The sequence below is a fragment of the Lemur catta genome, chromosome 3, assembly GCF_020740605.2.
Source record: "Lemur catta isolate mLemCat1 chromosome 3, mLemCat1.pri, whole genome shotgun sequence".
Lineage (NCBI taxonomy): Eukaryota > Metazoa > Chordata > Mammalia > Primates > Lemuridae > Lemur > Lemur catta.
Window position 1 is genome coordinate 6,988,882 of NC_059130.1, and position 144,179 is coordinate 7,133,060.

Genomic DNA, 144,179 nt, shown 5'->3' on the forward strand with positions numbered 1-144,179 from the left:
TATGAATTTTTTTTAAGTGCAGGTAAATAATTACTAACTAATGATGATAAATTTTCTATTTTTTCTAGGAAAATATTAGATGAAACACTAGATAATAATTGATGAACTGAATTATTTGCCAAGGAGAGTAGTTATTTATTCATGAATTGTAAAACACACAAATTATTTCTGGTACACTAGAATAGAACTTAATTTTGACTTCAGGTAGAGACTCATAATTTTCCCATATGAATCTAATTATAAGTGTCATTTCAAAGTTATTTTTACTTCTGTTTTGGCTTAGTGACATTTTTAATTTCTAATAATTGGAGTATATTTAAAGATTCAAAAGATAAATGAAATATAGGTTTTACCTTTCTCATTTTATAAATCAAGGACACACATTCCTGATCCTTTTGCTTACATTTGCCAAAGGGGAAAACAAAGGACAGTGTAACTGGTAATCAGTGAGGAATTAAATACAATTGTCTTATTCTTATGCCTTATTAAATAGAGTATATTTTAATAGTGATCCAGTTTCTTTAATGGAGTTTTTCTTTTTTTTAATATTGCTGACATCAGAAGTCTATCTTTAATGGATTTTAACCTTTCCAGGTTTAGTAGTTCTTCTTGTTTACATTGTGGTATTATTTATTTTTTTGTAAAAAAGTCTTTCTTTAATCTATATTTTAAATGTTTAAATTTATAAAACTCATATTTTGAATTTATAACTGTGGTTACATCTTGTTCATTACTAATATTGTTTCACTGAGCATTCTTACTGTCTTCTTAATTATAGTCACATAAGTAGTTTGCCAATTTTATTTGTCTTTTCAAAAGCTATCTTTATTCACTGTTCTTAATATGTTATTTTAGCTCATTATTTTGTTCCTTATCATGTTTTAATGAGTTCTTTTTTCACTGTTGCCTGTGAATCCCACTTCTCTCTGCCTTCATTTTTTTTATTGAAAGTATGATTTGTGATTCTTAATGTCTTAAAATGACTTTTTATATTTACAGTTTTATTTTCTCAGTATTTTTCTCATGGTATCTACCTTTACTTCTTGGTGATTTGGGGTATTTTCTTTAGTCTTCATGTTCAGCAGCATCTCTATGAAGAGATTTAATATTCATTCAAAAAATCTGTTCTATAATCTATCATTTTTTCAATCTGTGGAATTTTTTCATGGTAGATTCTGGGAACATCCTCCCTCCTCCCACACATAGTGTCATTATCTCTTCAATTATCACTTTTTTCTGCTGCTTTATTAGATTTATGCTGTAACTTCTTGCTCCATTTTCTATGTCTCTTAGTTTCTCTTCATTATGGTTCATTATTTAACCCCTCTGTTATTCATTCTCAAAGATTTTCTTTATTATATCTTGTAATTAATTAATTCTTCTTTGGCTATATCCAACTATTAAATTCTCTTTTAGTTGTAACTAGTTTATCCCATATGCTGACATTTTTACTGCATTTTTAATTCCCAAAGTTCCTATAAAAATTTGCTTTGTTTTTAGCTTTACAACTGCCTTTTCTTATTTAATAAATTCTTTTTATATACATTATTTCATCATTTTCTATGCAAGAATTATAAATATAGTTGCTTTATAGTCCTTTTCCTATAACTACAATATCATTTCTTTTTTAGGGTTTTTGTTAAATGTGTTGACTGTCTTTCATGAAAATAAATGTTCTTTCATGTTTGTATTTTATGTTTAAGAGCTAGTCTTCTGAGCAAGTTTTTCCTTATATGGTGATTTGGTGTTTGCCTAAACCCTGGTACGGTGGAATGTATGCGCTTTTAGTGAGAAGCCTTGTGGTCCCATGTGTGACCACTTGCAACTTGGATAGCCCATTCAAGCTCTCTTTTTTTTTTAAATAAATGAGCTTTTTAATAATTTTTTTTTTTAATTTCAGCTCTTCATGGGGGTACAAAAGCTCAGGTTATATACATTGTCCGTGTCCCGCCCATCGCCCTGAGTCAGAGCCTCAAGCGTGTCCATTCTCCAGACAGTGCGCCTGGCACTCACCATGTAGTCGTACCTCCATCCCCTCCCCCCCCCCACACAAAATAAATTGACAATATAATTCCAGCTTTAGACTTCATCAGTGGATGCTGATTATAATTTCCTGCCAAATGCAAGGTGTTTGTCCCCTATCCTCAGGTGGCCTTTGAGTTCTTATGCCATGTGTCTCCCATCAAACTATGAGATCCAGGCCCTTCTCACCATAGTAAGTTTTACTTTTATTTTTAATTAATATATTTCTGTCTTATTTTCAAACACAGGTACATAGTTTTGACCAAGTGCATTTTTGAAGTGTACTTTTGAGTACAATTGTAGTTTGTATACAATGAAATGTACTCATTTTAAATGTACACTTCATTGAGTTTTGAATAATGTATACACAGTCAAGATTTATAATAGTCCCATGACCACATAAAGTTTCTTCATGGTTGGTCATCATTATTGCAATATAATTTTTGAAACTATTTCAAAGTCATAGAAAAGTTGAAGTACAGTACAAATAACTATTTTTTCTAAATCATTTGAAAGTAAGTTACCAACCTGATGCTGTATCACCCTGAATATGTTTTGGATAATTCTTAAAAACAAAGTTGTTTTCTTACACAACCAGAATACAACTATCAAAATCAAGAAATTAACATGAAGACATTACAACATATAATCCTCAGACTTCACTCAAATTTTGTTAATTGTCCCAGGAATGTCCCTTATGGCAAAAGAATACAGTGGAAAATAACATATTATATATAGTTGTCAGACTTTTATAGTCTCTCCTCCAATCAGAAATATTTCTGCAGTTTTACTTTCTCTTCCATAACATTAAAATTTGAAAATAACAGATCTATTATTTTGTAAAATGCCCCTCAATTTTTTGTCTAATATTTTCTCATAACTCGATTTAGAATATGCTTCATTAGCAAGCATAATAGACAAGTGATGTGTATTCTTCTCATTGCACTGTCTGTCGTATACAGGTTCAGGTTATCTTATCGCTGTGTTGTTCACATCTATCCTTTCCTTAAAAGTCATATCCTTTAGCTTTCTCCACTGTGAAGGGATTCTTTTTCAGTTTATGATGATTGAATACTTTGTGGAAAGGTAAGGTCCTTTGGAATAACTCATTACTCATAAAACTTTCAATTTATTCACCTATTTATTTCACGGTAGATGCATGTATTCTCATTTTATTTAATAGATAATAATCTATTGTTAATTTTTATTTTGATACTGATATTGTCTCATAGTTGGCCAGTGAGAGAAAGCCCCTTCAAGCCGGCTTCTATGTCCTCTGCATATGTCCCCATTTGTCTTTAATGCTTAAATGCTTGCTTTCTAACGCAATGAATGTTCCTAGCTCATCTTCTAATTTCCTTGCTTCCCCTCTGGATTCAGCCATTTTTCTAAAGAGCTTTTGTTTCTTTCAGTTAATAATTACATTTATAATTCAGCATGTGGGTACTAGGTGTACTCATTACTATTGGGTTTGCATTGTACGCAGACCCTCTCAGTGGATGGACCTACAGCATACAAGTACATATACAAATATATATAGTATATGTTTATAAGTACATACACACATGTGCTATATACACACATACATTTACATATATACCTACATATCACGTGGACAGACACACATTTTTAGTTCTACAATTATTTCTGTATGTCTATATCCATTAAAATCATAAATTAATAATGATATCTCTAATTCCAATTCAATCCCTCAGGATCCATTCTTGTTTTTTCTTATACCATATTTTTGTTTAATTTTTTTTTTTTTTAACTTTTGTAGAGACAGGCTGGTCTTGACTTGTGAGCTCAAGCACTCCTCCCACCTCCACCTCCCCAAGTGCTGTGATCACAGGCATGAGCCACCACACTAGGCCTCTATCCCATATTTTTTCATTCCCTTCTCCAAAAGTGCTAAAATTGGCTCTATCATCCTTAATGTATACTCATTTGATAAATCAGCCTGCATGTAATCCTAGGAGATTGTTAACTCTGTTCACTTCTTCCCCTTTCCAGATTCCTTTCTCTTTCTACTCAGACCCTAACATCCCATCTGGGCCACCCTGATGTATTTTAATAACAAATTGCCATCCAGATCCCTGATAGAGATCTACCCCTCAAAACCTGTAATCCCACTGTGGAGATGCCCTTTTAACTGCTCTCAAGTTTTCATAACTGACTTCAGGATGCTCCAATACCAGACTCCACCCCTCGTGAACACCATCCTCAATCTGCCTTGGCTAAGATAGCCCATGCCAGGCTCTTCCCTCACGTTGCTGTCATTCTCACTCCACTCGGATTCTGACAGCCCACACCAGGCTGCCCTCGCTGCGTGAACAGCTTCACACTACTTGTGCTGGGCCAACCATCACGCTGGGCTCACTCCCTGGGAGGGGACCTCCTCACCCTCTGCTGGTTTTGACTCCCAGTGCCAAATGCCACTCTGAATGTTCAAATGTTAGTCTTTATTTTAGTTATATTCCTCCTTCTTTCCTTTTCTGTTTTTTTTAGCCTCCTATAGGATACCATTTGATGAATTATTCACTGTTTTTCTATGGTTATTTTCTTCCTTTGCATTTGACCCTGTTTTGTAACCTAAAATATCTGTCTATGCACCACCTACTTTTCCTCATGTCATACCTTTACCATTCCCCTTTCTTTCACTTTTAGACATTTTTAAGGGCTGTGTTTTCTCTCTTCCCATTTTCTGCCAACCACTAATATCTTGTTTTTAATCTCATCGTTCTACTGAAATTGAACTGTTTAACAGTGACTTTACAAGTTAAATCAGACTGCTATTTCAGTTTTCATCTTGCAGTACTTATCATTATCACATTATTTTTGAACAATGTTTAAAAATGCAAAAAGATTCACTGAAAGAATTAACTATTGCTCCTAAAATTACAACACATTCAAGATTATTTGTATGACACTCCAACAAAATCAAAGGCAAAAATATTCTAAAAGTGTAAAAAATTTAAAATATCAGAACTTTCAAATTAATTTATTCATCTGTGTTTAATAAGATTTTTTAAAATGCAAATAATGCATCAAAAAAGGAGTAAAATGACAATCATGTCATAAAAATGTAATGCTAATAAGATCATAATATTAGCTATTTCCAATATACTGAACCTTTAGAATATTATACTATGATAGATTTTTAATTTTAATTAGCTAGAGGGCAAATTTTAACTTAAATTTTAATAGCAAAAAATTTATTTATTTTCATACTAAATTATAAATTAGTATATGGTAACTTCTATTCATAATAAGGCAAACTTCTTCTGTATCTTTAAAAGCTTCAATCATGGAATAGCTCAAGAAAAATCTTAAAAAAAGATGTAATGTATTATAAATTTACAAAAAATCCAAGGGCCAAAACAAATTATCTTATCTTTGTAAATCAATAAGACTGACTTTGGATGGATTTTAAAGCACTTGAATTTATAAATATTTGGTGAGAATGCTTAAGCACATTTATATTTCTCTTATTTAAAAGACTGATCACATCCTGGCAAGGTCTAAATATTGTCTGGTTAACTGATTTAGCATACAAATATTTGCCTGGAAGCAAGCTGTGTAATCGTGCTTCATTATAACTGGTAATTGGATAGCTGGCAAAGGATAGATAACCCTGCAAGAAGAGGAAACACAAAGAATTCAGGCTGTTTATCCCAGTCCCAAGATGCACATTCACAGTAGAATTTGGTGCTTTATAATTACATTAGTAAGTTAAGAATTAATTTATTTTAAGAAATATTTGTTGAGCACCTACTATGTGAGTATTAGTGGCCAGAACCACAAAATTGAATAAGGCACAGTTTTCCTCAAGCTTCTTCTAAGTGTGATGTTAAGAATATGTTCGGGGTGTCTTTCCAAGGATGAAGAGGTCCCCGAGGCAATACCCATCCTGGGGCTAAGGCACTTCCACTTTGTGTGAAAATGTCTTTCTTGTGTCCTCAGAAACTCCTCTAGAGTTATTTAAGCTCTTATGCCTTAGATCTAAAGCTGTTTATGCAACTTGCCTATAAACTAGATGGCTGACATTAGACATACGTACTATGTCTAAAATGTGAGTATGTGATAAGCTTTCAGTCATTTGTCTTCTCACCCTTTCAGTGTTGCAGCAGATCAATTAAGAAAGCACCTGGTCGGTCTTGCTGTGGCAGGTTACACGGCCCCTACTTGTTTGTTCCCAATAAATCACACTCAGCTGATACTGAGGACAGCCTCAAGGATCTGGCAATGAGACATTGTAATCCACATATAGAACTGCTGTCCCTTCTCTGGCCAAGAGAGGGCAGCCTAGCTCCTTCTAACCCATGTATTTTGCCTGGAGCATGAAAACCGACAAGTCTTTCCTCTCCTCTTTGGCTACAGATCTTTCCTTTCCCTAACAAGTTCTCTGGAGGATTAAGAGGGACTCTTCTGAAGGAGATTTTAATTTGCATGTCATTATTAATATATTTGAATGATATATTTTTTCAAATATATCTGTATTGCTGCTTTATTGAATTGTTTGTATATGTCTTTGCTCACTTTCGTCTCTTGAAGCTTTAGTATTCTCATTTATATAAAATGTAACATTTATATATCTTTATTGAAGCATAGTTTGCATGTCATAATATGTGTGTAGTTAATGACATTTTAGTGAATTTACCAAGTTGTACAAACATGACCAGAAATCAGTTTTAGAACATTTTCACCACCCCAATAGAACCCCTAATGTCCCTTAACTAGTAATCTTCACCCTGCTTGTGCCCATCATCTTCTACCCAGACAACCTCTAATCTACTTTTTGTCTTTATAGATTTCCTTTTTTGGAATATTTCATACAAGTTGGAATTAGGAAATATGTGGTGTCTTTTATTTGGCTTTGTTTCCCTTAGCATGTATCCATAGTACATTCTTTTTACCACTGAATAGTATTCCATTGTACAAGTATGGCACTGATATATCCATCAATCACGGGATGGACATTTAAGTTGTTTTCAATTTTTGCCTTGTGAGTAATGCTGCTGAGAACATTCATGTGCAAGTCTTTGTGTGGATATCTAAGATTTAACATATTTGGCATTTTATTGTTATCATCAATTTAATATCATTGACATCAAAAATGTAAGTTATGTTTGTCTATTCATACGGTTATTATGAGGATAAAATGCAATATATGAAATGAAATGACTAGTTCTTTATCCACTTTTTCTCACATTTCTCCTTTGATATTAATTATAAATTAAAATTTGAAGATTTGCCTTTGATTTTTCACATTTTTCTCACTTATAATTTTTCTCATTATTCCTTTACAGTGTCTTTTGGGAAACTTTCTCTGTTGTCTTTTCTATAACTGTTCCTACTTTCACACCAAAAATCTTGTTCCCTTACTGTATTATATATCGCACTAATTTATTAATTAGTGAATTTTGTTTTAGCAATAATTTTGTTTTTTTAATATATGTTTGTCTTATTTTACCCAGATCCTTTTATTATAATTCTACTTTCAGTTCACTTTGCCTTCTCCTTGTGAGTCTCAGTTCCCATTATTTTCCATCTTATTCAGCTTATCAAGTAAATATTGTGTCAGATTTTTGTCTGTTTCTCATTTGTGCTTTCTGAGTTAATATTCTAGCCCATCATTTATTCAACTGCTTAGTACCTCTGTTTTCTTGTTCATAAAATGAGAATAATAATGCCTACCACATTAATTCATAGTCAAGAATAGTGACAAATAGCTTTCCAGATAGATGAATAGATAGGACAGGACCTGGAACAAAATAAATCCTCAAAGGAATATAATCTAGGCAAATGCTGAGGTATTGCCTTAGCAAATCATGCTTAACTAAACCTGACCCTAAAATAACAAATAGTATTCTAGTGTAAATATATTCCATTGATATATCTACCGATGTTACTATCAAACAATTAATGAAAGAGTGATTTAACATTATATTAGCCAGAATTTCTTTGAGTACCTGAGGTATACATGGGCCAGATTAGGCTCTTTGTATATTTTAAGTTATATAATCTCATTTAATTGTAATAATTCATATGATGCCATCTTTTCTCCCTCACTGAGAAAATTGAGGTTTGCAAAGATTAAGAAACTTTCTGAAAGTCTAACAACTATAAGAATTTATATGTGGAACTGGACTTATAGTTTAAACCTGTTAAAAAAAAATCCATGTTCTTCTCACTATACTACACTCACATGTATTATAATAAATGTTGAGTGAAACTCAGTCAATCAGCTCACATAATTTTGGGATTTTATTTTACACTATATTTTGTATTTTCTCTAGGAGAAAACAAATAGATATCATGGACTCCATTATGCCCTAAAGATGTGTAGAAGCATCTAGATGCCCCACCCATACTCTATCTCGTGTATGCCACCCCAAGGCATTCCTATTGCAAGCTCTAGCAGCTCATTCATTGCCTGAGAATATTCTCTAACTCAGAGGTCCTTCTGCAATGCAGTTCCAAAAAGTAAACTTTAGGAGCAGCCTTCCACTAACAAATTCCTTCTCTTTCAGGCATGAAAACAACAAAGGGTACTTTTTATAATCTCTTGAGATGCCCGGGGGGGTTGAGCCCCAGATACTTAGGGTGATAATTTACTCATTAACATTAATTAATATACTGTTTTATTGGCTTTTTTTTTTCTCGTTGCACTTTACCTCTGCTCCACTGGTGCTTCCTGGGATCAAATCCGTTCCCAGATAAACTATGTGCATTCAAGTCCATGTCCCAAGGTCAGCTTCTGAGGGAATCCAACCTAAGACAAGGGGGTACATTGTGAAAATGTAAATTGTTTCAACATTTATATGAATTCCTATATAGTGCATGATGGATTATTAATGTAATTGAATTATCTTTGATATTTAATCCTTTGTATTTGGATTGAATTAAGAATTGATTTATAAGAAGAAAAACAACTCAGTATTTTCTTGTCAGTGTTTTTTGTTTTTGTTTCCTTTTAATTGGATCATATAAAGCTCTATAAAATTAAAAGTTCTGTCAACTAGGGATCTAATTTCTAGTCACCGAACATGTAAATAATTAGGTAGAGTTTTCAATATACTATTTCACATGTATCTAAATATTTGTTATAAATAGCCAGTCTATTAATATCCATTCCCTTTGATAAATATCATCAGAAGAAATTTGCAAAAAAACATTATATTTGAATATATTAACAGTGATGTTAGTGTAATTATTGTAGTTTTACTGATAGATATTAAAATAGTATGTGCATATCTTTTTACTAAGCATAGATTTTTCTGTTACAAATATTTTGAATTTTTTTTCACAGAAACGATGAAAATCCTTTGGGTGTTAGATCTCATAAATTCAAATATGTAAAGAATATAATTTGACTCTAAGAGTTGGAGTTAAACATTTGTCTAATTGTGTTTTTACATATTTTGGGGGAAAATCACTCTGATCATCCTGAGACTGTTAGAAATATAGAAATTAGTAGTAGACACCAGACATAACGAAATAAACTAGAACCGCACGCCTTACTGTTTGTTCTTAGGAGTGTTTCATTTCTAGAGAAGCATCCTGCTGCTGTGGTTATCTTTTTCAGAGCTTGCTCAAATTCCATGAGGACTTCTTTTGGATCGCTTGCCACAAAGATTACATTCTCTTTGGAGTTCAGATACCATACATCAAAACACTCTAGCTTTTGCAAGTTTTCTCTCAACAGGGGAAATATATTCCCTATAAACTAAAGGCAAAGTCAAAAGAGCAATAAACAACTTTCTAACTTTCTTCTCCTAGTTTCCTTCATTAAAAAATGACTACACTATACCCTTCTTATAGTACGGTTCATCATTCACACTAAATCAGTGACATGAATATTGTAAATATGCAGTATTGCAAGAAGCAAATTCTTATTGTTTGCTTTTTATTGGTTTGTGGTTTTTTAAAATATAAACAAGACAAAATCTTAAGATTGCTTTGGGAACAAATATTTTCTAAATTTAAATATTACCTGTTTCAAAATAGACTAAAATTAACCTTTCTGGCATAATATAATGAAAGGATATAAATAAAAGCAAATCACATGTTTGCTTTAGTTATCTATGCTTGATCTGCTTATTTTTTTTAAACTTTTCTTGAAAATAGGGAATACCTGACTTCTGAAATTGTGTTTTAACCATCCAAGTCATGTTATTGCATATAGCCAATTTTGAGAGGGTTATAATGATGATTCCAAATATAACTGTATGTTATCAGTTTCTTTCATTTCTAATTACAAATTTTGTTTCTTTATCTTTTCATTTTGTGTATATACATTTATGACTTATATTTCCTTCGTAAGCTTGTCTTTTCCTTTACCCATTATTCTCCTTTATCCTGTTTATTGCTTCAATTTTAAATTTCACCTTATCTGATATTAACATCACCACTCTTGCTTGCCTTTTGTTTGCATATGCCTGTTATCCACTTATTCATCCCTTACTTTTAGCCTTAATTTTCACCATGCTTAGGATGTGTTTATTGTAAACATCATCAGGTTTTGTTGTTGTTGTTGTTGTTGTTGTTGAGACAGGGTCTCGGTCTCTCTCCTAGACTGGGGTTCATTGGTGTCATCATAGCTCACTGCAACCTCAAACTCCTGGGCTCAAGAAATCCTCTTGGCTCAGCCTCCCAAGTAACTGGGACTACAGGCATGCACCACCACACCCAATTAATTATTCAATTTTTTTTGTAGAGATGGGATCTCACTCTTGCTCAGGATGGTCTTGAAATCCTGGGCTCAAACAATTCTCCCAATGTGCTGGGATTACAGGCGTGAGCCACCGTGTTGGCCAAGGCTATTTTTTTAAACCTACATTTGACAGTTTCTAATTCTAATGGAAGGATTTAGTCATTTAAACTTACATGTAATGCACATAGATTTTGTTTTTCTTCATGTTTATTACTTATTATACTTTGTTGTTTCTTCATTTGTTTTTACTTCTTTGTTCAAGGTGTTCATTTCATTTTCTTTTCCTTGCTAAAAAGTAATCTCAACCGCAAATTTCTATTTATTGACGGTTACATTCACTTTCCCTGATCTTACAATCAAGCACTCTGTCCCAAATGATTGCCCATGAAAGATACTCAAATTCCCCTCAATTTCCTCCAAACATAAATAATATAGATCTTTCCAATATTTCCATTTGCAGTACTCTCATCCTTTTCTCTTTTAGCACTTCCTTTTTCCATTCTGGAGGTACTATTATAATTCATTTTTTCCCTCCCTCTCTTTGATTTCTCACTCTCAATACTTTGCTTTTGTGGAGACAGAATAGTTACTAATTTCCTCTACAATAGTTTCTTCTATTTCAAAAGTTCTTCTTTAACTTGGATATTCCCTGTTTCTATGCAGTCTATGCTTTCCATAAGCATATCTCATGAAGTTCATTTGTCACTTCTTTCCTTTCTTCTTATTCTCTTATCTTAAAGTATTTATTATTTTTATGTGATGTTTGATTAGAATCTTTTTTCAAATATTTTTCTCAAGTGTGGAGTATGATGGTGATGTATACTGTCTAAATTCTTTTATGCCCTCAAGGATTTTTCTTTTTCTCTGACAGATAAATAATGTATTTGGACTGAAGTCTTATTTTGCCAATAATATATCAATACTATTCAACTGTTGTTTAGCTTCTAGTGTTGCAAAAAGAAATGTACTTTGCCAATCTTGTATATATATATTCCTTTCTAGGTGAGTTGTTTTATTTCTATCTGGAAGCTTATGATATTTTATTTTCAACCTAACACACTTTTATTAGGATATGCATTGTTGCATATCTAGCCTAGAACTTAGGAAGCCTTTCAATCTACAAACTAATATACTGAAACCTCCCTGTATAAAACTAATAAAGAGCCACAGGTGGGAACTGTGTTAGGTCCCAGAACTCTGCAAAGATATAAGCATAGTTAAAATACATACATAACCAACTATCGTCCCCTAGTTTGCTTTCCTGTACTTGTTTAGTACTCAGGAATCATATAGCTAATGGTCATAAAGATTTTTAGCTTTATTCCTTGCTCCCATAGATAACCTAAGTGAAACCTCCGGCTAGTTTTTGAGATATCTTCTAGGCCCTGTATTTGGGTGGAACAGATGACCCACCCAGACCAGTGGCCCATACCAAGGAACTAACTTTACTGGTCTTGCAACCCCCATGCAAGAAATAACTCAGCACAAGAAGACAATTTTGACACCCCTATAATTCCACCCTAACACAAGCCAGTCAGCAGATCTGATTACCTAGCCCTTTGCCCACCAAACTATCTTTCAACTCCCTCTTTCCCAAATTCCCTGGAAGAGGGATTTGAGAACTTTCTCCCATCTCCTCACATGGCACCTGTGATATTAAACTGATTCTCTGCTGTAACCTCTGCTGTCTCAATGTATTGGCTTCCTCTCGAGTAGCAGGCAATGAACCTGGTAAGGCTGTAACAATATCTTTTGTTGATCGATTTTGACTTCTATTTGTTTAATTATTGCCTCACCTTTATTGGCACTTTTTTTTTTTCATTTGCACTGTTTCTGAAAGTTTTATAGTTCTTGTATTAGGACTCCTGAATCTATACTCAAGTCTTTTTAATTTTGTGTCATGGTTTATCTATTTTAGCACTGTGCTTTGAGATATTTCTTGCACTGGATCTTCTGGGCAGCTAATCCCTGTCTCATCAGTGACAACTCAGATTTTATCTGCTCAGATTTTTAAGTGGAAAAATCATGGGTTTTTAAATCACCAAGTGTCTTGGGGTGTTTGTGGTCTGTGATGCACTTGAATATCCTTAAACTCTCTTATTTTTGTAGCCACGTCTTCAGCACTTCTACTTCACTGGATGTGCATCTTTAGTATCCTGCCAACTCTTCTTTGATCGGGATGCTGAGTCCCTTAGAAGAACTATTACTTTTCTTATTGCTCTGACTTTTTTGAGTCAGGTCTAGTTATTGGAATATTAAGACCAAAAAAAAAAAAAATCCCATTAGTAGAAGAAGGCCAAGAGACCTCTGTTCCAGGGCATTCATGTTGTGTAAATGTGGAGGCTGTCAGGCACATAAGTTACCTGGGGAAAATCTCATTCTGTAGCGCTTACCAAACCTTCAGGGCAAGAAAGATCTCCTCTGCTCATTCTGTTTCCTCTCATCCTTTTGGGGAACAATGAGAGTAAGCCCATTCAGGTGGAAGCTGATATCTTTTTGGTATGTCCTCTGATCTCTGCTAAGATTTTCTACAGTTCAAATGCCCCCTGTTCCTTACTCCTTGATATTGACACTATTCTGAGTCATCTTCTCCAATACTTGGCCAACCTCTAAGGGAGAAAGTGCAGTGTCAATTCTCTTGTTCACTATATTGGGACCCTAACAGAGTTCCTAGCCTCATTCAGAACACATCTGCCTGAAGGATCCATAGGTTGCTCCCCTATGTCTTCAGGAGTAGGAAGTTAAAGCATTAACATTTTTGCATCAATGTAAGATTAACAAGAACAATTTGTATTACCCAGGTTCCATTGATAAAGTGAATTCCCATACATGAGTTTAATTATCATGCAGTTTCATATCCTTAGAAAAGAAGTTTGAAAGTCACTCATAAAAGATGGATAGATATGAAAACAACCTAAGTGTCTGTTTATGGATGAATGGATAAAATGTGGTATATATACACAATGGAATATTATTCAGCTGTAAAAAAGGAAATTTTGCCCTTTGTGATAACATGAATGAAACTGGCAGACATTATGCTAAGTGAAATAAGCCAAACACAGAAAGATAAATACTGTATGATCTCAATTATTTGTGGAATATAAAGTAGTCAAATCCTTTACATAGAGAGTGGAATGGGAGTTGCCAGAACCTGGACCATAGTAGAAATGGCAAGATGTTGCTCAGAGTACAAACTCTCCATTATAAGACGAATATTTTTCTGAGGATCTAAGGCTCAACATGGTGTCTGTAGTTAACTTTCCTGTATTGTTTACTCAAAATTTGATAAGAGAGTAAATTTTAGTGTCCTCATTATATACACACATATACAAAAAATTATAACTATATAGTTTGGGGTATGTTAACTAATATAATTGTGGTAATAATCAAACAATGTATACATATATCAAATTATCACATTGTACACTTTGAATATATACAACTTTTGTCAATTATTTAATTAAAAATAAGAAAAAATAAGATGGATGGAAAATACCATTGTCAGGGCCGTTGCTTGGGTTGCACTCTCAATCACAACATGTTCTAATACGGATTGTAACCATAGATTTTTGAAGAGCTTCTCAGTATAGCCAATCATTAATAAAATAGAAATCTGTAAAACTTTCACAGTTTTCCATGAATCTCTCTAAAATCCTAGTCCAAAGAGAATAAAATTCACTTTCATAAAGTAATTGTGAGCCCAGAATACCTAGATGACCACTTTAGATCTGTGTATCTAGTTTCCTGTGATTTAAAAACCCTACCATTACCCTGCTTTTCATTTATAATATGAAAATTGAATATAGATTTTAGAGTGTATGACTTTCCAGGTTCCAGGGCTTTTATATGTATTATCTTCTGATACCTGCTATGTAGCACTATTTTATATATACAAAATAGAAGCTCACAGAAGTTAAATGCAAACCATAAGGTTACAAGTAGTTAGTAATAGAGTTGATTATATCTACTTAATAGAAAAACAAGTGACAATGGTAAAGGAGAGGTCTCATAAGCACATTCTTTGACTTCGGAAAGGAAGATCTGATGTTAAGAGTTAACTAGTATTATATGTGCCTTTTCAACCTTACACAGATAAAAGCAACTGATACCTCAAATGTCAACCTGCTCCTGGAAACACATGCTTTCTGGAAACAAGATCACTTAATTAAGTACTTGGTTACTTCATTCGTGACAAGTGCATTTGAAAATGCTGTAAAATAGCCATAGATTACACGCATGGCTATTAATGCAATGAGACATGACAGAGCATGAAATGTGCAATATTCATTCACACTGAGGGCTAAGTACCATAAGTGCATCCATGTTCGAATTAATAGAATATAACACACTCTTGGCCATGGGATGTCACACAGTGATAGTGATTGGGATTGTTAACATGCCTTAATCAAATATTATTTGGAAAGAACAAGTATATGCTGTCACATTAATGACAAGGTTTAAAAGTGTTGAGCTAAATAAATTATGCTGCACTATAGTCAACAGCCCATTAATCCCATCAATTGTGTAATTATTTTGAATTGCTTTATTTGAACTACATTTCAATTCCAAAGTCTTATATGAGTTACAGGACATTGGATAAGTAAATCAAAGTCAGCAGCATATCTTTTTTAATTCATTCCATTTCCAGAAACACAAGCATATGTAAAATATAAATTTTATCATATTCATTTTATCTATTTAGAGACAGAGCCCTACTCCATTGGCAATTTTGCCTTTCTCTTGTAATTGCTCTTTCTTTAATAGCTATTTCCTCACAATCTCTATATAAGTTCTTCAGTTCACTTCCATGTTTAGAATTTACCTCTTTAGATCCCACATGCCTCTATTTCCTGACAATTCTTTTCTTTCACTGTAATAGCTTCCTCACTTCCCACTCCATCTTCAACTGATCAGCTTCAACAGCAATCAGCTGTTTACCTACTTACTACCCCTACTCCCATCCAAACCCCATCATATTGTAACTGTGTTAACTAAAGTCAACAATAATTTCTCAATTAATTATTACAAGGCATTCTTTTCAATTCCATGACAATTGCTGGACCCCCTTTGTATTTGACAAGTTTGGTCACTCCCTTCCTGATTTCCATTACACTACTTCTACTAGGTCCCCTTCAACATCTTGGATTACTTCCTCTCAGCCTTCTTCTCTTAATTTTCATACTCTTTAAATGTTCTTGTTTCCTGAGATTTTCTTCTGGTCCTCTTTTTTTTTTTTTCTTAAATCCCTCTCACTCTGCACTCACCTCAGCAATTTTTTCATACCCTGAGTTTCTAGTGCTTATTATTCAAACATGACCACTAGCTTACATTTTTCCTCTGAGCTGTAGTCCCTTGTATCCACTGCCCACTGGATACCTTCACTTACAGGATCCTCAATTTCAACCTTGCCTAAATAATTATTATCATTCCTTTTATCACTCTGCTTTTTTTCCTATAATCTGCAGTTTGGTGAATACTTTCATCATTAGCTCATTTATCTAAGCCTAATATCTAAAAGTCATTCTGGTTTCCCATTTGCTCTACCACCTCCGTTACAAAGGTGTCTGTATTGATTACCTTCACTAAGTAAAGAGGACATTATGAGTGGATTTATGCTTGCACTCATCAATCGATGATTTTTATTAGCTCAGTATGTCATAGGTTGGTCTTTTATATTCATCGAAATAATTTTGCAATTGGTAGTTTTTGTTTCAATCTTCTAATGTATTTTAAAATTTTCTTAGATTCTATATTAGATAAATTTATTGTTCTGTATCAGGCCATTCATACAGTATTCTTCATGCAGTATGCTTAATTTCCTTATTTTAATTCATTTCTTGATTGATTATATTTTATTGAGTTTATATTTTCAAGACTGACTCATTGTTTTTCAGTATCTTGTATTCCAACAGGTTTGAGAATGTCATTGTGTGGGAGTGTGTGTATATTTGGTACTATACAATTTTATTACATGTGTTGGTTCATGTATCCTTCATCACAATCAAAATACTGAACAGTTCTGTCATCAATGGTATTCTTAGTGTTATTCTTTTAGCACCACACTCTCAGCCCTCCTTTCCTTCTTTCTCTCCCAGTTTGTAAGTCCTAGGAGCAGGGAGAGAGTTCCTAGTCCAACCTCTAATCCATTTTCCATTTCTGTAATTTTGTCATTTCACAAATATCATAAAATCTAATCATACGGTATGTAATGTTTTGTTCTTTTTTTTCCACTCAGTGTAATTTCCTTGATATTATTCACTCAAGTCCTTTTGTGCATAAAAGTTTATTATCTTTATTGCTGAGTAATATTTCATGGTATAGATATATGCTTTGTGCTTAAATCACACTCAGAGGTTTAAGCTCTGTCATATTTGCTGAGTTTATTGTTGTCATTATGGCAAGTTACACTGAGGAAGAAAATCACCAAAAATATAAAATGGAAAGAAATATCAGTCATATAAAATTAATTTTCAAGTTAAAAGTAGTGCATTTATAAAACTATTATAGTTAAAATATTAGTTTTCTAAAAAATTAATGATTCTTCCCCCAAAATTAGGATGAGTCAAATGTAAATCCATAGATAAGAAATATGATCTCTTATTTTTTTATAACAACAGTTCTTGAAAGAATACTTTATTATTTTTCTAATGTTATGTAACAAATTACCAAAACAACACCCATTTATTATCACACTGTTCTGTTGGTCAGAAGTCCAAGTGGGCTCATCTAGGGATCTCTGTTCCAAGTGTTGTGATACTGCAATCAAAAAGTGCCCTGGGCTGGGCTCTTATCAAGCGACCTGGGTGAAGAATCCATTTCTAAGTTCATACAGGTTGTTGGCAGAAGTCATGTCCTCGTGGTGTAGAACTGAGGACCCGTTCTCTTGTTAGCTGTCAGCCCGGCTCTACTGTCTCCCTCCAGTTCCTCTCACAAGGCCTCTTCACAAATGTCTGCCTTCGCTAGGCCTGAGCCCCTGAGAACAGCTGCTGAGCTGCAAGGACTGACTCAATCTTCTGGATCTATAAAACTACATCTTAGCTTCCAGACAATCTTCTGCATCCAACATGAAAGGCAAAGCAATTTTTATAAATCCTCAGGAATTTGACAGGCAAAGATGTAAGGAGGTGGAGCATCAGAAGATAGTCTTGGAGTTCTGGGACAGCTAAACAGGGCTACAGAGAAAGAATAACTGTTGGAGGCAGCTGCGTTGGCCCTTATCCAAACACAATACCCTTCAGAATACATCTAGGTCCTTTCCGGCAGGGGTGGGGAACCTGTGGCCTTCCAGATTCTTAAGTGAGGCCTTTTGACCAAATCCCAATTTTACAGAACAAATCCTTTTGTTAAAAGGGGTACAACAGAGAAAGATAAAGATTTTCTTGCTTCCTTTGGTGCTTATAAAAGAAAAATCTTGAAATCAGAAGGCTGCAGGTTCCCCATCCATGGAAGACAGTTCTGAGAATGGAGCAGTTAAACTCCTGAGCTGCTACAGAAGACATAGCTTAAATTAATTTTGTTTTAAGAAGTGGAATATTGTCTGTGTTTTCTGTAATGTGGGAAAAGAGTCTGAATCACTGTGATACTCCTCTAATCAAAAAGTAAGCAGAGTAAGATCCCTGTAGTTCCCACTGTGGGGAGAAAAATACAAGGCTCTGCATGAGGGGCATGGACACACAATGAATCTGCAGGGTTAAGCACACAGGGAGAAAGCCATGCCTAGATATAAAGAGTGGGCAGTACATCTTGCAGTGGATGTAGATTGAATGAGTGTCTCTGAAAATTCAAGTAATAAATAGCCTGAGTCTATTTTAAGCAAGTGTTTAAGTGGAGCTAAAAATATATTTTCAGTTAAATATAAGGACCAGGATGCACAGACATGCCCATCCTACTTCCCTAGTAGAGAACAATATTAGGCTGAGAAAAGAGATCCAGAATATCTTGGCAATGTAAAATGACAAATTAAGATTTAGTAAATGAAGAAATTATTTAAGTGCATCTGGCTAAAAATTTTGAAAAGTCTCAGAGGAGGAATTGAAGATAGAAGAACAAAAGAATTGGGGTTTTAAATCTGTAGTTTTTGTAAATTTATTTTGTTTAACCATAAAATGACTGCAGCATAAGTTAGTCATTCTTAATTACACCAAAGCACCCATGTGTGTACTGACATGACACAAAGCTAACTGAGAAGGTAAAAGCCATACCAGAATGGCTACTATGCATACATGGTTGATCAATGATCTGATGTTGCTGGGCGTGGTGGCTCATGCCTGTAATCCTAGTACTCTGAGAGGCCGAAGCGGTAGGATCACTTGAGCTCACTTGAGCTCAGGAGTTCGAGACCAGCATGAGCAAGGGTGAGACCCCTGCCTTAAAAAAAAAAAAAAAAAAAAGGATCTGATGTTGAAGGAAGCATTTGAGACCACTGAACGTGTACCCCTTCCCCCTCAGCCAATTGCAGAAGAGACTATCAGCATAGGTGATAATTTGCTTCATGTTTTTGTTTATTTCTTTCATCACCAAATTATAGAGACTTCCTGTGTCCACAGCAGGGTCCAGTAAGAAGAAAGAAACTGTTTATACTAGTTATTTGAACAATGAGAATATAATATAAACTAAATATACAAAGTTGTTAATGAGGTAGCTGAAAGGATAAAAATAGGTAGGAAAAGTAGCAACTGAAGAAGCAGTTATCAATCCTCGAGCTGAGGGAACAAAAAGAAGGGGTTGGAATGAAGCTTGGTAATTTAGATTCATTTCCTCATCTTTAAAATGAGGCTGTTGGGTTAAATTACGTCTAATGTCCTATGGCTATTATTTTCTACAATCTGTGCTCTAAAATTCTGTGATTCCATAAATCATGCTCAATTTAGCCCTGTAAGACAAAAAAGTGAGGATAATATTTATAAATTAGTTTGAAAAAGGGGGCTAGCATATTACAAGGACACCACCTGAACCCCCAAATTATAATGTCCCAACCATTATTGAAGGTTATCTCTTGCTCACTTAAAAGCCATAAAAAGGTGTCCCTGACCATGGAGGGATTCTCCTCCACTCAGTGACATAGGGACCCAAGTCCTCCCATCAATGGCTCTCCTATCCCCTCGTCACTATGCCCATCTGCACCAGGCTGCGAGGCGAAAGAACAGGCAGGATTTATAAATGGGAGGGTTTTAGTGTTATATGTTGAAATAGTATTCATTATTTCTACTCACATGTAATTGGGTAGAACTCAGTCACCGTCAAGCCTAACTGAAAGGAAGGCAGGAAAATTTGATCTAGCTATGCTCCCCATATAAAAAGAAACATATTTGGGAATAAGCTAACCATCTCTGCTATGCTAGTTTTATGTAAAACTTTTGAAGTCTAAAATTCCTAAAATAAGCAACTTAATTAGCCCTATTGTGTGTTTTTTTTTCCAAAAATCATATCCAAATTATCCTCTTATTTAATTAATTGATTATTCATTTTCCTTCAACCATTTTTTAGAAGTCTATATTATTTCTAAACATAAAGCACTATACATTCATTAATTTTTGTCTTATTTCTATTCCAAAGCCAAATGGTTCCTTTTTTAGTGCAAGTTACCATATTATATTCAAATATTCTATATATGCACTTATCTCTCCCACTGAAGTTTAACTCATGCTTGGAGGAGACTGTATCTTTTTCATATTCTGTTTCTTTAGCATCAAAAAGTGCACAATAAAACTATACGACCTGTTAATAAAAATAAATGACCTCAATTGAAGTACATGTTGTAATTTTCTCATTTTTATATTTTATTGAACAAGTTCAGTACTGTTTATGCCATGAAGATATTTTTAAAAGATGAACAGCATGACATTAGGGATGGTTTCAGAAATGACCATGGAAGACAGACAGGAGTTTGAATACACTAGTAGGAAATTTATTCTTTCCCAACGAAAGTTTGAACCCAGCACCAATATTAATATGCTATTTCCGCTAGGTCTCATATCCCATGCTTTGTATGAAGTATTGGCTCTCAGGAGTCACACATGGCTTCGCTAAAACTTTTAAACTTCATCAGTAAAGGTGAAGAATCAACATACCTAGTACGTTTGTTCTTCCACTAGTAAAGAGTAAACCAAACCTCCTGTCCTCTAAGTTCTCGCTTTCCCACCTCCCCACTGTCTGGGGCCAAAGAGGGATCCAGAGTTCCACTCACAGTGAGGGTGGACTTGTCAGCTGCCAGAAATTAGCATCCAGCAGGCTCTGAGCCTTCGTAGGCAGTGTAGAGTATGGATCTCTGCTGAGAGTGACAGCAGGTGGCAGCCATTGCAGGTTGAGGAGGTAAAGGCAGAGTACAAAGACATGATGGCTGGGTTCTCCTCATGAGCTGGTGGCTTTGGGCACAAAACTATTTCTGCCTCAGTTTTCTTATCTGTAAGATGAGAGTTTTGGGTGGAATTATTTCTAAGGTACTTTTCAGTTCTAGCTTTTCATAAATGTAGCGGTCAGCTTTTGCTCTGGAGTGAAAAGATCTGGATTTGAGTGTTGACTTGGTGATCATGTGTGAGTGATTTAATCTGTCTAAATCTTAATGTCTTCATCAACAAAATGAGGCTAATAGCACATTTTCTATAGGTGAACACATTGCTTCACCTATAGAAATAGCTTAATAAAATGTAGTTATTAAAATTTCTGTTAGTGGATATCAATCTCTTAAACTTCTCATAAAGTAATATTTTTTCAAATACCTTATTTATTTAAATCTGAAAATCAATAGGATTCTCATGAGAATTAAAGGAAATAATACATATAAAAGGATTTTTTACATTATAAAGTATATGCATTGTTATTAATTGTGGAATATTAACCCTGCAAGAAAACAGGTCTGACTTAGTAATTATAAATTTAGTTTCATCACTTTCTGCTCACCCTGTGTGTGTGTATATATATATATGTTAAAATATGTATAATATATAATATATAATATAATGGTTTGACTCAAAGTAAGTAAATTTTTCTTCACTTAAGTTATAGTCATTCACTTATACAGAAAAATGTTAGGATGATAAAATGTGTAGTCTTGAAAATAGCAAAAGACACTGCAAAAAGATGGAACATTCAAATGAACTTTGTAGGTATGTAGCACTTCCACAGCTATAAATTTTAATACTACTATAATGGGGTGGGTTTGGGAAGGGTGAGACTGGGAGAAGATGCCATGACCACAAGAAACAGAAGAGCAAAAGAGCAAAACACACTGAAGGAAACATCTGAAAGTAATTTTCAGGCTGGAAATTTGTGTTAAATGATATGAATGAAATAAATGTTAAATGTAGTAAATGTTAAATGAAATAAATTTCCCTAACTCATGATTGTAAAATCTAAGTAGAGTTTCAGGGAAAGCTTTTGTGGAGAAATTGAAAATGAGATTGATAAGCCAGTGCTGCACATATAAATGAGCAGGAAAAAGTGAGTCTATGCCAGTGTTCTTTCTTACATAGTATCAAATATGTGTTTCAGCAAAGCTTTATTTCCAAATACTAAACTTCCAAACTTTTGTTTTTCTATTGTCATATTGCAATAAATATTCAACAAATAGGAAATAAAACAATGCTTTGTGTGAATGAAACTGGTTTTGATACTCAGATGTATGTAATTTTGTTGAAGTTACCAGGTACTCTGAAGACAGATTTCACAGGAAGTTGAGATTCTCCTTTCTTTCTTGAACTCAGTGAAATTCTTTAGCAGTGTAAATCTCTTTGAAGTCAGGTTGATATGCCAATGCTGAATCAAATTTTGTGAACTTCAAAGCTCTCTCTCTTGCAGAGGATATCCTGGTGAGGCCAGATATTGCAAAAAGAAATGAGAACACTACCTGAACATTTTAACTAACTTGGTTTCTAAAATAGTATGGGAGGTTTTTTATTTTGTGAATATTCATTTCTTTGACATACTTATAATATTTAGTAATTTATTATTATTATTTTATTTCCAAATATTGGTTTATACTTATTTTATGCCATAGAAGTCTGATGAAGTTACTTTATAAGAAAAGAAAATAAAGTTTTATTTATCATTCATTTCTTTATAAAATTTTATAATAAATTCATTTGTTCAGAAGGAGTTCTGAAACAAATACATAATTTCGAATCACAGAGGCTTCATGAAGGCTTCAGCTATGTGTCCTTGGGTAACTGCACTCATGTTGAGATTAACTAAAAAATCTACATTATAGTGATTTTATACAAAGCAAATAATATGTGTATAATGGTTTAGCTTTAATTTATAGTTAATTTAAAGCATTTGATTAAAATAAGTTTCCTCTTTTCTAATCTCCATAGAACATTGTCAATTATCAGGACAATGAATGTTTAAATTAAGGTATTTTGATTAATTTCTCCAAAGTGATGAATATATGGGCAATATGCTTCTCTCTTTTGTGTTAGAATGAGGTGCTATGATAATGCTATTGCAGAGTTTTCTTTAAAAAAATCAAACACAAAGTCATTCTATGACAAAGACACCTGTACACGAATGTTTATAGCAGCACAATTCACAATTGCAAAGATGTGGAAACAACCCAAATGCCCATCAATTCATGAATGGATTAGTAAATTGTGGTATATGTATACCATGGAGTACTACTCAGCTATAAGAAATAACGATGATATAGAATCCCTTTTGTTCTCCTGGAAAGAGTTGGAACCCATTCTACTAAGTGAAGTATTCCAAGAATGGAAAAATGAGCACCACATGTACTCACCAGCAAATTGGTTTCCCTGATCATCCACCTAAGTGCACATTTGGGAATAACACCAATTGGGTATCGGACTGAGGTGGGGGTGGGGAGAGGGGATGAGTGTATACCTACATGATGAGTGCGTTGCACACTGTCTGGGGAATGGTCACACTTGAATGTTCTGACTTGGGGGGATGGGGGTGGGGGAGGAGATGGGGGTATAACTACATGATGAGTGCAATGCGCACTGTCTGGGGAATGGACACGCTTGAAGTTCTGACTCGGGGGGATGGGAAGGACATGGGCAATATATATAACCTGAACTTTTATACCCCCATAATAAGCTGGAAAAAAAAAAGACATCTATTTGCTAAAAAAAAAAAAAAAAAAAAAAAAAATCAAACACTGTTACAAAAAATACTTTATTCCTTTCAATACCACATGGGAGCACACAGATTTAATTAAATGTCCACATCCATTCTTTATCAAATTGGTATTGAGAGTCAACTATGTACTAGGCAGTACTTTTGTCAAAAAACAAATGAAACAAACACCCCTGTGCTTTTGGAGCTTAATTTAGAGTGTGGAGAGAGGCAATTAAAAGAAAACGAATCAGTAAGTTATATAATAGTAGGAAGTGCTATAGCAAAAGAGAAACTGCAGAGCAGGATTAGGTAGATTAGCAGTGCAGGGCATCACTTGGATGTGGGTGGCATCTTAGATAAATTATTAGAGTAGGTCTTGGTGAGCCTGTAACATATGAGGCAAGACTTGGAGGTGAGAGAGTGAGTGCTGTGGATAAGTGGGGGACACCTTTGAAGAAGTGGCAGTGGCAGTGTGGAGGCCCTAGAGCAAGAGTGTCAACACTTCAAGTGTTTGAGGAGCACAGTTTGCTGGAAGCAGAGTAAGCAAGAAGAGAATAGGGGATGAGAAGGGGGATGATCATGTAGGGCCAATAAGGCTATTTTAGAATCTTTTAATTATACTCTGAGTGGATTAGCAAGAGCCATGGGCACGGTGAATTGTTTCATTTCACATTTTAAAAGGATTGCTCTGGCTGCCATGCTGAGAATAAACAGAAAAAGTATGGACTTGGAGCAGTAAGAAGGCTGATGTGGTGATCAGAGGAAGAGAGGGCCTGGCTCCCAGGAAAGGACCAGCATGGGAAGTGCAGGGGCCGTGGGGGGAAAGTGGTCAGGCTCATATTATTCTGAAAGGAGAGCCAACAGCATTTCCTGGTGGGTTGCATGTGGGGTGTGAGAGGAAGTGAGGAGTCACAGATTACCAGTAGTAATTCTTTCTTTCTTTCATGAGTGATAGAAAAAATAGGGTTGCAGTAAACATAGAAGGGAAAGGCTATAAGAAGAGCAGTTTGTTTGATGTGAGTGGAATCAGAAGCTCAGTTTTAATGAAACAACCTATTCAAGTCATGCACCTTTTTTCCGTGTTGAATAAAGACTATATTTAAAAGACAGGTGTATTTGTACTAACTTACATAGGCAGTTGTAACAGTTTTCAGAATTTGATCTGGCCCATGTTGTAGCATTACATTTCTGGGATCATATAGTGTTAATAAACCTACAGTGAATAGCCTACAGAGACCAATAGCTTTAGATATAACTTGGTGCAAAATATAGTTTCTGATAGCTCAAATTGAATGAAATTATGCCAGATGAATTTAAAGGAAATATCCTAATCCTTTTTCTTATATTAGTCTTGATACTTGATTTTTCAAGAATTGGATAGGTTTTAAGGGAGGAATTAAATGTATTAGTGAAAATTGAATTCCTTGCCATGAGAGTGAAGTTTTAAGGACATTTTATTATAATAAAAGAGTCTTTTGGAAGATTTTCTATAGAATGAGTGAAACAGAATATCAAAAATAATTACTTTGTAATGGAACTTGTGCCCCCTAATTCTATTAAAATAAAAATAGAAAAAAAAATTAAAAAGAGAGAAGAAAACAAAGAAAATTAAAAAATATATATAAGTACTAAATTTTAATGTCAATTAATACTAAAACCAGAATCTTTCAGATTATCTAAAGTAATTTAGAACACAGTGGGTGAAGTAGTGGTTAAAATCTGTTTTTGGAGGTAGAAAGATTTTTTTAAAATTCAAGTGTTCAATGTAGTTAGATATTTTTGGCTTTTTCTCCTCTTCTCAATAATTGGGATGATACTAATCACCATATATGATTTAGTATATGATGATTATACAAATAAGTTCAATTTAATTTTTTATAGTTATGTGTAAGATATGTGTGTGTATGTGTATATATACGTCTTAGCACAATACTTAATATCTAGAATGTGAACACAGCCATTATTCATTTTTGTTATGGAATTAAATTTTGATTTTCTTTTGGAGGAAGAATTGTTTTGCCATTTAATAGAATCTGTTGAGACTATAGTCAGGAACTACATCAGTTAGGCCTCACTAAACTGCTATAAAAAATAAACACTAAAATATCAATAGTTCCAACATTGTAAGAGTGTATCTGTCATTTAAAATGGAGGCAAGAGTGGACTGTGCAAGATGGTGGGAAACTCTTCTCTATATTAATTTGGAGAGCCACACTTTTCCTCATTTCCCAGCTGGACAACCCCTGAAAGCTTGTTAGAAATCTGTATTCAACAGCTGAATGGTTACTAGAACATGGAGGAATAATGTCTTCTTCCTAGGAGACTAGAGATTTCTGATTATAATCCATTCACCAAAACGAGTCTTATTGTCACACCTGACAACAAACAAAAGCTGAAAAAGAGTTCTCAGCTAGTTAGCCATTTCTCACCTACAATTTTATACACTATGGAAATGAAAAAGTCATTTTTGTGATAGCTAGTTATGCTAACCAAAGGCATTGAACTATCTTCTAGGTCAGATATTAGCACTTGACCCAATGTTGGCCAATTGGATACTGTTTTTTTTTTTAATTATATGTTTTTAGAGTTATTTTCTTAGTGTTCAATCTAGAGATTACAGTATGCATCTCAAATTATCATACTTTGCTTCATATTTATACCAACTTAATTCAGTGATATATAGACAACTTGCTTCACTATATAGTAATCCCCTTTTATCTGTGGTTTTACTTGCCTTGGTTTCAGTTACACACAGTCAAGCATAGTCTGAAAATATTAAATGGAAAATTACAAAAATAAAGAATTCCTAAATTTTAAATTGTGCACCATTCTGAGTAGTGTGGTGAAATTTCACACTATCCTGCTGCATCCTGCTCCTGATATGAATCATCCCTTTGTCCAGTATAGCCATGCTGTCTGTATATGCTACCTGCCCTTAGTCACGTAGCAGCCACCTCAGTTATTAGATTGACTGTCATGATATCACAGTGCTAATGTAAAAGTAACCCTTATTTTACCCCAAAATGGCCCCAAAACACAAGCATATTGGTGCTGGCAATTCAGATATGTTAAGAAAAGCTATACAGTGCTTTCTTTAAGTGAAAAGGTAAAAGTTCTCAGCCCAGTAAGGAAAGAAAAACATCATATGCTGAGGTTTCTAAGATCTAGGGTAAGAACAAATCTTTTACCTGTGAAATTGGGAAAAAGCAAAAAGAAATTCATGCTAATTTTGATGTTGTACCTCAAACTTTATCATAAGTATGTATGCATAGGAAAAACATGGTATATATAGGGCTTGGTACTATCTGTGGTTGCAGGCATCCACTGTGGGTCTAGGAGTCCCCTGCAGTTATGTGGGGACTACTATAGTTTTCTTCACTCCCCCCTTTGTGCTACTATTGCCAAATATATCTACATAGCAAACAACAATACAGTGTTATATCAATAATTGTTGCTTTATAGAACCTTGGGTTTATTTTTAAGAAACTAAGAAAAGAAAGGAGAAAAAATGCAATGTTTTTAACTAAAGTAATTATTTACCATTGCTGATAGTCTTCTCACTATGGAGTAGAGTTAATATCTGAATGTTACTTCCATACTGCACTATAGCTTCCTCTTCCCCAGTCCTTTGTGGTGTTTTGTCAAATATGTTATATCTTTATATGCTATAGTATCAACAATTCAATTTTGAGGATATTGTTTATGGTATCATTTTTTAATAAATTAAGAAAGGAAAAGAAATATGTAATTATACCTTCTTTTATAGTTACTATTTTCTATGTTATTGCCCTTACTGACATTCTTTATGTCAATCAGAATTATGGTCTGGTATCACTTCTTTTTAGCCTGGACAACCTTTTTTTTAGTATGTCTTGTAAGGTACATCTGCTAGAAAAAATTTTCTCTGTTTTGTGTTTTAATGTTCATTTTGCTTTCATTTTGAGACATTGTTGCTATATATAGGACTCTTGGTTGACAGCTCTTTTCTTTTAGCTCTTTGAATAAGTTATCCCACTACCTTCTGGCCTCCATTGTTTCTGAGAGGAAATTCCCTGATAATCTTACGGATGTTCACTTGTACATGATGAGTTATTTTTTTCTTGCTACTTTTAAGATATTCTCTTTGTCATTAGCTTTCAACATTTTGACTATGATATATCTAGATATGGATCTTTTAAAGTTTATTCTACTTGGAATTTGTTGGGCTTCATGGTTGTATAGATTAATGTTTTTCATTATATCTGGAAGTTTTCAGCAATTTTTTCTTTAACTATTTTTATTCCCCTTTCTCTTTCTCCTTTTCTTCCAGTTGGGCATAATGTTGGTGTGCTTAATGGTATCCTGCAAGTCTCTGAGAGTTTGTTCATTTTCCTGCATTCTCTCTTTTTTTTTTCTGTTCATCGATTGCATACTTTCTAATAATCTATCTTCACATTTGCTGATTCTTTCTTCTCCCAGTTCAAATCTATTGCTGAGCCCCTTTAGTGAATTTCATTTGGTTCTTGCTTTTAAAAAATTTTACCTCTTTATTGATAATCTATTTGATGAGTCATTGTCATCAAATTTTCCCTTTATTCTTTAAGTACAATTTTCTTTAGTTCTTTGAACATATTTGTAATAGCTGCTTTGAATGCTTTGCTAAGTCTAACATCTGGGTACACTCAAAGGCAGTTTCTCTTGCTTGCCTTTTTTAATCCCCCCCCCTCGCATAAGTACACATCACCCTATTTCTTTGAGTTTCATAAATTTTTGTTGAAAACTGGACATTCTAGATAGCATAATTTAGCAACACTGGATTCTGATCTCCCTCTCCCTACCACCAACCAGGGGTTGATGTTGCTGTTTTGTGCTAACGTATTTGCCTAGTGCTTTGACTGAACTAACTTCATAAAGTCTGTATATCTTGTAATATGAAGCCTTAGATGTTACTCGTTTGACCTTCACTTTTAATTTTTAAGCTTGATTGCTTAGGATAAACTTCTGATTCAACATAGCTTAATGTTCAGCCAATGGCTGGGCACAGTTTTGATTATGTGTTATTTCTTTTTACAGCTAGTGAAGAAAGGTCTTGCTGTGTTGCCCAGGCTTGACTCAATTTCCTGGGCTCAAGTGATCCTCCCACCTTAGCCTCCCAAGTAATTGGGGCTACAAACCCACACCACTACATCTGGCTTTGCCTTCTATTCTTAATTCACTATTATTCTGTTATTAATTGCTCACTACTAAGATCTCTATTTTTTTTTTCTTTTAGAAAGCATTAAGGCCTGTGTTCCTCCACTCTCTGTTCCAAATAAAGTCAGTTCCCTCAGCAGAGTGACAGAGCTGCCAGTCCTCCTGTCTTGCCTCTTACCTAGGCATTGTATATACTAAGTTTGATTCCTTATCTTTACTATTTTGAATAATTCAGCAATGAATATGGGAGTGCAGATATCCTTTCAGTATATTGATTTCAATTCCTTTGGATATATACCCAGACGCAGTATTACTGGATAATATGGTAGTTTGGTTTTTAGTATTTGGAGGAACCTGCATACAATAATGGTGGTACTAATTTACATTCCCACCAACAATGTACAAGAGTTCCCTTTTCTCCACATCCTTGACAACATTTATGATCTTTCATCCTTTTGATCAAAGTCATTCTAACCGGTGCAAGGTGACACATCATCATGATCTGAATTTGCATTTCCTTAATGATTACTGGTGCTGAGCATTTTTTCATGTACCTATTTGATATTTGTATGTCTTCTTTTGAGAAATAGCTGTTCAGGTCCTTTGGCCATTTTTAATAGGGTTATTTATTTTCTTGCTATTGAATTATTTGAGTTTTTTTTATATTTTAGACATTAACTCCTCATCAGATGTATGGTTTGCAAAAATTTTTTCGCATTCTGTGGGTTGTCTCTTCATTTTCTTAACCATTTCCTTTGATGTGCAAAAGCTTTTCATTTGGTACCATCTCATTTGTCTATGTTTGCTTTTGTTTTGTGTGCTTTTGGTATCATATCCAAAAAACTATTGCCCAAATCAATGTTGTACAGCTTTGCCCCTGTGTTTTATTCTAATAGTTTTACAGTTTCAGGTTTTAAATGTAAATGTTCAATCTATGTTGAATTGAATTTTGTATATGGCATAAAATAAAGATCTAATTTCATTCTTCTGTATGTGGATAGTCAGTTTTCCCAACACTATTGATTGAAGAGAGTATCTTTTCCATTGTATGTTTTTGGCACATTTTTGGAAAATCAATTGACCATAAATACATGAGTTTACTTCTTGACTTTCTATCCTGTTCCATTGGGCAATGTGTCTGTTTTTATGCCAGAGGCTTGGGGGATGGGGACCTGTTGATCAAAGGATATAAATTTTCATATAGATAGGAGGTATAAGTTTTGAGATATGCTTTATAGCAGGGTTAGTATAGTAAATAATAATGTATATTTCAAAACAACTAAAAAAGTAAATTTTAAATGTTTCTCCATAAAAATGATAGGTAGCAAGGTGATAATTATGTTAATTAGTTAAATTTAGTCACTCCACATTAAGTACATATATCAAAACCTCACAGTATACCCCATTAATGTGTATAATTGTAAGTTGTCTATTAAAATAATACTAATAAAAAGAATGACAACAATAATAGTCAAATTTAACATATTTAAAATAAGAACAGAAAACATTCTTTTATTTAAATATTGCAATTAGGCCGGGCGCGGTGTCTCACGCCTGTAATCCTAGCACTGGGAGGCCGAGGCAGGTGGATTGTTTGAGCTCGGGAGTTCAAGACCAGCCTGAGCAAGAGCGAGACCCTGTCTCTACTAAAAAAAAAAAGAAAAAAAAAAAAAACAGAAAGAAATTATCTGGACAACTAAAAATATATAAAAAATATTACCCGGGCATGGTGGCGCATGCCTGTAGTCCCAGCTACGAGGGAGGCTGAGGCAGAAGGATTGCTTGAGCCCAGGAGTTTGAGGTTGCTGTGAGCTAGGCTGATGCCATGGCACTCTAGCCTGGGCAACAGAGTGAGACTCTGTCTCAAAAAAAAAATAAATAAAAAATAAATAAAAAATAAATATTGCAATTAACTTTGCAATACAGCTATTAATATTGTAATTAATAAGGTAAAGAGACTGAGTTTCTCCTTAGTCCATCAGACCTAATATATTAGGAGTACTAAAATATTTTTGTAGGGAAAATATCTTAATTCTCTTCTACTTGACAATAAAATATTAATTAAAATCCATATTTTGCATTATCACGAATGAGGTAAGCAAAAATTAAAAATAATGTATGACCCTTTTCTCCCATCACTCTTTAAACATTAGAAACACTGTAATGTAGTACAATGGAAAATAATGATAAATACCACCAGAAATTATAAGTTAAAGCGTTAAATCTACTGCTTACATACTATTGATAAATCAGAAAATTATAAAGCCAGTCTGAAACTCAGTCCTTTAGGTTATGATAATACCTGCTCTGAATTCTTCAAAGAGTTGTGCTGGAAACTTTCGAAGCCATGATGATGTGCACAAATATTTAACTTTATTAGAAATTATTAGAATAAAATTTATGTGTAATATAGATAATACAACATACACTTATATAGCATTATTTTATATAAATTATGACATTCAACAAATTAAGGTAAAATATGAACTCATATAAACTGATGATTAAACACATCTACTCAGTTGCCAATGTTGATAAGAAAGATAATCATTTTTATTTCAAGATAAAAATTTATCTGGCCCACTTGGAAGAGATAAATTTATAAAGTCAGTGACTCAGAGGCATGTGTCCACAGGCCATAATGTCATCATGGAACTGTAGACAACCTAAGAAAAGAGGAGAATTTTTCATTCTTGTTACTGCAGATTGAAGGTGCTAGGGAACAGGGGATGGAGTGTGGCCAAATCAAGCACAGTATAAATTGTGCATGCCCTGGAAATGGCATTCCTCCTCCAGGTTAATGGTGCTATAATGGGAAAACCACATACAAACAAAATAAAGTGGGGACCTCACTTGAGTTACTCTGCCATTCCCTAGCTATCTTCACGAAAATCTAGGAAGACATTTAGAAAGACAAATGAGAGATCGTTGAAGAAATAACTTCCTATCTATAGAAAGTTAACATCAACCCATGTCTGTGAGCGCTGAGTACTGTGAATTTGTTCATTCTGTCACATCAGTGTAGAAAAATACATCCTATAACACATCTCCTATCCTGTTCTCTTTCTGACTTCATGAATTATTATGGAAACAGGAACTGAGAACAGGAAACTCAGAAGCTCATTTTTACTGCGTGCTTTGTAAATGGCCTAAGATCTCAGCAATAGCGGCAACCTGCCATTGGTCCTATCCTGCCCTTCCGTATTGTTCCCCAGAAATTCCAGGTCCCCCAGCTGTATTGAGGAGTGGAAGACTATGGGAGTAGTCTTGAGTTTTGATCTGATTTTAAGGTTTTAGGCTTTGGAACAGATAAAATAGAAAATATCACAACAATTTCCACTCCTTGAGCCATGAAAAGAATGTAAAATATGGAAATATCAGACACTGGTATATAGAACTCTGACATTAAAAAGATTGAAAGGCTTTATAGGTGAAACAAATACTTATTTTTATGCCCAACATGAAAAATAAAATAACCGGGAAAACAGTAATGAATGTTTGAGTTGCCTAGCTTTAAAGCACTCACATAGTATTTTCATTAGTTTCACTTTGCTATGTCTTGGTTTCCATGCTTAATAATATTATGCAGAATGACTGCAGTTTACAGCACTTACATCTATAGGGTATAATTTATTTTATTCTTCTAAACTTAAATATTTAATGTAAAACCACATTTGATTATTGTCCCAAAATATCTCCAAAATTTACGTCTGGAGAAATAGAAAAGCAAATGTACAATAAAATAGTAATTGAGACCTGTTCTGATCACATTCATAGCCAAGTAGCTTTTTATATATATATTTTTTATTACTATTCCTTTCCCTCTACAAATAATATGATTCTCGTTTCTTTATGCTGGGAGTAATCCTCAAACAATTAGAAAATATTGATTTTTATTAAATTGCTGAATGTTATCAAAATAGTGAAAAATAGAGAACATTATGAAAGTGACTCTTTGACTGTGGTGTAAATTTTCTGTACTTTAAAAATCTCTTTTGTTTTAGAGCTAATGTAGATATTTTTCAACTTTTAAATTTTATTGACAAGCCCCATATTTCAAACAGTCAGATGTACTGGGGATAAGAGAGACTTTGGCAATTGAGGAATCTATGACCTTTTTTTTTTTATATATCTCTTCATTTATATCTCATCTGTGGCTCTTTATGGCAGCTATGAAGAGGTCATTATTCTTTGAAAAGACTTATTTCCTGATGTGAATATCATCTCCAGAGCCACCTGTTCATATTACAGTTCCAGGATACTATCAAAGAGTGTGTTATTTGAATTAAAAAATTCCCTGAAAAATTCAAAAAATCCTTTGTCTAATGTCTGATATTTTAAAATTTTTCTTTGTCAAACATATATACTTCCTTTTTCCTGTTAAAATGAAAATTCTTCTAAGTCAAATGTGCCCTTTTATTCCACTAAAATTCTTTCATAATATAAGGCAAATGCAGGGTTTATGTTTCTTGTGTTTTATACTTGGTTTGCTTTTTTTTTTTTTGAGCCAGGATCTCACTCTGTTGCCCAGGCTAGAGTGCAGTGGCATCATCATACCTCACAGCCATATCAAACTCTTGGGCTCAAGGGATCCTCCTGCCTCAGCCTCCCAAGCAGCTGGGATTACAGGCGCATGCCACCATACCCAGCTAATTTTTTCTATTTTTAGTAGAGAAGGAGTCTCGCTGTTGCTCAGGCTGGTCTGGAACTCCTGAGCTCAAGCAATCTTCCCACCTTGGCCTTCCAGAGTGCTAGGATTACAGGCATGAGCCACTGAGACTGGCTTTATTTGTTTTTTAAGCTAAAATTTGTTGGTTTGTTTTCTTAGGCTAAATTTTAAGGAATAATGCTAAACATTTTAATTGTTAAGCATGAAAACAAAACGTATACAAAAATCATTTTTTCTACTAAATAGATCATATGAATGAGATGGCAAACAAAAATCTTATTAAACTTATTAGGATCATATAGTGGATTTCAATAATTAATGTCTAGAATTGGGAGTCAAATGTTTATATGTCCTTATTATGGTATGTCACTAAGTAAAAGATTATTCATGTATTCATTACATAATGAATATCTGACTATTAGCAAGGCATTGTGCTAGGTAATGGCTACCAGTAGTGAGAAAAAACAAACAAACAAACAAAAATGGTCCCTGTTTTATTGGGGACCAATTTTGAAATGGAAAGTAAAGTAAGGCCTGTTTGAAGCAGTGACATCATGGTTAATTTGACTGAATGAAAAGTTAGGCAAATTACAAAGAAGTAGGGCTGAATTCCATAGTGAGAAAACAACATATGCAAGTTTCCCGTGTTGTTGTGAACCATTTTAACCTAACACAAATAAAACAAAAAGAGAAAACAATGTACTGCACTAAAATAGCAAAACAAAGCAATTGAGTTTCTTAACCTTTACCTTAAAGAATCTGTTGAAAATGAACATCAATTTTCGGCTTTATACTTTATGGTATTGTTAGTTCTTTTTCTCTGACATTGCTTTTTTTTTTTTTGTAAATAAAATGAGTGTTCTCTTTATGTTTATACATACACAAATATGTATATAAACATAAATTTACTTGTGAGTAGTATTTGAGACTCCATAATCCAACTCAATCTGTTCTTCCTCTTTGGAAAAAATAATTAGTGCTATGATTTTTAAAAGTTGTTTTGTGACAGTCTGTAGGAATTTTTAATAATAATATTGAATATATGATGTAATCATTACTTTTTAAGATCTTAATATTTACTTTTCTCGTGGGTGAAAACTTTTCTCAGGATACAAAACAGAATCTAGCAATAAAATAAAAAAATATCTATTAATCTTATTTTGAAATAAATAACTTCAGAAAATATAATTCTCCAAAGTTGTCATCATAACTCAGTACTTAATGCACAATTAATATTAGCTCAAGTCCCTGATTTATAACTTGGATTCTAATGTCTTTCTATCACTCATCACCTCTCCCCTAAGCCTCATAAGTCAAAACCTCAACTGGAAGATTTCAACTATGTGAACAAGAACTTGAGTTTCCATCTCATGTTCTCTCTTTTCAATTTTATTTCACTAGTAGGTCTGAAACCAAAAGTAAGATATATATATTTTTTTCTTCCATTTCCCAGTTGTCCATAATATTCTTCTGCTTGCTCTAGCTAGTGGATATCTGATCTAGCTTGTTTCCCATGTTTTGCCTTGAGACCAATTATGTCTCTGTGCCCCACAAAATTCCTATTTCTCCTAAAATTCCTCTGGTCACCTATTGTCACTCACAAAACAACTTCTTTATCAAAAGAGCTGATGTATTGTACTAGAAATCTGCTTAGAGTCTGCTTGTTCAGTGGGATCCTGTGTCCCTGCCCTAGATGCATAAACATATGTACTGTCACCCTTAATTCCTAGAGAGTGTCAAAAACAGGACAGCTAAAAATGACATTTTATTTGGATAACGTGAATAACAGTTCATGAAATTGGATAGAAGAAGCACGAATGAGAGAGTGAGCAGAAATAAATTCTAACCCTTACTGTTTCAAGCCATGTGACTTGATACAGGTAACTTAATGAATTTGAGTCTGTTTCCTCATCTATAAAATGAATGGGTCGGTCTAAATGCTAATCAAGAACCCTTCCTACTCCAAAATAAGTAAGTCATAATTTTACTTGTAATCATAGGTTTAGATTGCACCATTTATGGTCCAGCTTCTAATTATATGATCTCATTTGGCAAAAATTAATACAGAGCCCATATTTTAACTGGAAAAGTAATCCATTTGCCTTTTATTGTTAAAATTCATTCACTTATTTGACAAATACATAGTAGATGCCTACTTTCTGTTAAATATTTCTGGACATTGCTCATTTAAAATGGTAGTTTTTCAGTAATATAGCAAAATAACTTAAATACATTTTACTATGCCTGCAATCTCTGAACATATGTCATGAAGTGTGTACAAAAAGATAAAGCAAATGCAACAATTTTATAGAAACTGACTTTGGAATAAATTAGAGGACTTTAAAGTGAGACTGAGAATGATAGTTATGGCAATAACATTCTAAAATGAGATTCATTGTAATTTCAAAAAATGAATTAACATTTAAATGAAAAGTACTTCTATTTAATGGTCACTATAAAAGATGAAGATATTGGAGGAACTGGGTATTTAGAATGCAATTTTGGAAATATAATATTTGTTCTCAAAATATCTTAAATTTCGCTAGAGAACTTGGTTTTTTAATCCATCTACCTATCTATCCACCCATCCATCTAATAAATATGTATTGACATACACTATATTATGATACAGATACTAAGAAGATAATACAATAACTCATATGTAACCAACACCTTGCCTAGTAAGAAGACATTCAAAAACAAAAATAATTCCACAAAAGCATAATATATATTGTACATTCCTGGTTTTGATGGCTCTAAACCAAAAGTTATTCTTAATAAATGAGTATTTTCTACCAAAAATTTTAATTCTTTCAAAACTTGAAATTTCTTGAATATTTGCTTGCATTAACTCACCCAATTTGCAAAACACAGTCTTTTTTCTTCTAAAAGAAAAATTTTGAAAATGTTATACACAGTGCCAAAGCAATGTGTAAATTTCAATGATGAAAACTGTATTAACCATGTAAGTTAAGCACTTTATACAATATGTCACTTTTCATTTTTACTCCAAGTATCTCATTTCCTTTAAATAAAAATATAATATTTGCATGTATGTGTCCTTTATAGGCTTACCTCTTCATAAACACGTTTTACCCAATAAAATATTTTGTACCACTAAAACTTTCTTTATTTTACAGCATTTTAAATCTATAGAAGTAAAAGTTTTCAATTCCAGGGGATATCAACTAATTGCCTGCTGTGATCTGCCCTGGTGGCCAATTGAACCACCACTGTTCTGAAAATTAAATAGAGCTATTTTCTCTGGTTTTAAGTTATAACTCTATGCCAGATAAACTACAAGATACTAATTCTTAAGTTATACAAGAACAGTTTTACATTTCTTTAGTGGGATTGATTTTCACAACTGGCAACTGAGAAGATTATTATATAGCACTATTTGTAATCTTTGTTAATATAATGTTGTGGGACATTTATACTTCTGTCTTCAGGGCCTTGAAATTTAAAATTTATTGAGAAGTTTTTGTAATTGTCCCTTAACAAAAGATTACATTATTTGAGAGGAAAAAAGCCACTGGTTTTCAGATTGTTGTGTAACTATGTAAATATATTTTGGAAAATGGGAGGTATTTGTTAAGTAAAGAATGACCCACCTGATTTCTAAGTCCTCCAATGTCTACCTTATATGTGAGTTAAGGCAGTGTTTGTTCTTGAGTAGACAGTCATTTGTGGAAGTAGACAGCTATTGTTAGCCATTCTCAGTGTTTGAGTCTCACTTCCCCTTCCCTACCTGCAGACCTGTAACTTCTAGGAATTGTGACAGCAACACCTGCTTCCCTCTTCATATTTATCCTTTTGTGAAAAACAAAACAATAATGAAATTTCTTTGCAGTATCTAACCATATACAGATTTGCATTCAGTAAAATATAGACTTGATAAAATATGTGGTGACGGAGTTTTGTGCTACTATATTTAATAGAGTATGAAATTGAGGGGAGTCTTAGTCCTGATTTATATTGTACAGATTTTTAAACTCATGTTATGATTTCACAAATTTGGAGCCTATAAATCTTACCTTATCTTCAATGTCTGGAAGTACATAAGCATCACATGTTCACACTTAAAGCTAAGTTTATAGGAGACAAAGTCACTACAACTCATTTCCATTCCTTGCTTAAAGAATTGTCTACGTTCAATTTAGATCATACATGCAATAAAAGTGAAAACAAAGACAATCTCTCAGGTGCTGTGTATGGGTGTTGGAGAAAATGAGACACAGAGAGACCCACAAAGTAGTGCAATTAATCTTTTTTGTATTCAAACAGAATACTGAAGAACTCTTGGACACATAAGAGAGAGTCCTTTCCATTTCATCAAAGTTAGCCACAACTATACTCTCACTATGAGTTAGGCATTGCAAAAGGCATGAAGAGAGAATTCATTCATCTAGAGATTTTTTTTATTCACTTTTTAACTAATTAATCCAAACCAGACATTATTTAAGATTCCTGAGACACAGTCCTGAAAAATGTAGAAAAATCCCTGCCTTCAAATTTCTTACAAGATTAAGTAGAAAGTAAATTGAAATATAAACAGGAGCCAGATCTAAAAAGGCTTTCATGCCTAATTAAAGGGGTTAGATTTTATCAAGCAGATGATGAATAGACATTGCAGGCTTTTAGGCAAGGAGTAATATAGATTTTTCTTAAGGAAATGTAAAATCATGTACCTATCTTGTAGGTTATAAACAGTCAGTTAATTATTCTGAATGAGAGATTAGTGTATTTGGGAATGGTTTGGAGACTGACTCAGGGGAAGGCAAAAATGGAAAGTATAGGGAGGGATTATACTCATGGAGTATTAGAATAATACAGAAAAAAGGAATAGTGGATTAGGGAGGTTGAGAGAAATTAATTAATTTGTATGATATTATAGAGGTAGAAACAATGGGATTTAGTAACTGATAAGATCTATAAAATGGTGAGGAGGTAGGCAAGGACAATATAATGACAGTGAAGGAAACCTGGGAACATGACAACAATGTTTTATGAATGTTCCCTCACGTCACAAATAATAAAATTATAGACAACAATTTCTCAAAGAGCTACCAGTTTGTCCTCCTCTTCGCAGCAAACTGAAAGGCGTTATGTATGCTTTTGGAGTCTTAAATTCCTCTTCTCCCATTCAACCTTAAAACCACTGTAATTAAACTTTCCTGGTACCAGTCTACCAAAGCTAACTCTTACCAATGTCACTAAAGATGTCCAAGCTGCATTCAATGGTCAAGTTTCAGTCTTTATTTTACTTGGCCAGTTGTCAGTATTTGACATAGTTGATCCAGAAAACCATATTCTCTTGGCTTTCTCCTATTGCATTGTTTATTGTTTCTCATTCCTTTATAGTTTTCTTTTTTTCCCCACCTCCTAATGTTGATGTTGCTAAAGTCTCTTTTCGTGATCCTTTTTTCATTTTGTATTCACATTCCTGATTATTTTGGCCAAGCTTATGTTATTAAGCATTATTCACTTGCTACTTATTCCCAGTTAATATTTCCAATTCAAACTTCATTTCTAAACTCCAGTCAGCTTTTTCCTCAACATCTTCATATGGATTTCTTACTTTTTTAAAGCTGAAAATATTTATTTAACATAGACAAACCTCTGGCAAAACTGATCAAGTAGTAAGAAAGAATGTACAAATACAAAATGTGCTGATTGAATAAGGGGAAATAATTTCCAATAATGTTGGTGGCTATGACTAAATGTGAACTCTCCTGCTCACTTGTAGAAGTAAACATGGCACAGCAACTTTGGAAAGCAATCAGGCAGTGCTAAGTGAAACTGAGTATATAGACATCGTATAACAAATCAACTCTGCCTTTCCTTATTTTTTTTTTGGAACAGCATGCATTTTATTTATTTATTTTTATTTCAAAATATTAAAAGGGTACAAATGTTTTTGTTACATGGATAGATTTTGTAATGCTTGAGTCAGGGCTATGAGTGTGCCCATCACCCAAATAGTGTGCATTGTACCTGTTAAGTACATTTTTGCCTCTCCCCTTCTCTCTCCTTCTCCCCTGCTTGATTTCCAATGACTTGTACTTCCCCCTGTGTACATGTGTGCCCATAAGTTAGTCCAATTTATGAGAGAGTACATGTGGTATTTGTTTTCCCATTCTTGAGAAACTTCCTTTAGGAAAATGGTCTCCAGTTCCATCCAAATTGCTGCAAAAGGCATTAATTCATACTTTTTGTGGCTGAGTAGTACTCCACAGTATACATATACCACATTTGGTTAATCTACTCATGAATTGATGGACACTTGGGATGATTCCAGATCTTTGCAATTGTGAATTGTGTTGCAATAAACATTCAAGTGCAGGTTTCTTTTTGATAAAATGATGTATTTTCCTTTGTCCAGATACTCAGTAGTGGGATTGCTGGATAGAATGGTAGGTCTCCTTTTAGTTCTTTGAGAAATCTCCATACTGTTATTTATAGAAGTACTAATTTGCAGTCCCACCAACAGAGCATAAGCATTCCTTTCTCTCTACATCCACTCCAGCATATATTGTTTTTGGGATTTTTAATAAAAGCCATTCTAACAGGGGTAAGGTAATATCTCATTGTGGTTTTGATTTGCATTTCCCAGATAATTAGTGATGTTGAGCATTTTTTCATGTTTGCTGGCCATTCATCTACCTTCTTTTCAAAATCTTCTATCAATGTCTTTTGCTCACTTTTTAATGGGTAGCTTATTTTTTCTTGCTGATTTGTTTGGATCTTTGTACATTCTGGATATTAGCCCTTTATCAGATATATAGTTTGCAAATATTCTTTCCCATTCTATAATTTGTCTATTTGCTCTATTGATTATTTTCTTAGCTGTGAAGAAGCTTTTAGATTAAATCAAGTCCCATTTATTTATTTTTGTTGTTGCTGTAATTGCCTTTGGGGTCTTAGTCATAAATTCTTTGCCAAGGCCAATATCTAGAATAGTTTTTCCTATATTTGCCTCTGGAATTCTCATGATTTCAAGCCTTATATTTAAATATTTTATTAATCTTGATTTAATTGTTGTGAGTAGTGAGGGATAGGGGTCCTGTTTCATTCTTCTGCATGTGGCTATCCAATTTTCCCAGCACCATTTATTGAATAGGGTTTCTTTTCTCCAGTGTACATTGTTGTCTACTTTGCCAACAATCAGTTGGCTGTATGTAGATGGCACAAGTGTGTCCACTGTTACCACTTCTGTTCAACACAGTGCTGGAAGTCCTAGCCAGAGCAATCAGGCAAGAGAAAGAAATAAAGGGTATCTAAATCAGGAAAGAGGAGGTCAAACTATCACTTTTTGCTGATGATATGATCTTGTATCTAGAAAACTCCAAAGACTTCATCAAAAGTCTTCTAGAATTTGTGAAGAAATTCAGCCAAACCTCAGGTTACAAAATCAATGTACAGAAATCAGTATCATTTCTATACACCAATAATAGTCGAGCTGAGAGTCAAATAAAAGACTCAATACCATTCACAATAGCTACAAAGAAAATACAATACCTAGGAATATACTTAACTAGGGAAGTGAAAGACCTCTACAAGGAGAACTACAAAACACTGAGGAAAGAAGTTGCAGATGACACAAACAAATGGAAAAACATATCATGCTCATGGATCAGTAGAATCAACATTGTTAAAATGTCCATATTACCTAAAGTGATTTACAGATTCAATGCAATCTCCATCAAAATACCAATGTCATATTTCATAGATCTAGAAAAAATAACTCTATGCTTCATTTGGAACAAGAAAAGAGTCCGAATAGCCAAAGCAATCTTAAGCAAGAAGAACAAATCTGGAGGCATTGCCAGACTTCAAACTATACTACAAGAATATAGTAACAAAAACAGCATTGTATTGGCACAAAAATAGAGACATAGACCAATGGAACAGAACAGAGAATTCACATGGATTTCTATTAATAATAGCATTTTGAATTAAACATATCCAAAATGTATTAATAACTTCTGTTCTCTCTTCTACCCACCACCACTGCAGTCTGCATCAATTATAGCCTTCCCCACATCAGTTGAAGTCAATTAACTTCCCTATTTGCCAAACCAAAACACTTGGGCTATTCTTGAATCCTTTATGGTTCTCCCATCTCATATCCTAGTCATCAGGAAACACTATTAGTTCTAACTTCAAGATATTTGTAGAATCCCATTATTTTTCACTGCTTCTGCTGCTACACTTGTGATAGAAAGATATCATATCTCATGTGCACTGTTGCAATGGGATCACAACTGGAATTCTGCTTTTATTTTGCCCTTGTAAAATTTCTTTTTAAACAAAAGTCAAAATGAACCTTAAAAAATAAATCAGTCATCTGATAACTCTAATCAAAACTCTTCAATAGGTCCTCTTTCACTCAGAGTAAAGTCAAAGACCTTACGTAGCAAATAAATCTCTTCATTCTGTAGTAGCCCTAGGACCTCCCAGACTTCATCTTCTATGATTTTTCCCCTCTCTAACATAGCCCCAGTAACACTTTTGTATTTGATGTTCCTTGGAAATATAGACACAACCTCATGTTAGAGAGATTGCTCTGCTCGAATTGTTCCTTCTTCCTGGAATCTTCTCCCTAAAGAAATCTGATTAGCTAGGATCCTCACCTTCTAATGGCTTTGCTCAAATTTGATCTTCTCAATGAAGCTCATCTTGACAACCAAAGAGCAACCCACCTGAGAAGGAGCAGTTAGAAGAAAAGGAAGAGAACCAGGGCATGAGATTCCAGGAAAAAATTGGCAGAGATAACTTGAAAAAAATGAGTAAGGACTAGATTGTGAAGAAAGTAACAGATCAGGTAAGATAAAGAATAAATTGATCAATTTTATTTCGTAGTAAGGAGCTTGTTTTTAATCTTGGCAAGAATAGATTTGGATTGGTAGGTGAGAATTCCAGAGTGTGTAGGATCTTTTACTTCATGCCATAGGATATATAGAATTGATGATGTCAAACAATTTAAATGACCCAGAAATTCAAGAACCGTCTTGTCCTCACTCATCCTCATATATTTTTAGGAAAGGACAGTAGAATCTTTTTCCTCATTCATAAAATGGACATAACTATACTGGTTGATAGCTGTAGAACCTTGGAAACTTCATTTGAAGGCCACTGCTATTCCACCAGATTGTTGTGTTACTTGTATTTGGCAGGAGAAAAATCTGAGACCCTAGGCCTAATAAAATTAAAATAAGCTTTCTATTCTTTAGAAAGTATTTACTTGAATTTATATTTCTTTCAAGTGATAATGAAATAATGTATTTGAATACTAAATTTTTATCAACTTTCTTATAGATTACTTTATAGATTGATATACCAATAGAATGTTGTTTTTGTATTCAAAGATATCATTATTTGAGGCATTACTTTACATTTTTATGATAATCTTACCAATGTGTGAGTGACAGTTATTTCAAAGGGTCAGTAGCTATAGCCAGCATGGCTACCTTACCTCTTAGCTTTGGGTTTGGCCTGCTGTTTTCTTTAAAGTGAGAAACCATTTCAAATTGTAATACCCTTGTGTCCTGCTATTGTTTCTTCCTACTAATAATATCACATATGTTGAAATAGTGCTTCAATGTGCTTTTGCAGCATTGCTTCTATGTGTCCTAAGGGAAAGTAACCTTAGAGGGTTTATGTTGCAGCATTCATTCTTAATTCTTAACTGCAAACTTTTTATTGTAATAACTTTAAAATTTTCTTTACTAAGTTTACGTATACATTTCAAAATTTAAATTTTTCCTTCTGCTTTCTGGGCTAGAGAATGTATCAAATAAAATGTTTTATGAAGATATTCAGTAATCAATACTTGCTATTTGTTAATACATTTTGTTTGGCCAGGTCAACCATAGAGCTTAAGATTTGAAGGCTTGGACTAATTTGTTTGACTTGTACCAAGGCATCAGAAATCCAATCATTTATCTTCTCATTTTTCATTAAAACTATTTTAATTAAATTAACAGCATAAAGTATTTAACTGCTCACTAATTACTGAGTATAACAAAGAAGGGACAGACTATAGAACACTTTTAAAGAAATATAACCACCTGAGTACAAGTTAACTACTTTCAAGTTAAGGGCCATCTGGCTGTAACATCTGTTGCCTGTTGATTGCCAGTGTTCATTTGCACAGTCTGGATTACTAGGTGTGGGTAAAGAAGAACTTTCTCAACAGGCAAAGATCATTCTTTGGGCAAGAGTATATATATAGCGGTGTTTCTCTTTGTTAGAAGCTCATAATTTACTGCTACATTTAATTATTTTCTATTTGTTGTAATGATATGTCCAGCTTCTCTTGTTCCATCCTGAGATAAAGACCTGTTTAAGCCTGCCCACATTGAATTAATATACAGTGACTGAATTACTTGCCAATAAAAAACTCTTGAGCGCTGCCTCTATCTCCAGTGCCGTGAAAAGGGATATGTGGAAATGAACATGAGAGAGTCACTTCTTTCTGTTAGGGATGTAGTCAACGCTGTATCAATACAAGGCAGACTGCAGAAGAGGTAGGAAAGTAGAAGTGAGCTGGGCCAGACTACTGTCATAATATGAAGCCTGGGTTTATTTTTAAACAATAAAGTTTACTGAAACCATTTTAATAGGAGAGTGATATGAACATGATGCAGACAGAGCGTTTAAAATGTTAAGAGATGGTCAAAACTCAGGGTAGAAACTGAAAACTATTATAACCACCCAAGAAAGATCAGTTTTTGTCATCTTGAAATCTGGATGAAGAATTAATAGTGTCTATCTCTTCCCTTTCCTTGTTAAACAGTGACTTCCTTATCTCAACACCTTTATCTAATGCTTAGCTAGTCAGTTTTGAACAATTTTCCACTTTGCTTCATTCTAGGTGAAACTACCACCCTTGTAGGGCTTTTTTGTTCTATTTTGTTTGCCTTTACTTAAAAAAAAAAGTTTGTTGTCAATAGTCAGGTTTAATGCTTTTACTCTCCCTTCTGTCTTTCAAATCCTCATTGTTAGAACCGCTGGTCTTCTCTACCTGTATATACTCAATCTTAAATGAATTCCCAGCACGTGACCTAGATTCTGTTAGCCCAATTCACAAAGGTAGATATCTGTTACTCCTTCCTACCCTCTTTCCCAGAAGAATTTCTCTTTCTGCTCCAGCCAACATGACTTCAAAGTGAATTGTTGCCTAAAATATCCCACATCTCTTTCCTGCTCATCCAATGTGTCAATATAAATAACCAGAGAGAGGCTCTCTAATAGAAAATGATATTTATTCAGTAATATGGCACTGCAATGGGAACACATGTGCCACAGTAAACTATGTGTGTGTTCAGGTGGATAAAGGAAGACGAATATACTTAAAGGAAAAACAAGTAGGAATACTTAATTGTTTTGAAATGATTATCTTTGGCTATAAGGATTAATAACAAGAGTGAAGTCAGTCTAAAGTTGGATAGGTGGTTACTGGACAGATATCCTCACAGAAGTATTTTTTGTGTAAAGTTGCAATGGATTTTGTTGAAGGTTGTGGTTTTTGCAGACTATTTTGTGATAGTTTTAGTTATTGGGCATGAGAACCCTTCTCTTCATGGCCTTCACTGGTTCTCCTGGTTAGTTTTTTTTTTTTTTAATAAGCACAAGTGACTCTTTTTTGATTCTGATAACTTTCACAAATGAATCCATGACTACTTTCAGTTTTCAGCATTATATCTGAGGTTGCTACCTGTGGCTCTGGTCCTCAAACCTGTATCCATGTTTTGAATGCTGGTCAGCTTCCCCAGGCTTTACTCTACCCTAGGACATGTGTTACTCCTCTGTCTTTACCTTGATGGAAATGCCTGGTATTTGATTCTATCAAAGCCATTTTGCATTTATAAAAAAAAAAATCTTTAAATCACAACATACCATTGTAGTGTCCAGCTTCTTCATGCAAGTTTCTATTTTCTTCTTACCCCTAAGATTAGCTCTTGTACAGCTATTTCACAGAGCCCTATTTCAGTGCCCAATGTACTTAATTTAATGCTTTTGCTCTTTCAAGGATAACAAACTCAAATGTCTTTAGAAAGTTTACCTACTTATGTTAAGCCCCAATGTGTAAATTGGTGAATGAAGAAGGTATATGTCTTTTGTATATTAAAATACAACAACAAAATTGCATCCAGTAGCCCACTTACACGATTTCTCTAAACCAAGTCTTCCACTGAGAACGAGAAACTCAGAGAAAAAAAAAAAAATTAAATCTGTTTAAAACCATTGTCAAACTACCCATGCAGAAAAAAACAAAAACAAAAACAAAAACAAAAACAAAACAGAACAAAAACAACCTGTGGGCTCAAGACTATGAAAGAAGAAAAACACATGAGCTGAACCTGATATCTGACACCATATTTCACCTGTGGAATTTTCCCCCTGATAGCATCACTGAAAGTCTAAAAGGTTAAGAAGAACTTTGATACTTTTACTTGGCTGAGTGGAAAACAGTTAGAATTTAGAGCTTGACAAAGAGGAGACGCCATGATAATAATGTCAAATCTTTACAAAGGCTCATGAAAGGCAACATTTTAGAAATGAAGAAGCCAATTTGAATCTGCTCAGTCCCTTATTGAATTAATATGATTCAATCCAAGCCTATCTGTCTTACAAGAGGAAAAGATCAACACTTTTTGAGGAAGTAATAGCATACTGAGAATCAAATTTTCTCTACAATATTTCAACTACAATGTCCATCATACAATTAAAAAAATAGTAATGAGCCATACAAGAAATCAAGGACTGACCAAATATTGATAGAAAAAGACGACAGACAATGAAAACAGACCTACATGAAATTCAGATAGTAAAGTTATTAGGCAATTACTTTAAAGAAGGTGTGATTAATGATGAAATGAAAAAATGGCACATAACTAAGAAAATAACTAAAACACTGGTAATAGCCACAGATTCAAGAGACTCTATGATCTTCAAGTGGAACAAATATAAAACAAAAACAAGAACAAAATCTAAGCATATAATAGTAAAAGTCTGAAAACCAAAGACAGAGAAAAATCATAAAAGCATGTATTGATAAAGTCATACTGGTTCCAATGATTGACAGCTGACTTCTTCACACAAATAATGCAAGATAGCTAGTGGTTATTAGATGGGTTTACTTTAAAATAATATAATGATACTACGTAAGGGAGAAAAAATAATATCTTCATCTCACCCATTGCAAGGTTCATGGCTGAGGCCCCTGCAATAAAAGACAGATTAACAAGACAAAAGCATACATGTTTATTTAATGCAAACTTTATGTGACATAGAAGCCTTCAGAAATGAAGATCCAAAGAAACGAGAAAACTTGTGTATTTTTATAAGTTTGATAAAGAAGTATGTAGCTGTGGATAAATATGATTGGACAAAGGGGTTATTATGTAATGGTAATAAACTGAAGGGAACTTACCTGTCTGTCCAAAATATTCTCAGTCTCCCTCTGTCTTCAGAGATAAGGATGTTTAAGGATGTTTTTCTCCTTTGATTATCAGGGAGGGTGTCTCTCACATAAGGGTCTTATGTAAGACCTAGTTTAGAAGAGAATTTCTTTATGGCCTAATTTATGGGAAATTGTAGGAAAAGATTGGAGAGACCTTTCTGCTTCTGCTGTTTATTGAAATACCAAGGTGCTATATTTTGGGGAGGTGTGTCTTGAACTCTATCAATTATATTTATAAAACCTAGGACCTTCTGGCTCTAAAGCAAATGTTCTCTCTAACATGATATTAATATTATTGCCTTAAAATTCATTCATCCATGAGCTCTCTCTGGCAAAAAAATTTTTAAATCTTTGTCTCATTTATGACACTATATGTCTTGAATAAATATTTTTGAATTTCTATATTATTTTCCTCACTAGATTATGTAAGGGAAACACTTCACTGATATGATATACAGTTATTAAATGCCTAGGGTAAAATTTGTACTAAGAATGTTTTATATATCAATGTGATGTAATAGAAAGAACTGAAGTCCTGGAGCTGAATGGAAATTGACACCCCAGGGCTTATGACTCTGGGTATGTTATTTTTTTATTGAGAAATTTTAAGTTGTTTATTTTAAATTGTAAATTTCTTAGAAAATAAAATGTATGTATAATGTAATGTCAATGCTTTATTTTTCCTATGAAATGTTAACAAATGTTCCATCAACTAAACAGTTGCTTTATTTATAAAATTTTATTTCTATTACTTTTCTAAATTTAAAAACTGGAATTGTTTTAGCTCTATTGTTTTTCTTTTGTTTATAAAACAAACGCATTTTATTGTAAAATGTACACAATAAACAAAGGAAAAAGTCCAGACAATTCATAATTCTACCACCATACACTACATTTATTCTGCTTATGTTTATGCACATTAATATACATATATAGATATATATGTATACACAGGCGTATGTGTGTGTGTGTGTGTGTGTGTGTGTGTGTGTGTGTGTGTGTGTAATGACATATGCATCTACAACTGGCTTATTAAACAAAATATACCTTTTCCTTAAATTTCCTGTCTTGTAATTTTTACTCCAATTTTTTTATCTATGTGAATATTTGGAGGGCTGTTTTTTACCCTGTAACACTGTTCTATTTTCAGCACCAATAGCTGTCATTTATTAGTTACAAAATATTTATTATTTTAGTTTTAGTATCCATACAGTCCTGCATTTTAATCCTGACTGTATACATTACTAGCACATAACTCATGGCAAATTTTCTGACCATTCCCGACTTTAATTTCTTCATCTATAAAATCGGGATTAATTATGTCTAACTTTCTATGTTATTTTGTGTATTAGAAACAACTAAATAAATTAGTAATGTCTTCAGTACTTATTTATTAAATAATATCTTCATTGTTGTTTTTGTGGGACATTTTACCCATTGTATTCAAGTGGAAAGTGTAGTGGTTGGGTAGAGTTCCAAATTTGAAATTATGGAATTCCAAATTCCATAAATTTTCACATGTATACACTTGGGTTGCTATCTCAAGGCTGAGTCAGACCCCATCAAAAGTTGTGGTTAAAGGACAGTACAGATGTTTCTTGACTTACAAAGGGGTTACTTCTTGATAAATCCATCAGAAATTGAAAATATCGTAAGTTAAAAATACATTTAATATTCTTAATGAACATCATAGCTTATCATAGTCCACCTTAAATGTGCTCAGAACATTTACATTAGCTTATAGTCAGACAAAATTATCTAACACAAACTAATTTTATAATAAAGTATTGAATATCTCATGTACTACATATTACTAGACTGGGAGAAGATCAAAATTCAAACTATGTTGAAATTGTGACAGTTTCACACCATTGTAAAGTCAAAAAACCATAAGTTGAACCATTGTAAGTTGGTTACCCTCTGTAGTAATAACAGGTAATGCTACTGTAGATGGAGAATCTAGAATTAACAAGGAATAAGGAATTATGATAAAACAAAAACAAAAGTGTTATTTTCTACTCTAAATCTCAGCAGGGGGTTGTTTCCAGGTTTGAATTAACGTTCCTTTTTTCTCATTATTAATTTGCCCCTCCTGAAAAGTGGGCATATTATTTTGTGGTTTCTCAGCCTTTCTAGCCCTTTGTACCATAAGATGGCATCCATCTTGTTTTGTTTTGTTTTGTTTTGTTTTGTTTTCTTTTTGAGACAAAATGTCACTCTGTTGCCCGGGTTAGAATGCTGTGGCGTCAGCCTAGCTCACAGCAACCTCAGACTCTTGGGCTCAAGCAATCCTTCTGCCTCAGCCTCCCGAGTAGCTGGGACTACAGGCATGCACCACCATGCCGAGCTAATTCTTTCTATATATTTTTAGTTGTCCAGCTAATTTCTTTCTATTTTTAGTAGAGACAGGGTCTTGCTCTTGCTCAGGCTGGTCTCAAACTCCTAAACTCAAACAATCTGCCCACATTGGCTTCCCAGAGTGGTTGAATTACAGGTGTGAGCCCAGCCCATCCATCTTGTTTTATCTTTTCTTGGTGCAAAAGTATATATGCTTGTATTTAGTGGAACTCATCATTTTTTTTTCCAGCTCTTTCAAAAAATAGCTCTAACTTTAGAATTTTATAATAATTTAAATAACTATTCAGCAGCCATCATTCCTCTGACCCCAGGACATACTGTGGCCACACTGTGTTACAATGAAAAATCATCTTCTTCTTAGTCATCAGTTCATAACTATAATTAGATCATTTGTTCAGGTTGCATCCTAGTGGCCTCTCCTTGGGGGTAGATGGAGTGTTCCCCATAATTACAAAGTGAGAATATAGATGGATTACACAAAAGCACAAAGATGATTCACAGAAAAATGCAAAGGAACTGGTTCTCAAATTGTTAAAAAACCCAACGACTATTTCTCTCTCCAATGGGGTACCCTAAGTACAAACAAAAAAGAACGGCATATTTCAAGGAAAAGCCTAAACAGAGGGGAAGGGAGTTCCCAGTTGTACACACTGAATTGACTTACCCTATGAAATTAGAAAACATAATTTCAGTATGGTAGGTACAAATTCCTCTTTGTAGGTCTGGTGGAATTTGGACGTGAATCTGTTTGTTTCAGGGCTTTTTATTGTTGGGAGATTTTTATTACTGTCTCAGTCTTGCTGCTTATTATTCTCTGAGGAACTGATTTATTATTGTCCTGGGAATGAAGCATTGGAGGTTTCCTCTATTGGGGAAACAGTCTGGGCCAAAAGGAGTAGATCCATCAGATAACTGTTGTAAAAGTAGACAATTTTATTTTTCAGTGTCCTGCCTATTTATAGTAACGGGAGACATCTCAAAACACAGGCTTCCTTAGTTTGAGACCCTTCAGTTTTGGTTTAAAATACATATAAGGAGGTTTTTTTTTTTTTAATCTCTGTTGCTGTTGTAACTATAAAGGCATGACCTCCAGTTGCTATAAGAAAGCCTGGTGAGTGCCTTCACTTCATCACTCCACACTCCCAGGGGTTAATGAAGGTCTTCTTTAGATCCCTCTTCTGACACCAAATTGTTAAAAAAAAAAAAAAGACTTTAGGCAAATTAAATTTAACAGAGTTTATTTCGGCAAAGATTTATTCATGAATCAAGCAGCACTAAGAACCAGAAGTTTACAGAGCTCTACGACAGTGTAACAGAGAGCTTTTATAGGTTGAACACAGAAGCAAAATAGCTAATACTTGCCTTGTTTGTGCATGATATGATCAGATGTTTGAACATGATTGGCTGAAACTCAGCTGTTTGTTAAAAAAAACATACTGCTAAGTTAGTTTTCAACCTGTTATATACTGTTAGGTTGAAATTTCCTAAATAGGAACTCAAAGTAGGGAGACAGACTCAGGCTAATGACCTCCTGTTTATTTAATTTAACAAGCATAATCAACAAAAGAATAAATAAATACATTGAAATTTATTAAAAGTAAAACTTCCTTTTGTCAAAGATGCTATCAAAAATGTAAAAAAAACCCACAGAATGGTAGAAATATTTTCAAATATTATACAGTACTGCAATATATAGAGAACTTAAAACTCAACAATAAAAAAGTAATCAATTAGAAAATGGGGCAAAGATTTGAATAAAAATTTCTGCAAAGCAGGTATACAAATATACAATGCATCATTTGTCATTGGGAAAATGCAAAGAAAACCACAATGAGCTGTCACATTATACTCACTAAAATATCTACAATAAAGAAAACAAAAAATAGAAAAGAACAAGTGTTGGTAAATGTGGGAAATTGGAGGCCTCTTAATTTGCTGATGAGAATGTAAAATGAGACTGCTACTGTGGAAAGCAGTGGCTGTTTCTCAAAAAGTTAAATAGCACATGCAAGTGTAGGTATATACTGAAGATAATTAAAATCATGTGCTTACACAAAAACTTGTATATGATTGTTCATATACAAGCAGTGTTATTCTAAAAAGTGGAAATAACCCGAATGTTTATTAGCTGATGAATGGCTAAATAAAATGTAGTATATCAATACAATGAAATATTATTCAGCTATATAAAGGAATTAAGTGCTGATACATGCTACTGTACATATGAACCTTAAAAACATTATTCTACATGGAAGAAGCCAGATATAAAAAGCCACATATTATATGATCTATCACATGCAATGTGAAGATCATGTAAAATTATAAAGACAGAAAGTAAATTAGTAGAGGCAATCTTTTATTTCTGATAGGGTTAGGTCCTGATAAACCTATCATAAGTGGAAAATACTGTTAAGTCAAAAATGTATTTAATGCATCTAACCTATTGAATGTCATAGCTTAGACTAGCCTGCCTTAAATGTGCTCAGAACATTTTTCGTAGCCTGCAGTTGGGCAAAATCCTATAACAAAAAGCATATTTCATAATAAAGTGTTGAATAGCTCATGTATTTTGTTGAATACTGTACTGAAAGTGAAAAACAGAATGGTTTTATGGGTACTCAAAATATAATTTCTACTGAATGAGTATGGCTTTGGAACCATTGTAATGTCTAAAATTTTAAGTTGCAACATGTTAACTGGCAGGGACTAGAGAAGTCAGGGCAGAGTTGAGTGTGACTTAATGGATCCTGTGTTTATTTGGGGGTGATAACATATTCTATAATTAGATAGTAGTGATGGTTTTAAAGCTCTGTGAATATATTAAAACTACTGAATTGTACATTTTAAGGGATTGAATTTTACGGTATGTGAATTATATCACAGTTTTAAAAAAAGAGGAGAGAGAGGCTGAAAAATAGATTATCAAATTAAAAAAAATCTTGTCGGCAACTCTAAAAATGTGGATTTATTCTGTTGGTATTAGGAATTTATTAAAGCATTTTTAAGCAGGAAAGTAATAAAGTTTTATTTTAAGCCAAGGGGCAGTTCCTAGATCTGGGATGAGATGTATAGGTAGTCAGGGTAGAGAACAACCTAGAGACAAATATAGAAAAATATAGAAAACAGAGCTAGATGGAAACAGAAGGTTGACCTGACAAAAAAATAGTCATTGGTCTATAAGCCAAATATCTGAGTAGTTGACATATTAAGCAATTAACTTAAAATAAAATATTACAAATAATTTAGTATTTTGAATTATGTAATTAAGTCATACTTGATAGAATTAGCACACACCAAAATGTCTGATTTTTTTATGTCTTGAACAAGTGCAGCTCAAGTAAAACACAACAAACTTCCAACTCTTATTTATCATAAATCATTATTAAAAGATATGTTCTTCATTGTTAGCAAATAAATAAGCATCACATGAATTTGAGGAGTCACAGTTGGTTTTAAATTAATATTCATCAATATTTAAATGATGTCTGACTCTGAATTCTGTGGGGGAAAGAATGATACCTCCAGCACCCAATTGTGTTCCTGGTGCATCAAAGATGTTCTATTTAAAACACTCTTGAATTTTAAAAAAAGTAATAGATGCTATGCTTGAGTTAATAATTGTAATAACTAACATTTGTCTAGCACCCTCTATGTCCTGGGTGTTATGACAAGGACTTTCAAAGTCTCATTTATTTCCTTCAACCCTACTATGGAATTTAAGAAAAATACTATTATTAATCTTCATTTTACAATGAGGCAACTGAAGCTTGAAGAAATTAAATGGCTTGTTCAATGTCACATAGAAAAAGACTCAGGGCCGTGGCTGGGATTAGGGTGAGGCCCATTAGACAGGGTTGTGCAAGGGCTGTCTTTATTTAGAAGTCTGATGTTTTATTCATTGTGTGCTTTTTTGCATTAACCTCAATTTTTAAAATATTAGATTAAAATAGTATTTGTTTTGATTACTGGGCTTTTGGCAGCCCCTTAAATTTTGTGCCTGAGATGAGATCTTCCCAGGCCTCACCTGTGTCCCAGTCCTGCTCAGATCTGTAATATTCAAATGTTCTCAATGAGCAACTATTACAAAAATGCAGCATTACTTAGGACCTTTACATTAGAGATTTGCCAAAGTGATCCTGGAGATAATTTAAATGGCTATGATAGTTTTACGGATTGGTAAATTATGTTTTTTAAGGGTATTTGTGTTAGTGGAAAGGCAGGAGCAGAGTTTTTCAGCTTAGGCACACATAGTCACATCCTACCCAACCCTATACCCAATGAAAGCACACTTTAGTTTGAAAGATACTTTCTCTTAGTGCATGTGTGTTTGCTGGATTATGATCATTATCTTTAAGATAAAAGTTCTAAAAATACAAATAAGTATCACCATTATGTTTCAAAACTTATTTTTTATTTTGCTTCTTTTAATGTAAAATTCAGTTCTCCATACTCCTTTACATATATTTTACTTAGCCCTATTTTTATCAGAGATTTATTTCCACCAACAAAGACCTTCCAAAATATCTTAAAAGAAAATACATTATTTTCTCACAGTATAAATATATATTCTCTAATAATAACAGACTCCTAAAATGATCTCATAGGCAGGCTTGATCTCCAAATTGGCTAGAATGCATTTTTCCTTCTTAAACTGGGGGGAGTGTGACTATCTGACCATTCGAACAGGAGAACTTTTGTTTAATAATAAACATAAGAGCAGAAAAATTGTGGAAATCTAAGAAAATTACATAAAGATGTGTTTTCAGTGACCTAATTACTACTTTGGATGAGTATAGCAATTGATAAATTATTATGATCACAGCTCTCATTGATCTCTAACAAAATGTTAATATTGCCAAGCTCAATTTCAGTAGTATAAGTATTCCATTATTTTGACTTTCAGAAAATAAGTCTTATGAGAGTCAATGCTTAGTTTGGGCTGTATCTATAACAATAAATCAGGCTGATAAAATCATTTTAAACTAAGGGTTGAACTCGAGAGATTAAAATACAAATGTCTGTGTGTATGTGCATGTGCACATGTGATAGAATAGAGCACTCTAATGCTTTATTTTTTTCATTCCATCTCAACCTACTGGTAAGGGGAAGGTATTCTATAATAATAATTTATTGTGTTATTCCATGTGGAGATAAGTATTATAAGTGCTGTACTCTTAAGTGTAAGAATCTGTCACAGTCCTTTTAAGAGGAAGCCAGAAATGGATTTTACAAGATAAGAAAGTCAGGGATGAATGGGCCTTCTAAACTGAATGGAAGTTAGATACTATGAGAGAAGCATAAGGTTAGAAAAGGAAAGAGGTAAGGAAACAAACTACCCAATCGCACTACTCCACTCTCATTGTCACAGTAATTGTTTCCAGGATAGACATACAATCCACACTAGTTTATTACAAACATCCCTGACTGTTAGTATGAAGATGGCGGGGCAAAGAGAGTTTTCTCTTCCTTTAGAATAATGAGCTTGGAGGGTGCCAAGATGGTAGACTAGAAGCGTCGTGTACATACTGCTGTCATGGAGAGGATTGAAGATGGTGAGAGATATCCACGATCAGATCAATAATCTAAGAGAGAGTATTGTGAATCAAAGGAGAGGTGCTACAGAGAGAGAGCACAGAGATGACCCACCAGTTTACAAACTGTGGGCTCTGTGGATGGTGCTATTTTAAAATCATAGACCCAGAGCACTTCCTCCACCCAGGGGTCAGATTCATTGCTGCTGCCTCCCCATCACCCTTGCCAGGCCAGGATAGGTGGTGGGAGCAGGGAGGCCAGGCACTTTTGTGAGTGCTATGGACAGATGCCACACACCCCCCACTACAGCTGGAGGACCTGAGTAGTCCGACAGTCACTGCAGCCTGTCAATGTAGGTCAGGCTAGGCTCAGTCCAGTGCCCATCTGACAAACAGGGCAGCCAGAGGATCTCAATGGGGCAGTTCTCCAACTGGAGTAGGCTGACAGCCACCACCTCCAGAGGGTGTGGGCAGAGTAGCACTCAATCTGGAGCCTTGCCAACAAATGCAGCTTCCCAAGGATCTGAACAGGGCAACTTTCAAGCTGGCCCAGGCTGAAAATAACCACTGCTGACAGAAGTAGGTGTGGCATTCACTCACTCTGCAATGTGGGGATTTCAAGTGACAACCACAGGGGAATGGTGAGGCAGGAGATGCAAGAAAGCAAGAATTTTAAAATCCTCACTGTACATCTGCCCTTCTTGGGTCAGGACATTCCTCCAAAGTAGGACACAAGTATTCCATCCAGAGACCTCTCCTTCTTTGCATTAAGTAGGAGAATTCCTAGGAAAGAACAAATGCACTGGAAGCTTATCTGTTTTGAGCTTACAGAAGAGATTTCAGATGAGAAGAAACCAGAATAAGAACTCTAGCAATATGAAAAAACAAACTGTTTTGATACCCCTGAAGGATCATGATAGGCCTCCAGCAATGGACCATAACCTGCAGGAAACTGTTGAACTATCAGAGAGGAAATTTGGCATATGGGTAATAAATAAGATGAATAGCATTGAAAGAAAGTAGAAAACCAACAAAAAGAAGTGAAAAAATGTTTCAGGATATGAACGAAAAAAGGAAAAGTTCACTAAAGAGATAGACAACATGAGAAAAGATATAACAGAACTTAAAGAAATAAAAGAGTCATTTAGGGGAGTTCAATATGCAGCAGAAAGCCTCAAAAACAGGCTAGACCAAACAGAAGAAAGAATTTCAGAACTTGAAGATATGACTTTTGAACTAACCTAGTTAGTCAAAGATAAAAAAAGAATGAAGAAGAATGAATAATCACTCAGAGAAGTATGGGACTATGCAAAGTAGGCCAATATAAGAATTATAGGCATCTCTGAAAGAGAAAGAGAAAAAGCAAAAGCATGGAAAACCTATTTAAAAGAATTATTAAGGAAAACTTCCCTGGTATTGCCAGAGATTCAGATATCCAGATACAACATAGTCATTGCACACTGGGATGATTTGTAGCAAATAGGACATCCCCAAGACAGCTAGTCATCAACTTGGCCAAAGTAAAAATGAAGGAGAAAATTCTACAAGCTACAAGATAAAAGCAACAACTAACCTACAAAGGAAAATCCATCAGACTAACAGGAGACTTCACTGCAAAGACCTTAAAAAACCATGAAGCATTGGGGCCCCATTTTTAGTATTCTTAAGCAGAACAACTGCCAGCCCAAAATTTTGTATTCTGAAAAACTAAGTTTCATAATTGATGGAGACATAAAAACTTTTCCAGATAAGATACCATGAAGAAAATTTGTCACTACAAGAAATAGTCAAAACTGCATTAAACTTGGAACAGCATAATAGGTACCCAACAGTATAAAAACACCCAAAATTTGAAGCTCACAGCTCCAAGAAAACAATAACACAAGAGAAAACACACACAAAAAGGTACTATACAACATGATGAACAGAAGAGTATCCCACGTATCAACACTGAACATTTCTATATACTAACAATAGTCAAGCTGACAGTCAAATCAAGAATGGTGTACTATTTATAATAGCTTCAAAATAAATAAAATAACTAGGAATATACTTTACGAAGGAGAGAACAGATTTCTTCAAGGAGAACTACAAAACATTGATGAAAGAAATCACAGATGATACAACTTAATGGAAAAAGATCCTATGTTCATGAGTTGGTAGAGCTGACATCATTAATATGTCCGTACTGACCAATGTGATTTGGAGATTCAATACAATCACCATTAAAATAGCAATGTCATATTTTACAGATCTAGAAAACATAATTCTAAGCTTCATTTGGAACCAAAAAGAGCCCAAATAGACAAAGAAATCTTAAGCAAAAGAACAGATCTTGAGGCATCACAATACCTGACTTCAAATTATACTACAAGGCTATACTAACCAAAACAGCATGGTATTGGCACAAAACTAGAAATGTATACCAATGGAACAGAACAAAGAACCCAGAAATAAAACTATCTTCCTAGACCTAAGTGATCTTTTTCAAAGCAGACAACAACATACACTGGTAAAAGAAACCTCTGTTTAATAAATAGTGCTGGAAAAACAGGATAGTCATGTGCAGAAAAATAAAATGGGATTCCTATCTCTTGCCATATACAAAAATTAATACAAGATGCATAAAAGAGTTAAATGAAAGATATGAGACCATAAAAATTGTGAAAGAAAACACTGGGAAAACTCTTCTAGACATTGGCCTAGGCAAAAAATATATGACTAAGGCCCCAAAGGCAAATAAAGCAACAACACAAATAAATAAATAAATAAGAATTAAATTAAAACCTTCTGAACATCAAAGGACATAATCAACAGAGTTAATAGACAAGCTACAGAATCAGAGAAAATATTCACAACTATATAGATGGTAAATAACTGATATCCAGAATCTACAAAGACCTTAAAGAAATCAGCAAGAAAAAAATAAGCAACCCCATCAAAAAGTGGGTAAAAGCCATGAACAGAAGTTTTTCAAATGAAGATAGACAAGTGGCCAACAGACATATGGAAAAATGTTCAAATAACACTAATAATCAGGGAAATGCAAATTAAACCCACAATGAGATGCCACCTTACCCTTGTCAGAATAGCCATTATTAAAAAGTCAAAAAACAGTAGATGCTGGCATGGATGAAAAGAGATAGAAACACTTATACACTATTGATGTGACTGTAGGTTAGTGCAGCCTCTACAGAAACCAGTATGGAGATTCCTTAAAGAAATAAAGTAGATTTACCATTTGATACAGCAATCCCACTTCTGGGTAGCTATCCAAAAGAAAAGAAGTCATTTTATCAAAAAGACACCTGCACTAGAATGCTTATAGCAGCACAATTCATAACGGCAAAGATATGGATTCAGAAGTGCCCACCAGTTCACAAGTGGAAAAAGAAAATGTGACATACACAAACACACACACCCTGCCCCCCCCCCACCGTGGAACCCCACCATGGAGTACTACTCAGCTATAAAAATGAATTAAATAATAATGTCTTTTGCCACACCTTGGATGGAATTAGAGATCATTATCCTAAGTGAAGTATATCAAAATGAAAAGACAAACACCACATCTCCTCTTTAATAACTGGGAGCTAAACAGTGGGCACAAAGAGATGTAAAGGACATTGGAAAACAAGAATAGGGGAGACTGAGATGTGGAGAGGAGTAAAAACTTGCCTATCAGGTACAATGAACACTACTGTGGTGCTAGGCACACAAAAAGCCCTAACTTAAGCTTTATACAGGGTATCATATAACAAAAACATTTCAAATATTTTATGATAGGAAAAAAATACTAAAAATTGTAAAAAAAAAATAGAATGAGCTATATACATAGGATGAACATGCATTCCAGAATTCCCAGGAATGTCCTGGTTTTTACCTCTTTTCTTGGCATAATTATTATTAAGAGTACCTTTTCACTTTCAAAACTATCTTATTTTGGATATCAATTAATATAGTTGTCTGGCTCAAGGATATAGTAAACTTGGAGCTGCTAGTGTTCATATCTGCTGCTCAAACGAATATAACTATGTGTGGAATATAATTAATCTTCGAAAGATTACCAAGCAAGGAAATACAAATATATATAACCTTGACACTACCCATAGTGTCTGAATTTATGTATGTTTCAGGCTTCACAACCTCTGACTTGAGCCAGTTACTTGAGCTAATAAATTCCACCTCTTGCCACTCACAACCAGAAAGACTTCTGATAATAAGCATTTAGCCCCTCATTTTTGATCTGGGTAAAGTTAGTATTATTTAGTCATCCATACTGTGGAACTTTGGAGTTAAATTTCATATACTTTACTGCCATCATCAGTTTACTTTTCTCAGTCCCTCCACTAGACTGTGAGCTTCTTTAAACAGGAATTATGTCATATATGCCTTTTTATTTCAGCTAATAAAAGTTATATTTAATATTGAGTAGAAATTCAGTACATGTTATTGAATGAATATAAGAATTGATGAGTGAGTGAATGAATGAATGGTTTTTGTGTTTAATAGGGGATCAATTAGATATAATATCTAGTCATTTCCTGGGAGAGTAGTGCAATGATGGGATATAAACATATGTGTAAGATTCTTATTTGTCCTAAAAGTTCTAAGACTAAACTCGAGCAGTTATAATTTCTCTTCTCTATCTCTTGACCACACATACTAGTGCAGCTCCTCCATGCCCTGGGGAAGCAACTCTCTATGGGTCCCTCCCTCTTCAACACCTCCTGTGAACAGAAACACTGACAGCTTTTGCTCTGCACTATGTTTTCAAGGGTGTTTCATACCAGGCATTCGTAGAAAATAAGATGTGACTCCCTCTAGACAGGGGGCAGGTTTGTTTACTGACCAGCATAGGAAGGACAGTTTCTCCCTACAGTTAAGGCTCTGCATCTTCAGGATTCAAATGCATATCAACACAGGTATAAGCCAAGTCATTGTGACAGACTGTACTAAGAACATCTCTCCTACATTTTAATTATTGCTATTGGTTAAAACTTGTACACCAGAATCTCTTACTTCAAAATAATTTTCACCACATGGACTTTAATTACGTAAGAAATTAGATACTTGCTGCCCAAAAGAAATGCCTCAACATGTCTGTATTCTGATATTGATCATTTTGGCTCATACATGGGCCTTCTACTACATGAATATAAAATATCTACTTTTAGGCATAACTGTCATAATGTGTGCTAATATTAGAGTAAGTCTTGTGGGCATTAATGAAAAAAATGTTGCAATGAGTTTTTAAAACTATTAATGTAATTTAAAGATTTTATAATTTAACTAAAGAGGTGTTTTATTTTTTTAATTTAATTTTACCAAAGAGATACACTTATATTATTTTAAACAAAATTAAAACTTTGGATAATTTTTAAAAAATTGCCTATCATGGTTTTACCAAAAGTTTATACACCAATGAGAAATATTACCTAGTGTCAAATGTTTAGTCCCAGATTAAGTATTGTGCTCTACTAAGTGTTGGCAATTATACTAAATCCATTTTGAGTTTCTCTTAATTTATTTTCAGTAAACAATTTAAACATTAATATGATCAATGCTACTTGAATTATGTGCAATAATATATAATTATTAGTGGCTGCTTTCTATATGTAGAACTATCATATACCATATAATTGTGAACCATTCAATTCCAATGTCTGGAAGAGTGATGTCTTTGACGATTTTTTCTTAAATACATACAATTTTTTAAAGAAAACAAAAAAAGCAGGGGCAAGATGGAGGACAAGAAAAACTGCCAGCCAGAGTGTGTTTAAAAGAAAGATAGATTTTAGAAGTAAGGGGAAAAAAAAATAAACAGGCAGACAAACACAGATCGGATGAGGGTAGTGTAAGGCTGGTGGCAGGCACCCCTCCCCTCCCTAATGGAAAAAGAAGCAGCCCACGAGACCTGCCGAGAACAATGCCTGCAAGGCCCAGCTAAGTTAAAGGATGACCACACCTGGACGGTTACCCTAATAAGAGTCACGGTTCCTAGAGTCCACACATACCACCGGCCCCTCCTATTTCTCAATACTCACCCTAAAACTACAACAAAGAAATTTTTCACTCTTCGCACCAAAACTCTTCTCACCAAAAAAAACCCATTCCCCAACTCTAAAAAACATATATAAGCCTACTCAAAACTTCTGGGTGATGCGACTTCTTGGGTCTCTCTCTCTCCCCCAGGACCCAAGAACCTTGCCCAGGCCCCTCTTTTGGGACCCGTTACCCTCACCCGGGAGCACCCCAATAAAGCCTTGTTGCTTAACCCTTTCAACTCTGCTCGTCTTTCTTTCTCTGGGGCTGACCATCCAAAAACCTTACAGGTAGAAAGGAAGGTTGCCTGAAATTATAGGAGACTCCATGGGAAGAAGCTGTGGAGGAGAACTGGAAGAAGCTGTAAGGCAAATGAAGCAGGTAACATACAGAAAAAAAAAAAACAAAAACGTCAGAATAACGGCAGTTTTCTCAACTGAGACCTTACAAACAAGAAGAGACTGGGGCCCCATTCTCACTCTTCTCAAACAGAATAACGCCCACTCTAGACTCTTGTACTCTGCAAAACTAAGTTTTGTATATGAAGAAGAAATAAAGACTTTATCAGACAAGCAAAGAGTAAAGGAATCCATCAAGATAAGACTTACTCTCCAGACAGACTAATGGCCAACAAACATGAAAAAATGCTCAACGTCTCTAATCATCAGGGAAATGCAAATCAAAACTGAAATGAGATATCACTTATCTCTAGCGAGAATGGCCTTTATCAAAAAGTCTCAAAACAATAAATGTTGGCATGGATGCAATGAGATAGCAACATTCATGCACTGCTGGTGGGATTGCAAACTAGTACAACCTCTGTGGAAAGTAAGACGGAGATTCCTCAGGGAGCTACGAGTAGAACTACTATTTGATCCGAGTAGAACTACCATTTGATCCAGCAATCCCATTATCGTGCATCTACCCAAAAGAACAAAAGATATTCTATTTAAAAAAGACATCTGCACTCAAATGTTTATAGCAGCACGACTCAAAATTGCAAAGATGTAAAAACAGCACAAGTGCCCATCAATACATGAATGGATTAATAAAATGCGGTATATGTATACCATAGAGCTCTACTCAGTCACAAAAAGCAATAGTGATCTAGCACCTCTTGTATTATCCTGGATAGAGCTGGAGCCCATTCTATTAAGTGAACTATCTCAAGAATGGAAAAACAAGCACCACCTGTACTCACCATCAAATTGGTTTCACTGATCAACACCTAAGTGCACATATAGTAAGTAGTAACATTCATCGAGTGTTCAGGCAGATGGGAAAAGGGAGGAAGAGATGGATATATACACACCTAATGGGTGTGGTGTGCACCATCTGGGATGGACACGCTTGAAGCTCTGACTCAGGTGGAGAAAAGGCAATATATGTAACCTAAACATTTGTACCCCTGTAATATGCTGAAATAATAAAAAAAAGGAAACAACAAAGCTCTGATTTATATCATGTTTAAAAAAGAAAAATATCTAACATTAAAATAGCCTTTGTACAATTTTCAATAAAAATCTCTTTGAGTTTTAGTCTTGAAGCATTTTTCCCTTTTTTGGAGAAAAGTTTAATATAATAACCATGAAGTTAAGTAGAGGAAAAGAATCATTTTTATTGTGCCCATATATTAAAATCTTTGATATAAAATAACATAATATGCTCAAAATATGCAACTATGTTCTAAAAGAATCTGGAAATATGATGGATGTACAACATAATTTTTAAAAATACTAAAATATTACAAACATATTTTATGTTAGTTTTTAATTCTCTTAGACCATCTATACAGTTCTCTTGAGCAAACACTTTTTAACAATTGGTACTAAGAATAGCCTCGGTAGTAGATGCACAGACAAAAATGAAAAAGGTATACATGACGTTTATTTCCCTGGACTTACTGTGGAAAACTCTTTTGGTTTGGGGAATGATTGCTCTTGGAATAGATGGTGCAAAGTTGTTTTCTCTTTCTACGCTGAGGACAAACTTTATGTTCAGAGTTAAAAATCTCTACCACTGCATACTTCCATGACATATTCCCACTTTTGTCCATAATACAAGAGCAGCTTCTCACTGGTACCTTTCCTCAAAACCATTCCATAAGAACTAGATATTTAATATCTTGTTGGATTATTATTTGCTCTAAAATACAGGCAGAAAAGAGAAGACCTAAATACTATTAGCTATACTAATCTATATTTATGGAGAAAAGTCTAATAAATCAAGACTTTAATCAAACTTGGCCTTATAAACCAATACAAAAGTAACTTCCGAGTCATATGGTTTGTAAGTCAACATGGACTTTCTTTGACTATTGACCACTAAGTACTTGGTTTCTTTTGCTTCCCTCCTTCCCCTCTTCCTCCTTTATCTTATCCTTCCCTCCTGACTTTCTTCCTTCCTTTTTTTTATAATAGGAAAATACTTTCTTTGCAAATAGAAAAAAAATTCTTTTCAAGCTGAAATTTTAATTCTTGAATGTACATAAGCATTAAAACATCAGTGAAAATGTTTTAAGTGTCTTCAATAAAGTTGATACATTCTATTCTTGTTTAGCCTATTTTATTTGAGTAGGAAACTTTCTGAAAACTCTCAGGATATTTATTGAAAATGTGAGTTCAAGATGATTTAATGGATCACAACCCTAACAGGTGAAAGAAAATTAGGTAACTGCTATCAAACTAGTTCAAACCAATCATACCATATTTTCCTTTCCTATTTTCTCAGCATGTCATACACTTCTCACATTCTGTCAATTGTGTACATAATGTCTAATGTTTCTGAAGTATTTTCAGCCCACCCCTATGATCTTTTACTCTAAACACTAACCTCTGACTCCTACTTTTCCCTCTCTGCATAAAATCCTGCTATTTCTACTACATATCCCACACTGTTTTCTTTTCTGTGTATTGTACTCTTCTTACTTCTTCTATTTTCTACAAGTGTTAGCCCACTGGATTTATTTATAGAAAGTCCATCTTTTCTTTTTCTCTATTACTCATTGTATTTCAACTTGCCTCATTTTTCTTTTATTTGCCATTCTTTTTTGTTTTCCTTGTTTTTCACCTTCTCTTTACTTTCATTTTCTGTTGTATATCACTCATTCTTGTAACTCTTTTGGTTTTAATTTCTGTAATTTATTAACCATGTTTATTAGTCTGCTATTGCCAAAATAAGTGCTGCATAATCAATCACCCGAAAACTCATTAGCTTACAACAACCAGGATTTATTTTTCTCACTGAGAAAATAAATAGTCTACATGTTGGCTGGGGTGGTTCTGCTGCTTCTTGTGAATTGAATTCAGGTCTGCTCCACTTATTTCCACATTGTTCATGGACAAGTAGGGTGAAGAGTGTAATCTTCTCATGATGGAACTAAATAGCAAAAGAGAATAGGTCAAAATCTCTGGTGGCAACATATCCACTCACATTCCATTGGCCAAAGCAGTAGAATAGGGATATATAGTTTGCCTCCAAGAGGAGGTGGTATATCACTAAACAAAAATACAACCCATCACACTATACTTTCTCTTTACTGTATTGTTCATTATTGTCCATTTTGTCTGGCTGATTCCTCATAGTAAGCACTCAAACAAATCAAGGGCTATTGCTTCAGTTCTCAGTCCCATTCAGCTTCCCACAATCCCACTATTTGCCGTGTGTAAAAAGTCACAATTATTGTAATTGATCTCTATGTGCTGTAGCTAGTTTGAACAAAAGGGAAATTAATTGGCTCATATAATCCATAGAATATAGTTTGCAATCAAACTATGTGAAGGGAAGAATACAGCTCAACCTTAGGAAAAATGGGATCAGCAACTCAGATGCTGCTTGTACTTTACCTGTTTCTCATCATTGCTTCTCTTTGTGAGTTCTGTTCTCTCACACAATTTAGTGGTTTATTTGACATGGTTGAATATCAGGGAGACCCAGAGAAGACCTGCATATTTTTTGTCTCCTTTTCAGTTTAAACAAATCAGAAAGACCTGCTTGGGACAGGTGACCACCCCTGAACCTAGCATCTATGTGCAGGGTATGTGGAAGAGACAGCTTTAGTGTGGATAAAGAAAGACTTCACAGGATGAAAAAAAGGGAGAATTTCTAAATGTCTTTCATCTTTCTTATAGTATCTTCCTCTCTGCTTTATCTCATCTGTGAGCATAGCTCTAGCTTTGATTCTAACACAGCTGTTCTTGGCCTGCTAGTGAACGTTGCTTATCCATACATACTGAATGCTGCTACAGATAGCATAATTGGGTTAACAGGAACCCATTATTAGCATACAGTTTCCTTATATAAATAAACTTATCTACATGATATAAACTAGTCATTATTAATTGACTTTAAGATAATAGTATAAAATAATATACTATTTCTTAAGTGAATATGAAATTTTATATGAATTCTGAAATGTTGTCCAAATCTCCTTGACAGAAAAACTGCTTTATTCAATAAAAACAGAGTAGTGCTCCTTCTGTAAATACAGACATAACACTTCAGGGAGAAAAAATAAATCATACGATCAACTCTAGAACAGCATGACCCTCAAACAATGAGTCCATTTCACTTATTATATTACACGTGTGAGAATTATATATTAATCTGACTGCTATTACCAGTGATAACCTCAATAATAGTTGCCTGAAAAGGAGGGAATGGCAAGAGCTTTGAATGAGCTGCAGAAAGCTGTTAAGTGATAAAGGATGCTTAAAATACACCAAGGGAAAATATAATCCTCAAAAAATTGAGGAGTTCCTTATAAGCAGTAAAATAAAATCCTCTGTGGCCACTTTTGCTTTATGCGATAACCTGAATGTTATGAATAAATGTGACGCTGGGTTGAAATAATTTCCCATCTGGTAGCTGACCGTACTGTCTTTTCCTTTTGTTGGTAGAATAGCCGATGACTATTTTGAAACAGAAATTAAGAATGTTTCAGATAGACTGCAAAGGAGAGTTCCACTTACCAAACGTAGAAGAACCATGCTAAATGTACCCTCAGTTCTATATTGTTTCCTAACGAACTCAGAAATCTAAATAAAAATGAAAATTAGACATCATTAGGACTAACATCTGTGTGTGTTTCTATGCAGAACTATATTTACTAGTTTACATATTTGATTATTGGTAAAATGTTAATGATCACTCTGTAACAGTGCTTTAATGAATCCACAAATATAAAATAATAATTAGGAAAACACAAACAAATTTCCAAGGTGAAATGGGTCATTGGTTGATGCTCAGATACTAGTATATAAATTTATTTAACAATTCAATTCAACACTCATTTAATAAATGTTTTTATTTACACAGTGTTGTACAGAAAATGACTTAAAAGCAATTCCATTTGTAGCCCAGAAAAGTTTGTATTTTTCATCTAAAAATTAGGTAAGTAGCCAGGTATTTATAATAAAAGGCAGAATATATGTTATATTAAAATAAAGCCTTATGCCAAGACCTTAAAGATAATGACCAGCTTAGGATCACATCTAATTTTGAACATCAGTGTAGGCTTCTTGGAGGTATCATTTAAAATGGAGATCCAAGAATTGCTAGTAGTTGGATAAGTAGATATGAGGACAAAATAATTACTATAGAAGTAATCGATCTGATATATTTGGTATTTAATAAATTCTAGTTAAGTCTGAATTTAGGTTTCCAAAAACATAAGTGAAGAAATGATTTAGTAAAAGAATAACTATGTTTGGGGAGTGGTCAATAGTACAAAGTGCTTGGGCTACATGTTTTATGTACAGTAAGTGTTAGACATCGAGTTGGAGTCAGGTAAGAAGCAAGGATGTAGAGAGCTTCAACTATGGTTCCAAGAATTTTGTGTTTTATTTAAATAGATAGTAAGGAGCTTTGAAGATTTCTGAGAAAGAACAAGGTAGTCACAGTATTGCTTTTTAAGTAGACTAATATGTCCATGGGTTATAGAATGAATTCTGGAAAGGAAACCTGAAGTCAGATCAATTGAGAGGCTTTTGCCGTAGTCCTTTCGACTATATTTGTGACAGGTTGTTCACAAATATGCTGCCTCTCTTCTTTTAGAGAATGTGGTAAGATTCCATGTCCTAGCCCAGTAGAAGCTAGATCAGCCATGTGATTTGATTGGAAAAAATAAATACACATGGGCAGAAACATTTCAAGTCAGGCTGTGTTTTGCTGCCTCTCATTACCTCTGCCATTTCATGAAGTGGCTGCACCATCGTTATCAATCCTGGAGTAAGGACGACTTTCACGCAGAGCAGTGTGTTCCTCTGGTTGGCACTTGACTCTGTAGCATGAATGAAGAATAAATCTTCAACAAAATTAAACCGTTGAGACTTGGGGATTGGATCTCAATGCTCTATAACCTGGCCTATACTGACTGATCAGAAGAAAGGTAATTAGGATTTGAACTAGCATTGAGTTACAAAAAGAGAAATGTAAAGATAGACATGAGGCTGTTATTTTATGTATATAATAGTGCTTAGATTTTCTTTTTATTCTGTCTTTTGGGGTTCTGCCTATCTTTAATTTATTAACAGCTGGCTTAAAAGCACCACCCCCTAAGTTTCCATGAAATATCCAGTATTGTTGTGGATGATACCGTATCACACCTGGAAACTTAAAATCATGCAACATTAAAAAAAGAGATAATCAGATGAGACATTAAGCTCATAATATTCAAAGAAAATTTTGAAAAATGTGAGAAGCATGATTTCTAAGAATTTCTAAGAATTAGATTTTTCCTAAAATTTTCCTGAACCCCTATTGTTTTTAATAGCTGGAGTTAGGGCACAGACTTCATCAGAATCACCTGGAGTTTTAACAGAAATGTAAATTCCTGAGCCCCACTCAATAAACATATAGGTAGTATGATCTGTGGTGGTGGTAAGTGAAAATTTTAGAGAACTGTAATGCCACACTGAATTTTAAGGACAAGCAATAGTGTTAACATATTCTCTCTTTTCTAAACTCTTAAAGTTTTTTTTTCTTTCCTTAATTTTTACAACCTTTAATATGACATACCTAATTGCTAGCAGTTTATGTGTAATATATTTTAGTAGAATTTATGCTCCAAGGAGTCAAGAACTTTCTACATCTTTTATTCTCTATAGCATGTGGCACAGATGTCTCATAGTAGGAAAAAAAACCAGTACTTATTATACAGTTCATTGATCTTAGTCACAAAAAAAAAAAAAAAACAGAAGCAGAGAAGAAATTTGGTAAATGATGTTAGATATCTCATGGAAGGCTGTGAGGGCCTTAGAGGCAGAAAACTAGCAGCAATAACTGATCACAATCTATAAGTTCTACTAGGGAAGCACTACTGTCTTTGCTACTTCAATAGAACTTGACATTTTATAGCAGAAATTCTGCAACCTCCACCCCTGAAAAATCGGTGCCTTCAACAATTGACAGGTGATATTTGACAGATGGTACATTCTGGGAAACATGACCAACTCATCACGTTGATCACTTCAACATTCAGGTCCTTTATGAATAACTGTGAATGCAGGAACCTGGGTCACATGCATGCATCCTCATGGCCAGGGAGGTATATTCCTTGGCAGTTCAGAACTCATGAGGTGGGAAAACTCCACAATGAAGGAAAAGGTTCTCAAATAACTGGAATGACCACAAATATAAAGTATCAACTGTGTGGTTTAATATAAAATTCTATTTTAGCTAAGATGGTGTTATTGTAGGTACACTAGTCTATGGGAACGTATTAATGGCAGCATTCCCAGCTTTTATTTAGAATATAACTGCCAGGCTATATCACTGAACTGAGCTCTAGTTTGCCAGTGTTCTCTGTTCAATACAAATCCCTTAGATTCTCTGGACTCCAGTGTTTTTCTCTGTAAAATGAGGATCTTAAACTATAGTGTCTATAAGATTTCTTTTTGCTCCACAAATTTTGCCACTGTTATTAGTGCCTGTCCAGTAGACAAATTAATGTTGTTTCAAAGACAAAAAGATTCTCATGTACATACACATTTGGAACCACTAGGTATTAATTAATATTCACTCCATTTTAGCTTATCTATTATATTAAGTATAATACATGTGAATGTATAGGACATATATAGGCAGTAATAATGGGAAAAGAAACAAGTCACAGAGGATTCTTCCCTAAAAAACTGAATTTTTGTTATTTAAACTGATCATAGACCCCCTGAAATATCACAAGTCTGGAGTGCAATTGATATTAAAAAAAATATTTCTATTTCACTCCTTATGATATTCCTTATATTTATATTTCTGCCTTTTCTTTTTGTTTTCTTTTTTCTTCTTCTTCGTTTTTTTTTTTCTTTTCAAGTGCAACTGAAAGCCCTCTGTCTAGGTCATCTATAAATGTGTAATGTAGCACATGATTTGAGACCATAGTGTTCAATAGCTCAATAGCTTTCTCCTGTTGCTTATTGGTTGTAGGTTTACCTTTTGACCTTATGTAATATTTCATGTAATGCCAAATCGGCCATATGGTGAGAGGGTTAGTGACCTCATTGACAATATAAAATGGCCAAACGTGTTCCCTGTTACTTCCAGTGAGTAAGATAAAAACAGAGCAAGTCCATAAAATGGCAGTATAAGCAACTACTCTTTGAAAGAAAATGAAAAGCTAAGGGCATGGATAAAAACCTTTTATACCATTATGGTTTATATATTATTATTTTAATATACATTTTTGCTACAGCATTAGTTGCTAGAACAATTTTAAGCTTTAAATTCATGAAAATTGGGAGGGTTCAAACCTTAGATGCAATTTTCTGTGATAAAGTATGTTAAATGGAAATCATTAAATAATTGATAATTCAATATTGGTGGAATAAAATATCAAAGAAGAAGATGACAGTTTCTAATGAAATAATGATACCTAATGAGATTTCTAGCCACTCATCTTCACTTTCCTGTTGAAATACATTTTTTTAAACTATTACTGCCACAATTTTCCAGTAGCTGATTATTCATTATATCTGTGGTGATTTTCTCCTAGTTAACCTGAATAAGTGACTATTACAGTTCAGATCAATATTAAGTGAACTTTCATCTGATACCTGCATGTCTAAAACACTACTGTACTTCTCTACTTCATATCATACAGCAGATGGTCTTTACATTGCATGAACCCATCTCCCATGAACTTATGACCTCTCTACTGGATCCATCTCCCATAAATATATGACCTCTCTTTGATTCCAATTTGTTCTTGATATTAATGCAGGCGTCCCTTGGAGATATTTGGGTTTGGTTCCAGACCACCAAATAAAGCAAATAGCACAATAACGCAAGTCACACAAACTTTTTCGTTTCTCAGTGCATATAACATTTATTATAGTCTATTAAATGTGCAATAGCATATGTCTAAAAATGTACATACCTTAATTAAAAATACTTTATTGCTAAAAATGCAAATCATTATCTGAGCCTCAGTGAGTAGTAATGTTTTTGCTGGTGAGCGATCGTGCCAGGATCCTTCTACTGACTTGCCAAGATCCTTCTTGCCAAGATCTTTCTACTAACTGATCCAAGTGGTAGTTGCTGAAGCTTTGGGTGACTGTGGCAATTTCTTAAAATAAAGCATCAGTGAAGTTTGCTGTATTAATTGGCTCTTCCTTTTACGAAAGATTTCTCTGTAGCATGTGATGTTTCATGATAGTATTTTACTCACAGTAGAATTTATTTCAAAATTAGAATCAATCCTCTCAAATCCTCTCAAATCCTGTCATGGCTTTATCAACTAAATTTACAGATTATTCTAAATCTTTTCTTGTCATGTCAACAATGTTCAAAGCACCTTCAGTAGGATAGATACCATCTCAAGAAACCCTTTTTTTTGCTCAACCATAAGACACAACTCCTCCTCCATTCAAGTTTTATCAGGAGATATTACTACAGTTCAGTCACATATTCAGACTCTGCTTTTAATTCTAGTTCTCTTGCTATTTCCACCACATCTGCTGAAGTTTTGAGCCCCTCAAAGTCTTCAATGAGGGTTTCAACTTCTTCCAAACTCCTGTTAATGTCGATATTTTGACCTCCAATGAAGTAAGAATGTTTTTGATAGCATTTAGAATGGTAAATCCTTTCCAAAACATTTTCAATTGTCTTTGCCAAGATCCATCAGAGTAATAACTACGAATGGTAGCTATAGCCTTATGAAATATATTTATTAAATAATAATTGAAAGTTGAAATTATTCCTTGTTCCATGAACTGCAGAATAGATGTTGTTAGCAGGCATGAAAACAACATTAACATCCTTGTACATCTTCATCAGAGATCTTGGGTGACTGGTGCATTGTCAGTGATCAGTAATATTAATACTTTGAAAGCAGTCTTTTTTTTCTGAGCAGTGGTTTTCAACAGCAAATTTAAAATATTCAGGTAAACAATCCTGTAAATATATGTGCTGTCATCCAGACTTTGTTGTTTCATTTCTAGAGCACACGCAGAGTAGATGTAGTGTAATTATTAATGGGCCTAGGATTTGGGAGTGGTAAATGAGCATTGGCTTCAATTTAAAGTCACCAGCTACACGGTCCTAACAAAAGAGTCAGCCTGTTTTTTGAAACTTTGAAGCCAAACATAATGATCTCTTCTCTAACTACACAAGTCTTAACATATTCCACTAGTAGAAGGCTACTTTGTCCACACTGAAAATCAGTTGTTTAGTGTAGCCACTTTCTTCAATTATTGTAGCTACATCTTCTGGATAACTTGCTACAGCTTCTCCATCAGAACTTGCTGCTTCATCTAGTACTTTTATCTTATGGAGATGGTTTCTTTCCTTAAACCTCATGAATGCACCTCTGCTAGCTTCAAAATTTTTTTCTGCAGATTCTTCCCCTATCTCAGCCTTCACAGAATTGAGAAGAATTAGAGCCTTGCTCTGGAATACACTTGGTGGAAGGGAATTTTGTGGCTGGTTTGATCTTCTATCCAGTCTACTAAAACTTTCCCCACATCAATAATAAGGGTGCTTCACCTTTTTACCATTTATGTTTTCACTGTGGTAGCACTCTCAATTTCCTTCAGGAACTTTTTATTCACAACTTGGCTGTTTGGCATAAGTGGTCTAGTTTTTGGCCATCTCAGCTTTCAACATGCCTTTCTTGATAAGCTTAATCATGTGCGATTCTTCCTTTCATTTGAACACCCAGAAACCATCATAGGGTTACTAGAGTTACTAATTGGCCTAATTTCAATATTGTTGTGTCTCAGGAAATAGAGAGGCCTAAGGAAAGGGAGAGGATGGGGCAATGGCCAGTTGGGGGAACATCAGAATCCACATAGCATTTATAGATTACGTTTGCTGACTTCTATGGGAGTGGCTCTTGACACCACAAAATGGTTACAATAACAACATCAAAGATGGCTGATCACAGATCACCGTAACAAACATCACAATCATGAAAAAGTTTGAAATGTTGTGAGAATTACCACAGTGTGACACAGAGGCATGAAGTGAGTGCATGCCATTGGAAAAATAGTGTCCACAGACTTGCTCAATGCAGGGTGGCTACAAATCTTCAATCTGAGAGAAGCTCAATACCTGCAAAGTGCAATAAAGTTCAGTAAAACGAGGGGTGCCTGTATAGTATATGAAGATGTTTAGGTTTATCTTATGTCCCCCCATTTGATCTCTTTCTCAGAATTTCTTGAGAAGTTTTAAGCATATTCTTTATTATATTTTCGCAATTCCTATCCCTAAACAAGATGTAAATGTGTGATTGGATAGATATGGATCCAAATACTCTACCCTCACCCTTTTGCTGACATCTAAAATTTTACTTCTAACAATTTTTAGTTATATTTTAGACATTGGCTTCTCTGGCTAGGCTTTCTTAAAATGGTTTCTTATACAGGGAGGAATAATAGATTAATTCATCAGCAACTTTATCATGGTTCAAAAGCCTGAGTCCTGAGGATAGGATACTGCAACATAGGCAAGTGTCTCAGGATGTAAGGGGCACCAAAGCCTCCACATGGCGACAGAGTGGCTGCTTAGGCTTTTGTATATGAGAAGTATTTAGGGAATCGGTTGGAAAGAGACACTGTGAGATTTGTCTTGAAAATGTATTTATTTTTAATTGGATTTTTTGTTTATATAGGATGGCTTAAAAAGAGACTTGATAAAGAATTTAAGGAACTAAAGTTCCTTCCAAGAGAAATCCTTTGTATGGCTGCATGTGCTGAAGGGCTAGATATTAGTTCTAGTTCCTCCAGCTTATTCATGTAGCCTATAAACATATATTCAGTATTATATATCTACCAAGTATTGTTTCAGGTGCTGATGATACAGAAAAAAAAAAAACTAAAACTGAAAAACAAAAAATTGCTTCTTTATAAGTAATCCATAGAAATGAATTCCAGCTCTTGTGTCTTGGGTCTGACATCCCCTCAAAGCCATTTGGGACTTTTTTTGCAATATTTTTGAAAAATAAAGTAGCCATTTCAGTCCCATTTTCATGGGAGGTTTATTAGATAACAGCACAATACTTAAGCAATATTTCTGCCTAGTAACTTCAAGCACAACAGCTATTCCATCACAATGAACTGCCCTTCTCCTCAGAAGCACTTCCTTTGGGACAGGGCAGGAGATAAGCCATCTTTTCTGGGGCTCTGGTTGTCTGTTTCTGTGAATGAGGCTCAAAGGTGAAGGATGAGAAAAGGGTCTAAAACATATAGGATCAATAAAAAGAAAGGAAAGAAAGAAAAAAAAAAAAAAACCTGTTGCAAGCAAGGAGAAATACCCAAAGGCTAAAGATGGCTGGTTGTCAAGATGACCGGTTGTGCATCATTTTTACTTAAGGAAGTGTCATGCAATCCATTTAACTCATCTCAGACTCATCTTTATATCATGAGCCACCCAGTCTTCTCTATCCAAAGGAATACAACAAACAAACTAGTGCTTTGGAACAATTGGTTTTAGAATTTGGTCAAGGTTTCCTAAGAAGCACATGTTTATTTGGAACAAACTACTGATATTTTTTTAAAACAAAGCAAAACTCACAAGTTCTCGTCAAAGTCAATTTGTCTTTAGTAGGCCACATGTTAATCAAGACGCTAACTTCTGCATGATCAGCAGAGAAATCTCCCTTCACTTATCCTCTGATTTTAATTCAGACAAAATGTGGGTTAAACAAAAAACACATTTTAAAAAAATTTCAAAATCTAGTCATCATATGAAAAGTTTATTTAATACATAATTTTAAAGAATAAATAACATTAGAGGAAAATGATATGACTATCCATTGCAGTAGTTATTTATTGCTGTGTAACAATATTATTATCAACTTAGTAATTCAGAAAACGTATATTTATTATTTCATGGTTTCCGGTTTCCGTGGATCAGGGCTATGGACAAGCCTTGGCTGAGTTATTTACAGAAGAACCTTTGCTTCAGGTCTCAAAAGGCTGCACAGAAGGTGTTAGCCTGGGCTGCTGTCTCATCTCAAGATACTCTGTTGAAGAAGGCTGCACTTCTAAGCATATGTGATTGTTGGTAGAATTGCATTCCTTGTAGTTTAAATTCCTGTGTCTCATTTTCTTTCTGGCTGTTGAATGGAGGCCTCCTTCATTTCCTTTTATGTGCGTCTCTCCATAGAACAAGTCAAAATATAGTAGCTTGATTCATCGAATCCTACAAAGGAGAAAGAGGCTATGAGCAGGATGCATAGTAATCATGGAAGTGTTATATGTGATAGCTAGAAGCAAGTCATAGTTTTTCCTAAACTCCAGGGCTGTGAATATCAGAAGGCAGTATAATTTGGGGTCATCTTAGGGCTTGTCCATGACAGTCCACACTCTGACCCCTAATTATTTATGTCCCTTCCAACCACAAAATACATTCACCTCCTTTCAAGGTTCCCAATGGTCTCCTCTCATATAATCCAGAATCTCATCATTTAAATTGGTCCAAGTGTGGATAAATCTCCTTAGGGGTGTGTGTGTGTGTGTGTGTGTGTGTGTGTGTGTGTGTGTGTATAAAACTAATAAAGCTATAAATCTATAAAACTAATAAAAAATATATAAATCTATAAAACTAACAAGACAATATATCTCTTTTCTACTATCAAAATATCATTATAGAACAGGCATAGAAACATACCCATAGATATTTCTGTTTAAAAATGGAGAATGTGGAAGCTACAATGGAGTCATGGGTCCACAGCAATACTGAAATATAACTGGGCAAAATTTGGATGTTCTTTGTTAGGCTTATAAAGTCTGGGAATAATTCTCCATATCTCTTTGTTCCATTCTCTGTGTCATTCTTTCTTCTTTATGAAAGGTACCATGTGTTTGCAGCTGAGTAGTTTTATCAGCATGCTTCCTGACAGTAGAATTTTAGGAGTACAAAAGCTTGTTTTCCAGGTTTTCAGGTGTTTTTTTTTTTTTTTTCTTCCATCAAAAGCTGCAGATATTCTGCGATTTTACTAGTATTTACTCCATTAGACAAGAGCCGTACCCACAGAGCTCTGAGACAAGGCCTTCTCTACCTTGGACTCTGGCTGAGAGTGCTAGGGACAACATGATTATTTTTCCTAGAGATCTGATTGACATTTTATGAGGCACACTTTGATCTCTTTAATGGGTCCTCAGTGTAACTGAATGCTCTAAACTTTTGATCTTTCTGAAGTTTTCACAATATGTGTAGTCACTTTCTTGTCCTTTTTCTAGAACAGAGCTTATCTCTATTCCACTCTTTTCCATTAATGCTTGGAAGTAATTTCTTAATTTTAGTATCTTCTGCAATGTGGAGCAGGTGAGAATTTTCTAAATAGTCAAGCCCCAGCTCTTTTGTATTTAGCAGTTCTTTTCTCAATTTATGTTTCTCTTGTCATATTTTCCTGTAGACTGGAAGAAACCAGGCAACATTTTGCTTGAAAATCTTAGTTGGATAACCAAGTTCAACACTTACATGTTCTACTTTTAGCATAACTGCAGGATATAATTTTGCCAGGGTTTCTGTTTCTCTGTTACAATGACACTTTCTTCCTCCAATAGTTCCTCATTTCTTTTTGAGCTCTCACCAATGTCTTTGAAGTCTGGATTCCTACTAATAGTCTGTTGAAGGCACTTTAGGCTTTCTCTATTATTGATGCAACTATAGTTGGAAACATGGCGTCTGGGCTAACTGCTAATGCGGCTTATGCGTTCCCTCTGTTCCTATTAATACTTATGCTTTCTTACAGATGAACTGTTTCCATCTTATAATGGACTGCTTCTGAGCCCAACCTGCTTTACGACTTAGTGTGTCCAACATAGCCAGATCACAATAGGAACTATTACACACATTTGCACATGGTGCTTCATGCTCAAGCATTATCTATGTACAAGGACCAGGCAACACATAATACATTTCTATCAAAAAACCAAATCTGTGCTGTGATTCTTTCACTGTGGCATACCATATCCTTCACTCTGCACCTTTTGCTACTGATCACACCTCCAATGACATAATGGAATCTGGAAAACTATATAATGTATGTGGTAGAGATACTTGCACTGCAATGTGGCCCTACCACTGAACACTTTTCTGATCCAGGTTCCATTTGATTCTGACAGCATTCCATCATCCACCTTGTGTTTGGGCCAGAGTCATTATTACTAGGTGTAACCCAAAGAGGCCAAACAGGTACTGTGGTTCCTTCTTTCTAGGAGGGCATGAAATATGCAGCAATTTGTCTTTTCCTTGACCACTGGACAGCTAAAAAATTCAGTATACATCCCTGAATCTTCATAGAATTTGTCTCCCATCTCTTGAAGCATGTATGGCTTCCTGAGACTCCTCAAATATTAGCCATCTCCTGTTTTTCCATCCAATCAGCACGATGTCATTGATTAGTGTGTAATGCATTAGGATGATATTCAGCAAGATGCCTGGGCAATTAAGATCTTTTTTGGCTGCATCATGACAGAGAGTGGAAGAGTTAATATGGCCCTGAGGCAAAACTATAAATGAATATCTTTCATCATATGTGGATGCAAACTCTTTCTGATTTTCTTTTCCAATTGGAACCCCCCCAAAATGCATTCACCAAATCAATGCCTACACAGTATCTATGTACAATTTATTAATCTGCTTTAGCAATGATAATTCATCTCTCAGTCTATCTGCAATCATGGGAGACTGTGATATTCTATAGTTGTTTTCCAGGATCTCTGGTTTTTGTAGGGGCTAAACTGGTGGAATAAATGATAGGTATATAAAAGGGACCACCACCCTTGCATTCTTTAGATCTTTAATAGTGGACCTAATCTCCACTTTCCCTTTGGACGGTGGGGATGCAATATTGTTTTTAATTCAATATCTTGGTTAGGGATTGAGAAAGTTTCAAAGGTTTCTACTTGGCCTTCCCCATTTATGACATTTTTGACTCCACAGGTCAAGGGCCCAATACAGGTCTTCCAAATACCAAGTACGTAAAATGAAATTATACTTTGGTACTGGCAAAATGATCATTGGGTGGGCATATGAACCTAATGAGTTCTCTTTGAGTTGGGTTTTAGCTAGAACTCAATTTATTACTTTTTCTTCTAAGCCTTAGCTCCAATGGAGAAGGGCAGTTATAAAGACAGTTTAGATCTGAAGGTAGTAATGCCAACTTAATTCCTTAAAAATTCAAAGTACAATATTCTCCTTTTCCCAATGTTCCGTCACTAAAATAATTGCAATATGTCCCTTTAAAAAAAGAACTGAGAGATTCATTAAAGAATATGAATTTCTGTAATGTTGCAAGATCTTTCCTCCTAGGAACCCGATCACCTTTCAGTCAGTGGGTTCTGGACATAAACATTGACTAATATCTGGAAAATGAGTAAGAGATCATGACTTTTGGGAGCAACCACCTGGTGCTTTGATTCCTTATTCTTGACTTTCTTCTGGTTATAGATATTCAGAAGCACATTTGTACACAGTACTTTTGAACCTGTGCTCTTCTGACTCTGCAATTTCTTAAATGCTAGAGCTCCTTGTCTGACAACCTTGCTTGTTAGAGCGATTGTGGTCTCAGACTTCCAGAGAGTATGTACCAAAATCTGGCCTCTATTATTGTAGGGCTCCATACCTCCATGAATATTAATGTAACTAGATCAGTGACCACTTCTCCCATTATTATCCCTAGTCTGTAGCAGAGTGACCGTTGAACTTAGTGATGCCAGTGTGCCTTGTGCAGCCTGTTTCTGACGGCCTTGTGGAGGGTGTGGCCTCTCGGCCCACAAACCTGATAGATTTGCTTATCTTGCATAAGATATCCATGCTTGATTTTAGGATCCTAGGTTTTCTCTACCAGGAGACTAACATGAGCATAACAGGCTCCCTAGGCTGAAGCCTGGAGGGCTACAACTGTAACAATCAGACCCTAAGTCTGCTGTTCAGCTGCAACAGCTCTCCCTCTGCAGGAGACAACTGTCTCTAGTAAGCTGGCTAAAAGGACCTCTGTTTCTCACACTTCTCCGTCTTCACACTGCCTCTCACATCTTGGTTGCTTATTATTTCTCTATGGATCATCAATGGTACTTACTGAACTAGGCAACTCCACTGTTGTTATAGGTGTTTTTCCTACCCATATGTTTTGAATGCCTAAATCATTGCAAACTGCATGGGTTTTCATCTCCATGTTTTTAGAGGTCATCATTTCAGTGAAATGTTTACAACTGGGATCCCAAATTATGCTGGGTATTAGGTCCCTGAGAAGAGGCTTTTGTCTCCAGGACAGTGACAGGCTTTAAGGTTTGCTTATCTCCTAGGAATCTGGCCTTCAAAACTTCTATTACATTTCATCCAGCTCAGTCATTCAAGATTTCTTTAATGAGTGGTTTTGTCTGATCCTCTTGGCTGCCATATATTGAGAAACCAAGTCCCATGAGCATTGTTCACTTATGGGAATGTGAGGATTTATTTTCTCCTTATCCTTGCTTTCCTTCTTTTATCACTCTTGATATGAGAAAGGTTAACAAATCAGATGCCTTGTTAGGTTGATAATGTATTTATTTTAGGTCATGAAATAGTTTCTATTAGCAATAACAAAAGTCAATATTTTTTGAATGCTGGAAGAATAAAGCCTCCTCATACTTGCCCTGCAAGACGTGACTATTACCATGAAGAGATATATATATATATTTATTTATTTATATGTTGCACACACACACACACACACACCCCCACTGGCAATATTTTGACTTCCCTGTAAATATAAATAGCAGTGTTTCCTTTATGATAGCCTTTAAAAATACATATAGACACATTTTTCTGGATAATAGTATAGTAATAATTAATATATTGTACAGTATAAATATACATATATATAAAAGAGTTTGCATGTAACCAAATTAACTTCTTATATTACTTTTCTATTGCTGCATAATTAATTATCCCAAACTTAGTGGCATAAAACAACAAACATTATCTCACTGTGTCAGTGGGTCTGGAATGTAGGTTCAGTTTAGCAGAGGTCCTTTGTCTTAGGGTCCTCATTAGGGTTCGGTCAATCTGCTGGTTAGTGCATTCTGTACCTTAACTAGGAGAAGATCTACTTCTGGGCTCATTCATGTGGTTTTGGGAAGGATTTTGTGCCTCCCATTCAGCAGAATTTTGGGGTAAGCCCCTAATGGCTGCCAGGACCACTTGTCCCAGGGACCTTCCCTTCATTACCCAGAATAGCACTGACTTCCCCAGTGCGTAGCTGTTGGAGCAAGGAACCAAAAACCTCTGTGAGTTGACAGACTCAAATTGGAATTTTGTAGGGTAAGTCACTCCAGTCTATACAACCAGAAACTCCTTTTCCCTCTGTTTATGATTTTCCTTGAAATAAGCCACCCTGTTCTTGTTTTTGTTTGGGATACCCCATTAGAGATGGGAATAGTTGTTGGACTTTTAGGTGATTTAAGAACTGGTTCCTTTGCATTTGCGCAATCTGTCTATACTTCCACTTTGTAGTTATGGGGAACACTCCACCTACCCCCAAGGATAGTGTACTAGGATGCATCCTGAACAAATGGTCTGATTATAGTTATAAACGTATAACTAGAAAGATGTAAAATTGTAAAACCAAGAACCTCATTTCCTCACTGACTGTTGGCCAGAGCCTCCCTCAGCAACTTGCCAGGTTAGCATCTGCACAGAGCAGCTCCCAGCAAAGCAGCTGGCTTTCCTAAGGGTGAACAAACCAGAGAGTGATTGGGAGATGAGCTCACAAGATTGAAGCCACAGTCTTTTTATAACCTAATACCTAAAGTGACATTGCATTATGTCTGCTGCAATCTAGTCATTGTGAGAGAAGCAATACACCCATCTCACATGCAAGGGGCAGGGCTTCCATAAGGTGCAAATACCAAATGTCAAGGATTATTAGGAGCCATTCGGAGGCTGCCTATCAAATCTCTCCTCCAAAAGTTCTTGTGGAATTTCTCTTATATTTTGGTGATGATGTACTGAATAAGATAAAGCACACTATAATCACTTAAGACTTTCTGGGTTTTACAATTATTTATGCTACTTGGTAGCAGCATGACCTTTGGCAGATCATTTAATTTTGAAGAGCGTGATTTCCTTCCAGAAAATTTGGATAATAATATAAGTCCTGACCAAGTCAGAAGGTCATAGTTATGTTTTTTCCTCAGAGTATCTGGCCCTTAGTATGGGTTTCATATACACTGTTAAAATAAAATACAAAAACAGCTACTGGAAATCAATTACTAATTTCTTTTAAAATTATTAAGTAAATTATTAATTGATTCTTTTAATGAAATTAAGAATTCACTAGGCTATATAGCAGTTCTGTAACCTTGTAAATCATAGAGTTGTCTTTTTTTTTGTTCAAAACTCTGGCGTGTAATTGAAACTTCGTTAGTCAATAAACAAGAAGGAAGGATTTTTAGAACATTATTTGCCATCTCAGTGGGAACTAACATCATACTTAGATAAAGGAAGCAATCAGGTCTAACTGGTTTTCAGGGTTTCTGCTCTGGCAAGTTATAAAGCCACAAGTGCAATGGGCCAGGCCTTGCTGGCTCTCATTACTGCGCTCCCACGCCCATCCATCCTCTCTGCAGCACTAGAGAACACTGACCGGGAGACTGTGCCCCCTCTTAACCTCCCAAGGGCTCCTTTTTCATTTGTAACATGACGCCGGTGGACTAGGTGATTGAAAAGATCCCTCTAAGGTCTTGCTGGTTTCCCAGAGAGCTATTATAGGCTATGTCTATTTTCACAAATAGCATTTTCTAAAGCCTATCCGTATAAAGAGAAAATTTTTACCGATTAGTTCTTATATACTGACTACACATAAGGGTTCACCTTAGTTTATGTCATATTTTACTTCATTGCCCTGATGTATTATTAGATATTTCAGCAGTGACAAGAAACACATTTAGTTGAGTATCCTGTGTAAATTAGCAAATTTATTTCTTCAAACATTAAGACAATTTTAACCATATGGATAATCTGAAAGAAAAATGCCAAGATTTATCAACGCATTTTTATTAGATTTTAATATATTGTCCTGCTGTTTTCTACTTTATTTTTTATATGCCATAATAAATTTCAGTGGTGATTACGTAATGGTGAAATGAAACATAATATTATACATTAGAAGGACAAAATATATATAAGGTATTTTTCTGTATTTTTAAATAAACTGCTGTATGTGTTTAAATAAAAATGTATTTTCATTTAGACACAAATCTAGTTTTTGAGGCCACTTTGTTTTGTATTAGAAAGTGTTTTATAATAGAACTAGTAGAAATGAGATTCTTGCAGTATTCTTTCCATTTATGTTTCTCATGGTTTTGTAAATGTTGCTGCCATTCCTTCAGAAACGTGATCCTGAGGTATCTTTGGCAGTGTCCTATGGGGCGAATATAGAGAATAATATCATCTGACACTTAAATAACCATAAATGACTAAATAAATGTCCAAGCCACTAGGGGAAAGAGAAGGTCATAGACTCTGCATTTCAGCTTGCAGAGCAGGAATAAATTATGCCCTAGAGACTTCAGCTGTGTTCAAGGAGGCAGAGTATTACCTTTGTTAACATATTGACAGAGGACAAAGGAAGGTTTAATTAACTCAGTAGTTAACCTTAAAAGTTTAAAAGAATCTATAAATGGAAAAGTAGTATCAAATCCATTATCTTTTTCCAGTAAGGGTCATTCATTTAGGCAACAAATATGGAGCGCCAACTATCGTGACATGCTTTCATGGAGTTTATAATCTAACTGGAGAAATTGAGACTAAATAAATTATTAAAGAAATAACTGTGTAATTAGAGACCCAGATATATGCTATGTACCTTGAGAGTATTTAAGAGGGGAACTAGAATCAGTCTTTGGAAGTCAGGAGAACATAACCTAAAAAAGTGACTTGAGCCAACAACTGATGATTGAGGTCATTTCCTAGCTAATAGGCAGAAGAGAGGGTTGGTGGGCAAGAAAGGATTTGGACAGAGAGAAAAACAGGACAGTAGACCTTATGGCAAATATTGCATGCCTGGTTAGATGGGGACAAATGACAAAAATAAAAATAGAAATGTAGATTTGGATTAAGACCTTAAGATCTTATCAAATATAAATACAACATATACTAATCTAAAAATAAAATACAATTAACGACACTTTAATTCTCTTTAGAAGATTAGTTTGATGCATTTTTAAAAAAATATCAGATATTTGAAAATTATTCTTGGTGCTGATGTTTTATAGTTTCCTGAGAATGTGCTACCAAGCATGAATTTCAACAGTGGGTGGGGCTCTGATCATGTGAGTCATTGTAAACCATGTTAAATATCTTGGATTTTAATGTAAGAAAAAAGTAAGCAGCTTTGGTTGCAAAGGGACAAACAATTTGGAGAGAGGAGCAGGGGATATGGCAAGTCCAGATTGGAGATTTATATAGTAATACATTCAAAAAATGTTATGTTGGAAAGAAGAATATGGGAGAGAAGACGAAAGAATTCATACATCTTTAAAAGGTAATATTAAAATTGGAAGATTTGTAGCTTCTAATCTTCTCATTTAGATAGATTATACTTGTAGAGAGTTTGAGCACTGGAGGAGAATCAGAGTTTTTTTCTGTTTGCAGGGGGCAGCTGTGATTGTGGTGTGTGTTTAATTTGAAGCGGCTTTGAGAAACTCAGTTTGAAATATTTAACAGTTAGATACAGAGGTCTGGAGTCAGAGGAGAGCTCTGAGCTTGGAACGTTGTTTTAACGGTCGCTGGCATGTAATAAGGAACTGAATAGAAAAGACAATGCTTAGGAGAATTATGTTCACTCTTCAAGTAGCTGAAGAAAAGTCTAAAAAGGAGACTGAGAAGGATTAGCCAGAGGGTATGAGTGAAATCAGCAGAGTGTGATGGAAGAGAAGCCCTAAATAAAAGAAGATAAGTAAACCAAACTCAAAGTACAATTCAATATTCAAAAAGAAAAAAGATAAACAATGACAGCCCATAGATAAGTAGGGAAATATCTGCAAATACCGCTCAACGTATCCATGTGTCTGTGAGGTGTGCAATTATGATGTTCATCTGGTTTGTTCAAAAATATTTAGCAGACATAATTTTTCTATAACCTTTTGTTTATCCAATAACTAATTATTGAGTGTGTCTATGATGAAACTGGAAAGAGAGAGAGAGAAAGAGAGAGAGAGAGAGACTGACTTTGTTTTTATGAGAGAGACTGACTTTGTTTTTATGGATTTTATAATCAAGCATTCCAGTAGGGGAATATTGACAATAAACAAATCAGTGAGTGGCACAAGACTTGAAGAAAAATTAAAGAAGAATAAAGAGAAACAAAGAGAGTATGTATGGGATGATGATAATTGTGCTATATTGGGTGTTCAGAGAAAATATTTTGATACCGTGGCATTTAAGTAGAGCTTTGAGTGAAGTGCAAGACTGAGCCGCAGGAATATCTGCTTGGCAGTGGGACAGGAAGATGCATGGACCTTGAGGTTGGAAGAAACTTGGCTTGTCTGAAAAATTGCAAATGGGGCCCAGGAGCCCAGATAGTATTTATAGGGATAACTGGGTGACTGAAATATTAAGTGCTGAAAAGACTGATGGTTTAGTTTTATTTGGAATGAGATAAAAGAACATTAGAAATTTGATTTCCCTTCCGTTTCTAAGGGAATATCAGAATTGTTTTGACTGTGGTGATGACAACAGACTAAGGAAGCAGAGTTTGAAATGGGAAGACAGTTTAAGAGAGCATTAACATAATCCAGGACATCAAGAATGGCTATTGAAAGAGGCATTACCAGTGAAGATGATAAGAGAAAACATAAGAGATAAATGTAGACAGATCTGTTAAGGAATTTTATTGAATAGGTGAGTGGAAGAACAGGGTGTCGATGTTGAAGGCTGTAAGGTCAGAAATGTGTGTGTGTGTGTGTTTTACATTGGAGCATGTTAAATTTAATATGTGACTAGCATATGTTGTATTGGATGGAAATGATCTAGGAAGCATAAAAATGTAAGAAAAAAATGCTGGGGTGACATCCTTGAGCAGTGAGCATTTTAAAATTATCCATTAAGCAGTAACTTTGTGCTAGGCACAGTTCTAGGAGATTCAAAAATAAACAGATGACATGCATGCTCTTATAGAGCCTAACGCTAGTGGTTGGGGAGAAATACTAAATCTAATAGGTAAACCATATGTCAGCTGGTGATAGATAAGTGCCAAGGAGGAAACTAAAGTAGGGAAGTGGGATGAAGGCAGCCAGGGGATGGGCTGTGATGTTACAGAGGGCTCTAAGGGAAGGAGTGCTGATGAGCTGACTGTGAAGAAAGACTTGAAGGACAGATGCGGTTGTCACGTCATGACAAGCAAGTCCCAAACTTCATGACAGTAATTTCTATAATTTCCCATTCTTTTTATACCCCTTAGGGTCAAAGCTGTGCTCAGAATTTCTTTTAACACTAAGGAAATTCTTCTTCAGCTACCGAAGGGAAGACTAATAATAACAATTGCATAATCTCCCTTTTGCGTGGGAAGGTTCTTTGGACAAATGAGATGTTTGTTGGTGTTGATGTTGTTTTGTGTTTGAGACAAGTCCTGCTCTGTTGCCAGGGCTAGAGTGCAGTGGCGTCTTCATAGCTCACTGCAACCTCAAACTCCTGGGCTCAGGCGATCCTCCTGCCTCAGCCTCCCTAGTAGCGGGGGCTTACAGGTGTACACCTCTATGCCTAGCTAAGTTTATGTTTATTTTTATTTTTTGTAAAGATGGGAGTCTTGCTATGTTCCTCAGGCTGGTTTTGAAATCCTGGCCTCAAGCAATCTTCCCGCCTTAGTCTCCCAAAGTCCTAGGATTAGCCACTGTGCCCAGTGAATAACAAATGAGAAATTTATCTATTTTCAAAAGATCTTGGACAATGAAAGATTAATATTTTTATGAATACCTAAAGAGAATGCACAAACATAACTCCTACTTTTAAAAATCTGGATATGTAAAATACCATTGCATATTTGTGCAACAATTAGGAGGACAGAAAACATGGGCAACTTTGGCCTCCACACTGTTCCTGTTATATTTATCACAGAGACAACATTCAGAAAGAAGGTAAAAAAAAAAAAGCCTTCTCTTTAGTTTCTATATGCATAAAAACATATTTTGCTTCTGGAGTTATATTATTGTTAATGAATTCTATGTGATTAACAGCCTATGGATAGGTGTATCATTGATATTCATTCACGTTAGAGGTGACGACACAGTTGCCATAAAAAGTGCCTTTTTAGTAATTTTAGTAACATATTCATTTGGATGGACTTCCAAAAGGATCTTGATAGCACATAAGATTTTTCTAGTATACAAAACATTTAACAATATGTTAATTCAATTTTAATGTGATTATATAATGTTTTTATAATGTAAAAATTTTAATTTTCTAAATTAATTAATTAAGATAATAAGTTTAAATACTTAATAAAGAAACTGCCATATTGAGATGCTCAATAAGTGATAGTATAAGGAAAATATTATCTTAGTATGTCATAACAGAATATTAGTCAAATATAATAAAAAAGGCATGAATATGTCTAAATTTCTAAATGAGTTTAGTATGCCAAAAATGGTTATTCAATATGTTTTGAATTATAAAATTTCCTTTTAATAGTGGAAAACTTCATAGTAGTACAGATACAAAGAAATTCCAAATATAAAAACACAAAATAAGGGAAAATCATTAATACACTATTTGATATAATGCAAAAGTTAATTCATATTTTATTCATCTTAAAGTTAGCTGTTTTCCTTTTATTACAGTTGGAGGAAACTAAACTATGTGTAATTTTGCACCATATTTGATTTTTGGCACAGAGCAATTACCAAAGTATTTCTGTATTTTCATTGTCTTATAGCTCAGGTAGATAAGGTTATAAATATGGAAAACAGTACCATTATTAAGAAAAGTTTCAAGACTGCTATTAAATTCTTAGTGTTTTTCAAATTCAAAATTTTCACTTTTTAATTTTGAGATGTATTGAATAAGTCAGTCATGTATTTACATTTTATTTTATTTTTTATTTAGACTTTAGATGGATACAGCACTACATGCATTGAAAGTGTGTGGTATTTATAGGATTTGTTTTTGGTCTGTGCAAATAGTTGCAACATCAGAATTGGCTTTTTGAAATAGAGCAAGTGGCATGAAGAAGTAAGCCCTGAGCGAATGCTCTGCACTTCTGCAGTACCTATTATAAGAAAGACTCGAATGTTCTATCCCTGACAAACAAAATATAAGTGAATTCTAAGTCACTTACCTTTGATATTCTCTCATTCATCTTAACTTTTATGACCAAAGGGACTTTGTAGCTGGTATACTTAAATGTACACCATGGATATGGGTGCAATGAACTGAAGTTCTACATCCAAATCCTAGGAAAAATATGAAGGGAAATCTGAACTTTTATGCCATGTTATTATACATTTCTCATTAGCATCTATACTACTTTTTTCCTGTTCAACAGTAATGAACTTTCTTGAAAGACATATTTTCTTTTATTTCTGACTTTTTCCTGATTAATGATGTCATTTAATACATACATGTGTGTGTGTGTGTGTGTGTGTGTGTGTGTGTGTGTGTGTGTGTGTGTATTACACACCATTTGGTAAAGGAAAGCTTTTCTTTCTTTGGGAAAACACATTGCATTATGACTGCAATTTAAACAAAATGCCTATGCAAGTCCAGGACACAGTGCAGCGGTTGTCATATTGAGATCAGATGATTTCAGGTCATGAAGAACAAGAAGGTGATAACACCTGTCCTGTAAGTACAGAAATTATGACAGCAATAAATAAAAATAATGTAATTTGAGAATAGTGAAGTACATTTCAATAAACATCCCATGTAAAGGTAAAGAATGTGAGCTATAATGTGGTAAGTTATATTCTTTGGGTGTGCAGAATAGCGCATGACATAGGAGTGCACTACTTTCCTCAGGAATCCAAACTGGGGTTAGAAAAATTGATTCACATAAAAATATATGCCTAATAAAAATTAATTTCTATGCTGCTTCTAGATTTCCAATAGAAATTACCTTTTAGAGTTTATTATATCCATTAATTTCTCTAAGCCTATTATTAAATTTACCATCGTTATAATGCCAGCCTGCCTCGGGGACTATAGTAAATTGTACAAGCACTGCTCAGCTTCTAGCTGCACGTATTCTGCTTTTGCACAAACTATACACAGAGCTGCCACAAGAATATGTACTGGAAAAAATGTTTATGTTGCATACACATTTAGTTTATTGTGTTTCAAAGGGCTACGTTATATTTTCTTTGATTTTATATACTTGGAGTTATTCTTACTTACTGTCTTTCTCTGACCTCATATCTAATCTGATAGTAAGTCCTGTTAGTTCTACATTCAAAAAATAACCAATCATTTCCCACTAGTTCTGCTGATTCCACCCTGGTCCAAACCATCATCATCTTTGACCTGAACAATTGGAATTGGCTCTTAAAAATGTCTGTCTTGTTGATAATCTATTCTCAACAGAACTGATAGAACGGTCTTATTTAAATAGAAATCGTGTCATCTTTCTTCTCAATATGCACCAATGGCTCTCTTTCTTATTTCAAATGCAACTCAAAGTCTTTATAGGGGCCTTACGAAACAAGCCCCTTATCATTCATTTCATCTCTTACGTTATCACCTACTAGTTTCCCATTTGATTATTCTCTTCTGCCACCTGGTCACATTGTTCTATGCATTGTATGATAGTTAGTGGCATCTTTTGCCTCTACTTACTAGAGGGCATAGCACCCTCTGCCCCTGTTGAAGAAATAAGAAGTGTCTCCACACATTGCCAAATGTCCTCTGGGGAAAAAAAATCACATGCTTCCTCCGCCTGAGAACCCATTGATTTAGAGGATCCTAGAAATCATTGTAGTGTGTATTCATTAAGTTCCTGTCTCATTTACATTTTCAGATACTTTCTATAACTTGTAGCTGCCTGGCAACTATCTTTCCCAACAATGTCTTGAATGTCTATTCGATAATACATTTTCTTTTGAAGGGGAGATGTAAAAGTAAAACTTGTATTGTTTTTAAAATATTGTGGAATCCCAAATTATTTTTTTCAAAAACATAATTTAAGGAGCCTGGTGCCAATGGAAACAATGCAACTTTAAAAATAAAATGATTTCATGTACTGTTTATGGATTTACATTTATATTGAAGTAAATGAACACGGATGGGAAGGGTACCTATTGGGAAAAGACAGAAGGGAATGCTACTAGTGAAGGTGCATAGGAAGTTTCAATTGTATCAATCATATATAATTTCTTATTAGTCTTAAAATTAATTATTGAGTATATGTGCATAAAAAGAATATGTAAGTCATGAGTAAAGTATGAGGAATAACAACAAAATAAACATCCATGTTCCTACATCCCATCTTAAAAAGTCCAATACTGCCTCTGGATGCCCCTCCCAATCTCATTTTTCTAAATTGCCCCAGATACAAGTAGTATCCTGAATTTTGCATTTTCATTCCCTTGATTCTCTTTCTGGTTTTATCACACATATATCCTTGATAAATACATTTTTTAATTTTTCATGGTTTTGAATTTTACGTTGACTGACTAATATTCACTGTATTATCTTCAATCAACACTATGTTGAATGTGCAACATTCAACATTATGTTCATTGGGTGGATAAATGTAACTTTGGTTCATTCTTTTTCATTGCTATAGTGTATTCCATTGTGTGACTATGCCACAAGTTATTCCTATTGCTTAATTTTTAATAACATATAAAAATATTTCCTGAGCATGGAAGTGTGCCTCTGAGGAAAAGTCACAATCCTGAAAGATAAAAATTAAAAAAAATTGGCTCTATTTAATAATTTTTTAACCTATAACATTTTATATGAAATACTTTTATTGGGCATTGTATCACAAACTACCCCAATAAAAATGTAAGTATTTATTTAAATGCATAAAGCAATAGACATCTACTCAGACCACAAGTCTATCACTAGGCTGAGTGGTTCTGCTGACCAGAAAGAGATGGGATAAACTAATATCAAGGGGCACGCTTTTGTATCTATAGTTAGCCACTGATCTGCTAGGCATTTTTTTCTGATCTTGGCTAGCCCATCTCACATATCTGGGGCCATGGCTGGGACAATTGGATCAAGTTATCTCTGCTGCACAAAGTCTGATTCCAACAGGTTAACTTGGGCTTCATCTCATGACAGAAGTCAAGTTTCAAGAGAGAGTAAAATCCCACAAAGCCTCTTGAGGTTCAACTTCAATCAAATCTTTTGTGTTTTACTGGACAAACGAAGTCACAAGAGCAGCTCAGACTCAGGACTTGACAAAATGAACTTCACTTAGTGGTAAGAGGAGCTCAAAGTCACATTGCAAAAGAATATAAAGAGACCATTAATGATATAATTACTATACATAACATGAATATACATATATACATATATACACATATATACATATACATACATATGTATATAAAAGCTTGGAAAATCTGCCCTACATGTCCTTTCCTCAAAGTTCTTATGCTTCATATAATACACCAAAGATTAATGTTAACCCAGTGTTGTTAAAACAGCTGGACACTGGACATTCTGCTTAATTTGGTATTTGGTGGCATACTGGGCAGCTAGCAGAGCCCACTGGCCAAACAAATGTAAAGAACTTCAATTTTGCTCTGAAGTCATTAGTGGTATTCTCAGATATTTGTATTCCTGTAAAAGACATATTTTACAAAGTAAATTGGAGAATTAATGTCTACTTGAATAACAAATCCTTATTTTAAAAAATTATCAATGTAACATAAAAAGAGGAAATCCAAAATCGCTCCCGAGAAGATAACTTTAATGACTTTTCATAATTTAATGATTTCTTTTTGAGGGATTATTAGGCTCTTCAAACATCTGGCTTTTTGTGTTTATGTGAATAACTCCTATTTCATTATTATTTAATTAGAATCAAATAATTCTCATGTCTTTCACTAGTACTTGGAAAATAACAATCCATGCCAATTGAGTACATAGTCAAATCACAACACTTTCAAAATTGATTTTAAATATTTGAAAACATAGTAATTCTTTTCTTAAAGATACAAGGTTTACAAAGATATCCTTTATTTTCACAAAAAATAATTAAATCTTTCTTCATTGAAATTGTATGCAAAATTTTCAAGTTGAATGCAATGAATTGGGAGACAGTTTATGATCTTGTCATAATAATTCATGTGTTTCATGCAATATTTGCAATAAGTGGCTCCCATCCTTACAAAAAAAATATTTTAAACAGATGATTGAACTTTGAATAAAATTGAGTTTACTAAACTTATTTATAAATATATAATATATAACAGATAAATGTAGTAATATTATAAGGAAATTCAATGCAAATGTGTTAAAAATATATTTAAGATTGTAACAAATTTAGAAGAAAACACTAAAAAAATCACTATTGCATGTTGCTATACAATGTTATGGAATATTTTAATTTTCTTCTTTATATATCTCTATATGTTTCATTTTTTCTGTGCTATATTTGTATTTATTTCATAATCAGAAAGAAATAACAAAGTGATGATTTAGCAAATTAAACACAGTCAGCAGGTATTTTCAATCAACAGATGATTGTTCATTTTTGGAACAAGACCTGTTTGAAAGATTTGATATTTATACACATTAGCAAATGTTTCCTGTTTCTTATTAATGATAACAACTATAGCAGCTAATATGCTATGTACTGACTACACTATGTGTATACTATGTTATGCTTACCAACTACTATTTTAAACATTTTACATGTATCTGCTCATTTATTAATGATTTCCATGACAATATGAATTACAAATATTACCCCCATTTTACAGATGAAAAAAGTACAAATGGAGAGATAATTTAAATTACTTATGGTCACAGCCAGTCATGGTGGAGAAAACAAAACACTTTTGGACTAACATATAATATTTTAATGCTTCCTCAATTGTTATGTCATTTTTTTGGAAAAAAATCTCTAAAGATGTGCTATTGCACAGGTATAATATATATTTTTCTTGGACTTGTTCATAAAAGTTTGATAGAAACACTAACAGAAATTCTTTTATTCTAATTCAGGACCTGCAATATGGATCTCTGAAAGACACTGGACAGGATTTTAATGTATGTTAAATGTTTGTACCTAATTTATTAAAGTAGTAATATAATTATTTTTGAGAGTAAAGTAATTTTAAGGTTATTTCATATATGGAATCTTTTTGAGGATAACAAATTATGCAAGCAAAGCTCTTTTTATGTCCAGTAGAATGCCAAGAATAAAAAAGTCTGTTAAATTAGTAAAAACAATGAGAAATATATTATGATATATAAATTGTTATTTAACAATTTCAACAATTTATTTGATAAGTATTATATTAGTTATCTAATGCTTCATAACAAATTACCCCAAAACATAACAGCCTAAAACAATACCATTTTTTTAATTTCAGCATATTACAGGGGTAAAAATGTTTAGGTTACATATATTGCCTTTGCCCCACCCAAGTCAGAGCTTCAAGTGTGTTCACACCCCAGACTTAAACAGAACTCTAGAGCAAATGGGCCTGACTAACATTTATAAGAACATTCTACCCCAAAACCACTGAATATACATTTTTTTCTCATCAGCTCATGGGACATTCTCAAAGATTGACCATATTCTAGGTCACAAAGCATGTCTCAACAAATTTTAAAAAATAGAAATTATACCATGCATCTTCTCAGACCACAGTGGAATAAAATTAGAAATCAACTCCGACAGAAACTCTCATCACTACACAAAGTCATGGAAAATAAACAACCTTCTGCTGAATGATTATTGGGTTAAGGAGGAAATTAAGATAGAAATCAAAAGATTCTTTGAACTAAATGATAAACGAGAAGCAAGTTATCAAAATCTGTGGGACACAACTAAAGCAGTCCTGAGCAGAAAATTTATATCCATAAATGCCTACATCCAAAAGACAGAAAAATCACAAGTCAGCAATACAATGAATCATTTCAAAGAACTGGGAAAGGATGAACAAATCAACTGAAACCCAGCAGAAAAAAGGAAATAGCAAAGATCAGAGTAGAACTAAATGAAATCAATAATAAAAAAACTACATGGACAATTAATTAAAAAAAAAGTTGGTTCCTTGAATAAATAAGCAAAATTGACATGCCTCTTGCTGGATTAATGAGAAACAGAAAAGAAAGGACTCTAATAAGCTCAATCAGGAATGAAAAAGGAGAAATTACAACTGATACCATGGAAATACAAATTATGATCTATGAATACTATAAAAACCTCTATGCACATAAACTTGAAAATGTGGAGGAAACTGACAAATTCTTAGAAACACACAGCCTCCCTGGGCTCAATCAGGAAGAAATAGAATTCCTGAACAGGCCAATATCAAGCACGAAAATTAAAGCAGCAATAAAAAAACCTTCCTAAAAAGAAAAGTCCTGGACCAGATGGTTTCACACCTGAATTTTATCAGACCTACAAAGAAGAACTGGTGCCTATCCTGCAGAAATTATTCCACAACATTGAGAAGGAAGGAATCCTCCCCAACATGTTTTATGAAGCCAATATCATCCTGATACCAAAACCAGGAAAGGACACAACAAAAAAAGAAAACTGCAGACCAATATCCCTTACAAATATAGGTGCAAAAATTCTCTATAAGATCCTAGCAATCTGAATTCAGGTGCTTATCAAAAAATTAATCCATCTCAACCAAGTGGGCTTCATCCCAGAGAGGCAGGGATGGTCCAACATACACAAATCTATAAATGTAATTCAACACATAAAGAGAAGCAAAAAAAAGACCATATGATCCTCTCAATAGATGCAGAAAAAGCATTTGACAAAATTCAGCACCCTTTTATAATAAGAACACTTAACAAAATAGGCATAGATGGGACTTACCTAAAATAATTACCATTTATTGCTTCACAATTGTTTCCGTGAGTGAGGAATCTTTGGCACAGTTTAGCTATATGCCTCTGAATGAAGATTTAAGCAGAGTTGCAACAAAGGTGTCAGTCAGGGCTACAGACATCTCCAAGCTTAGCTAGGAGACAATTGGCTTCCAAGATCACTCACATGGTGGTTGGCAAGTCTCAGGTCTTTGCTGGCTGTTGGCAGGGACCTCATCTCTTTGCTGCATGACCTTCTCTAAGGCAGTTCACATGGAGCATTTGCCTTCCCTCAGAGCTAGTGAGGAAGAGAGTAAGAGAGGACAGGCAAGATAGGAGTGACAGTCACTTGTGACTTGTTCTCAGAAGTGACATGCTATCATTTTTCTCATATCCTGCTACTCAGAAGCAAGTCACTAGGTCCAGTCAGAGGGTTACACTAGGGTGTGCATACCAGGAGGCAGGATTTTGAGGGGCCACTTTAGAGGCTACTTACTATAGGGAACTTTTTACAGATGAAGAAAGTAATTTAAATTTAAACATTGAGAAAGGAATGGAGCTGGGATTCAATGTACACAAATTTTATTCTAACATCTACTACTGCATTATAGTTTCTAAAATTATGGAGATTATATTTAGATGTAGAAGGTAAGATACATATGAAACTTACCATAACAAAAATGCAATGCAATCAAAACATTAAGAATAATGTGAATAGAATGCTTTTAAAATTCTATGACAATATCCAGGGTTTGGCATAATTAGCTGAAGAGGAGGAAAAAGCCCAAGCTTATTTATGAATAAATTCAGTTTAGAATGTGGCTTTGAGGCCAAAGTGAAAAATGGTTTATGACTGAGATGCTATGGATATACTCCATGGAGGCCTTGAAAGACAGTGTAGAGAAAGAAAATTTTCTCAAGAGGTGGAGCTGCAAGCAATGCACGTGGACATCTGCTTGCTATGGAAGGATCATTGGCCCATTGTGAGAATTTATCTGTTTTCCTGCTTGGCTAACAGATTGATCAGGGGCCTGCAAATAGAAAGACTAGAGGATCAGAGATAAGAAGGTCTGGGCATGTATGTGTGTGGCTATATGAAAAGGGGCACAAATATTTTCCCCCTTAAAACCAAACAGAATAGTCCCTGAAGTGAATAGTCTAGGTCCTAACCTTGCCATCTTATCTCAAGTCCTCAAATCTTCCAGGTGCCTACTTCTGTCATTTTCTCTGTTGCATCCACTTTTAGAAAACCCTATTTTGTATCCAAATATTAATTCTTGGCAAAATTTTAATTTTCTTCCAGTAGTAAGTGTGGTTTTCCAAGTAGAAGATATCTAGTGTAGAATAATGCTCTGAGAAGGATAGCCCATGGCTGTTTAAAGCATGTCCAACTATACAGAGCAGCCTGGGGGCTCCAGGTTTTGTAACACATATCAAGACAGCTATAGGGATCCTGAGTCCATTACCATATTAGACCTCCTTTCTAGGTCAGTTGTAGTCATGCTTTGTAATTTCCCTAGTTCTACATTATGAAAAAAAAATAAGACTAATCACTTGATATATTTTCCAAGGACAAATATGAATTCAAGACAGTATAGTCTAAATCCCTATAGATATAGGAAATATCATTCCAATATTTATAACTGCATTTTTTCACAGTGAGAAAAGTTCTAAATATTTCTTTAGTTCATTCTTTTTTTGTTATTAAATAAGACTTTGTAAATGATAAATACCTAAAGAACTAATTTAAACTATCAGCTATGTATCTATCATATATGTATGTATGTATCTAATTCTCTCTCTACATATGTGTAGAATTGGGAGATCCAAATGATGGAGATGACTAAGGATGACAAAATACAGCTCTAGACAAATGTCGTTAAGATTGTCTATTTATTTATTTATTTATTGGGCCTTGCTCAGTTTTAGACTCCAATTAAGTCTTAGGTTCCTTCCTTTATGATAGCTACATCTTCATTGGAAATCCCAAACTCATATCATCTTTACAGGTCAGAATATTAAACAAAATAAGCAAACAAAAAAAGTCAAGGAATAATGGCAGGCGAAAGGTCAGTAGTGTGTTTCTTTATAGCTCCAGAAAAATTCTTAGGAATTCTTAAGAATACCCTTTATTATTCCTACTTGGATTGCATAACATTTCTGAACTAATCACTGTGTCCAAGAGCCCAACTTCTTGGATTAGACAATCCTATTTTTTATGCCAAGTCTTAGAGCAGGATTAGTGAAGCCAGCCACACTCAATTATAGAACTGGGATGGCTGTGTGATGATGTGACAACGTAGCTTTCAAATAGAATTGCAGCCGGGCTGACCAAAAGTCATTTATTTAATCAACATTTTAAAATCTCCATTCCTGCTTTCAAATCTTGTCCTTAAATGTATGTCAAAAAGAAGAAAATACAAATCCATTATTGAGTCAAGTTAATTTCTAATAACTGCTTTCTTAGTTAGAAAGACTTCAGAGTTTTTAAATTACTACTATACAAATTGATTAATTAGTCAAGGCTAATCCTTATCTGCAGTTTCTGACAGGAAAGGGAATGAGGTCAATTCTGCACTTGCAGATATGCATGTGTCTGTTTTCTTTGTGATGCACAGACACACATGTATAAATGTGCCTGTGAAAAGAAACACACAGACACAAACATGCACACTTGTAAATGGAATTTGGTTTTTTTACCAATTGTACTTATGTACGTATTATAGAGTGTACATAAGAAATAATTCATAAAATATATGCAAAATAACCAGGTATAGATTTAATTTATGAATTATTTTAAGGTCTGACATACTGATTTTTAAAATTAAAACAAAATACTGACATATACAATCATGCTATATTTAAACTTGTTCAAATTATACTATTAATCTTAAAACAAAATCATTACTAACTTGATGCCCTTTATTATAGGTTATATAGAGCATTCTTGAAAATGAATCCAGATTATCTTTTTTATAAATTTTCTTTATCAGTTAATAACAAGGCCTTCAATTAGTTTAAAATAATGTAGAAATACTTGCAAAAGCATCTGAATTCTTCAGGTTCATCTTTTTATTCGAAGGAAAGCATGTTTTCAACTGTCTAATAAAGCTTTTTAAATGTGTAGTCACAGATGTTATTTCTGAATTTAATTTCTGCCTGATTTGAAAAATTATGTTTTTATGCAAAGGCACAGCAAGGGAACAAACTATGCAAATATAAGACAGAGATTGCTGTAGAAGCAAGTGATATAGGAAAAAAATTGGTTTTTAATAACTGAATAAGCAAAATGGTAAATGCTAAAAAAAGAAAGTATTGCATAACAATTTATAACAGATATAAGTATAATGGCCTTGATATAATCCTCACCTGGGAATTGGTTTTGACTTCCGGTTTTTTTACGTTGAAGAATATTCATAATTTGAATTATGATATGTATGTACATAATAACAATTGATGACAAAACCGCACATAATTGTAAAAATAAATTAAAATTGTTTTGGATGATGTTTCAAATGTCTAAAAGTGAAAAGTTCAAACATATCTATGAAGAAATTTGGAGAAAACTGGAACTGCTTACCTATATAATAAAGTGACTTTAAACTAGTATATGTAAATAAATTCCACATTAGTAATATATATCCAAATATCTTTCAGAAAATACAAATTATGAATAAAAACATTCTTACTTTGAGTAAACTTTAATTTTTTTAAATATACAAGTTCGAGAAAATAGTGCATTTAAAACATCAGTGTGATTACACATAGTAGTTGCTATGTAAATATTAACTTTGTTTCCTTATGGAAAACAATCTCCAGAAAATAAGATTGTTTTAAAGAATGTTCATCACCTAGAACACTGGAATTAATATTGTTGGCTATATTAAGGGCAAGAAATTAATCATATTAGAAAAAGGATCTAGATTTGGTGGTATCTCTAACCTGTTTTTTCTTTTTTACAGTCAAGATGATTACTATAATGATCCCCAACTTGATGATTCTTTAAAGACTTTTGAAATATAGGCAAGGTACTGATATATCTGTTTCATGAATTTTGCTTTTGATAATATTTTTATTCCATAATTATAAATACAAGAGTGCATTTAGCCTTGAATTATTTTTGGTAAATACATCAATTCTTTACATGAATGTTTGGCCTCATAAATATTCCTAGGACTCTGTATTGTTAGGTTTTTATCAAATTGAATGCCTTTACTGACCATGGTGAAGCAATAAAGCAGAGTGATTAAAAGCATGAGGATTGAAGCTTGGTAACCTTAGGCAAATTTCCTAAACTCCGATCAGGTAATATTGGGGCACATTTTTAATCTGTTTCAGATTCACTTCTTCCTCGGGAAATGAAAATACCAACATCTACCACACAGGAATACTTTGAGGGTTAGAAGAGATAATGTGCGGATAACACTTAGCACAGTGTTTGTCACATAGTTAATGCCCCAACGTAGTTAGCTGTTATTATTAGACTAGCAAACGTAAATAGCAAATAGTATAGAAAATGTTAATTATGCAGAGTAGGTGAGGTTCACAATTTCCGAATTTCTAATCTCTATCTAGAGAGTGCCTTCATTTTCATTTGTTATGAACCGTGAGCATCATGTTCCATTTTGAGCATATTTGCCATGCATTATGACTTTATTGTGGTCACCTGTAAAGGCAGATGGACTCCAAGGTTTGGTTTGGATGAGGACATGGCAGCACACACACCCAGGGGGTAGGAAAAAATATACAATTCACATAATTGAGGTCTCTGAGCACAAGCAGGAGAGGCCTTTCAAGAAAGTCTGACATGGCTTGAACAAGCAAGGGAAGGAGACTGGTCTAGATTTTTATTGTGCTTCAAGGATGGCAGGGTGAGGGTGCGCATGGAGGAAGAGGTTTGCAGGGTGGTTTGAATATCCACTCACCTCCAGGTTTAGGAGGGAGTGTTTAGGCTTTCTTTTCATTTTGTTCAGGTATGAAATACAAGGGGAACAGGGAGAGGTGAGCCTTAAAAGCTATCAGCAGTCATATAACAAAAAAATGGAGTCAGACCTCTTATTACACAGCAAAAAGGGAATGTGAATTCCTTTGATACCTCCTTACCTTTATCTTAGGAAATCACTCTTAAATAGTGCTGTAATGTCATAAAGTACACTGAGCAAGTTAAATAATATTCGTTGCAGTCCCAGGGACATTTTTGCACTAACTGTCTGCCAGTGTATTCCTCTTTTCATTACTTTCGTTCCTTTCTTTCCTTCTTTTCTTTATGTCTTCCTTCCCTTCCTCCCACCTTTTCTTCCTTCTTTCTTTCTTTCTTTCTTATGATCCTTCTCCTTGTTTTCTTTTGCTTTTTAAAAATAACTAACTTCAATTTTTATAGTGATATGGCAGAAATGATAAGAAAATAAATGTCTGTTTCATAATTTAGGGATTTCATATTAAATATACATGAAGAGTTGTGAGCTCTGAGGAAGTCATTTTTTGCTGTTGTTAACTTACGTCTTTTCATCTTATTTACACTACTCTCTGGTGGTTTATAGAACAGAGCTTATTGTTGACACACGGTTCTTGTATATTTTTTTTACTGAAGATAAAACTTAATATGGCATATAGCACTCTATGAAATTTTGTCTAGAATACAAAAATCACTCGTTCTTTTGTTCTATACCTTTCAAATTTCATCAAAATAGATTCAATTTTTCATTATATTGATCTGGTTCTCATTTTTTAGCTCCATATCATAAAGGAGCTATTAGATATATTTTTCATAGATTATTTTTAATTTTAATTTTTTAATACATAAAAAGATCTTGGGGCTATTTTATGATACTATTTCCCTCTTTTCTAATACAGCATATATATATTACATACAATCAAAACTAATTTATACTCTGTCAGTTCAATTCAACAGACAATTTTTGAATGCAGAATTTTGGATCCATTTCATTTCATAAAAGTGAGGAGAATAAGGGGGACAAACAGCGACAGAGACAAACAAATCATATTCCTTACTCTGCTTAAGTACTTGTGTTAATTATTAATACACTGGGCAGTCTAAGATTTACACAGATAAAAAAATTAGGAAAGAAAGTGAGATGATATAAACCATAAGTTAATTAAAAAATGTAATGGCAAAATTATGATATTTTTAAATGAGTTTTTATATTCCTTGACTGAGCTATTTTTATGTTTTCATTCCATTTATTAAAACAGTAGCTACATATAAGGTGGTCAGTTATTTCTTACTAATAATGAATCATCTAATAATAAAGATGATAATCATGAATGGTAAGATGAGGAATGGCTATTATAATAGCTAATGATAATCAGAGTGGGTAAATAAAAGACTTGAGAAGCATTTTATAAGATGGATAGTGTCTAGAAAGTTATAGATTTGAGAGTAAGTTATTCCAAATGTTAATCATCATAAACAAAATCATACTGTATGGGAGGGATAACTATGATATATAAAAAGAGATGATGAAAATTAAAGTAGAAAGTCAAAGTAGAAGGCATTGTTATAGAATATTGGGGTTTGAAGTAGCTTTGAAAACTGACACTAGACTCTGAGAACTTCATCTTTAGCTGAGGAATTTGAACAGTCTTACAATGGAGAATCAATTTGAATAATTAAACAGAAGAAAGCCATAATCAAAATGGTATTCTGGTAAATAGTCTGCTTATTTATTATGCAGGGAATATTGAAAGAATTGGAATTGTTAAAAATCAATAAATACCTAGCAAAGTTTCCATCTGTGATCCCTGGAATATAGACTCCAAGATGATAATTTGCATGCAGAAAATTTACTGGTGAGTATTTTCAGGAGTGCTACTCATAGGAAAAGGAAAGAAAGTGGGATAGAGAAGGTGAGTGTGATGAAGTCACAACAAGACTTTACTTCATGTGACTGCTGAAGTTAGGATAGCCCTTCAGAATTGTCCCAAACTTAATGTGAGAAGGCAGGGACTTTATTCTTCTGTGTGGATTAGTCATTGGATTTGGTTAGCCCTGTGTAGAGGGACTGGGCTTGTGCCAAGTGGTTGCCTTGAGCTGAGGGCAATTTACAGGAAGAGCTAGAGCTGAGGGCTGTCAATAGGCAACACTCCCCACAGCAGGGGAATAGGTCCTTTATCTCTGAAAAGGAGACGAGAGGGGTACAGCATAGAGTTCATTATAGTCCACCTCTTGAGTTGCTTAGATCCATTCTTAAACTTTCTAGGGCAGGTTCTCCAAAGTTCATGTTGGCCTGTCTTCTTGAGAGCCTATAAAATAAAGCTTATTAAGACAAACTCCAGTTCTTGTTCTATTTTTCTCAAGATTGCAAAAAGTGTTACTGTCCTCCTCTTTATTCATTCTATATTCATCTCTGGCTTGTACCCCTTCTGTTCTAAATAATTTACATGATGACATAGCTCAAACATCCATCTCTGAGAGGTCTGAGGTCTTTCAATTGTCCTTTTCCTGTTAAAACTGGACAAGAGAATATCAAAATATGTTCAGTCGATCACAATTGTACAAAACATATTCATTCCTCTCTGTTCCCATTATATGATAGCAAATGATCAAGATGGTTTTAACCTTCTTCTTTAGTCCATTAAAGTTGCTATAAAAAATGCCTTGGACTGGGCAATTTATAAACAACAGACAGTTATGGTTCACAGTTATGGAGGCTGAGAATTTCAAGACCAAGGTGCAAACAGATCCTGCATCTGCTAAGAACACGCTCTCTGCTTCAGAGATGACACCTTGTTGCTGCATCCTCACAGGGTGGAAGGGGTAAGGGAGTTCACTTGAGCTTCTGAGGGCACTAATCCCATTGATGTGGGTGGAGTCCTTGTGACTTAATCAAGTCCCCAAAGCCCTACCTCTTAATCCTATCAGATTGAGTATTAGGTTCCAACGTATGAATTGTGGAGGGCTACTAATATTCAGACCATAGCACATTTCTCTCAGCTTGACTAAACTTTAGACATGCTTCTTTATGACTATACCCTCATCTCCTTTTTCTTAGAGCATTTTCTTAAGAAAACTGCAATCACAAATTGTGTCTCTGCCCCTCTGAAATATATGTAAATCTTCCAGACACTGGCCCGTTTCACAACCAAAGAAATATCTTTTTCAAAGATCTAGCAGCTATCTCTTTGAAATGTAAACATCTAAGGAGAAAGCAACCTTCTCTCCCAGTCTCTGTGGGAAGGTAGAAGCCTAACTTCAATGGAGGTCCATTGGCATAATCACAGATAAAAATATCTGCAAACTCATGCATAACTCAATGTACTTGACATATCCTGTTGGTCCACCTCCCTCCTCCAACTTCCCCCAAAATCTTCCAATACTTTTCCAGTTTCAGCAGAGTTAAATCTTTCTCTCTTTCTATTACAATAGTCTTTAAAAAAGTCTTTCTTGCCTCTGTAATTGCCACTGAATACTAACTATTGGATATAACAATGGTCATTATTGTGACCTTGACAGATTTATCATCAATAAATGGAAGGTGAAAGCCTGACTGGGATAGTTCAAGAGAAAATAGGGTGAAATTAATTGTAAGTACCAATAAGTGTGCTCTAAATATTCTAAATGTGTGTGTGTGTGTGTGTGTGTGTGTGTGTGTGTGTGTGTGTGTGAGACAGAAAGTAGAACAATGAACTGGTAACTGGAGTAGGAAGTGGACTCAAGCAAAAAAATTTTAGAGATAAGAAAATAACTGCATGCTTAAATACTGATGATATAATCAGAGAAAGGTAATAAAAATAGATGATTCAGGATAGTATGGGGAAAATTGCAGGAACAAAGCACTCATAAACATGATATAGGATTGCTGTAGAACACAAGCTGGGATACGGCCTCAGGCAAGATCAAGGATAACTAACTAATTCACCGTAACCAGAGGTGTGTTGCACATGCAGATACACATGCAGGTGTGTTGGAATTGGGTGGAACATATTCTCTTCTTAACTCTTCTGGTTTCTTAGTAAGCTCAGAATCATAAATGATAAAGGAGAGGAGATATAAGATGTTTAAAAAGACAAAAGGCATTTGAAATCATCCTTTAGGAGAGTGTGAAATCTGAAGAAAATGAGGAAACATTGAACTGCTGGACAGATCTGAAGAACAATCTGAGCTTAGACAGTCATATATTTAAAGTAAGAACAGTCAGCATGATTGTACTTTTCCCTTCTAGTCAGGTTTAATTCTGTAAGCATAAGTGTAAGGAAAAGTTATTTAATCAAGGTTGGGTTTTGGTCAAGTGACTACTAAGGGTGTGGGAAGGGCACAGCAGTTAAGGAAACATGATGCTTCAGCATGAGAAAGAAAGTGCACAAAGAACATAAAAATTGGTAGAATATTTAAAGTGATAGATGCTTGGAACATAGATCCTGGGATGGCTGAAGGATTGCTGGAGTTAGAATACAAAGAAGGTATGAGATGGAAAATAAGAGATAGTGCTTTCATTTTCAGACACTTACAACTGATATGTTGAAAGGTTGTAGTTATTGGTAAAAATAAGGTTTAGTCTATGGCCGTAGGAGTGAGTGGTTAGGGAAAGGTGAGCAAAAGTTCACTGGAAGAATATAAGTTAGGGGTGGGGACCTTTTCCTGCTGGAAGGCCACATTCAAGTAACTTCAATTAGATATACATAAACATGTACATTATTTTGTAAAAATCTAACTACTGTATACTTAATAATTTCAAAAAATGAAAACTGTTAAAGTTAACTAACGTTTTAATGACTGTTGTGTCTGCTTTTTGTTGGAAAGCGTTTGAATATATGGTTGCAGCATGGAGGTCTGCAGGTTCAGTTGATGCACTAGATGGATTTAGTCATTTGTGAACTTAATGGCATCCTGATTTGGGTTAGGCAGGAAAATGTAGATTTGCAGCAATAAGTAGTTGAAAAGCAAGACAGCATTTTTCAGGCATGTTGCCAAAGGCATGGGTATTCTACATCTTTCTTTATTTCAATTGGATTTTTCTTAACGTCAAACAATGACTTTTAAATGTCATCTACTGCGAGCTCGGTCAATTCTATCTGTAGTTCTTTCTGTGCCTTGGTGATATCAACTAGGCGAGGCTGCAATGATAATTTTAGTGTGAAGTCATGATTCTCAAAGTCAGTGAACCTTTCATTTTATTCTCTAATTAATAGGTCTATAACAGTTGCACATTCTTCAAGTGATTCACATATATCATACTGCTCATCAATGACCTTTGTTAACTGGGGACAATGTTCATCTGAAATTTCTTTTTGAAGAAGTGTTTAGAAAAAGGTTTTTTCAAAATGCTTGGATTTTTTTCCACATATCATATATAGATTTAATGTTGCAAAGAAATATTCAAGTTGTTTTGATTTGACATATCACACAGAAATGCTGCATTCCTATAGAAATCTTCTTTTAATAAATCACATTGCTGATTCTGTTCCTCAGAAAATTTAACTATCTGTTCTCACAGAGATAAAATTTTGGCCAACATCTATCCCTGTGATGGCCAACACATTTTAGAATGATGTGGCAAATCCACACTGAATCCACATCATTCAACTTTAGCATGAAACTGATGATTCCCTGTTGGCATTTGCAGGAATGCAGTTGACAATACATACAACTTGTTGCAAAGTATAACTTAAAATAGTAGCTTTAGAAGAGAGATTTTGCTGATGCAAGATAAAATGAAATGAAATGAGAGCGTATGGATCTGTTAATAATTTTTTTAATCTGGGTAATAAACGCTTCATATTTTTTGTCATGGAAAGTGCACGGTCTGTACATACAATCACTAAATTTACCAAATTTAGTCCAACTTCATGACATTTATCTTGAAAGTTATTAAAGATACCTATTCTCCATCGTGGTTGTGTTCTGTTCCCAAGAGTGCCCAAAGTGAGTAACTCTTTGTGGCAAAGAAAATCTTCTGATATGACCTGAATGAAGTATAAAACCTGCATCGAGTAGTATCAGTTGATTCATCCAAACCAATTGAATAATATATTTTTTCCTTTTGAAATATTGCAGGAAGTTGCTCTGTTAAGTTGAAGGCTAATTCACACTGCCGATCAGTTATGGTCCTCCTTGAAAGATGCAGTTGTTTGTACTTTGAAACATTATTGGGGTCTAAGCATCCTACAATTTTGACAATGCATTCTTTCACAGTTTCTGCACCACTGAATGGCTTCCCTTTTTTCTTGAGCATATAAGCTACTTTATGAGTTGCTTCAGTGGCATTATTTCCGCATCTTATTACTGCTTGAAGGAATTGTCATTGTTTTTGCTTCTCATCTTTTAATTTCTGCAATACAACTTTTTGTGCCTCTCCCTCTAATTTAAAATATTTGTGGTCCTTATGAGTGTTATAATGCTGATGAGCATTGAATTTCTTCAATGTTGAAATTGCAGTACCACAAAGCAAGCAAATCAACTTATCTTTAGCAGAAACAAGATAATATTGCAATTCCCAATCCTCATAATTAAAAAATCTGTTTTCTTCCTTCAGCATTCTCTTGGTCTTCTTTGACATGATGGGCTGGTAAGCAGACAGAATTAAAAAAATACTGTCTAGCTGTTCAACTACTCACAAATTCCACTTCCAATAGAAACACAGTGCACTGTTGTCAAATGCTGATAACAAACTGGCATACTCGACCCCCATAAAGTCTCCTCACCCAGCCTCCTCGTGCAGTAGTGGCGCCAGTCGGGCAGGGGACATTGGAGGTAAATAAATCATGAACACAGCAGCCATCAATTTAGCCCTTATGGCTTACTAATGTTCTAATTGCACTGTTCAACCTGGGAGGATTATTTCTTTGAAACCTATTTTATTCTTTGGTATTTTAAATAGATTCATTTAAAAAATAAAATAAAAATATAAAAGGTGAACAAAAATGTATTAATAAAAATAAATGCATGTGTTGTGTAAAATTTGAGTTCTGTCAAAAGGCTGCACTTAAGGACCTAGAAGGCCACATGTGGCCTGAGGGCTGAAGGTTCCCACCCCTGGTATAAGTATTTGAGAGGCTAGTGTTTTAAGATGTATTCTATGCAGTTATTAAGGTAACTAACGATATTGATGGAATAGTGCTGGAGAGAGGTCAAAGGTAACTGCAAAAGGAGATAGTGGATGTTAGAATCAGATGGCACGAAGGAGGTTGTTTTGAAAAGGGTGATATTTATAAAAATCCTTTTATAAATTCAGAAGAAGTACATCCATGAGAACTTTCAGAGTCTTTGGAAACATTATCATTAAAAATACTGCAAAAATTTATACTAAACTTTGTATATTTCTTTCTAAATTTTTGGATTTGGGTTTATTTTTTTGTGTATGTGCTTCTCTGTTTTCCATGTTTCTTTTTTCTTTTAACAAAGCATTATATGTATAATAATAAAGAAATTAGTGAAAGTTTTAAAACTTATTATAAAATCATTTAACCCAAAAAATTAAACTTTCCTTTTGACATTTTAACTGTATCATTTAATAGAGAATTAAGGACTTTTAATTATTAATACTTCTCAGGTAAAAGAATCTGTCCATGATATATATTTGAATTAAAATTTATAATTTTCCTTTTCATAAATTACAATAAAAAACACTCAACAGATTTCTTTAAGATAATTAAGTAACACCATCATGAGTAAGTAAATTATTTTCCTACAACTGTCATTATTTCTATTTACAGAAATGACGTCAAAGAATATGCATAAGAAGGTCAGTTTGTAAAACTAAAGACGCAATGACTTGTCTGATACAATAAGGATACAATTTAGAAACATCACAATTTATGGCAAGAATATATACTATACTTTTAGAAAATAATTTTGCAAATTGAGAAGACTAGCTTAAGAACTAGAGAATTTGAAACTCTTTAAGTGAGTCAGTTATTTCAAATATTAAAATATCCAAGGTAGTTATTAAAAATACTGATGCCTGATTTCATTTTCAGTTATTTTTTGAACAATTTAATTAGTCATATTTTTTAAACCACCCTGGTCCTTGTGGAGAACCACACTCTTGTAAGTAGCCAAGGCCCCAGGGGGAGAGATGCACAAGCAAGATCTCTCTGATGACATGTGTAGCTTTATATCATTGTAGGAATCCTAGAAATACCCTCAGTTAGTGGATAAAATTACCAAAAAATAGCAAATACAGATAAAAGTGAATACTTCAGAGAAGGTAATAGAAATTTTTGTCACTTGAAAAAATGAAGATTACCTTAAAGTATTTTTCCCAAAAACTTTTCCTGAAGAATCTAAAATGTTCTGAGCGAGAGGTAATATTATGAACCAAAGATAATAGGATGATGCTGCTATGAATAAATGTATAGATCGATATTGAAAGTGTTCTGGTGCTGAGTTATTAATGCTTAGTTCGCTACATGAAAGAAATTAAAAATACCACTAAAATTGTAGCAGGAAAGGTATAAACTCGGCTGATTTTCTACCCTATTAGTCATACTGCAATATAATTTAGTATAGCCTGCACTAAGCAAAAGTAGAGGTTAGCCTTGGGGCAGACAAAATGCAATCACTTGCTGTTATGATTATTCTTGTTTAAAATTCCTCAGCCACCCCTGCATCCCCATCCCCCAATCTATCGTTCTTCTCTGGCTTGATCTCTGCCTGGGAAAGGTGGCCACTGTGGACTACATGACCTCGGCTTCCCTGCCTGATGGTTTCTGAGATTTTGAAAGAATAAGTTTTGCAGGCTTGGTGGTAGGATATCTGTGCAACAGTTATGTAGAAAGACCTCTTGGCAGAGACAAAGGATATTTGGTCCAGTGCGACTGCACACCAGAGGGCATCTAGTGCACAAGGACAAGCAATGATGAGGCAGCTGTTTTACAGCTGTCAATCAGCCTTTCTCTTTAACCAACACAGTGCTTGATTTGAAAACTCAGACACAGAATGGCCATGGCAGCAAACCTATGTATGCACTCAAAAGCCTCAAATTCCTCAGACTGGCTGTTAGACCTGCTGAATGCTGAACCTAGGACTATCACAGGCCGGTAATGTGGCACGGCTTCTGGGGAGGACCAGCAAGCTGCCTGATGACAGTAGGATTATTCTAGGCCTCTTCCATCAGCAAGTGGATAGAGATTTGACTTCATTGTAATAGACGTGTATTTATAAAATAAATTTTCTTTCCTTGTCTACAATGAGTCTGCCAGTACTAACATCTGTGGACTTAGAAAATACCTTATCCACAGTCATGATGTTTTCTGAAACATCACTTCAGATCAAGGGTCTCAATTTAAGCTATTCCATAAGGATAGCATTTTTGAAGCCCTTTGTGTAATCTTCCTGGTAAAGAACTCTATCTAGTAAAGTACTGGTTTAGGAGCTTGGCATGTACTGGGAGAAGGAACTTGTCATTTTCATCGTAGCCTCAACTAAGCTGCAGAAGTCTGGACTATGATACTTATGCCAACTTTATATTAATCAATTATTTCTTTCTTCTACTCCTTTTCATTCTTACCTTGTTTAGATCACACAAGTGGTGGTTAATATCAGGTAGGAGTGGATTAGCATTACCTGTGATGACAGAGTGTCTGAAAGATCTTCTTTATATTTAGGAAGAGAATTCATTCAGCTTAAAGGAAAGAAAAAGTGATTCCAAGTGGAAAAAATTATAAATTTGGCTGGATCTTTTATATTTACTTTCAGGATATGTTTTTTATCCTTCTCTACCCTGCTCTGTGCTCAGGGAATTTGAAACTTAACAGACTCTATCACCCAAGCTCTTTTGCTCGTGGTTAAACTTCAGACTGTGTTAATTCTTACACTTCCCACTATACTTCCTATGTTGGGGATCTGAGATCACAACCTAATTTAATTTAATTAATTGTTAATTTCTTCATTAAAAAATTGAAACTAAAGAGGTTTTTTTTTTTTTTTTGGCAATGTATTAGGGCCTTGGCAGGAAACAATGCACCATCTTTATAATTGTGAGACAAATCCCTCAGTATGTGATTTGTTCCAGTGAAATATATATTTGTAGAATAGGACCATAAGGGACAACAAAGATGGAAGATTTAAGGAAAACATCCCAGGCTGGGCCCAGAAGCAGTACATTTTATAGTTATAACCAGTATGTATCCCCAGATAACTAAAGAAGCATTTATAAAGGGACTATTAACAGAGGTGTTGATAATGGTCAGTAAAATATATCTTATTGAAGTAGAAGACATATTTTAGTATGGATATTCTTGAGGTCTTGAGGGTCACCATAAAAATTAAAAACAGATGGTAAAAACCTTAAATTTTGCCAAAAAATTTTGAATTTAATATTATAAATAATACATACATAAGTTTTTCAACAGGGGAATGAAAGAGTAGTCTGAGGAAAATTAATCTGATAGCATTTCGTGAGCAGAATGAGTATAAACTGAAACTGGGTAAGGAAGTTAGCAAGCTACCAAAGTTGGCAAGATAAAGTTCAGTGGAAAGAACTCTGGACTGGAACATAGGGGTCCCAAGCTTTTCCTTATCTTCTCAGAGCTTTTGTTTTATCACCATTATAGTGAAGATAGGAAGGTTTATGTAGACTGCTTCATAAGATGGTCGCAGCCACTAAGTAGAATACTGTGTGACAATGGTTTGAACATTTTAAAACATTGTGCAATGTAAGTTACTATTCACCCTTTATTAAATTTGAAGTCTGGAGGTGCTGGACTAGCATGGTGGTATTAAAAGCAGACAAGAAAGTATGGATTGGAGAGTTTCCATTTAGAAATAATTGATAAACCATAGTGACGCTGAATAAGGAGATTAAAAAATGTAGTCAATGCTAATATAAAGTTTAGAACTTCATGCTGGGGGCATGGAGAAAGGAGGCTGACTTTGATGAAAATGTTGCTTTCAGTTTAGAAAGACGTGAGGCGGTGGAAATGCAAAATTTTAGTCCCAAGAAGTTCAGATATATAATTTGGAGAAATCTCAGAAATGCTTATTGACTTGATATGAAAGATACTGTGGTATGTAGTTATATACCACAATGATTCTATATAGTAAATCACTCAAAAACTCAGTGGCTTAAAACAACAGTCATTTACTTAGCTCATGAATCTGTAGATTGGCTGAAAGTTTCCTTTAGTGTTGATGGGGCTTATTCGTGTATCTATAGTTATCTGCATATCATGTCTGCTGCCCTTGGTTAAGATTTCTTATATCAAATGGTTGTTGATTGTTCTAGGAAGGCCTCAGTTGGGACAATTGCAGAAAACATCTCTGATTCATGTGGTTCATCCTTCAGCTGTCCATCCTGAACATGTCCTTATGCTAAAGTTATATTGTACAAGAACGGTTAAGTGGAAATTCAGATGGCTTCTTAGCTTAGAATGGACATAATCACTTCTGCCACATTTTATTAGCCAACACAGTTAAAGTTCAGTCAAAAAAAAAATCAAGTAGAGGTAAATAAAACCTGTCTCATTTATGAGAAAAATTAAAAAATAACATGAAGGGTGTAGATAGATGGAAGAATAACAAAATGAGGCCATTAATGAATTCAACCTGCCACAGTGGTGCTATAAATCAAATAATTTATCAGTAAATATTCTTAGAGTGTCTATTCTAGCAACTGAAATAAAGTGATAAACAGGAAAGGACTCTCCTTAATTGAGAAAATATGTTAGTGATTGAGGTCAGTAAAAAAATAACAAAATATCAATTGGTGATAAATGCTTTAATAAATATAACAAGTGATATGGTAGAATGTGTCCAGGTGAGTGGCATGTATGCTAGATTGGATGGTTTTCATCCAATTGGATGAAACTAGGACAAGAATTAAAAGAAAGGACCCTTGAAAGTAAGGGGAAAAGATCATTAAAGATGGCAGGAAGAACCAGTGCAAAGACCATAAGGTGCAGAAAATATTGGTGTATTTGAAGACTAGAAAGAAGGTAGTGTTAGTGGAAACTAGAGACCAAGTGGTGGGTGGTAAGAGGAGAATATAGAGGCAAGTGAGAAACAGAACATGTTAAGCCTTAAGAGGATGATAAGGGTCTCAGATTTAATTTAAGTGAGATAATAAGCCATGAAGAGTTTGAAGCACAAGAGTATTACTACGTGATTATGTATGGAAAATATTCTGAATGTTGTGTGGGTTATGCATGTAAGGTACGCATAGACAGATGATAAATCTTAACATCTTTTAATTTCTAAACCACAGAAAAATATTAGAGATATAAACAAAATGTCAAATTAAAATAAGTGCTAAACCACAACAAAAGTAGCATTCTGAGTGAAGCCAGAGGAAGGAATAATTCATTCTCACAGGGGGATCTATGAAGACTTCATAGAGACAATAGTACTTGAACTTCAGTATGATGAAAAGGACATGAAAGCCATTCAAGGCATAAGGAGACAGCAACAGCAAAAGGACTGAAGTTGAAAAATACATTTGTGTCAGGTGTTATTTAGACACACATTATCAAATTTCAAATGCCTATAAGCATGTAATTGTCAAGCATAATCTTAGTGTTTTGTTCTTAGATTCTTTGTTGGCAGACCTTACAATTTATTTTAAAAGTGCTATGATTTTTTTCTTCCTAACTAAAATGTTAACAATTGTTTGTTCATAGGAATTTCGAGGAAATGTTCAGATAGTTACAATTACCAAACCACAGGTCACTGCAATATATTTCAAAGTCAAGAATGCTAAAAATGACCAAAAAATCTGTGCAGGAGCATGGTATAACAGTGAAACATCATATGTAGGACTTCCAAAGCAAAAAAATCATGGTTTGAATTATGTGGCAGGATATCCAAAATCTCTCAAAGGAATGTGAAATCTGTATTTTCTAATCAGAAGAACATGCTGTAAAATCAGACATTCTATAAATGTTTAGGTGTTTTATTTTCTTTTCTCTTTCTCTCATTTCTGTTTCTTTCTTTCCCTAATTCTTTCTCTCCTCTTCCTTCCCTTCCCTTTCTTTTTCTTTCCTCCTCCTCCTCTTCTTCACTTCTTCTTCCTTTTTCCCTCCTCTTCCTCCTCCTCTTCTTCCTTTTTCTTCTGTTACCCAGAAATTTCCTATTTAGAGATAAATTTTCTTATAGACTTGGCATACTTATTTAACAACATTCTATTTCCATTGCTATTTACTGACGGCTAGAGACTATTTTTTTTTATTGCAGCATATTATGGGGGTACAAAATTTTGATTACCTTTACTATCTTAATCATTACCTGCTCTAATAGAATATTTATTGAAAATTTTAAAATAATGATTGAGGTTCAACACTGAGTAAATTTAATCTTAAATTTAAAACTCAAAGGATATATATATCTTGATCTGCATGTGAATGGGATCACAGCATATACTTTTTTTTAATCTGTGAGAATATTCTATGCTTCTTAAATGTAGCTGCAGATTTTATTGTTTACATTGGATATTAATCCATTGCATGAATATCCCTGATTTTTGGGAGGCATTTCAGAATTGATGCATTTTGGACAGTTTCTAGTTCGGTAGTTTTAAAATTAAAGCTGCTGTACACATTTGTATATGTGTCTTTTTATGAATTTAAGTATTCAATATATTGAGAACATACCAACGAGCCAAAATGCCATGTGGTAGGTATATATTGAGCTTCTCCTGATACGGCCAAATATTTTTTAAAGTTATTGTACCAACTTATACCCCAAATGATAGTATATGAATTCTGCCATCTTCACATTCTGTCTAACCAACATTTGATATTGTCAGTCATTCTGATATCAGCCATTCTGTTTGTTTTTTTAGTTTTCTCATTGTGGTTCTAATTTGCATATTTTTGATAAAAAATGATTTTGAGACTTTTCTGCATGTTTATTGGCCATTTGAGTATCTCATCTGCAAAGTACTTGTTCACATATATAGATTATTTTTAAATTGAATTGTCTGAGTTCTTCCTATTGATTCAGAGAAATTTTTGTATATTCTGGATATAATAGATTTTTCATTAGGTATAAGCATTGCAAACACTTTCTCCACGTCTGTGGCCTAATATTAATAAAATCTAATTTGTCAAACTTTTGTTTTAAGAATAGTGGTGATTTTTTTCTCAGTCTTGGATATTATTCTCATGTATCTGAACTGATCAGTACTCTGCCAAATATTTGAGGGGAGCCCTCTGCTTGTCTTCAGAGTTCTCTTTCCATGTAGCTCTTTCCTCTGTTATTCTCTCCTGCTGGCCTTGATCTACTCCTTCTAGCCTCCTGGGTGTCCTCAGACAACACTGTTCCATATTCTTCATTCAAGGAGTTCCCTGGGTTGTGACGGGGTTCCTCCTGCTTGTGTGGTGGCCGGAATACTCTTTCAGGGCAGTCAGCTATTAGGTTGGTGCAAAAGTAATTGCGGGTTTGGAGCATGAATTTTAATTCATTATAACTAGGCTCAAACACATCTTTATTAATCAAAATAGGAACCATTACAATCAACACATTTTTCCAATGAGAAATAAGTTTTTTTTTTTATTGCTATAGCATAAAAATCTGTGCTTCAGGATTCCAGGAACCATTGGACAGCATTTTCTGTATCCTGCCGCTTGTGGAAGTGCTTTCCCTTCAAAAAGTTGTCAAAATGCTTGAAGAAGTGGTAGTCAGTTCGAGAGAGGTCAGGTTAATGTGGCAGATGAGGCAAAACTCCGTAGCCCAATTTATTTCAACTTTTGAAGCGTTGGTTGTGCCATGTGCGGTCGGGTGTTGTCATGAAGAATCGGGCCCTTTCTGTTGACCAATGCCGGCTGCAGGCATTGCAGTTTTCGTGGCATCTCATCAATTTGCTGAGCAGACTTAGGTGTAATGGTTTCACCGGGATTCAGAAAGCTATAGTAGATAAGACCAGCAGCAGACCACCAAACAGTGACCGTGGCATTTTTTTGGTGAAAATTTGGCTTTGGGAAGTGCTTTGGAGCTTCTTCTTGATCCAACCACTGAGCTGATCATGGCTGGTTGTTGTATAAAATCCACTTTTCAAGGCATGTCACAATCCGATCAAGAAATGGTTTCTCGTTGCGTACAAGAGAAGGCAACACTTCAAAACGATGTTTTTTTTAATTTTTGGTCAGCTCATGAGGCACCCACTTAATCGAGCCTTTTCATGTTTCTGATTTGCTTCAAATGCCGAATGACCATAGAATGGTCAATGTTGAGTTGTTTGGCAACTTCTCCTGTAGTTGTAAGAGGATCAGCTTCGATGATTCCTCTCAATTGGTCATTGTCATCTTCCCGATGGCTGGCCACTGAGCTCCTCATCTTCAAGGCTCTCGTCTTCTTTGCAAAACTTCTTGAACCACCACTGCATTGTACATTTCTTAGCAGTTCCTGGGCCAAATGCATTGTTAATGTTGCGAGTTGCCCGAGCTGCTTTACTACCCATTTGAACTTGAGTAAGAATATTGCTCGAATTTGCTTTTTGTCTAACATCATTTCCATAGTCTAAAATAAATATAAAATAAATAGCAAGTAATAAGTCATTAGCAAAAAACAAAAGCACACTAAAATGATGTATAATATTACCACATTTAAGAATGTATTCCAATATCAAATGGCAAATTTCAATGATGCTAAAACTGCAATTACTTTTGTACCAACCTAATAGTTGATACACAATTACAGATTTTTCGAAGATTGTTTCTCTCAAGGAACCATTGTTTATTGCTTGATGTTGAAAACCATTGTTTCATATATTGTTTCTCTTTTTGGGTTGTTTTAAGTGGGGGAATGAATAAATCTAGACCCTGTTTTTTCATCATGGGCCAAAGCAGCAAAAATCTCTCTCTTTCTCAGTCTGTCTCTCATTTTTGTTGTTTTATGATACACACATACACACACACACAAACATATGCATTATCCAAGGTTTTATTTTTTATCCTCTTTATTATTCTCTTTCCTGTCTATACTATCTCTAAGATATCTCCTATATTCTCTCAATTCTAACTGTTAACTATCAATTTCATCAGATAAATTGCTGGCTTTACCCATCCCAAGATGCAGACCTTGGAGATATTTGTTCTTATACTAGGAATGAAAGAATGGGGGAAAAATGGTTTCAAATTGGGACCCTAAGCATATTTACTGCTTCTAATACATGGGACCATTTCAACCTTAGTGCTAAGACCATCCACTGGGAACTCGGCAGATGAAAGGAAAGGATTTCAGTCATTACCCTTGTCTAGAGTCCAGCTATGGCAGAGAGCCCTTTGGAACCCTTTGTATTTAGTCCCTTTGCATTTTTCCAATTAATAAATCCTCCCTATGAACAAAGATAATTACTTATAGAGATACATTAATAGCATATTTCCTCTGATTATCTTATAATTTTCTATTGGTTTGCTTCAACTTTGTCTCCAAAATCTGCCATATTTTCTAGGACCCTTTTACGCACATTCCCTGCTGGATAGGCTTAAGCCTTTTGGTCACTGTATCTCTAGTTATTAAAATCAAACTTATTTTTTAACCCCTAACCTAAGTGTTCCCCAATCCATGAAGCCTGACATAATTGATTTCTTGTGATGTCCTTATTACCTTGGAAATAATTGCTTTATACAGAAAAATGCATATATAAAATTTTAATATTACTAAGGACAAAGAGAAAAATTATTTCTTATAAGGCAGTATGTATGCCTACAGTAGGAAGAGATCTGCCTTTTTAAAAGTTGCTTCAACAAACTTATCTTCACCCAGACTGAGCCTTTAGGATCAGAGGATGAATAAACCATTGTCTATACTTTGATGAAAATGCTAATGTTGTTCTTCCTGAGACTAGAAGAAAATCGATTTGTTCTAGAGAAGGAGGAATAAGTAGGCCAAGACTTCAGGGAAGAAGTGTGAGAGGAAAAGGGACCATCTGGAGGAAAAGCGGCCTACAGAATTTAAAGGAGAATGGATGAGGCTGAGAGGGGTTTTAAGTTGATCACATTGAGATGTCGTGGTAAACTCCAGTTCGTATATTTGATCACAGGACAAGTTCCCTCTTATTATTTATGTTCACCAATACAAGAAATGTATAAAATGTCTGTTAAGACGCTGCTGGACCACTGTAGTTGTTAAGATAATTTTTATTGAGTGGAAGAAAAAAAATCTGATATCTGTTTGAGGAGACATCGGTTCCAGTCTTCATTCTGGCAAGACATATCTAAAGTCTGTGATATAAAATTATTTTGATATGTCTATGGATGACAGATATGAAAATATTGGTTATATCTATTGGTTATGTGTATTAGTGAAGACAATGTCAATTTTCAGGAAATGCTTGTTTCTAAGACCCAATTAGTTCTACTGTTTCCCCAGATAACTAGCTGCTGAATGGAAGGTCAAGTTAAAATAAGAAAGGAGTTTAGGAAGCTGAGCCACCTTGATTTAGGGAAAGGTCAGAGGTATTTTTTGTTTGTTTTTGTTTTGTTGTTTTTTCATGATGATACTCAAATTTTATTGGAAACGAGCTTTGTCTCTTTTGAAATTAATTGGTAACTATTGTTTCTGACTATCGTTTTCAAAGCAATAGGAATGGGGAGAACCAAAATTTAAAATAAATAAGTAAATATATATAAATGTATATACACACATTGAGAAGGAAAATAAGTTAGTTACAAACTCCACAAAATCAGTTACCTTCGTGGGACTTTCCCAGACAAAATGCACAAGAATCACGTTAACAAATAATACCTCATTATTATCTGGTGATATACCACATAAAAGTTTTAGAGACTGACTTATTCTTTAAATCCTCAATCTCAGTGAATAAAATATTTTTTCTTCTATTTTGTAAATCTTGACTAAAATTATGCATTTATAGCTTCTATCCTAGATCTAAACATTAGATTGGTCAGATTTATTGGTTTAATTTTTAAAAATTTTTAGCTTTTTGTCATTACTATTTTTTAGCCGAGCATACTTATCCATGAGAGATTTTTTTTTTTCTTTTTTCTAAAGCAGTGTATTCTTCTGTGAAGCATTCAAGGTCACAGTCTCTCTACCCTTGCCTGCTGTACATAGACAGAGCAATAAAACAGGTAATACTCTTACTCAATTGAGGTGCAGATCTCATTTCTGCCGAACATCTGTGCAGTATGAATCTCCATATTATACCCTAAACACCAATTTTTTGGTAATATTATCGACTTTGCCTCTTTGCATTTTTATTTACATTGATATGACTCAATTGGGATATGGTGCTGTTGAGGCATGCATAATTTTTAATGACAGAAAATGTAGGAAAAACCATACCAATATTAGGAAAATGTCAGTTTGAAGCAATACAGTCTCTAATAAAAAACAACTTAGAGAGGCAATAAATACTAGAAAATAAGCTGCTTCTCTATGTAGAAAATCACACAGGGAAAAAAATTGGTTCATCACATCATAATGAAAACAGATTATTTTCTGTGATAATATTAGAATTGTGCCTCCTTTTCAGACTTTGCTCTCACCTTACCTAAAAGATTGTATTTTACTGCAATGTTAATTTCTAAAATAGGCAAAGTAGAATTATATAAACCAAAGGCAGTGAACATCATTGGGGCCAAAAAGTAGCAAGTTTTGCAATATGCATATTATTGGTTTCAGACTGATAAATATTTTAAAAAATTGTGAATTAGAATTTATCTATATTCAGACATAGAACATTGAGATAAACATGGTATAAGAGTACAGTGTATCTAATTCATTTGTGTTTTCTTTCTTGATGATGAGGTTGAGCAAATATATTTATAGTGGGTTCAGGGACACATAAATGAAATAGCTGCATGGAATTTATAGAATATTTAATAATCATACATTAGGAAGTCCCACTGCCCCTTTCCTGGATAGGCAACTGATTTCTTTATTATTTTTTCAAGGGTTCAAAAGTGTGTATCAAAGCCTCAGTCTAAAGCTGTTCTTATAATACTAACAATATAAACAGTCATTTATGGTCCATTAAAAAAAAACTTACTTTGATTATTTGTCTAATAATTTTCTGTTTCCATACAAATGCACACATGCACACACATAGATATTCAGAAAAAGGAGGATTTTGTTTTTTGAAAATTACATTCAAAAGTGAAATGCCTTTAAAAATTCATTAATATTTTTACTTTAAGGTACAACTTTGTGATTAGTATTTCTCACATAGTAGATAATAAACTAATATTTGTTGTGAGAAGGAATGAATCAATATTTTCTCTGATATTTTTGCAAACACCTACAGGGAAAATAAGTTGTTCTTCCTGTGTACTCCCATAATGCTTATTTCATAATGGTCATTTGACTGGATCCATGTCATGTAGCAGAGAGATAGGAGAACTTCATAATGGACCATGAGCTAATGGCATCACTGTGCCGTTTTTAATTTAGATTCTGCAGCTTGACTGAGGCGTGGAAGACTTTGCCAGAGAAAAACACTAAATATAATTATAAAATTGGAAACATAATTCCTATGAGAAAAGCCTAATGTAATTAGTCAATGGCGTTTTAGTGGGGATAACTGCAAATGTGTATGAGGGCAAGGTATTTAATGATAATCGAATCTGTGAATGTGAAGTAAACCCTAAAGAGACAGTGCCACATGTTTACATTGTAGGTTTTCTTTGGCCCTTGTGAGAAATAAATCAGTATTAAATAACAATTATACAGTACAGTTATTATTATTGATCAAATTAAGCATTTGTTGGTTAGATTTCCATTTCCATTGAGCTTTAAAGCTACAGACTGTGATATATTTTGTCATTACAATTGTATTAATTAAGAAAGACTATCTTTTACCTCCTTTGCAGCAAAGCAATGTAAGATGTAAAATCATCTACTTTTCACGGTAGAGGCTTCTGATTATCATTATTCCATGAACTGCATTTTATGGCTATGCCTTAAAAAGCTACTTAAAATTCATCCACATAAGGAAAGAACACACTATATTGTTTCCCTGAAAAAGACAGTGAAACATTCTACTTATTCCTCAGTTGGTATCCTTCTGAAAGTGGGTGTCAAAATAAATAAAACCCCACAGTGATAGCAAAAACAATAAAATAAACCAAATAGACCCTATGATTTACCAACATAGCATGTTGAAAATGAGAATTAAAGGAATATTCTGTATAGATTGTATTTCTGTCTCCACAGAAATATACAGTCAAACCCAGCTGTGGTCACTGACATTTTTCAATGTTACAGGCTATTTTCCCATGCTAGAGAGAAGGTTGGGATTTTCTAAGTAGAGATGTTTGCAGGTTTTATGGTGTAGTAAAGTATTCAATGAATAGATTATAAAGCACTTGATAAAATTTTAGAGGCATATAAATACCAAGAGATGTAGTCCATTGGGAAAAGGAAACACACACATGCACACAAGTACACTCTAGACCTCCAGTAATTCCTTTGGTCTTCTCTGGGGGAGAAAAGGTGAGGGTCTGGGAACAGTGAGGAGAGAAAAAGGACGAAGAAGAAAGAGAAAATGTAGATGTGATCCTTGGAAGCAGTTTGCATCTTTTCTGAAATATAGAAATAATTACTGTTTTTTTTTCTTGGCAAATAACTAAAGCACTAGACTTTCTCTGACAACTCCTCTGTATTGTAAATAATGAATAATAACTGAAACTGTTATTTAGCATGTGTTTTTTAAGAAAAGCGTTAGTTTAAAGTTATAGACAATTGGTAAAAAATTCTCATTTATCCTCATTTAGTCTCTTGTTTTGAACTGTTCTATCCATATTAATTTATCTTAGACTCATTGTCTACTTCTCCCATAGTTTTTGTGTCATTTACCAGAAAGAACTAGTGCCAATTGAATAAAAATCTATGGCTGTACCTATATTTATGTAAATTAATATTAAAACATAGAACTTGCTGAAGTTTCATGTAATGCCAAGAATACATATTTAAGATGCAGGGAAAACCACCCAGGGAGCAGGAGATCGGTACTTTGCAGAGTGTACTGTCAGAAGGGTGGCAGGCAGGTCCTTTGAAGCTAATGTACTCAAATTTCCTGGGGCTGCTGCCGTCTTCCACAGGAGCAGCCTCTGAATAAGAAATATTTCTGTCTAATCCTGCTGAAGACAGATAAGTCTGCCAATTGAAACTGTAAAGTCCTGACAGCCAACAGCATTGGTTTTGTAATAGCAAAAGACTGATGGTGAAATATCAGAAATGGAACACCATTCTCTGACAGCCAGAAACTAACACGTTTGACAAGAAATTGGAACCGTGATTATTTCTAGTCAAACAAGATGTCTGTTCATTCAAAGCATCAAATTTACCTTTACTTCAAAAGTTCAAGATTCATTTCGTTATTGACATATGCTTTTCCCCCTCTTATCAAGGGGGGAAACTTACAGAGACATATGTGTTTGATGTATTTTACCAGGTAACAACCTTTGCAATTTCCGTTTTAATAACGACCATAATAAAAAGAATCATGTTTCCTACACTGTGTTCAATCACATTGCGTCATTCGTTTATAAAGTCTTCTCCATTTCACCAAGCGGCTACACATTTCAGATTTTAAAGAAGTTTTTATTTCAACATCCATCAAAGTTGAGCTTCTTTCAGATCCCCCCTATTTTATCTCATTTTATCTACCCAGGTGTTACCCATTAGTCTGAAACACTTTATGACAGATTAGAATATGGGTTACCTTGATACAAAACATAAGAAAATTAAACTCACCATTTTGAAATATGGTATCAGAAAATTAGCCAAACTACAATGAATGAAGAAAATGGAACTTAGCTGCCATTTCCATAATATTAAATGTAGATAATACTCAATCTCCTGACTTTGAGTAAACCCCTTGAGTAATTTTCTGTAAGTTTTAGGAAACTGCATATAATTTATCAGAAACAAAGCAACACTCTTTGGAGCAGAATTCTGTTACATGAAAAAAGGCATAGAAAGTCTGCCCAAGAATATCAAAAATAATTATCAAATGAATGCCAAATGGATGGCAAACTTCATTTTGTATAGTAACAGTTTTTGAAATAGTTTTTTATTTTAATACTCTTATAATGCCTGGCACTTATCTATTTTTAATTTTTCAGAAAATTTTAAATCAAAAAATTTAAAATACTCTTTAGTTAATTGTGCTCTTAATCTTTTCTTAAAAATAAAATTCATAAATACTATATTTCATAGATAGGAACAAAGTTATCATATACTGTCTCACACATTCAAATGTAATGGCAGAGTGCAAATTTATAGTACAATTTAAACAGGACTTTAATATAGTGTACATTTTGTTTAGAATTGTGGCAGTCACATAACATTATATAAACAATGGGAAAATAAATCATGGACACAAAATGCTATATTTTCCTAATCATGGATGTCAGTGCAATTACACTATATTATGGGCATACTTTGTAAAACAAATCCCCTTCTATAAATGCAGCATTCTAAACATGGTTACATGTCATGAAATGCAGGCAATTTGCATTTGGCTTACATTCTTTAATGTTTAATCCTATTTTTGTCAAAAGGATTACTAGGTATGTAGTTTGAGAAATCAGTAAAATTTTAAGTTACTATAAATTTAGGTATATTTTAAGGCTGTAGTAACCAAAACAGCATGGTACTGGCACAAAAAAACAAAGAAATAGACCAATGGATCAGGACAGAGAACCCAGATATAAAATCATCCTCATATTGCCATCTGATCTTTGACAAAGTGGACAATATACACTGGGGAAAAGAATCCCTATTCAATAAATGGTGCTGAGAAAATTGGATAGCCACAGGTAGACAATTGAAACAAGATCCTTACCTCTCACTACTCACAAAAATTAATTCATGATGGATAATAGACTTAAACCTAAGGCATGAAACTCTAAGAATTCTAGAAGAAAATATTAGAAAAACTTTTTTAGATACCAGCCTAGGCAAAGAACTTATGAAGAAGACCCCAAAGGCACTCACAGCAATGACAAAAATTAATAAATGGGACTTGATTAAATTAAAAAATTTCTGCACAGCCAAGGGAACAATCAATAGAGTGAATAGGCAACCAACAGAATGGGAGAAAATATTTGCATGTTCTACATCCAAAAAGGTCTAATTACTAGAATCTAAAAAGAACTCAAGCAAATCAGTAAGATATAATCAAACAACCCAATAAAAAAGTGGGCAAAAGACATGAACAGAAGCTTATCAAAAGAAGATAGACTAATGGCCAATAAACACATGAAAAAATTCTCAATCATCAGGGAAATGCAAATCAAAACCACAATAAGATATTACCTAACTTCAGTGAGAAGGCTTTTGTCAAAAAATCCCAAAACAACAGATTCTGGCATGGATACAGAGAGAAAGGAACGCTTACACACTGCTGGTGAGACTACAAACTAGTACAACCTCTATGGAAAGTAGTATGGAGATACCTCAGATAACTAAAAGAAGAACTACCATTTGACCAAGATTGGGGTAAAAGATTCCTGAACTTTATTCAAACTGTTTCAGTAATGTGCAGTTTTGATTAGACCTTTTAGGGAAAATATTCAGATTTTTTTTTCATTCAACACTTACTGCATGTCTGTTTTGTACTGTTTTGTATAATGTACACTATCTGGGTGATGGGCACACTTAAAACTTTGACTCAAACAGTACAAAAGACTTACTGCATGTCTGTTTTGGGTCAGGAAATGTGCTTGATTAAAATCAACAAAATTGAATAAAATACAGTTTCTGCCTTTGTAATTTCCTTCTGTGGTTATTTTATCTATTAATAATAAAATAACAAAGGTATATGAATAGAGATAGTCACTCAATTGTTTGTTTTCTCATCCTGCTACTTTGACAATTCAGAGGTAGTCTGAAAATTCTGAAGTGGCTTGGGGAGGCTTCAATGAAGGGGAGGGGAGGTCCATTATCCATAGTAGAAATTGGAAAAGGGAGAAAGGGTGCTGTACAATAGGGTGTCTCTGTGCTTCCCCTGTAAATTATGAGCGTATTTTGAAAAGAAAGAACTAAAATAGAAAGGAAGTGGAGCTCTCCCTCCTAGAACATATTAGAGTTAAGATGTTATCTGTTAATTTCTTCTACATTTCTAACTACTATGTGACTCTAACTCTGAGTGACTTTGTCTAAGAGGCTTAAACTTTTTCCTAATTTTTCTGAAAGGAATATGCTTTCTTTAATAAACATATGGGACAATAGCCCTTGAATTCACTCTTCCTCATAGGTAGCACTTTATTTTTATTGCTATTACTGCAACCACTAGCTACCTTTATATGGCTACTACCACTACAGCTACACATATTATTTTAATATGAAAAATTGCTTCTTCCGTGTGATGTGCACTGTCTAGGGGATGGACACGTTTGAAGCTCTGACTTGGGGGGGGTGAGGGGGGGCAAGGGCAATATGCTGAAATAAGAATAAAAAATAAAATTAAAAAAAAGAAGTATATTAAACTGAACTTTTCTTCCATAAAAAAAAAAAAAAAGAATTGCTTTCACAACCTTTTTATTAGGACATTTTGAGACTATGGCCTCAAATCCCATGCTTCATTTAAGAATTTTCCGTGGGTTTCTGTGGTTTCAGTTATACCAGTGAGCCCTAACATAGTATCACTTGGCTTGAGCTCCAGACCCCATGCTTCAGGCTGTGCCCTGGATGCCATCATGTGGGTGTACTGCAGACACCTAACTGAGCACGCTCCACACTGAGCATGTTACGCATCACCCTCTAGTCAACCATATCCATTCTATCACCTAACTCTGTCAAATATATTTTGAAATGTATTATATATTTTTATTCTCTTCATTCTTGTTTTTGTTTATGGAACTCCAGACCTCATTATTTTTACCTCATTTATCATAGTATTTTTCCTAGTTATTAAAAAATGCTCAGTTTTCTAATCCCCACCGGGCTCTCTAGTTCTCTTTAGTAACCTTGTCTGTCAGGGTGGGATATGAGGTCACTTCAGTTTGAACCTCGTCACCAGACTATATGAGACCTTCTGTTAGCATGGATCTGCTGACTCTCCACATCGGTCTTCCCTTTCATTCATTGAAGATTTCAGCAGCTGACTCCATGTTGGTCCCTAACACCTCTCCTGCTATATTCCTTGATTTCAATATCCAGATACATGATTTTCATGAGGCCTTGTCCTAGCAGTTCTTTGGCTTCTTTCTGAATACTTAGTTATCTAATTGCCTGAAGTCACTTAATCCTATCTGTAATGATGCCCTAGAATTTTCATTAACAATAATTTCTACTCCTCAGTAATCTCCACGTCTAGCACATAGATTTCCACCCCGTCTTACTAGGTGATTTCTTATTGTCTGACTCCAACAATCGTTTGACCCCACCAGGGAAGGTAATTTATCCTTTCATTATTTCTCATCCCTCAACTCTTTTCTTCCCCTCCTCTGCTGGTTTAAACTACTACACCCTCAAGTCCATTGCTGTTGTCTCCATTACTATAACTTCCCTGGCAAAATCGCAACTGTAAGGAAAAAAAAAGTCAGTTTCGGCCCACTCTGAGCCTGCACCATTGCAGATGAATGTAGCTGAGGAAAAAATCAGTCAACAATCTGGGTGTACTTTCTTTATATTAAGTTCACTAACTTCAGATGAACGTCAGTTCATTAACCCTCTTATTGTCCTAAATGAATATTTCATAGTTTCACATCCCTGCTTAATCCTCCAGCGCTTCCTCTCCCATTACTTACAGTTGACTACCAAGATCCTATTTCAGAATTACAGTAGAAGCAATTTGAACAAGGTCTTCACAAGCTCCCATCATCACTTCTGCTACCTGTGACAGCATCCATACACTCTCTGCATTGCTGTTACTGACGTCAAAGTGCCTGTGTAGCTCCCTATGGCCAACAGCTCCATTTATGCACATTTCTTGTCTATTCAGGGACATCTCATTCTCTACTGTTGTTACCTTATTTGCACTTTACATCAGCACTCAAACATGCTTAAATTTTTCCACATTGAAAACAATTATCTCTTTACTCCACATCTACAGGAAACACCTCAATTATTTGATTTCCTTTACAATGACAACCCTCAGAATTGGTCAAGGTTTCTAATGCCCCCCAACTTTTATTCTTTCTTGAAACCACATTAGTCAGGTTTTTGCTCCCATCCCTCAGTGAAACTACTCCTGTTAAGCTTAGTAACAATATACATGATGCTCAATCCTGAACCCTATGGTCAGGGTTAAGTCCTCATCCATTTGATCTCTTGGCAGCATTAATCACCCCTTTTCTTGAAGCAATATAACCACTCTGCTCTCCATAGCCCATATTCCCTTTTATTATTCTATTCTAGTGTCTCTTTTTCAGGCTTCTTTCCCCGTTTTTTTCCCCCTCATTTTCTTGCTATAGTCATCAAACTCTTTTTTTTTTTTTTGTACCCTTTCCTAGTGATCTCATCCAGTTTCATAGCTATATACACCATGGATATGCTGTGAAATTTATCTACAGCCCAGATCTTTCTCTTGAACTTTACACCTGTGATTTCTGCTGCCTATTTGACATCTCTACTTGCTCTACTTGCATGCCCCTGCTACGCACTAATGATTGTTCCCACCTGGTTCTACCTGTTGCTTCTTAAATTTTTTCTCAAGTTCGTTTATGGAAATCCCCTCCCTTTATTTATTTATTTGTTTGTTTGTCTATTTGTTTGCATTTCTCTTGTCCAGCATCCTAGAGTCATCATATTTATCTTCTTCTTACCCACTCCAGATACAGTTTATAAATAAATTTTGTCAATTGGACTATTTTTCACCTTTCCACTGCTGTTTTTTGGTCCAAGTTACAATCGTCCCTCACTCTGATTGCTTTGCTACCATTTTAGCTGTTTTTCCTCTTTCTGCCTTGCATCTCACATCAGTCTGTTTTCAGTAGAGAAACCCCTATGATCCTTTTGAAATACACATAAAATCACATAGCTCCATGCTGAAAATCATCCAGTGTCTTCTTGTCCTGTTCAGTACCCAAATTCTTACAATGCTCTAGACCATCTGGCTCCTGTTTACATCCGCGATCTTACTTCTCTGATTCCTCCACATTTCACTTGCCCTATTCTTAGTTCTTTGTCCTTCACTTACTACACTTGCAAATGTTTGTCCAAATGTTGCCGTCTCAATGAAGTCTTGGAATACAGATCATTGTATTCCAAGTTTCAGCCTGACCCACCACAGCACTCCATAGCTCTCTTCCGTGCTTTATTTTTAGCAAGACTGTTTATTACCATCTGTTGAACTGTGTCTCTTTCTTATGAGTTTGTTATGCATTTCACCTCCACCTCTGTCGCCCATGAACCATTTAGAATGTAAACCCCATGAGGGCAGAGGATTTTATTTTGTTTATTTGTATCTAGACAGTGCCTATAGATAGTTAGTGTTTATTGAATAAATTAATAAAGAAATGCATTAATAGGTTATCCAGGCTGAAGGAAAAAAATGAGGCACTATCTTAATTTGTGAAAATGTCATGTATTTATCAGTTGGCTGGGATGGAAGGTAAGATCACAGAAGTGAGCAGGAGCCTGATGGTGTAGACCCATGTAAAAAGTTTTGTACCCACTTGGACAGGAAGTTATTTTTGAGCAAAGGCATGGCTTGAGCAAAGGCATTTTTGCTCAGATGTTTTTGAGCAAAGATGTGGCTTGATTTTATGTATATATATTTCAAGCACTTAATTAAGTTTATTTTCTTGTCTCCATTTGAGGAATGAAGTAGAGAGTCATTACAATCCTAGATTTGGGAATTGGAAGGAAGCATGCAGCAGCATTGCTTAATTGGGTTGATGCAACTGAGAATTGAGCCTTAAGAAGCCACCAAAAATTAATCATCACCACTCTTTCCTTAAGTCATTTTAAATGTTGATGACAGTTGTATGTGGAGTGATGGATTTAATTACTTTGTTTTGTATAGTTAAAAAAATGTGACTGTAGAAAACAGAGTGCAAATGTTAGGAATTTTTTAGGATAGTGGCCCCCAAACTTTCTGGCACCAGGGACTAGTTTCATAGAAGACAATTTTTCCATAGACCCGCGGAGTGGGGTATGGTTTCAGGGTGATTCAAGCACATTACATTTATTGTGCAGTCAAACCTCTCTGTTAATGATAATCTGTATTTGCAGCCACTCCCCAGCACTAGCATCACCACCTCAGCTCTACCTCAATCATCAGCCATTAGATTCTCATAAGGAGCATGCAACTTAGATCCTCGCATGCGCAATTTACAGCATGGTTTGCGCTCCTATAAGAATCTAATGCTGCCACTGATCTGACAGGGGGTGGAGCTTATGTTGTGATGTGAGAGATGGGGAGCAGCTGTAAATACAAATTAAGCTTCCCTCGCTTGTCCTCTGCTCACCCCCTGCTGTGCAGGAGACACTTTCCATGGGTTCAGGCATCCCTCTCACTGGCCCTTTGTTTCTGTTTCCATTGTTTTACCAAGGAGTGGACAACATCATCACTTTCGTATTTACGACTAGCGACCCTCCTATGACACACAATCAGTTTGCAGACCTGTGTTTGCAAGGCCCAGGTTTTTTTTTTTTTTTTTTTTTTTTTTTTTTTTTGAGACAGAGTCTCACTTTGTTGCCCGGGCTAGAGTGAGTGCCATGGCGTCAGCCTCGCTCACAGCAACCTCAAACTCCTGGGCTTAAGCGATCCTCCTGCCTCAGCCTCCCGAGTAGCTGGGACTATAGGCAGGTGCCACCATGCCCGGCTAATTTTTTCCATATATATATATTTTAGTTGGCCAGATAATTTCTTTCTATTTTTTTTAGTAGAGACAGGGTCTCGCTCTTGCTCAGGCTGGTCTTGAACTCCTGAGCTCAAGCAATCCACCCGCCTCGGCCTCCCAGAGTGCTAGGATTACAGGCGTGAGCCACCGCGCCTGGCCAAGGCCCAGGTTAAGAGTGCAAATAAAGGGCCATATCCCATATTCCAAATATTGAAAAGATACATTGGAGTATTACTCAGCTATAAGAAATAACGGTGATACGACATCTCTTTGGTTCTCCTGGAGAGAGTTGGAGCCCATTATATTAAGTGAAGTATCCAAAGAATGGAAAAACAAGCATCACATGTACTCACCAGAAAATTGGTTTCCCTGATCATCACCTAAATGCACATCGGGGAAGGATACCAATTGGATATCAGACTGGGATGGGGGTGGGGGGAGGGGATGGGTGTATGCCTACATGATGAGTGCATTGCATACCCTCTGGGGAATGGTCATGCTTGAAGGTGCTGACTTGGGAAAGTGGGGGGTTGGGGGAGGGGATGGAGGGATGACTACATGGTGAGTGCCAGGCTGCACTGTCTGGAGAATGGACACGCTTGAGGCTCTGACTCAGGGTGATGGGCAGGACATGGACAATGTATATAACCTGAGCTTTTGTACCCCCATGATGAGCTGAAATAAAAAAAAAAAAAAAGAAAGAGAAAAAAAAAGAAAAGGCACAGTTTTCTAAACTAAACTTGACAAATAGATCTTCATAACACCTAGAAAAAGGCCAGGTTAAAATGCAGAATTTCAAACCCCTGAGTTTTTCTCACCAGAATGTGGCAGCAGTGGGAGCCAGTTCACTGACCCATAGTCTGCCCTTCTTCTCTTCCAGCTCCTCACTTTGTCTTGACCACGACATGCATGTGTATATCCTGTGCATGGGCATCGCTACTTTTTCCTGCAGTCCAAGCTCTGTTAATACTCATGCAAGTAGCGACCCTTTGCCAGGTCTCTTGCTTAGTGATTTGAGCATTGGAAGTGGGCAGGCCCTGGAAGTGGGCTTGAGGCCATTTGGACAAGGAATTTGTGTGTCTTAGATACTGAGGGCATAGTATGGAAGGGGAAAGGATGGGATCCAGGTGGACATGTTCCTTTGCCTGAGACTCTTCACTTCAGGGTGAATAGAAATTTCAGAGGAGGGCCAGGGTGGGTCCCTCAGACCACCGGCCAGGTTTAAGGATACTATTTAAGCCTACGGTTTGAAGGATCTTTCTAAATAAGAAATATATTTCTTAGTCTTACTGGAAGAAGGAAAATAACAGAATTCAGATTATATTAAGTTAAAAAATGTGAACTGGAAATTTTTGTCAATTATAGTATGCTACTCATTACTACTGTTACTATTATTATTACTATTATTATTAAAAATCAGTATAGTACTAAAATTTTCATGGTGGTTTTTATTGATATATAATAATTACACATATTTATGAGGTATATGTCATATTTTGATACATGTATAGAATGTGTAACTATCAAATCAGGGTAATCGGGATATTCATCACCTTGAACATTTATTATCTCTTTGTGTTGGGAGCATTTCAGTTGTTCTCCTCTTGCTGTTTAGAAATATACTATAAATTCTTGTTAACTATAGGTTCCCTACTGTGCTCTTAAGCACTAGAACTTATTCCTTCAAACTAACTGTGTTTTCTACCCATTAACCAATCCCTGTTTACTCCCCTCACCCCACTACCCTTTTCAGCCTCCTATAACCAACATTCTATTCTCTATCTTCATGAGATAAATTCTTTTAGTTCCATACATGAGTAAGAACATGCTATATTTTCCAATCTGCACCTGGCTTATTTCACTTAACATAATGTCCTCCAGTTTTATGCATGCTGCTACAAATGACAGGATTTCATTTTTTATGACTGAATAATATTCAATTATATATATATATATACATATATATGTATATATCACATCATTTTCTTTATCCATTCATTCATCTATGAACATTTAGGTTGACTCCATATCTTGGCTACTGTGAATAGTGCTGCAATAAACATGGGAGAGCAGATGTCTCTTCTATACACTAGTTTCCCTTCTTTTGGTTATATACCCAGCAACTGCACAACAAAGGAAGTAATCAGCAAAGTGAAGAGACAACCTATAGAGTGGGGGAAAATATTTGCAAGCTATATATCAGACAAGAGATTAATAATCAGCATATATACAGAACTCAAACAATTCAGTCGACAAAAACAAAACAACCCAATTTAAAACTGAGAAAAAGATCTGAAGAGATATTTCTCAAAAGAAGGCACAGAAATGGCCAACGTATGTTGTATCTAAAACATGTGAGTATATATATATGGCCAACATATGAGTATATGAAAAAATGCTCAATATCACTGATCATCAGGAAAATGCAAATCAAAATTACAATGAGATATCATCTCATCTTAGTTAAAATGGTATTATTAAAAAGAGAGAAAATAACAGATGCTGGGAGGATGTAGAGCAAGGGGAATGCTGGTACGCTATTGATGGGAATGTAAATTAGTACAGCCACTATGGGAAACAGTATGGAGGTTCCTCAGAAAACTAAAAATAGAACTACCATATGGTACATGGTTGTTTCTTATCTATTTATCTTAATATGTGCAAAACAATCTTTAAGAAGATACACATATTATCTATGTTATATGAAACAAATATATATAAGATAGATATCAATTTTATAGCTTTTGATTATTACCTCTCTTTTATCTATCCCTTTGCCAAAATTCCCCAAATTATCATTTTGTGTAGATGCCACTGAGTGAGGGATATTAATAGTACATTTATTAAATGAGACATTTACCAAAGTTCAAACTGTAGAATAATTGAATTCACACAATTTGTTTACCTGGTAAGAAAACGATAATGGTTTCCGGGGGGACTTATCACGGTCTTTTTCCTGTACTAGGGCTGCATTTCATTACTTCACATAAGAGAATGAATAGGGACATTACCTAATCTAGCCTTGAGGAAAAAAGAAGTTTCTTACTTCTCCATAGTAACAGCTGTAAGAGTCAGATGTTCTGATGGTATCAGAAAACTTCACTCACTTAAATTATAAAATTACAAAATCTCACTTAAATTATAAAATCTAAAAATTAGATCACAGAATCTAAATTTAGCCTTCCTCTTATTGTGATTCATTTGTTAAATTTCAGATGACAATAGAATATTGGTTTTGATTTAATAAGATGAACTTAAATTATCAATATTCTAAGCAATTGACTCTTTCTTTTTTTCCTCAAGAGGGATTTATGTCTTCTTTGTCCAAAATTGGATCAATGTGGTTTTACCTAGCACATTTACATTATTATTAAGTCTAGCATTTGTTCAGTCTGAGTAAATTTTCTAAATAGATAGATAAAAATCATAATAAAAAGGTAACATGACCCATTTCATCAATATTATAAGGAGAAAACTGGGCAGAATTCAATTTGTGTATGTGTATGTTATACAATGGAGGAGGATTCAAAAAAGAAAAGCAAAGTGGTAAGATTGTAATAATTTGTTTTAAACAATTTAATTAATTTATGCATTTATGACCATTAAGAGATACGTTTGTCTACTTTCATCATAAGAATGTAAGTTTACAAAATGCTCTTTATGTACAAAGCATACATTGGATACCAACAAGAGAAAATATTGTGTGTTAACTGCTCTACATAAGTTAATTTATAGCATCAATAAAAACATATATATCATGCAGAGATCCCAATTGCTAAATAAGAAAAAAAGGAAGACTAGCTGTACTAAGACAGAAGAAAATACAAGTTACATTTGGTGGTTCTGTTTAATAAAGATGGCAAAGCAGGATGTTAGAAAGCTATAACTTTGCTTGCTGCTTGGTATGAATAAAAGAGTAAATTACATACTAACGGAGAAAAGTTTTCATCCAGATTCCCTTTCTAATTAAGAATCTCCCATTGAGAGCTTGTCTGAATAAATTATAATAGCAATATGAAGTTAAGGTTATAAAATAGTGGTCAAGATTGTATAGTTGACATATGAAGTGTTAATGACCAGGTGTGGGTAGGAGGGAGGTAGGGAGGCCAAAGAACTCTAAGGCTAGTATATGAAATGGGTCATTCACTTATTTATCATAGTGATTCTCAATTCTGTCTGTATATTAGAAATACCTAGAAAACGGTTAAAAATGCCAATGCTAAGTACAACCCAGATAAATTAAATCATAATCTTTGGTAGTGGGTTCCATGCAAATTTATTTGTGTTTAAAACCTCCTTGTAATGGGCACATTGGCTCATGCCTGTAATCCTAGCACTCTGGGAGGCCAAGGTGGGAGGACTGCTTGAGCTCTGGAGTTTGAGGCCAGCGTGAATGAGAGCAAGACCCCCCCTATCTCTACAAAAAAATAGAAAAATTAGCCTGGCGTTGTGTCACACTTCTATAGTCCCAGCTACTCCAGAGGCTGGGCAAGAGGATCGCTTGAGCCCAGGAGTTTGAGGTTGCAGAGAGCTACAATGATGCCACAGCACTCTAGCCCTCTAGCTCGGGTGACAGAGAGAGATTCTGTCTCAAACAAACAACCCTCCTTGTCACTGATTTAGAATTGTAGTAGAATAGGGTAGGTGAGCTGATACTGAGAGAGGTGCCTAAGTCTTAACTTCAGTGAGAATGGCTTTTATTAAAACCCCCCAAAACAGCAAATGCTGGCATAGATGCAGAGAAATAGGAACGTGCTCATACACTGTTGGTGGGACTGCAAACTAACATAACCTCTATGGAAAGTAGTATGGTGATACCTAAAAGAACTAAAAGAAGAACTACCATTTGATCCAGCAATCCCACTACTGGGTATTTACCCAAAGGAAAAAAAGACATTCTATCTGCTTTATGTTTTAACAAGATCACTCTGACCAAATTATTAACTCTAGTCCAAAAACAGGAAGTGGCAGAAGCCATATCAGAAATTACTACATTAATCCAGGAGAGAGTTGATTGTGACTTGGACAAGAATCTAACATAGGTGGGAGCATTTGGAGCCTGGTTATATATTGATTGTAGAGCCAATGGGTTTTGATCTGGGAATGGATTTGGTATCAGATGAAGAGAAGAATTATAGTTGATTCCTAGGCTTTTGGCCCTAGGCTTTTGGCCAAAGAGTAGATTTGCCATTTACACTGATCCAGAAAAGTACAGAGAAACTAATTTGGGGTAGAGGAAAGATCAGAAATACAGTTCTGTTCATATTCAGTTAGAGATGCGTATAAAATATCCAAGTGGTTATGGTGAGTAAGCAGTAGGATACATAAGTGTGGAGTTCAGAGAAAAGGCCTGACTGGAATATTTAAACTTGGAAGTCATCAGGATAGAGAGCATATTTGGAGTGTCTAGATGAGATTGCCAAAGAGGAGAATATAGATTGAGAAAAAAAGAAGTATTAGAAGTGAACCTTGGTGGATCAATATTTAGACTTTGCAGAGGTGAGGAAGAACCAGCAGTCAGATCCAGAAATGAGCAGCTAGGGTAGAGGTAATAAAATTAGTCATATGTGATGTCCTAAAAGCCAAGTTTCATGGAGGAAGGAGCAATAAACTGGGTCATAACTGCTTATAAATCAAGAAAGGATAGGAATTAAGAACTGATTATTAGAATCCATTCTACTTCTTTCTTGATGTTGGCTTAGTTTTCTCATCCTGGCATCCTCCACATGGCTGGAAACACAGTCATTAGACTGTCCTGTGCTTCTCAATTTTCCACCATGGAAACTGATAAAGTTGTCAGGCTTTAATTCAAAATTGCCTGAGGAAGGTGACCATTTCTGGATCTATAAATTTTGGCTTCTGGTAACAGCATCTCCAAGAAGATAGAGCACCAAATTGGCTGTCTTTCCATGGCTACCCCCATAACTTAATTACAATGGGAGAAGGAATATTTCCAATACAAAATTATATATTTCTATGATAATAGTTTAATACTTAATAAGAGTGTACCATGTATGTAAACTTTCATTTATTTTCTCATTTTCTCAGAAGAAATAAGAACCTATGATAGTTCTATGTTAGTGTTTCTGCTAGGCATGTAAGGATTCTTAATATCTCTTTAAACTATATTTCCAGTACTCATTTTGGGGTACAGGCCTTTTGGTCTATATTGCACTCTGTCTTAATGTCTCTTCCCTTGGACAAAATAACCCCAATGCCCCCCAAAAATTATCGTTAAGAGACCTCCTAACTTCTTTACCTGTTCTACCTGATTTAAACTTGTATTTTTAGTTCAAAAATATTCTGTGAGGTAGACAACATTATCCTAATTTATAAGCAAACAATATCAAAAATACAAAAACCATTGTGCGTAGCTAAGCAACTTAACCAACGCCATATAGGTAGCATGTGTTAAGATTTAAGAGTAGATATGTTTAATTACAAAATATATGGTTTCCTCAACCTTGACACATTCAGTTTGAGTTTCTTTGACTCCCTAAACTATGGGTGCTAATCTAATCTTAATGTCTGATGCTATGTCTCTTTAGCAAAGCTCACTTCTTCATCTCATATTTTTGCTAATATGGGATTGAGAACTAATATCAGCTCTGAGGTACAAGAGTTAAAGGAGACTGTATGATAAGACAAAAAACATGTTTTGGAATGAGATGGACTTGGTTCAAATCTTAACAACTATTTCATAACTGGGTATAATTAGACATAATATCTAACCTCTACAATCTCAAGGCTCTCATCATCAAATTGTTTGTGTATTAAATGAGATGAGAAATAAAGTACCTCGAACAGTTTTTGTCATATTACATGTACAGAAAAACCCTGAACCCAAGAGCTACTGAAAGGAAGGAGGGGGAGGTGGGTGCTGCATAGGGACTGCACAACTGGCTGGAACTGCATGGCTTATTACCAGGGAAGATCAATCTTAGACGACTGCAAGTTTAAATTCTTAAGAGACTTGGAATTATCATTCAAGTCGTCTAAGTAGACTCCATGGGATAAAGGCTGATGGGAGGATGAGTTGTAAGTATCAAGATCTTCAATCCAGTATTGGCTCTTGGTAAAATGTAATCTGTGCTGGCAGTAACACAGAAAAAAAGGCGCAGGACTCTCCACCTTTGTGCATTATCCACTAATAGGAACTCGGCATAGAAATTAAGCTATAAGCAAATCCCTCTGTTATACTCTGCAGGACTCCCATCCCAGTATGTAAATAGAGTAGGAATTGCTGCTTTATAGGCAGTTATTCAGATTGGCCTTGGCCTTTCTCTGTGGGAGGTTTGGAAAATCAGCTTATCTCTAGGCTTATGCAAAGTCCATAGGCCTAGGTTCACACTTGGTCTTGAAGCAGCAACTTATTCCTGGTGCTCACTATCCTGCACTCTACACTGGGCTTTTCTTGGCTCTTGGCCTGGAATGGGCTGAGCCTACAGCTACCAGATTTATTTTCTTCGTAATTGGGTAGGCTAAAGGAAAGTAGGAAAGGACTAATAGCCATTCATTTTGGATTCTGTCATTTATGTGCATAGAAAGATTAGAGAATTTCTAGATACTTTGTGGAACACATCACATAGTATGGGAAAAGTTAAATTTTGGGAAGATGAGATGAAATATATTGCTATAAACCAAATTATTTGATATAGATGATTGACTACATTAAAGCTGAATAGCTTTAGGATTGTCTAAAAATTTCAAATCTCTGAGGTTTATGTACTTTAATAACAGAGAGCATTATCATCCTGGTTTTCTGCTGAGTGTGGAAAATTCCAAACGGTGAAAGGATTCAGCAGACATTTTCTTATTTCATTTCTGCTACCATGCACAAGAGTTAAACTCAGTGAATTAATTTTCTCTACCCATGTTAACTTCAACTGAAAAGAAAGTTAAATACCTCATATCATCAATTAAAGACCGTATATTAAGCCAGGGACTATTAATAAGATTTTGCTCTGTGAATTATTGAACTGCTTGTGATTTTGAGCATTTTGTTTCTAGAATGTCCATGTGTCCATGCTCATATTCCTGAAAATAATTTATATTAGAAATTTTAATTAAACACAAAATAATCTTGGGCTTCTATTCAGAATCAAATAAGTAGTATTTTCATGTAATATTTATATTAATGACATATGAAAATAGTGAACCTTTCAATTTATTTAAGTACATCATTCGTACTAGATAGCATCATCTGAGATTTTAATTCCAAGCCATATTAAGGTTTTTTACTTTTGTTACTAGAAAAATTCTGATCATTAGTGAAAATTTATTAAAGTTGGATTTGGAAATTGAAATTAATTTAGTAAATTATGCAATTAAAAAATAAGTTCAGGCTGGGCACGGTGGCTCATGCCTGTAATCCTAGCACTCTGGGAGACTGAGGCGGGAGGATGGCTTGAGCTCAGGAGTTCAAGACCAGCCTGAGCAAGAGCAAGACCCTGTCTCTACTTAAAAAAAAAAAAAAATAGAAAAATTAGCTGGGCGTTCTGGCGTGCACCTGTAGTCTCAGCTACTCAGAGACTGAGACAAGAGGATTGCTTGAGCCCAGGAGTTTGAGGGCTCAATGAGCTATGATGTCACCAGCTGCATTCTACCTGGGGTGATAGAGCGAGATTCTATCTTAAAAACAAAAAAGTTCAAGTACAGTAAACATCTGAATAATTATTTTAAAAGAATACAAAAATAAACTAACCTAATTGATAAAAAACTGAGGTAAATGCAAGTTCAAGAGTTAGTGTTGAAATATACAATGAAATTAAATCCTGTGGAAATTCAATTCTGGTAATGTAGAAATAGTTTTATCACACTATTTTTTCCATGAATAAATATTATGAACTATGGGAGAAATTATGTTTGTAGGCAGTGATGAGTGAACAAAAAAACAGGTTGAAACTGAGGAGGATTCAATCCATAAAAAAGGAAACCATCCTGGGTTATAGTCCCCTTTATGTAGCTTTCTTCCTGAGGGCATTGTCTCATCTGCAAGCAATTGGGTAGCTAGAACTCAAGCAGCAAAGCACAATCTTTTTGGCTTGATGTGTCAGAGGCTAAACCTCAGAGTTGTCTGACTGGCTGGAAATTGAAGGATAGAGAATAATGCAAGAAGGAAAGCACAGAGATGGGAACCCCAGCATCTGCATATAAATTCATCTTGAAATATTGAGTGACTCCTGAACTAATGGGGAAAACTCTATGGAAACAAATGCCTAGGAGACACAAAAGCCTTAGCAGAGATTTGTAATCCTAGCACTTTGGGAAGCTGAGGTGGGAGGATCCTTTGAGGTCAGGAGTTTGAGACCAAAAATTGACACAATCAAAAGTTCAAACTGAGCATTCATCAATTTAATTACCTATTAGGGTAAAAAATACTCTTCAGAAGAAGATATTATAATCTAAAATCTTTAAGTATTTTATTCACAGTGTTTGGTATGTAATAAAATTATTTGAAATTAAAAAATAGTAAATTCTTAGTTATATTTAAGAGAAAAACAATCAAAAGATATATACCTACAGATTATTCAGATGTTAAAATTAGCAGATAAGAACTTTAAAGCTGCTAAATTGATTATGTTCATGGTTTAAAGTAAAAGATGGATAAAGTAAAGGTAATCAATGAGGACTCTTGGAAGAAAACTTGGATCTATTTTTAAAAATAAAATATAAATTTTATGACATAAAAGTACAAATTTAAAATTTATTTAATGGGCTTTGCAGCAGATTGAAGATGGCAAAAGACAGGGACAATGAACTTGAAAGGATCGAATAACCTCTGGGGCAATATCCAGTGGTCTCATATCTGTGTAATTTCCGTTCCAGAAAGAGGAGAAAGAATAAGTAAGAAAACACATCAAAGAAAAGAAAGACTGAAAATATCTTCAATTTAGTGAAAAGCCTGGATTTATAGAGCCAAGAACCTTGAAAAACCCGAAGAAGGGTAAATGCAAGGAAAAACCACACATAGGCCCATTATACTCTAGTTGCTTAAAACTAGCAAAAAACCTTGAAAGAAGCCAGAGGAAAAGAATATATTTCAACAGATGAAAAATAACACAAATAATAGCTGATAACTTCAATGAAAGTCATAAAATATTGGATCTTTTTTTTCCCCTTTTTTAAAATTTCAGAATATTACAGGGGTACAAATGTTTTGGTTACATGAATTGCCTTTGTACAGTTTGAGTCAAAGTTATAAGTGTGTCCATCACCCAGATAGTGTGCATTGTACTCATTAGGTGTGAATTTACCCTTCTCTGCCTCCCCCCTGCCCACCTGCTTGATTTCTATTGAATTTTACTACCATATGTGCATACAAGTGTTGATTAATTAGTTCCAATTTAAAAGAGAATATATGTGGTGTTTGTTTTTCCATTCTTGCAATACTTCACTGAGAAGGATCTTTAAAGTGTTGAAAACAAACAAACCAATCACCTCAACCTAATTTCTAACACCCAGCAAAAATATCTTTCAAAAATGAAGGTTAGTGACATTTTCAGATAGGCAATAGCTGAAAAAATGGAAGACCAGCAAATCTGTCCTTAAAGAAATACTAAAATAAGTTGCTTTAGGCAGGGAAAAAACAAAACAAAACAAAACATGGCAACAGACATAACTGTTAGTAACAAAAAAAGGATTGAAGGGCTCCAAAAAACAAAATGTTTTGATAAATTTCTACTTTTACATTTTTTGTATGTTGGAAAATGACAGCTTAAAATATACTAGAATTTAGAATATGGTATTGCTGGGTTTGTAACATTTGTAAATATGATGTATATCACAATAATGGCATCAAATGGTGGGTTGATAAAAGAAATATGCTGTGACAACATTCTTATATTTTAATTGAAATCATAAAATATTAACCATAAGGAGACTGTAAAAGATAAGTATGTATATTTTAATCCTTAGAGCAACCACCCAAAATTATAGAGATTTACTTGAAAGTAACTGGAGCAATTATAATGAAATGATACAAAAATATTCATGATTTCTGCTTATTACGAATCATGTTATTAAAATAAAAATGCAATGAGAAAACAGAGAAATATTTGCAATACATAACAACAAAGGACTTCTATCTAATTATATAAAGCACTTCTAGAAATCACTAATAAACAGACTGCTTGGTACTTTCTTAAAAGCTCAGTGTATGCTTACCCCATGAGCTAGCAATTCCACTCCTAAGTATTCCTCAAGAGAAATGAAAGCATATTTTCACAAAAACTCTGGCACAAGAATGTTTATAACGCTTTTATTCATAATAGTCATACATTTCAAAATAACTCAAATTTGATTATAAGGGGAGAGATAAACAAATTGGCATATATTCATTCAACAGTGTATTACTCCAAAAAATGAAAAAAAAGTACCAATGCTACAACAATATGAATAAAATAAAAAAAAATGTTGAGCAAAAAGGCAATCGGAAGAATTCTTACTGTGTGACTCATTTATATGAAGTTCAAGAGAGATCTGCAGTGATAGGATATGGAAAGTAGTTGCCTATTGAGGATGGTAATTGACTGCAAGGGGACTTATGTGGGGTGGTATAAAAAAATCTCTCTTTCTGTAAAAATTTTGGTTGCACAGGTATGTTATATTTACTCAGGCTCATCAAATAGTAAAGTTAAAATTTACCATTTTACTGTATGCAAATATCAAAATGAAAAATAAAAATAAATCTTGCAATTTTGTTTGACAACTTGAGGTTTTCTATAAAGCTTTTATTTTTTCCCATGTTAATATCTCTGCTGGGTCAAATAATTGTTAGAGTTGTTTTTAATCAACTTAGAAGTAAATAGTTTCACACATTTTTGTTTCATTATTATTGCTTTTATTTATTTTTTATAAAATGTTAGTAATGAACACAATAGTCTACAAATAAAGTTCACACACCAAAGACCTTGCAATTAAAAAATGAGGTATATTGAAGCCAAGAAATGCCATGTTGCAAATGTGAGCAAATAGAAGATTAGTGTACACATCTTTTTCCTTCGTTATCATTTTTCTCTCTCTGTATGTTTTCTTATTAAATTAGGAAAAGACATTATGGAAATTATTATATAAGGAATTTTAAGAAGAGAAAGTTCACAGACGACTTAAGAGATGCACATCGTCCTGCAACATGGGGGATTGAGGGTGGATAGCTATTCAGTCTATTTTAGCTGATAAATTAAAGACGACCAATCCAAGTGGAGAAAGTTTTTGCATTAAATACACTAAAATAGCGGTTTCCAACCTTTATGGCACCAGGGACCAGTTTCATGGAAGACAGGAAGACAATTTTTCCACGGATGGTGGGAAAGGGGGGAGGAGGTGGAGCTTAGGTGGTGATGTGAGTGATGGGGACCACCTATAAATACAGGTGAAATTCACTCTCTTGCCTGCCACTCACCTTCCTCCCTGAGGCACCCCCCCAAAAAAAGTTTCATGGAAGACAGTTTTTTCACAGACGGGAGTGGGGTTGGACAGTGGGGATGGAGATGGGGGGGTAGGGGACAGCGGAGCTGTGCAGCCTGGTCCCTAACATACCGGTCCACGGCCTAGGGGTGAAGGACCACAGCACTAAAGGATAGACAGTGGAAATGCATTTTAACACTCATTTAACATAAAACATTTGATCTTATATTTCCTCAGAAATGCTCTGGCCATATTTATATCACTTTATATATATACACATTTCTATTTATATACGTGTGTGTGTATACACCAGGGCTGTTCAGAAAGTATCCAGCCATGTAACTGTTCTTGTTTTATTAACAATGGCTGGATACTTTCCAGACAGCCCTCGCTTGTATATACACACACAAACTTACATGCATATACTTATATACAGTTGGCCTCCGTATCCATAGGTTCTACATCCATGGATTCAACTAACCACAGATAGGAAATATTTGGAGGAAAAAATGGATGGTCGTGTTGGTACTGAGAATGTATAGACTTATCTCTTGTCATTATTCCCTAAACAATACGGTATAACAACTATTTATATAGCATTTACATTGTATTGGGTATTACAAGTAATCTAGAGATGATTTAAAGTATATGGGAGGATGTGTACAGGTTATATGCAAATACTACACCATTTTACATAAGGGACTTGAGCATTTGTGGATTTTGTTACCTGCCGGGCATCCTGGAACCAATCTCCCATGGGGACAGTGGGATGACTATATTGATAGTTTCTATTCAACATTGTCTCAATTAAAATTTTATTAGGCATATTCTATCTGTACAATTTGCACTCTGAGTAAATTTGAATTTGTCAATTTTTTAATTATTTGCAAAGTTAAAGTTATTAAAATCTCTGTTTTCAGCATTTCTATTTATAACATGGGGAAAATAGTAAGAGATAATCTTATAGTGCTGGCATTTATACATTGCTAGAAGAGAGTCTGACACATTACTACTCTATACAAGTTTTCTACCATTATTAAAATTATTCAATTTATCATAAATTTTCAATAATATTGTTTTTTTCAATTAATTTTGTTTATGTGAACAGATTCTACCTTTTCTCACTGCTTATAGCCTAGATTCTTAAAAGGAAGACTTTAAAATCAAATTCATGCTTATATCCACAGGAATGATTCAATTTCTATGTAGCAGTAAACTTAAAAGAGTAGGAAAAAAAGATCTGCTTCATCTGGTAGTTCGCTTTTAATCCAAGAAGCATTGTTTTCTCTTTTTGTTATGAGTTCAGGACAAGGAAGAATAGGATGAGAAAACATAACTCAGAGCTTCAATAATTTATTTGTTGTGTAAATTCTTTATAAAAACCAAATATCTTTGTCAACATATATTTGTAGAGGATTAAGACTAGGTGAGACAGTCATGGCGGTAGATAAAGTAAGTATAAGACCTTATTTCTTTTCTTTTTTATTTATTTAATTATCTTGATCTCACTTCTACAAAGAGAAAAAATATCTAGGGCTGGGAAATTTAGCCCAAAAAATATTTTCTGTAAATCATGAAGCATCCTCTGCAGGACCAGGCCTTTGATTACCTGAGTCTCTAAGTCACTTCCTTCATCAAAGCAGGTTTACATTACATTTGAAAACCTTGAGGCCAGATATTCTCTTCATGGTTTACACAGATGTAAGCATTGTCATCATGGTCATCATTCCTGATGATGAGAATTTTTTATTTTCCTTTTGTCACCCAAGGATAATAGCATTTGTGCAGGTTTGTATTTACTTTTTCAATAAATATCTTTTCAGCATCTATCATCAAGGACCAAGCTGGGCATTAGGGATACATGATGAAAGACATGGTCTCTTCCTTTACAAAGTCCATATTCTAGGGATAGCAGAGAGTAGAGAGGCAAACATATATGTGCCTGATAGTGTAATATGTGCTAATATAAATATATGAGCTGGGTGTTAAGGAGATACATAGCAAGTTCACATGACACAGCCTGAGAGATTAAATAAGGTATCATTCAGGAAATATTTATTGAGGTATTTTTTTTTTTCTTCCAGAGGGTAAGGAAGTGGGCTGATTATTGGAAAACATATAACTTTGTCAGGTAAAGAGGCAGAATTGACATTGAATAGACAAGAAACTGCATGTGCTAGAGTCAAGAGAATACAATTTATGCTGTGCAAATTGTGAGCAAATCATTTAGTATGTCTGGAACAATATTAGCAGGTTAAGATAGAAAGATAAAATTTTTAAATGTCATTCTAAGGAGTTTAGAAAGACAAATGGAGACTGATTTTAATCAAAGAGTGACAGATCAATAGAAAGACACCTCTGGCAAATGATTTGTGGGTATAACTGAGGCAGGTAAGACTAGAAGTGGAGCAATCTCTAGTATTACAGATAATAATTTTTTAGTTGTAGGTTAAAATATTACCTATAACTATATAAAGAAGATATGAGGGGTATTTGGAAAGTAAAATTAAAAGAGCTTTGTGATCAATTGAAAGTGTGAGTCAGGCAGAGCGAATGATTTTCTGACATCAGTGATTGCCACATGGAATCTCTATTTGCCAATATAAGAAATCGAGAATTAGCGGCAAATATGGACATAATATGGTGATTTCTATTAGCTGATTTTTTACAGCAGAAATTTAATGAGCATTTACTGCGTGACAGAAGTCCTATCTTTTAAGAAGATACTTCCTACTAGGAGAAATAGGCATTGCAGAAATTATTACAATTATTATGTGTGTGTGTTTGTGTATATGTTTTTGATAGTGATAAGTACAATGGCTAAAAGTAGGATAGGGAGACAAGGAGTGTGATATAGGATGCCGTTTTATGTGATTCTCTCAGGAGACCTCATTAAGAAGAAAATATTTAATGAAAAGCCCAGGGCAGGTAAAGGAATAAATCTGAGGCTATTTCAGCTGGGAGGTGGAGGCAAAGCTCCAGGTTGAGGAGGCAGCCATTTAAAGATCCTTCTGTAGGAACATGCCCAGCATGTTATTGGATGCTCAAGAATGCCAATATTACTGCAGCCAGTCATTAAGGCAGTAGAAAAAAGGAATCTTTTTTTTTTTTTTTTTTTTAAGACAGGGACTTGCTCTTTTACCCTAGCTAGAGTGCAGTGGCACCATCATAGCTCACTGGAGCCTCAAACTCCTGATCTCAAGTGATCCTCCTGCCTTAGCTTCCCCAGTAGCAGGGACTACAGGCATGTGCTACCACCCCTGGCTAATTTTTCTACTTTTTTTTTTTTTTTTTAGTAGAGTTGCGGTCTTGCTCTGGCTCAGGCTGGTCTTGAACTCCTGAGCTCAAGCAATCCTCCCATCTTGGCCTCCCAGAGTGCTAGGATTGCAGTCGTGAACCACCACACCTGGCTGAAAAGGGAATCTTTTAGAAGGTGGAGTTAATGGATCATTTAGGATGTTGTGGGACAACATAAGGATGCTAGCTTCTGAAGGAGATGAGATGTCATCAGAATTTTGAGTAGAAGAGTGATATAACTTATGTTTTTTTGTTTGTTTGTTTTTCAGTCTGTTAAAACCAGACCGGGCAAATAGTAGAAGCAAAGAAATCCTGTTTCAGACATTTACAACAATTCAGTAAAGCATTATTGTACTTTATGCCATACTGATAAAAGTAGAAGTGATAAGACATTTCCAGAATTTGAAAATATTTTAAAATCACAGGCAAAAAAGTTAGAATGTAAAATAAAAACATAGATAAAAGATGACTGTAAGATTTTGCTTGAAGAATAGAAGAAGAAAGTATCTATCAACTGAGTTTGAGAAAACTGAAGAAAGATTACATTGCTGTGAGGGTTCAACTGTAGGGAGTCAATTTTGAAAATGCTAAGCTTTAGATATTCCCAAGACATGTAAGCGATGATGAAGAGAGGAGGAAACTAGATATGTCAGTCAAGAATTTACTGAATGTGCCAGATGTGAGATATAAGTTGTAGAGACACTAATATATAGAAAGTACTTAAATACATGAGACTCAATTAGTTCACTTAAGGAATAGATAGAAGACTAAGGTTTAGGTAACGATTAATACAATGTTTTGAAGTCTGGAAAATGAGGAAGAACCAAGAAAGGAACTGAGAATGAGTGGTTACTTAGGTGGGAGAATAAACAATAGCATGTGGTGTACTGGAAGTCAAAGGAAGAAAGTGATTCAGAGAGGAGGGAGTAATTAAGCAAAATACTGCAAATAAGTCAAGTAATATGAGACAGAGCATTGACTAGTTTTAGATTTATGGTATTTGTTATGCCTCAAATTTTAGTGGACCATGAGTCTCGATTCCAGAAAGAAAATTCTGTATGTATACATGTTTAAGAATTATCAATGGTATTTTAAGTCACAGGTGTGAATAAGATTTTCCAAGGAAAATAGCTAATCATGACGTGAAACCAAGAATATGAGTGACTAAATAGAGCTGATGAGTGAAGAGGGCCAGAGAGAAAAGTAAACAATATAATGGAATTATTCTCTTAATTTAGATTCTGTTTTTATTTTAATTTGGATTTTCTTTCTATTTTTCTCAATTGGACTTGCATGTGCAGTAAGGAAGAGAAGGACCCTTGTAACCCTAACTTGTTG